Source organism: Lynx canadensis, chromosome A1, assembly GCF_007474595.2.
Source record: "Lynx canadensis isolate LIC74 chromosome A1, mLynCan4.pri.v2, whole genome shotgun sequence".
NCBI lineage: Eukaryota > Metazoa > Chordata > Mammalia > Carnivora > Felidae > Lynx > Lynx canadensis.
In genome coordinates this window covers 121,207,657-121,351,835 of record NC_044303.2, presented here as the reverse complement: position 1 = coordinate 121,351,835, position 144,179 = coordinate 121,207,657, and the positions used below count along the sequence as shown (strand labels likewise).

The 144,179-nt window shown below is 40.2% G+C and overlaps 2 protein-coding genes across 8 annotated transcripts; both read left to right on the top strand.

Annotated features, from left to right (window-relative positions):
• The first annotated feature begins 9,426 nt into the window (after positions 1–9,426).
• Positions 9,427–23,364, top strand: GRXCR2 (glutaredoxin and cysteine rich domain containing 2). The gene is made up of 3 exons (XM_030300679.1): positions 9,427–9,950; positions 16,480–16,707; positions 22,004–23,364. Exons 1-3 carry the CDS (start codon positions 9,615–9,617, stop codon positions 22,184–22,186), a joined length of 747 nt encoding a protein of 248 aa, XP_030156539.1. The 5' UTR covers positions 9,427–9,614; the 3' UTR covers positions 22,187–23,364.
• A 25,153-nt stretch (positions 23,365–48,517) lies between these two features.
• PRELID2 (PRELI domain containing 2) lies at positions 48,518–112,101 on the top strand. 7 transcript variants are annotated; one of them, XM_030320647.1, is made up of 10 exons: positions 48,597–48,681; positions 53,502–53,571; positions 54,920–55,011; positions 55,246–55,315; positions 62,451–62,508; positions 64,833–64,906; positions 67,312–67,472; positions 83,328–83,433; positions 107,734–107,803; positions 111,850–112,101. In XM_030320647.1, the coding sequence occupies exons 5-9, from the start codon at positions 62,463–62,465 to the stop codon at positions 107,791–107,793; spliced, it is 447 nt and encodes a 148-aa protein (XP_030176507.1). In that variant the 5' UTR covers positions 48,597–48,681; positions 53,502–53,571; positions 54,920–55,011; positions 55,246–55,315; positions 62,451–62,462; the 3' UTR covers positions 107,794–107,803; positions 111,850–112,101. The 7 variants fall into 7 exon arrangements, with proteins under 7 accessions (XP_030176470.1, XP_030176479.1, XP_030176489.1 ...); XM_030320637.1 differs by lacking the exon at positions 53,502–53,571 and having other exon boundaries at positions 48,526–48,681; XM_030320655.1 differs by lacking the exons at positions 53,502–53,571; positions 55,246–55,315 and having other exon boundaries at positions 48,526–48,681.
• The last annotated feature ends 32,078 nt before the right edge of the window (positions 112,102–144,179 follow it).

Genomic DNA, 144,179 nt, shown 5'->3' with positions numbered 1-144,179 from the left:
GAGCAGATTAAAAGGATATGTTTAATTTATAAGTGCTACTTTGATTAGAAATGATAGATGTGGAAAGACTGCTAAAGGATAATGTTCGTACTCAATTTGCAATAATTACACATTTCTTTCATCAAGACACATATCTAATATAATCTCCCAAATCCCAAAGTACACATAAAAATAAAGTCCAGTAAATGACACCAGATAGAATAGGATAAAAATTCTACTCCTATGAAGATTCAGAATACACCAGGGTCTAAATCTAAATGCACAGAAGCAGACCTAGATACTTTTGAGTATTTTGGTTAGAGCATTATTGGCCTCCAATTTTTATTTTATATATTTCAAACAGAAGAACGTTAGAGTACAATAAACAACCATCAAGAATTAACATTTTTCCCATTCGTTTTACTTCATACATGTACATATATATTTAAATATGAATATATATGGGGGGATAAACTGGTTCACAATCAATTGCAGATATCATGATACTTCACCTTAAATATTTCAGCATGTATCTCTTACAAAAAGGTCATTCTCCCACATAAACACATGGTATTATTCTGCCAATAATTCTCTAGTTCCATCTGAAACCAACTCTAGAGTCAAGTTTCTGCAGGAACAGTCAAGGTTCATATATTACATTTGTTTATATCTCTTTAAATCTAGAACGTTCCTGTCATCCCAACACTTTTTCCCCAGCGTATTGACTTTGTGGTGAGTCTCATAGTCTGGTAGAACGTCCCACATAGTGGCTTAGTATATCTGATTGTTCTCTCTTGGTGTCATTTAGCCCATTCTTCTATATCCTGTGCTTTTTATAAACCAAAAGTTAGGTTGAGATTCAGGATTAGATAAACATTTAACTATACCTCATCAATGAAATGATTATTTATTCCCGTTTGCCTTTTTCCCAGTGTAGATGTACATAGTGCCTTTCACCATCAAGAATGTTCTGGTTTGGGGGCGCATGGGTGGCTCAGTTGGTTGGCTGATCATTGGCTCAGGTCATGATCTTACGGTTTGTAAGTTCGGGCCCTGCGTCGAAGATCTGCTTGACATAAAGCAGGAAATTGGGGATAAGGTTGTTGGATGGCTGGGTCAGCCTCTTGATGTCGTTCAGGTTGCAGCCCAATTTTTTAAGAACAACTGTACTTGTCGTACAAATTGAGGCATTATGAGAACAGAAATTTGGCTCTAGAAACAATGCAAAACCTACCTGTCCTTTTGATCAATACTAAAACCTCCCTTATTTATCTCAAAAGGCTTGCAGATAATGTAGAAGATCTGGAATTTAGGGAGGACATACTGCCCTTCTTGGAGAAACTTATACATTCTTCTCTTTGCTTTTGAGTTGTAAAGGTTCTGCCTGTTTCCTCCAGGAACTCAGAGCCCTTTCTTAAAATGTGAACTTCAGGGAGATAATTCTTTTTTTTTAATGTTTATTTATTAATTTTGATGAGGGGGGAGGGCAGAGAGAGAGAGGAAGAAAGAGAATCCCAAGCAGGCTCTGTGCTGTCAGTTCAGAGCCCAATGTGGGGCTCCATCCCATGAGCCATGAAATCATGACCTGAGCTGAAATCAAGAGTTGTATGCTTAACTGGCTGGGTCACCCAGGCATCCCAAACTTTAGGTAGGTAATTCTGACCAGGAAGGGAAAAAAGGTGATAATTTGGAAATTAGGTGAATGAAAATCTTAAAAGTCTCCTCCACAAATAGTAGTAAAATTTTAGCCATCTGAGAGGTAACCTTAACTTATTCTGTCTGCCAGAAACACAATTTGGACTCCATTGCTCTTTATAAACTAGAGTGTTTTGCATTATCATATCTGTCTTACGGCTAATGTTTTAAAATGAAAGTTATAAGATTTCTGCATCTATCTTTATGTTTGTGTATGTCTATGTGTTTATGTTACAGATGTGATATTTTTCTTTTTTTTTTTTTAACTTTTTTTTTCAACGTTTATTTATTTTTGGGACAGAGAGAGACAGAGCATGAACGGGGGAAGGGCAGAGAGAGAGGGAGACACAGAATCGGAAACAGGCTCCAGGCTCTGAGCCGTCAGCCCAGAGCCTGACGCGGGGCTCGAACTCACGGACCGCGAGATCGTGACCTGGCTGAAGTCGGACGCTTAACCGACTGCGCCACCCAGGCACCCCCAGATGTGATATTTTTCTATCTCTGGATGGTATTGCTCAAATTAATTTGTAAAGAGCTCTTTTAATTAGCTTAAAAACAAACAAGCATTTATATTAATCAAGTATACTCTCAGAAATATATAAACTAACACAAATATTTTTCAAGGTCATGTGATCTAGGTTAGTCTTTGGTATATAATTGCTAGTTTAAGTTTGTTGGTTTAATTCAAACACATCTTTAGAATTATCAGCATTAAATATAATATTTTATGCTACCTAGGTTTACTATAAGTCAAATAAACATGTTACCTCTGTTACAGAATCTGTCAACAAGAAAGATAACTTAAAATGGTTGTTAGCTGTTTAATGTCTCATGAAATTTTCACAAGTAATTGAAACATAATTGTTAGGAATAAGTAAATCAGATCTAAGTAAGATAGAAGTTTATAAATGAACTTCCCAATAATAAGTATGCTTTGTGGTATGTCTACTTAAAAATGGTTTCCAAAATCTTGGAGTGCCTGAGTGGCTCAGTCAGTTGAATGACTCTTGATTTCGGCTCAGGTCATGATCCCAGCATTGCTGGATTGAGTCCCGAGTCAGTCTCTGCACTAAGCGTGGAGCCTGCTTAAGATTATTTCTTTCTCTCTCTCTCTCTCTCTCTCTCTCTCTCTCTCTCTCTCTGTCTCTCCCTCTGCTCCTCTCCACCTGCTCATGTGTTTTATCTCTGTCTTTCTAAAAAAAAAAAAAAAAAAGGTTCCAAAATCTTTTTGGTAACTTAAAATCATAAAGATATAGTGAAATAAGTTAAGTGATGAATATGCATCATTCCCAAATAAGATAAAGTACTGAAAAAATAATTACTGAACATAGGTTTATCCACTTTTGCCTTCCTTTTAAAGATGCTTGGGTCTTTTAGTAAACATGTTTTGTGCCACACTGAGAATTTGCCTATGAGGAAGCATATACTTCTAGAAATTGTGAAGAAGATTTATTAAATTTGCAGTTCCACAGAATGCTAGTGTGACAGACAATCCAGAACTTCTTACTTCTTAGTTTTCAGTAGGAATGAAGGATTTTAAGTTTTAAATCTAATTAATGCATGTAATTAAAACCACTTAGAAATAATAAGGGTAAAAGGAAACAACTATACATGGAAAGTAGGTAGGGAAATTGGAATGACCAGTTGTTCCAGAATGAGAAAGAGAAAACCATAGGCCAAAACCTGAATGGATATAAAAGGAGTTTTATTAGGTTTGTGGAAGAGAAATCTTGGAAGAGAAATTTTATATGCGGTTAAGCTGACTAAAATGGGAATGGATGTGTTCACGATTTTAAAGAGTGAGTTTCAGTATCAGAAGTACGCTGGTACAAAATTGGAATTTGGCCTTTCTCTCTATTGAAAGGACAAATTTTTCTTGGAATATTGATCTTCTCTTGATAAGAAGTGTATGCAATTTATTGTTTTTAGTTTTAAACTTTTGGGTAATCAATCTGGAAAGCAAAGAGTTTGAGTTTTACCAAAATAATTTACTGTGTATTTACTTGTTTTTATCAGATCTTTGATTATTTAAGAAAACACAGCCTTCTCAATACCAAAAGACTAAATTTTGTTCACAACTACATAACTTTCTGTATTTGCCTTTAAAATCTTCTATTGTTGCTTTAGTTAAATTGATAATTAAGTATTATTTTATAACGATCTGAGATTCTATTTAGTCAGATGTTCAAACCTTTTGACAATTTCCCTAAATCAAATTGTGAATGCAGTCTTTTTGACCTCATAGTAACTTTGAGATTTTCCAGAAGGTCGTTCGAAAATCTCAAAGAGGGTGCCTGGGTGGCTCAGTCAGTTAAGCATCTGACTTGATTTTGGCGTAGGTCATGATCTCCTAGCCCCATGTCAGGCTCTGCACTGGAGGTGCAGAGTGGGATTCCCTCTCTCTCCTCTGTCTCTTTTTCTGCCCCCACTCTGCTAGCACATATACACTGTCTGTCTCTTAAAATGAATAAACTTTTTAAAAAAGGAAAAGAAAGTCTCAAAGCATTAGCCTTTCACCTTGTAAAAGAGAAATTTTAAGCTAATTAGGTTTATCTGGTATGCCAAATTATGTGGGAAGCTTGTCAAATGAGTGATGACAAACCTTCTTAGGTTATATGCGTATGAATGTCTATTACTAATATATATATTCTAGAAATTGTTCAAAGTTGCTAGAAATCTGTCAGTATTCTCATTGTTCAACTGTTATCTAAAATTATTGTATGTCACAGAAATAACATTTCCTAATTGAATGAACTTTCATCAGATCTATAACCATGGCTATTTTTTAAAAGTCTTTTTGTCATTTATAAACAATTACTATTTTACTCTGATGCTTCTGCAAAGGTACTTCATCTTCAGACAGATTCATGGAAAGGGTTCTAGAATATAGGTTTCTGATAACTTTAAGATCATAAAACTGAACTGAGTAAGAATATCCAGAACTAATGGAAAAACTGGAGTCAAGCAGAACAAGAGTTAATTACATGGGATTAAATGAATTGATGAGAATGATTATAATTGTTTTTTACAACTGTTCCTTGAAACATTGCTGATTCCTTAAGGTTTTCTTTTTCTTCCAGATTTAAGGAAAGCTTTTTATCTTTTTCTTAAGCTCTGTATGACTTAGAGTAATTTTGTAAAGTATGCCTTTGTAAACAGAATTGAAACATTTACTTTTACTCTTTATCTGATCCCTCCAGAATTCAGAAACCTATTGAGTATTCTTATTTTCATGGCAGTATAATTATTTGCATAAGTTCAGTAGAAAATGTTCTCCTTATAACAGGACACAGTTGCAAACACTGGTTGTATTACCAAATCTTTAACTGGAATGTCATATTTGAGAATATGTATACCATCACATATAACCAGACGGTTTGAAGGAACAGAGATGACTTATGCAGCCAATAAAAGCCCCTTGGAAAAACTAGCTTGATAACTTGCTTAAGGGTTTTCTGTAGACTTACCAGCTGGGTGAAGGAGGTTGCTCCCTGGCAGCCCCTTGGGAGCCCTCAGGACAGCCTTAAAAGAGAAGAATTCATGCAAATCTGTAAGTGTTCCAGGTGAAGTCTGATGGTGAGTTCGTGGCTTGGTTTCTTAGTCTGGAGAGGCTTTTAACAGTCGAATCTAAGCTTCATTAGGAAAAGGTCCCTCAAAGCAGATTTAAAAAGAGCCTATATGGTTGATTACTATGCTTGCTGCATTTATGTAAATAATTAGTCCAAATGTAATGAGACTAGACTTATTTTGCAAACAAATTAGTCTTAGTGTGTTGATCTTTGATAGAGATGAGGGTGACTGTAGAGGAAAAAATTGTTTCATTGGAAATTGTACACAAACTTGCAGACATCAGATTCTAGTCTTGTTCATTGTCTTTGAGGTTTTGTTATATACCTATAAACTGAAATGGATCCTGAATTCTACTGGCTACAACTCTCCGGTCTAAAGTTTCCAATTATCTCCCATCGTTCTGATTTGGAATCAGTAATAACAAGGACTGCCTTGAACTCCTTGGAAGAGACCATATCAGGTCTTCTGCACTACCCACATACAAGTCAAACCTCAGGAACTTGAATCTTGGGTCCACATCTCCCTGTTAAAAAGGTCTCCTCCAGGGGCACCTTGGTAGCTCAGTAGGTTAAGTGTCCACCTTGTGTTTTCAGCTTCAGGTGGTCATCTCACAGTTTGTGGGATCGAGCCCCATGTTGGGTTCTGCGCTGAGAACCTGGAACCTGCTTGGGATTCTCTTTCTTCTCTCTCTCTCTCTCTGCCCCTGCCCGTTTTTGTGCACATATGAACGCGTGCACACACACAGTCTCTCTCTCTCTCTCAAAATAAATAAACAAACTTTTTTTTAAAGGGGGGAGTCCTCCAGATTCTTGGAACTGCACACCAGCTAGAGATCTAAACTTAAAGTTGACGAGGGAGTTTACTTCCCAGAAGCAGACAGCATCTTGAGTGGACAGCTCTCCCTTGTTCACAGATCAAGACCTTCATCTCCAGCATTAAAACTTTACTCTTTTTGCTTTTTTACTGCTTGCTTTTTCTCTCTATTAATGCACGGGAGGACAATGCTTCTTAATTCTGGTGACTATCACTGACTTTACCAATCAGGCCACAGCTGCACAACAAAAGTCCCTTAACTTTCCTGCTAAGGTGGTTTTAGATAACAGAATTGCTTTAGATTGCTTATTGGCTGAGCAAAGAGGAGTCCGTGCCATAGTAATTAACTCCTGCTGTTAATTGCTGAATCAATACTTTTGGTATTACACCAAATACAAGAAATTAATAAATATGCTGCTTGGCCAAAATAGGTTGATGCCCTTTTAGGTACATTTTGTCATTTATTTGATACCAGCTGGTTTAGTTCATGAATGCCCTGGCTAATGAGTAGACTTAAGTCTCTTGGTGTTATCCTCCTGATAGTTAGCACTTCAGTCTCCCTTGTGTGCTGTGTTCTCCAAGAGGTCTTAAGGGCATGTTTGCAGCCGTCAGCAGTACATCAGATGGTCTCACTGCACTTGGAGAAACAGAAACAAGATGAACAATGAGAGGAACACAAAAACAATCCTTCCCCGGATCTGATGTCTTTCCGTTTGAGTTTCACAATGAGACCAGAGCCACTCAGTTTTGGTGGTAACTGAGAGCATGAATACCAGAAGTTTGGTCAATCTCCCGTGTATAAGAGTGTGACCAAAATGGAGGAACTGCTAAATTAATTACACAGGGAGGCCATCAAACCGCTGTGGCTCTGGTGCTGTGGCAGCCTGCCTGAGCCGTGTAACCCACAATCTAAGCCTGTAAATGCCTAATGGTTATGAAATCAAAGCACTAAGGACAACCAGTCGCTAAAAGCCAATCAATAATTTTCCAACTTCTGCCTTTTCTCTATTTGGTGCTCCTGTTGATGGAGCACTCCTACTAACCACTTCTAATTTGGTGCTGCTTGATTCAAATCTCTTTTTTTCTGAGATAATATAAGATAATGATATTCATTCTATATGCTGGAATAAATAAATGAGGCTAATGTAGTCAGAGATGACTACCTAGAAGCCTGAGGCCCTACCTGGTTGTCCTGAGGGCTGAGGGACCCATGTATCAGCCTCTTACAGGAGGCTACGGGTGCATTCATGGTACATCAGGGCCAGCTCTGCACCCTAGGAAACCTAGAGGAATGTATATTCTGATGTTACGATGAGCACATCTTTCTTTTTTAACAATGGTGTTTCTCTTTGTGTGTGTGTGTGTGTTTCTTATTCCTTGCATTGATTACACAGGACCTGATCATTGTGAAACCCCTCCTTAGTGGAAATATAAATGTCTTTCTCGACTACTTTCTGATCCTACGTATTCTTTTTAATTTTTTTTTAAGGTTTATTTATTTTTGAGACAGAGAGAGACAGAGCATGAATGGGGGAGGATCAGAGAGAGGGAGACACAGAATCTGGAACAGGCCCCAGGCTCTGAGCTGTCAGCACAGAGCCCGATGCGGGGCTCGAACTCACGGACCGCGAGATCATGACCTGAGCTGAAGTCGGCCGCTTAACCGACTGAGCCACCCAGGCGCCCCTGATCCTACGTATTCCACATGAAGTATGCTCAACTCCTGTTCCAAAAGTTTGATTTATCTGATTTTTCTTGCCTGGGAGTCATACATTCAACAGTTACTAACTGAGTTCTCTTATGTGCCAGTTATTTTGGTAAACACCAGGGATAGAGAAGTAAAGACTGTTTCTGACTCTAAGATATTTACAGTTCAGTGAAGGGAGACACAGGAATGGTAAGAGAAGGTAAGAAGCGCTTAATAGTGGTCAGTCCAAAGTTCCATGGCCTTAGACTTGGGGCAAGTGGGAAGAGTTCCCAGAAGCAGTGACATTTGACGTGTAGCTTGAAGGAGAAGTAGAAGTATGGCATTTCAAACAGGAAATAGAGCACTGAATAAGAGACAGAAACCCGTGGTTCTAAGAAGTAGGTGAGCTCGTCAGTGTGCCTGGACCACCAATTACAGGCAGCACCTGGAAGAGTGACAGAGGACGAGGGTGCAAGTGAAGGGACAGGTTTTGAGTTTTGCCTGCTGCAAAATTAGGTTAAGACTTTTTATGTAGGAGACTGACATCTGTAGATAGTTTTTTTTTAAACATGGCTGTGGCATCAATATGGAGAATGGATGGGTGGGGAAGTCATTAGGAGATTGTTGCCATCTTGAAAACAGAAGTGATGAGGGCTTGACCTAGGGTCATGGTGGTGGGAGTGGATGAAGGAAGGCAGTGGCGATAGAATCCATAGGGATGGCTGCAGGAATACAAGACAAATCAGTTTGGACAACTGAGTAAGTGATGAAATCATCAACAAAGGAGGAGAAAGTCTCAAGCCCCCACCATTTCAGCTCTTCAAATCCAAGCCATCCTTTTAGACTCCGCTCATTCCTCCTTCCGCTCATTGTCTCCTTAGGGACCACCCTCTCCCCAGAATATCTATTCTAGGAGACAGCAGTGGACAGTTTGCCGCCAGCAGGAGGCTGTTGTTTCATATATGTTAGGTCTGTTTCCTAAACTAGAGTGCAGGACTCTCATTCACAAGCCCCACATCTCATACTGCCCTGATACTCCTCTCAGTGACTGTTGCACAGTGACAGGCATTTACTGCATGTTATCTGCCATAGGCAATGGGGCCTAGTGCTGTGCTTGCAAGTGAAATCTTAAATATAAAATAAAAATGAAGTGTAGCTGCTCTGGTTAATGCCGGAGTAGAAGGCCTGGAACCTAGGATCTGTAGTTTCCTCCCGTCTAGGGCTCCATGAGACACAGTTTGAAAACTTTTGGCTTAGTGGACTGGCCGTTGGTTGTGGAGTCAGAGCTAGGTTCTGATCCCTGCTCTGTCTCTTACCTAGCTGCAATGGAGTAGACACATGGGGAAACGCTTCTGGGCCTCTCTTTCCCCTCTGTAAAACAGGGATAATTATACTTCCAATGGCTTATGTGGAGGACAAAATAAGGCAATGTATGTAAAAATCTCTGGCACCTATTAAATACTCGCTAGGTCATTGTAGTTGGTAAGAATATTAAGACACTTGCTAGCTGATGGTGTAACTAACCCTTGTTGAATTGGTACTTTGTTCAGTCTATATAAACTTAACCATTGCTCAGGTTAGGAAAAGCCAGGGTTTGGTTGAAGTTACTGGGGAGTTTGGGATCAAAGGGGACCCAGTCTTGTCTTATGCTGTGCTCTCTCTACTCCATAAACCCACAATCGCCTGCCTTTGCATGAGGATCTGTCAATATTTAATGTGTGGGTGTCAGTTGCTGTAAACTGAGCATACCCCAGCACCAACTTGAATTAATTATATGCAAGAGGAGAGAAAATAAAATGCCTTCTTCTCAGAGCCCCAAGTTTCATTGGCTACGCTGAAGCCAGGAAACCACAGGGTGAAATTTCTACTGATGGAGGACTCCGAGAAGAAGCTGAACCAGAAGAGTGACGGCAAACCACGGAAAGTACGATTTAAAATCTCCTCCTCCTACAGTGGCAGAGTGTTGAAGCAGGTCTTTGAGGATGGGCAGGAATTAGAGTCGCCAAAGGAGGAATACCCTCACAGTTTTCTCCAAGAGTCCCTTGAACCAATGGATGGCGTTTATGGGTCTGGGGAGGCCCCCAAGCCCCGACCATACTCCCCTAAGCTGACTGCTCAGAGGATCAGCGTTTTTAGAGAGGGCAATGCCTACACTTTGGCGGGCGGCCAGTCTTTCTTCAATGATTACAAGGCGAATGACCATAAGGTTGGTATTGTGCATGATGTGTAAACTTTAAGGACTGAAATGTGTATAGAAAAATGCCCGATTCAAATTTGTACATTGCTCATGCTCCAGTACCAACCAGAGCTGTAGGTGCACCAAATGGGAAGCCACTGTTGGAATAATATTTCTGGAACAAAAATAACATGCTTGCTGACTACTTATTGGAAAGTGCAGTAAGCGTACATAGTATTCCCTTCCATCCAGGGTAGTAAATTGTAATTGGGTCATTCGCTGGGTTATCTCGGTAAGTAAATTTAATAGAGATGCAGTGGTTTTCAGGTTGCCAGACTGCCGTTTTAGAAAATTATGTGACAACTGGCTGTTTTGTTTCCAGAAAGAGCCGAGTGTTTGAAGGTGCTCATTTTACTCCAGCCAATTATTCAGCTTGTGGTTTATCCCTGTCTTGTTTTATTTCCTCTCTCCCTCCTGCTGCCTGCTTTTAAAAAATGTTTGTTTGTTTGTTTATTTTGCCTTTCCCTTGTGTGTTAGCATGAACACTGAGTGGTTGGAGTCCCGGGAAGAAATGGTGAAAAGCAAGTCAAGCAGAGGAAATGTTACATGGGGAAGAAGTTCGAGCTAGTAGTTCAGTTGAAACCTGTATTTTGTCTGTTAATTCAATTATCTTTGCCAGTACCATGGATAATCAAAAGCACATACATGATTTTCTTTTAAGCTAGAAGAACTTGGAAAATATTCACTGATTTCCAAAAAGGAAGAGATGTGTGGATGTTTGCCGATGGGATTGTGAATGCCTTTTTTTTTTCTTTAAGATTAAATACAGTTATCTAATGTGCCAGGTCATTAATGAATAGTACACCAGGATATGCTCTCATCTTTAATGTGTGAAATTCAGATAATTACTCTCTAATCATTTTTATTGTTAGTTTCAAAGGGAACAGATAATTCATCTCTGGCAGACAAATGCATTGGCCTTTCTGGCCTTGGTGAAAGTGAAGTTATGGGCAGTCCACATTTATCAAAGATAATACCAGGTTTCTTTTTGATAACGAAGGGAGCTGGAGTGAACAACCCCTCATGTTAGTGCAGTAACTTAGACATTATGAAGCAATATCACATACTTGCTTTTTTTAAAAAAATATTTAAATTCAAGTTAGTTAATGTACAATGTAGTGTTGGTTTCAGGAGCAGAACGCAGTGATTCATCACTTATACATCACCCAGTGCTCATCCCAACAAGTGCCCTCCTTAATACCCATCATCCATTTAGCCCATCCCCCCCACTCACCTCCCCTTCAACAACCCTCAGTTTTTTTTTCTGTATTTAGGAATCTCTTGTGGTTTGCCCCTCTCTGCCTTTCTCTTATTTTTCCTTCCCTTCCCCTATGTTCATCTGTTGTGTTTCTTAAATTCCACATATAAGTGAAATCATCTGATATTTGTCTTTCTTTGACTGACTTTGCTTAGCATAATACATTCTAGTTCCATCCACATTGTTGCAAATGGCAAGAATTCATTCTTCATGATCTCCGAGTAATACACTTTTCCATTGGGTCTTCAGCACAACTTTGAGGAGAAAGGCAAAATATGCGCATTTCCATTTTGCAGATGAGTAAAATTGAGTGCCAAGTTGTTAAGGATCTACCAATATTAGAGGGTCATTAGGTACACGGTCAGAATAAGAACCCAGCTCTTCTGATGCCTCACGCTTTTGACCCTCTGGAATGCTCCTTTTTAGAGAATAAGGTCATGAATCATGATGACGTTAATAGTAATAGTTGCCATTTACTGAGTGCTTATCATATCATAGCTTCTTGGCTATATCTTGTACTTACAGTATCTCTTTTAAACTGAATCTTATTTGTAGGTTTAGACTACAAAGTTGTAGTTTATACAAACCTTGTATAAGCCTATGGTGGAGAATATTGGACCGCTTCACAGATCATGTGTCAAACTTGGCATGTATGTAAATGTATGATTTGGTAAGGACTTATAAAGCCAGATGACTGAGTTTTCATAGGAGTGCTGCACCATTGGTTTAAACACAGTACGCTGGAGACCATGTTCAGAGTTTGATTCCTGTTCACCTGGTTTCCTGCATGATCCAGTTATCCTTGTTTTCTTTGTTGCCTGATCCAGTGCCACCTCCTAATCTTAGCCAGCCTCTGGGTTAGACGGGGATCAGGACAGATTCCTGCCGCTCCACCCACTGAAACAGGTTGTCAGTGTGGTATTCATGAAAAATAAGGAAACGAGAGCTGGAAAGCCATGATTTTTCAACAGTGAATCCAGTTGTAAAGTAACCCTAGTAAATATTGGCTGTGAAGCAACACTGGGCAGCAGTTAACTACAACAATTAAAAGTAAAGGCTCTGAATTTGAACAGATATTTGTACACCAATGTTCACAGCTGCTGTATTCACAATTGCTCACAAGTGGAAACAAGCCAAATGTCCACCAGTAGATGAATAGACAAATAAAATGGGATATATACACACAGGCGAATATTATTCAGCCTTAAAAAGGAGGGCTGTTCTGACACATGCTACAACATGGATGAAACTTCAAGACCTTGTGCTAAGGGAAAGAAACTAGTCATAAAAAGATAATTATATGATTCCACCTATATGAGGTGCCTAGGGCAATCAGATTTATAGAGACAGAAAGTAGAGCAGTGGTTGCCAGAGGCTGGGGGAGGGGCGAGGTGAGCATTTAATGGACATAGAGTTTCAGTTTGGGAAGATGAAAAAGCTCTGGAGATGGTTGGTGGTAATGGTTACACAACAGTGTGAATGTACCAATGCCACTGACCTGTCTGTCCACTTAGAAATGGTTCAAGTGGTAAATCTTATGTAATATATTTTACCACAGTAAAAATAATAATTAAGAAACAGGGGCTCTGATATCTGTTAGACCTGGGCTTTTTGTCCACTCTGCCTACTTACTGTGGGAGCTTAAGCAAACCACTTAGTCTTGCCAAGCTTTAATGTTATCGTCTATGAGATGAGAGTAATAAAAATACCTATTTATGGGGCACCTGGGTGGCTCAGTCAGCTAAGCATCCAACTCTTGGTTATGGCTCAGGTCATAATCTCATGGTTCGTGAGTTCAAGCTCCGCATTGGGCTCTGTGCTAACAGTGCAGAACCTGCTTGGGATTCTCTCTGTCTCTGTCTCTGTCTCTGTCTCTCTGTCTCTGCCCATCCCTCGCTTGCATGCGCATACTCTCTCTCAAAATAAATAAATAAACTTTTAAAAAAAAGGACTTATGAAGATTGTTGTGGTGATTAAAAAAAGTTTGTATGTAAGAAATACTTAGCATTATGCCTGAAACATTGGATGTGCTTAGCTAATGTTCCCTACCATTGTGATAATGACCAGGTTCCTATCAAAGAAATACTGAGTCTTTGTAAAAAGTTTTATGGGATAGAGAAAGAGAAAGTGGTTATAAACAACTAAATATTTTAAAGAATTGAAACCAACTGAAGTTTTATAAGGTTCCTTTAAAAAAAAAATGGAAGGGAAAGGAAGGGAAATGGCATTTACTAAACATATACTCTGTATATATTATGTAATTTCATCTTCACAGTAATTCACCGAGAAAGATTCTTACAAATTGGAGAAACAGTGCACAGGAGTTTAGTAACTTGCAAATCTTGCACAGAAAAATTCGCCTCAGGCCTGCCTGCCTCCAAAGCCCATTGCATTTCTAGGACCCAGGAAGGTGTCCCCACATTTAAATGCAGAGCCACAGAAAGGTTTCGTGGTGTCTGAAGAGCAGTCTGCAGGCACATTGCCCCTGTTAAGGGCATTTATGAAGCTCAGTCCCGTAAGTTGCCGTTCTGGGCACTATGGAAGGAAACAAAAAAATTCCTGGCTTCCTCATGGCCCTCTGTAATGGAAGAGTGGGTGTTTTCTCACGGGCAATTGGGCGTAACCAGATAGCGTGAACTTTAGTTACACCCGGAGCGTTTCCTTAGACTCAAGGAAGAACTTGGCTGTCAGGGTGACTGAAACTTAAACACACCTTAAAGGTGATTTGGGACCCTCCTTCTTTGGAGTACATTAAAAATAAATTTACAATCTTTGGTGTCTCACATATTGACCAGGTTAGAGGCAGGAGGTTGGACCCTACGACCACAGACTTTTTTTTTCAGCACACTTTAAAGGGTTTCACCCCAAGAAAACCAGTTCTATGTGTGAAAAAAAGTTCCCTAGTAATTGAACCTCTTTGGCTATTAGTGGAAGTGGAAATGGAACCTTCCAGAAGTGCCACCATCTTTATCTTCTGATGTTCAGAAACTGATAGTCCAGAGTGTGAAACAGGAGCCCAGTGAGCATCAAACAATAGGAAATGGAAGCTGCCACACGATCCCTTGAAGAGAAGGAGAGAAAACAGGCCCAAGTAGGAAGCTTGTGGCTTCATAAATAATGATTGAAAACTCTGCGGGTGTTTCAAGGAAGGGGGACTGAGTACTGAAGTCCTGTTTAAGCCAGGTTGTGACTGAATGCGTTAGGGTTGTAAAGAGGAGACTGCTTAATTGTGGCATCTAAGTAGATTTGGTTTCTCCCGTTGTATAAGGGCGGGGCAGGGTATTTCACGTTGGGGTATTTAGCTGTGTAGCATGATTGTACGTGGACTGCCAATGGACAGTTTTTCATACTAGCAATGTTAGGGGCGCCTGGGTGGCTTAGAGTGGTTGGTTGACCGTCTGACTTCGGCTCAGGTCATGATCTTACAGTCCGTGGGTTTGAGCCCCGCGTCGGGCTCTGTGTTGACAGCTCGGAGCCTGGAGCTTGCTTCAGGTTCTGTGTCTCCCTCTCTCTCTGCTCCTCCCCGCTCATGCTCTGTCTATCTCTCTCTCAAAAATAAACGTTAAAAAAAAAATACTAGCAATGTTAACAATGCCCACCAGTATATAATATTTTTAGCTTTTGGAAACCCTGTCTTATATACTCTTCATTGCACCCCTACCCCTAGAAATTGATATAATTAGCCTCAGGGATGGGAGTCCAAATCTTTAACCACAGGGACATTGCCCAATCAGCACAGAAGCCAGCAGAATATTGGGGCAGGGTCCTGAAACGTGGACTTCTGAGCAACGACCACTACATTACTGGGTTTCGGGGATGTGAGAGGTTCCCTGAAGAGAGCTGTGGGTAACAGGAGGGCGCTCAGGAGTCTCAGGACAGCACCTGCTTACCACCCAGTATCAAAGTATTCTTCTGTTTTGATAATAACTTTGTCTGTGGTGAAGCCCATCAGTGAACCCCATCAGTTAGATGTCACCCCATTTGCGGAGGAGCAAACCGCGGTTCTGAGAGGTCACGTGATTCTCTTATATCTCACAGTTGGTGAACAGCGGAATCGAGATCTGGTGTTGTTTCCCTCCAAGCTATCCTAGCTCTGGGAGGCAATATATGTTCTTAGTTAATAGTCCCTAAACATTTACTTCCCACGCTTCCTTACTGCGTTGTTGTTTCAATTATTTCAATTATTCCTCAGCAAATTGTCAAGTAATACATGATAAATCTATACAAAAGAACGTGAGCTATTGATAATGATGCCACAGGGTCCCTGGGTGGCTCAGTTGGTTAGGCATCTGACTCTTGATCTCAGCTCAGGTCTTGATCTCAGGGTTATGAGTTCAAGCCCCGCATTGAACTCTGCGCTGGGCCTGAAGCCTACTTAAAAAAAAAAAAATAATAATGCTATAGAAGTATATTTTTTGACATTAAAAGATTTTTGTATTGTACAAATAATAAAAACATTACATATATGTAAGATGATTGCACATATATAAGATCATTATATATTATGTATTTACATAAGATCATTATATACATAACAATCTTACAGGTTTTTTTGGGGAGAAGATGCTTGTGAATAGTGCAGGGTAGGTGTTGAGAATATGGACTTTAGAGTTAAACACACTGGGGTTCGAATCCCAGCCACAGACCCTTACTAACTGTAACCTTGGGAGGCTCTTTACCTCACTGTGATTCAGTCTCCTCATCGGTAAGATGTAGAAATCATAGCATCCGCCTCAAGGGATGCTTGAGGGGAAAGTGAGGTAATGTTTGTAAATGCTTATCGTGGTGCCCGACACAAAATAAATGCTATCCACTATAATCAAATAATGATAATCAGTAAATTTTATCTATTATTATTTATACATAACAATTTTGGAGAGCTGTTTATTTTTTTAAGCCCTCTTCTGTATTTATTAAACTCTTTCTGTGTGCATCCCTGCATCAGCTACTGCTGTATGTAGTGGGAATAGAAGTTCTGGCTACCACCCTGCAGTCCCGGTTATACAGTTAGTTCAGCTTTGCTTGGTTACCATCAACAGGGGGAAGGAATCTGGGTTTTAAGGATTTTAGAGAGAGCGAACAAACCAGGGAGCGAATTGTAGCTTTGGGTTCTGTTGGAATCATAAATGCTAGATGGTTACAAGGTCCTTCTCTCCTGTTGCCTGGGATGTTGAACGGTTTCTGCAGCCCTGTATATGGTGATCGGTGTTAAATCTCCATGCTCATTCTCCATTTCTCTAGTCCCCACCTATTATAGATTTTGGAAAGATAATCATCTACACGAACAACCTGAAAATCATCCGAACCCCAATGGACAAGAGAGACTTCATGCGGAAAATGCTCCAGAAGGAAGAGGAGGCCGAGGAGGAGTCTCTGATGAGCAAAGAAGAAATCTGTGGAGACAGTGGCCTGAATGATGGGCATTTGCCAGACACGGAAAGCACATTCCCCCATAACCAGTACCCACAGGTGTGTCAGAATGGTTCGCTGTCCTACTTGGAGCTGGCCCTACAGCAGTGGTCTCCACATGGTTTTGATCTTTGCACTACTTCAGAAAAAACTTGAATGTAAATACTTAAGATGTCTAACTGTTAAAGATGTTCAAGAATTTTAACTTTATTATTATATTTTAATGGTAAGTGATTAGCAAAATAGTTATGTATATATTTCAAATACACACAATTTTTTTTTGATGACTTCTTTTGAGATCCAATTAGGTATTAATTGTTTTCACTCTGCAATGTGGCAAAGAACAGCTTGTTCCAGAGATGGAAAAAATCAGCTCTGTTCTTTTTCTTAATGGGTTTGCTTGTGTTTGTCTTACTGGTTTATCCTCAATCCAGTTTCCTTGAAGAGATCTTATGAAGACATGTGTCCAGTTTTGTAGAGATTAGTTTAGTTGAAATTAAGCCATATTGTCTCTAAGTCTTCTAGACCAGGGACAAGAGAACTTCAAATGCTCAAAGCGAATGAGTGAGCTGGGACACCATTATCACTTTGCACGCAGTGAGGTCACTTTACATCATGTTTACTCTAGGGTCCCCTGGGTACCATGTTTGGTCACTGCCTGACCTAGTGAAGGTGCCAGTGTCAACTAGTTTATTAAAAATTAGTATAACGGTTTATTTTGAAGATATTATTGATGCTTAATTTCTTGCCTTTTTAAGATAAAAAGTAAATATAAATAGTTAGAATTTTTTTTCTTCCCACACTCCTCAGAGGTGTGCCCTCTTCACCTTGGAAACTGTTGCTTAGACATGCTCAGATGAGGGGGTAGAGTGATGATATTCATTAGTTCACAGTGTGGGGTTGGGACTGGGAAAAGCAAGTTTGATGGTTTTAAGCTAAGAGAGTAAAAGCTTGGATAGCAGCAGAAATGAATTTTCTCTCTCTTCAGATTCCATCTCTTGGGAGCTGAAGCTTTCTGTGGAACTTACTCTCACCTCCCATGAGTTGGTGTGATGCAGTGAGCCAGCGGCTTCCTCGTACTTGAGTGATATCCCCACCCTGGCAAGGTTTAGAGGATGGGAATGAGAAAGTCATGACCAGACTCTAGCAAAAGACTCTTATTAAAGTTCTGCTCACAACGACTCATGTCTCTTTCCCACCTGATCTCACACTAGATAAGATATATTTGAAATGCAAATATGATCATGTCACCCCGTCATCACTCTCTTCCCCCACCCCTAACTTTAAGTGACATCTCATCCCTTGGAATGAAACCAAACCTTCTGACTTGTTGTAGAAAACGTTGTATAGCCTGGACCCTCCCGGCCTGTTTATTCTCCTCTTACACATCTCTCCTCATTCTCTCTGTCCCAGACACACTGCCCATCTAGCTACCATTCATATGTTCTTTGCCCTTTCCTAGCAGAGGCAACTTCCCTCTCCTTAGAATGTTCTCCAGATTCCCCACCCCCTTCCCCTTAGCATCTGAAAGTGGAGACATCACTTCCTCAGAGGATAGACCCCTCAGAGTACCTCACACCCCTCCTCAGTTGCAGTCTTCAATTTCTCTGTGTAGTTATTTGGTTAACGTTTGCTGTCACACACTAGAGTTTTGTCTGCACGAGGGCTGGGGCCATGCTTATGTTGGATTTGGTATAGTAGTTCCAGTGGCACAACAATAAGAATGAAAATACAGGTTGGCACAGAGTAGGCGCACAGTGCATATTAGTTAAATATTTGTGGAGAGAATATTGGAATTTGGGACCAGAGTGCCAGCTGGTAAGGAAGTATCGTCCTTCTGCCTTCTCTTGCCTTTTACATAGCACTATTCAGAACCCAGCTTAGCAGCAGGCAGACTACTAAACATTGTGATCCGAAGCATTACCTCCCCACTTTAAAATTCATTAATTCTATTCTTTTTCAAGCCGTTTTGTAATTTGTAGGAGCATATATTTTCAGAAAGGAGACAGAAATGATAAAATGCAGGTCACGCCGCTGGCCTGAAAAAAAAAAAAAAAAAGCAGCAACAGGCCTGACATGACAATTATCTGTAAATTCAATTTGGAGAGATCCATGTTTTCTGGCTGTAATACCACAAACTAGGACAGAGGCGTGCAGCAGAGAGTTGCCGTGAAAGGTTATACTTCACTTGCCTGTCTTTTAAACTCTGTTTTAAATTGCTATTTGTTTGCCAAATCCCTCATGCAATAAATGCCCAGCCAGGTTTTATTTTAAAAAAGAGGGTCAGAGAACATCAAGGCGCCCCTTCTGACCAGGAGACCCTTTGTTGTGTTATATGGAGCAGGGAAGCAGTGGGAACCTTGATGAAAGAGCAAGGCAAGGCTAACGGCCAGGCCATGCTGACCATCTGTATTCACCGTAAAAGAAAAGGAGAGCAATAATTGAATTGAGCCACAGTGAAATATGGAAGGGGAAAAATCTGGCCCTATGTTCGATGGATTTGAGACCATAACTCATCCGGACTTCTTTATGCCTTCTGCGCTCTTGCCTTTGAAATAGGCGACAACAATGACAACAACTGTCATTTATTGAGGGCCTGTGATAGCCAACCACCATGCCCAGTGCTTTCTATGCATTAGTCTACTTCATTCTCACAAGGACTCTGTGAGGTAGTGATTGTTAGCAGTCCCACTCTTGAGCTGGGGAAACTAAGGCACAGAGAAGTTAAGTAACTTGCCAGAGGTTATCAGAGCCAGTGGTCAAACCCTGGACCACCTGACTACCAGTCCTATCATCTTAACCACTCTGCTGAGCCGTCTCCAGATTGGTGCTCCTTAGCATCATCAGGGCTACCACAAGCCTTTGAGTCTGCAGTGTGAAAGCTGAGGCCCCTTTCCTTGGCCACGGAGCTAGTAAGAGATGGTTTGGGTAGGTCTGTCGGTTCCAGGACCTAAACTGTGCAGTACAACTATGTTCTAAGCCATCTTACTGATTATTTTCTGAGAGGAGATTAAAAATGCTGAGAACAGAAGACAGAAGCTTATATCCCTCTTGCCTTGAATAGAGGCTCAGTAGCCCTTGATTTAATCATTAAATGATTAAATGACATGCTGAGAGCAAGTGGTTGGAAGGAGGGTGGTAACCCAGGGTAAGAATGGAAATTCCAGGGAGCCTTCTAATAGTACCTCATACAACCACGTGACATTAGATAAAATTTGATCGATGATTTGTTTTTGTTCTCCGCAAGCAGGTGCACCAGGTCATTTCATGAATCTTTTCATAGCTGAACCTGACATTGTATGCAAATTAATTTTTGGATGACATGTATAGCATTTTGGTAGGAATTTACTATACTTCCTTTGGCAGCACTGACAACATTAAAATCTCCCTGGGATCAAGTACAAAAAAAAACCATGTGGATTTAGCAGAAAAACGGACTGTGACCATTTCCTTAAAGAATATTTTGGCAAAAACACTTATTTTGAATACTTTAAGGGTAGAAAACAAGTTTCTCCATTGTTGATGTATTAAAATATGGCCACAATCAATAAAATATTAACCGAAGGGTACATTTAGGCTTTTGTTGGTTGGATGATCACTTCCATTCCCTAAATCTAGAATGAATAAAATGTGGTATCTTCTTAGGCACTTTGTAGCACAATGGAACTATTTTCAGAACTCCTGCCGCCCTTTTCAAGATTATTTTTATTCTTAAATTGTAAAAGAAAGCTGTGTTAGCTGGGTTGAGCCACCCAGTGGATTCCGCCATCTTGTTAGGTCCTAGGATTTAAGAATCAGAAGGGTTCTCCAGACATCGTCGTTTTGTTTGTTCATCTGGCAAACATGTGAATGGCACATGTTGTGCCAGGCACAGCACTAGAAGTCTTGGAGGTGATGGTGACAGGGACTAGCACAGAGAGCTTCATGTCTGGTCAGCAGGAACTTTCAGTAGAAGATGAGGCCTGCCATGCTTGGGGCAGGACAGGTGGGACAGGACTCCTGGCCCAGAGGTGTGGGGAGGCAAGGCTTCCTGGATAAGTGCTGCTAAGCCAACATCTGAAAACAAATAATTGTTGTCTGGTTTGGGGAGAGCCACCCACAAGACTAGAGGCAGGGCTCCACACTAAATTCATGCCAGAGTTGGTGTGTATCTGGACTAGCATTGCGGTTGTGGGTGGTGAAAACTGGATGGATCTGAGAGATGTTTTGCAAGTGAAATAGACAGGACTTGGTGCTGGATCCACCTGGTATTGATTTGGTACCGCCCCTTATTTCTTGGGAGGTTCATGGTCTATGCACAGTCTTTGCACAGGAATGCAAAGGTTGCTAGTTTCCTTGAGGTGTCTTAGGGAGGGAACATGCAGTAGACAAGGGGCATATTCTGCAGGATGGGAGTCGAGCACTAGTAAGTCAAGACTCACTAGCAGGGCTTAGAAGTGAATTAACTTTTGTGGAAAACCTATAATATGCCAGGTGACAAATTGTGGTTTTTTTCACACTCTCATTTAATATTCCAGCTACTCCGAGAGGTCAGCATTACTACTCCCATTTCGCAGGGAAAGAAAAACAAAGATGTAGAGAGGTCAAGGGAACTTTCCAAGGTGCATGATTGCTCTCTCAGGCCTTATCACAGGTATCAAAGAAAATAAAAAGTACTGCAGGAATTCGGAGCTCAGCTTCGAAGGATTGTAACATCGATTCATTCATCCACTCAGGCTCTTGGCCAGTCACACAAAAACAGTATCTCTTGAACGCCTGCTGCTGGACAGGTACAGCGAGGGCCTGTGTATGGAGTCAGTAAGAGCATGAACTCTGGTGCTCAGTCATCTGGAATCAAAACCTGCCTCCTCTCCTCCAAGGCTGTGTGACCATTGACAAATAACCGAACTTCTCAGCGTCTCAATTTTCACATCTGCAGCAAGGATGATAATATTTGCACCACCTCACTGGGGTGTTGTACGGATTAACGTAAAGAAAGCTCTTAGAACAGCACCTCGCACCACCTAGGCACACTGCAGCTGTTCACTATTAGTATTTGGCAATGCGGATAAGTAGGTCCTTGTCCTGATGGAGCACACAGAAATGACACGTCAGATGGTGACAAGGGCAGTGAAGAACGTAAAGCTGCAAAGTGCAAGGCATCGTAGCAGGGGATGGTGTCTCAGAGATTCCATCAGGGAGATCCTCTCTGATAAAATTGCAGTGAGAATTGTGTGCCTCTGGTCAGTTCCCTCTTTGGCATTTGTGGGAAGCATTTTCTGCTCTCGTTCTGCCTCTGCCTTTCTGGCAGCCCAGTGCTATTTCAACGTGTATTTGAACAGTGGTCTCTAACTGAATGCTGCCCTGTCTCTTGCAGGAAGGGGAGCTTCCCGAGGACAACTGTTTTCACTGCCGAGGGTCGGGCAGTGCCACCTGCTCTCTGTGCCACGGCAGCAAGTTCTCCATGCTGGCCAACAGATTTAAGGAGTCCTATCGGGCCCTGCGGTGCCCTGCCTGCAATGAGAACGGCCTGCAGCCTTGCCAGATTTGCAATCAATAGCCTGTGGCTTTGTATGTCCGCTGTTATCGCATCCTTCCTGAAGTTACTGCTTATAAACCCCCTCCTTCTCTTCCCTCTCCCAGCAAGGAAGCCACAGTGCCTACCACCACTTCCACCACTGGCAAAACTCAATTACTTGATGACATTTCGTGAGGCTGGTAACATCTCCATGTGGTTCTAAGTGGCAGAGGCATTTTCGAATTAGAGTCGGCTTTGAAACGGGTTCTAAAATTATCCTTCCAGGAACGTGTGCGTGTATCTTACTTGGCTTAGCTCGGTTTTTTCCTTACACTAGTGAGCAAATAAATGCACATTACAGGCAGCAGGTTGAAGTCATTTTCTGGTTGGGAATTATTTTGCACAATTATGCCATGAGAAAGGGATAAAAAAGTAAGTAAAAAAGGCAGGTTTCTGATTAACTGAATTTCTGTTGCATATAATGCATTTCAAATCATCATTGGTCAGATTTAATTTTTAATTAAGCAGAAGAGGAAAGGGATGCCCGATGCAGAATGTACCAGCAGGCCACTGAAAACAAAGCAACATGTATGTGCTTCGTGCTGAAGATGGGCAAGCTGAGGAGGCCTTTCCTTCAAAGTCCTGAGTCTCTCCTGTGTGATGTGCTGGGGTGATATTCACGCAGGCAGTGAGCAGTGCTGCTTCTTAAGACCAGATGAGATAAGACACTCCTACATATGCCTCTAAACTGCTGAGGCTATAAGCCAAGTCAGAACTACTTAGGATAAATTTGGTGCTTAAGTATGTGTGTGTGACATGACTTCTTCCAACCCCTGAATTATCAGCAAATAAATACATGTATTTCAAGTCTAGGATATAGCCACAACCTCTTCAAAAAAGACTGGATATTTTTATAGTTATCTATTAGAAACCTCTAAAAAAAAACCCAAGGATTATTTTTAAGAATTCTCATTCTGCCGTCGGTGAATACATATAGTAAAGGTAATTCTTTCCTCTTAAAGTTGGTTACAAAATTAGAAAGATGCTTTCGTTAATGTACTTTTGTGGCTCTAACCCCCACACCCTTTACCACTTGAGGATAACCCTGTAAAATCTGTTATGTTTTGAGACATGTGGCTTTTCTATGATGATTTTGATTTTCATTACCTGATTTTTTTCCCAACATTTGTTTGTTATTCTCTAATATTCAGCTATTAAAATAATTCAATGAACACTTTTCAGGAGACATAAATACTTCTAATAGAAAGATTAAAATATTTTTTGAAGCCATGATAAATTTTGCCTGTCCTCTCTTCCCCAGAATGATAGAACTATTCCTAAGAGACTTTCTTTGCCTCTGCACTAAACTGTTTCCTGAGTTGGTTTATGGTTTCTCACAGCTTTTGACTCTTCTATTTTTCCAGACTACTAGAGGAAGGAATGATAACAAGAGGCCTTTAAGTGCGTTCTTCTCTTTTTTGACAGGAACATTTGACAACGGCTGTTTTGAGCCCTGCGTGCCTGATGTACATTGTTGCCCAGATGGGCACCATCACTTCGGTAGGGCACAGCGCTTACACTTTCAGTGGAGGAGGCAGATCTATCAACAGATAATCACAGCATAGCATGACAAGTTCTGGGGTAGGGGAATTGCTAGGAGGATTTGAAGCACATGGAAGGTACATCTGATGTAGCCTGAGTGGGGTTAGAGAGGCTTCCCAGGGGAGGAGGTATAGCAATGGTGGTTTCTTTTCCTTCCTTCATGCTTTTTAGAGCCTTTAATCCTTTTCAGCCCATAATAAATGCATCCACTAATGATTACGTTTGTTTATTCAGTGAACAAGAATTTATCGTGCACTGGGAATATATCATTAAACAAAACAGACAAAATCCTAGCCCCCATGGAGCTTACATTTTGGTGGGGAGGTATTGAGACCTAAAAACATATATATTTGACATAAAATATCTATATTTAAAGACAACTAAAAAGTATGCAACAGAATAAAAAAATACAATTACGTATGCACATATATAATGTATAAGGTGTTAGAAAAGGATAAATGCTTTGATGAAAAATAAAACAATATGGGGTGTCAAGAGTTAGGAGGGTTTGCAATTTTAAATTAGTTTTCAGGGAAGCATCACTGAGAAAGTTTCTTTTACATAAAGGCCTCAAGGGCATGAGGTGAACGTGTCTGGGGGTAAGGTTATTCCAGGCAGAGGAAACAGCAAGTGCTAGGCTTTTAGGCAGGAGAGCAGCAAAGAAACCAGTGTGGCTGCAGTGCAGTGAGCAAGATGACAAGTGTCAGGGAATGAGGTCAGAAAGGAAGGCGCCTGAGGGGGCACCTCAAAGCTCTTGTAAAAACCTGGGTTTCAGGGAGTGAACTGGTGCTCTGCAGGGGGCATGTTTTCTGTCAACCGCACCACCTCTCCTTCCACATGCTCCTCTCACTGCTGGGGTGGGACAGCCACAACCTACACTTCCCAGAAATCTTGCCTGTTGGCTCCCTGTTAAGTCCTGCCAACAGGTGGAAGACAGGCGGAAGGAAAGTCTTCCCTCTTTTTCTGTTGGGGATCGTGACAGCCGTTCCCACGAGGCAGCTGTGTTAACAGCAACAGCAGCTGGGAATGCTGGCCCAGGAAGCCCGGCTCCAACTGCAGTCGCTTTGGTGGCTCTGATTGGAGGTTCAGTGTTACACCATTTTCCCCTCAGCCTAAGGGGAGTGAGTAGTGGCTTGCTGCAGTTAGTAATCTTTGTAATCAATTCCCTATAATCTCTATCTATATGATATATACATCTATCTATATCTATATCTATATCTATATCTATATCTATATCTATATCTATACTTGGTACTCTGAAATATCTAGAGTGGTTTCTGGTTTCCTGATTGAATGCCAACTGATAAAAATATTTTGAGCAGAGGAGGGTCACAGTCTGATTTGTATTTTCACCAGCTTCTCTGGCTGCTGTGTTGTGAGAAGACACCATGGGGCAAATGTGGAAGTAGGAGCCCAGTTGGGAGACCCCTGCAGTGATCCTGGGGACAGTTAATGGTGGCCGGGGTCAGTGTGGTATTAGCAGAGGTGGTGGCAGTGGTTGGATTGTGGATATATTTTGAAGGTAGAGCCATAGAGTCTGTCCTCTGAACCCAGAAATACTGCTTATGACCAACTGCATGCAAACCCTTTCTGAGTTCTTACCTACCAGGGGAGAGAAGTTTGAACTAAAATACCACTTTTTGATTTGTGATCTACAAACATTGCCAGTGGTTTGGGCAGTGTCCTGGTTAAGTTTAGTGTCATGAGTATGGATGGCCAACTAGCGCTCCTAAGACTGGAAGAATTCCTTCAGAGCTAGACAAAAATAGGAAGGTTAAAAAATATCCTAATAGATTAAGAAGATGTGGGGTGTGTGTGTGTGTGTGTGTGTGTGTGTGTGTGTGTGTTGGAATATTATTCGGCAATCAAAAAGAATGAAATCTTGCCATTTGCAACAATGTGGATGGAACTAGAGTGTATTATGCTAAGTGAAATAAGCCAGAGAAAGATGAATATGTGATTTCACTCATATGTGGAATTTAAGATACAAAACAGATGAACATAGGGGGAGGGAAGGAAAAATAAGGTAAAAACAGAGGGAGGCAAACCATAAGAGACTCTTAAATACAGAGAACAAACTGAGGGTTGCTGGAGGGGAGGAGGCTGGGGGAGGGGTGGGGATAATGGTGATGGGCATTAAGGAGGGCACTTTTTGGGATGAGCACTGGGTGTTGTATGTAATTGATGCGTCGCTGAGTTCTACTCCTGAAACCAATACTACACTATACTATATGTTAACTAATTTGAATTAAAAAAATCCTAGTGATGCTATAATGAAAATAATGCTATTGTGTTGAAAGCTCCAACATTTTTGACTATGTCAGCTATACTTCAATTTAAACATTTTTTAAAATTACTATGTGTTTTCAAAAGATAGAATATCTACCAATTCCTTTATCCATTGAGCAGTTTCCCACTGGATTTTGACTATGTTCCAAATATTTATACTAGGTCCTCAGGATTCCAAGATGAAAATACTCTTCGTATTTATCATCAATGAAATCACAGTCTTGGGCCTCCAGTAGGCATAATAAATGAATTTGGTTGTATATCTCTGGAGGACACTGCTGCTTACCCTTTGCTAGTTACTCCAGTGATTCAGCTCCTCTGAATAGGAGGACTTAATAGGAGACTTATTACAGAATTTATTTATTTATGTACTTATTTAAACAATCGCATATCAGCTGTACCACGTGCAGGACACTGTTCTAAGCACTTGACGCTCATTCCCTGGATTGTCCTAAACCCTTGAATTAATTCTGCGTATTGGTCACGTTAGCCCCACACATGCTGTTCCTTTCCCCGACACATCCACCCAGGCCATAAACATGTAAGCCCCTTCAGTGATCTTCACAAACACCTTGCCTTCCTAGGCTTTCGTGAAAGTAACACCCTGTAGGGAAAATGGGCGCGGTAACTAGGGGCCTGAGAAGGTAGTACTGTAACAACTCTGCTTCAACTCTGCTGAACTTAGCAAGACTTGTTTCCCTGGTGTGCTGGCCCCTTACAACCGTCCTGCTGGTTCCTCCTTTCATTTATGCCTGTCCATCCCTGTGTACCCTCTGTTCTTGCTCTGTGAAACAGAATAACTTATCTTTATGGCCTCTTTTCTCAAATGTGGCTTAGCCTCAAGGCCTATCTACTCCTTCGCACACAAAGATCTGCAGGGCCAGGTTTCCTTTCATAAACCCCACCCCTTCTAGGCAGACACTTGTGCTTTGCAGTGGCCCCTGTCTGCCCCTGCCTGTCATCCTGTGGGCTGAGGAGTGTTGAACCCATCTGCCTTAGACCTGTGCCATTAGAATAACTCTACTTTTTTCTGTTTTTATTTTGGCTTCCAGGTAAGATCACTTTTTTAAAATAAGTTTATTTATTTATTTTGAAGGGGGGGTGGGTAGGTGGGCAGAGAGAGAGGGAGAGAGAGAGAATCCCAAGCAGACTCCTTGCTGACAGTGCAGAGCCCAATGCAGGGCTCGATTTCACAAACCGTGATACCCCGATCTGAGCCAAAATCAAGAGTCAGACGCTCAATCGACGGAGCCACCCCAGGGTCCTCTGAAAATATTTTTTGAAGTCCACGTTAAGCATTAACTGTGTGAACCATATTTGACCTTTCCAAATTAAACTGGCCAAAGATACCAATTAAACTTAAGTTTATGAGAAAGACGACGTTGTTCTTTCTAAGTCTTCCACAGTTATGACTCACTCTGCCAATACATTCATTTAGACTGGTGCCAGTGACATTTATAAAAAGTTTCTATGGTTCACTGGAGCTTCGTCTGAGTGAATTTAATGATAAAGGTAAATTTGAAAGAAATGTTCACAGTTGTTTTTATCACCTGGCCTAATTAGTTGCATCTCATTTTCTAATTAAACACAGTAATTACAGAGAGTTCACATTCATGCAATTATGTAAGAGAAATGGAATTCTGTCACTGTTGGAATTATGGCATATAATTACTGCCTGTGTTAAACAACATGTAAAACCTAGAGAAGAAAAGACCTGGAAACATAAAACAATATAACTTCCTCATTGTCTGGTGGTGGAGGTGTGGGGGGCAGGTGGTAAGAATGGGGCAGCTAAATCGGGCCTTGACAAAACTAGAGTTAGCATTTATCTTCTTTAACGGTATGAGACTTCTTTCTCTTTATGCAGTCCTTCAGTATCACTTCTATCCAGCTGCCAAGTACTTCTTCCCCTGTTAATGATTATTTCTCAAAAGATTGGGGGCATTAATTCATACTAAGATGTGGATGGCTAACAGATTATTGACCATGTCTGCTTTCTATGTTCAAAGTGTTATATTATTGAACGATTCCTGTGAGTAAGGCCATGTGAAAAAACGCGGAGCCAGAAGATGAAACAGACATGGTACCTTTTCTTAGGAGCATTATAGTCTCACAGAGAACCAGAGATTTAAATGAATATTTGCAAAATAAAATGATAGATATTATAGAAGGGGAAGAGAATAGAGAATGGCTAACTCTCCTTTAGTTGTTGGCCTCCTTCATTCTGCTATGAACTCCTTAAGGGCAGAAAGTGTGCCTCACCCATCATTATATCCCCTGCACCTACCATAGGGCCTGCTATATAGAAGGCGTTCAATAAATATTTGGTGATCTGGTGTTTGCAGAAACATGACATTTGGTTACACATACAGTGTATTGTATGTCTTGTGGGCCAGTGTCTAAGAAAAATTCCTCAGAGAGACAGCTTCTAAAATGATTCCCAGTGACCCCTACCTTTTGGTATTCCTGGCTTTGTGCAGTCCCCTCGAATGTGAACCGGACTTTGGGACTTGCTTCTCACAATGGGGTATGGCAAAAACGGTGGGATGTCTCCTCTGAGATTAGGTTTTAAAAAAAATATGATTCTTTCTTTGGCTTTCCTTGCTTGCTGACTTGCTGAAACCAGCTGCCACGGTGGAAGCTGCCTTATGCAGAGGTCCACATGGCCTGGCAATAGCCAGGGAGGAACTGAGCCCCTCAGTCCAGTGACCTGCTGGGAACGAATCCTGCCAACACCCACATGAGTGAGCTTGGAAGGTGCTCCTTCTCTAGTTGAGCTGAGCCTTGGGGTAGATGACATCTTAATTCCAGCCTTGTGAGAGACCTGGAGCTGGAACCAGGCAGCTAAGCCCTGAGCTATGAGATGATCAACTGTGAGCAAATAAATATTGTCTTAAACCAGGAATTTTGGGGACCACTTGTAACCCAGGGATAGAAAGCTAACACAAGGTGACATGACAGATCCTTTTATCTCCACAGGGTATTCCCGTGGAGAGAAGTATAATCATTTATACTTTGTTTTATGCTCAGTTTATGAAGTTTGTGAATCCAATACCCACAACTGAAAACCAATTTTTCTTGAGGCCTTTAAACATTGATGACAAATTTATTAATCATATAATTTTAAACATTTTAAACCGACTGCAATTATATATTCAGAATGGCTGATCCTTTTAAACACTTCAAAACCTTCATTCACAAACATGTAAAACAAAAATCACAGAATTTATTGCCATAATTTCACTTAAATCTACTCTAAAAGCATCAATATCATGGGTTTAATGCCCATCTTATTTCTGTTCTTGTTTTTCTCTGCTAGTTTTGATATGCCATGAGGGCTATGGCATTATTATTTTTACTCCTTTTCTTGGGTCACAAAATTCTTAGTAGATCTCAAAGAAAGATTATGTTATCAGAACAGCCTAGATTGTAGAACTTGGTTTATTGACTGATTAATTCTTGGTCAGACTTGTTTCTCCCAAGGTGATTCTAACCCAAACCACCTTTTTATAGTAAGCTTTTCTGCAGATAAATGATACCTGTTATGTCAGAGAGACTATTTCAGGCCTTATCTTATGCCTGAGGTTTAATTTTGCAACCTAGTATCTATCTCTGAAATTGTTTTTTAATTATCACTTGGCCATTGTGATATAACCGATTATCCTGTCATAATCAAAAATTCATTTTATCTCTTAGCATTAAAAACTTATACCTCCCTTATTAGCATTGAGATTTAATCTCTTAAGAGCTGAAAGATTGACTACATTCTGTGTAGTTAGTGTCCCTTTGTAGGTCATCTGGCTAATACATTATATTGATCAATATAACGTATTAGTGGAGCCCTCTTGCTGTTTGGTTATTGTGGGTCCCCACCCAAGCCAAAGGGTCCTTCCTGTTCTTGGCATCTGCTTTTTCTGGGACTATTTGGCTTACAGTTTCCAATGTTTACAGTTTCCTTAAACAGATAAAGATAGGCATATGACTGTGTTTTATAAACATAAGATTACTAGAAGAAATGTCAAACCCTTCTGATTATTAAAATCAACAAAAATTTTTTGTGGCTTATTACATTCACCATTTTCTATCACAGTGACCTTTTGGGCAGATTTCATATTAGCTTTTCTATTTTGAGTCATTTCCAATTCATGGCCTTTCTCATGCCTCATGTTGGTCAACCTGATGTTGGTCATGGTGGTGTTGATAATGATGGTGAAAGTGCTTTTGATGCTCAGATTGTAACTTCATCTTAAGCGACAGGGACAGATTTTTTTTTTTTAATGGGCAAGAGTATAGTCTTGGGGTATACATTTGGGTGATAAAACCATAAAAATACAAATAAGTCATTATTATAAAAGAACGGAAAGGAAGAGTGATCAGAATGAGGCCCATGGAAGGAGCTTGTGGGATGAGTGGCAAAGGTCTATTTTTTGACCTGGGCATACATTTGATATGTGTGTGTGTGTGTGTGTGTGTGTGTGTGTGTGTGTGTGTGTGATCAGTGCTTTATTCTTACAATAAAAATTTTATTTAAAAGAAATGTCAGCTTATAATCAGTCCTTCATGTTGGCTTCTTTATCCTTTATACAATGTTCCTGACATTTTTGAAAACATTCTTGCTTTTTGGTAACAAGAGGATGTTGGATAAATGTTCTTAATTTTTTCTCTTTCCTAAATCGTGGTATCACCTAGCTTCCAGGGGTTTGTGTTTCTTTTGAATAGGTGATAATTCTGAACAACAGGAGCTGGGCTCTTGGGGTGCACTTGAGAATGTGTGGTAAGCAAGAATGCATTGATGTTGCTTCTGGGCCACTGACACCTGAAAACATACTTATTAAGGTTGTTATTTTACACTGATATTTCCAACTTAACTTTTTCTTATATAAGATTTCCTCAGCCTTTCTCCTACATTGACAGTCTTTTTGGTATGATGAACCTCCTCGATGGAGCAAGGCATGCCTTACATCACATTTTTCTTTTCAGTATAGTAATTTCCAAACTTCTGTTATTCATATAATCTATAATTTTTTGTATATTTTCCAAATTCACAATTTTGTACCACCTGTATTACTGTTTTTTAGACATTTTTGTTTAATCAGCATTAAAATGGCCCCCTTAAAAGAATTAGATTCATATTAAGCAGTAATATCTGTGGCATCATAGGGTTTAATTAACATGTGTTTTTCCAGTATCCATTAAGGTGGATACATAGATGTTGGCATTTAAAGGGACTCAATAAACATCACTTTCCCTCACTCATTTTTAGTACCACCTGAAAGATAAGATAAAAAATCAGGAAAATGGAGCTCAAAACATCATGTTCATTGCTAGTCAAAAGCTGCACTGGTGAATGTTGCTTAGATGCTGCACAATTATGGGCTCCCTAAGAGTGGACCTTAGGTTTGGGCAGACATACCCACCTGCAAGCCTTCCCATCAGTGTAACCCTGTTACCTCACAGCCAAGGACTGCATAGAAGTTGTCTTCCCTGAAGGCAACAGACTCAGAAAGGATGGAGAAGGAAAGACTGAGCTACGACTTAGTTTTTCCTCTAAACTCACCAATAGGGCAGGAGGGAGTAAGGGAACAGGAAGGGGCCAATAACATGAAGGTAATGGAAAGAAATCACAACACCAGGAGAAATAACTATTAGTATACATATTTGTCCATGTAAACGCATCTAAGTACACCTTTGGGGAAATCCTGCTTTAGTGAATAGTGTTATGATAAGAGTGTTTTCCTTAGTCAAGTCAGGAACACTTATCTCTTTCAAATATTTTGATGTGGTAGCTTCCTGTGATCAGGATTCTTAAAATGTCAGTGCTTAAAGAAAAAATGTAAAGGCAGGCTAACTCCCCCTTCCTTTTATGGAGATGAAGAAGTGAAGGTCTGAGAAGGAAAAGGACTTGTTCAATGCCACATCCTACTTAACTGACTTAATCCCAGAAATGGGGTCTAAATCTCAGCGCATTTATTTTTTTATGCTGCCCCTCAGCCTTTGAAACATAAAATCAAAATGAGAAAGCAATGGGTTTAGGCAGAGAAAAATTTTTCCCTATCCTTCTCTAGCTCTAAATTATATTTTCGGGGCGCCTGGGTGGCGCAGTCGGTTAAGCGTCCAACTTCAGCCAGGTCACGATCTCGCGGTCCGGGAGTTCGAGCCCTGCGTCAGGCTCTGGGCTGATGGCTCAGAGCCTGGAGCCTGTTTCCGATTCTGTGTCTCCCTCTCTCTCTGCCCCTCCCCCGTTCATGCTCTGTCTCTCTCTGTCCCAAAAATAAATAAACGTTGAAAAAAAAATTAAAAAAAAAATAAATAAATTATATTTTCAATCTCTCCATTCTTTTCCATGTTCCATGCCATAGCCATAGTCCAATCAACACTACCCCTGGCCTGGATCACCACAATAACCTCAAAACAAGCCTTTCCCATTTCAAGGGCATATCCTCAATGCAGTGGGTAAAGATGGCCCAAACCAAAGCGCCTAGATGGGGCTTTGCTGCTGTGATTGGCCTCGGGAGGTTATGTGCTCATCCCCATATAAGTGGCTTATGCTGATTGGCTTAGCTTAGGTCTTGGCCCCACCCAACAGCGAGGGGCAGCAGAAATACCTCCAAAGTACCACCGCAGTGAATGTGGGAAGGGTGTGCAAGTCCAGAAAGGCTCAGACTGTGGTTTTAGAAGAATGTCAACTGATGCTGGGTAAGAAAATAATGAAAGATACCTACTGCTCTTTTCTCTCAGGTCTCATGTTTAATATCACTTCCTCAGAGGGGCTTCCTTTGGCACACAGGCAAACTGAACGAGATACTCCATCTACCTCTCAGCACCCCCTTTACTTTTCTTTCAAGGCAAAATATGTCATTTTCTATTTATTTGCGTGATGACTGGCATTACATCGCTTTCTCCTACCGGAAGGTAAGCTCCTTGAGGTCAGCAAGGATATTTGTTTTGTTGCGTAATGTTTCTTGAGCATCTAGAAAACTGCCTAGTATGTGGTGGGTTCCCCAAAAATTGCTTAGTGAAAGAATTAACAGCAAATACTACACACATTTGGATATTTACTGATTTTATGATAAAAACATGGAGGAGAGTATTAGAGGTTTTGGCTCAAAGATGCATGGGCTGATATGTCTAGGTTAATGAGTAGATACATTTTAGTAAGACAGTGCAGTTAACAGATTGGACTAATGGAATGGGTTATCGAATGCTTCTACAGTAACCTTTAGACTGCAGCAAAATGAAAAAACAAGCTTCCAAGAATCTACAAATCAACATAACATATTTAGGTGTTGTAAACAAAGCAGGCAAATCTATATTTTTCACTCCCTCATCCTGTCTAGAGGGTGAAAAACAATCCTGTTTTTTTTTTTAATGTTTTATTTATTTTTGAGAGAGAGTGTGAGTGGGGGAGGGGCAGAGAGCGAGGGGGACAGAGGATCAGAAGCGGGCTCTGCCCTGACAGCAGGCAGCCTGATGTGGAGTTTGAGCTCAGGAACCATCAGATCATGTCCTGCTCTGAAGTCAGATGCTCAACGGACTGGACCACCCAGGCACCTGAAACACAATCCTATTATCAACTGACTTAGATAATCCTTATTGGTTGAAACACAGGGACTTTAAAATGGTATTTTTATTTGTCCTTAGTTATTTAACTACAGAGAAGTTTCCTCTTAAACAAGTAAGCTTTTTAATATGTATCTGAGTAAATATGTTGTGTCTCAGCTTCTTTGCCTGTAAACTGTGGATAGTAACAGTACCTGATTATTGTGGTAAGGATGAAATAAGTTCATATATGCAAATGACTCCAAGTAATTATACAAAGAACAGTTACTGGCACAGATTAGGTAACCAAGAAATGTTACCTATTATTATGAAAAGCTTGTGTTAGTACCTATTTCCTTTACTGTTGTATTTGAAGAGAATATTCTTTCCCAGAGAATTTATGTATACATTATCTTATCTGAGTTCCACGAGAGATTCAGCATTTAGTGTTTGTAGGGTGCCAGAGATACAAAGAAATATTAGACCCAGTCCCATCTTTGAGAAATTTACAATCTATGGCTTGAGTATTTTATCCTATAGCGTGAGGTATATCCTATACCTCTTTAGGGGAGCTAAATTCAGACAGTTAGCTTTTTACCAGTTAGGATTCTTTAGGTTACAAGTAACAGAATCCAACTCAAACTGGTTTTGAGCTACAAAGCGAATTTCTTAGCTCAAGTATGGGGCAATGAAAGTAGTGTGGTATTTAGGGGTGATCTGTGGCTCCACAGTGCTCACTGAAGACTCAAATTTTTTCATCTGTTGGATTCTGTTGGATGATGTCAAACCAGGCTTATCTGCCCATAGGATATTTGCTAACCATGGCTAGGGACATTTCCTTGTTCATATCCAAGAGAGGGGGAGCTAATTAACAGAAGGCCCCAGTAAATCTCTCCTCAGTGTCTCATTAGTCCAGACTGGGCCGTATACCCATTCTATTGCCAATCACTGGCAATGGAGATCACTCCTAGACCAATAATAACTTCTGCACTTGGGGGTGGGATGAAATCTTGAAGGAAAACAGCATTCTATTTTGGAGACAGAAGGGCAGAACGAATGCAGAATAAACAATGAACAATTTCCAGTCGTTTGAAGGGAGAACCATATCTTTTCTTTATGTTCCAATATATTCTGTGCCAGGTGCTAAATACTAGTGGAAATAATGGGTAAATAGACTTGCCAAGGGATTATTTATTCACCTTATGTAATCCTCTAAGGTCCTAGAAATGCTTGTCCCCAGAACTAGCATGACCAATTTTTTTTTCTTGGTTAATTGCCTTCTCTCTTAGCTACATGACCATGAACTCCATCTATTCCCAGGAACGCCAGTGGGCAAGTCTGGATTGGCCCTTTCTTCTGGAGTTCCCTCGTTGATCAATTATAAACTATGATATTCATCATTCATTCCCAGGCCATGGGGCTGCTTTTGGCTGGTTGGTATCATATGTCCTGTTAGATGAGTCAATCCTTTAAGATTTGTGCCCAGAGAAACTGGCATTTAAGCTTCCTCTTTATTCCAGCTCTAAAGTTAGGGAAGCAGCTGTTGATGGACTAACTACTATCTTAGGAGGACTAAGAACGATCTCCCCATCCTTAACAGTTGTTCACTGATTTGTCTCAAGGAGACTCTGAAAACATTTTTGGAATGGTATTTTATACAGAAACTGCTGGCTGGCCTACCTGGTCACCATACATAGTACAACGGTAATAACTATAGTAGAAGAACAAGTCTGTTATGCCTGGTCACATGTAAGGATAATGTTAGGGTGCATGTGACTTTGTTACATCCCTGGAATTAACTTAAAATTTTTTTTTCTTGATGTTTATTTATTTTTGAGAGAGAGAGAGAGAGACAGACAGAGCATGAGCACAGGAGGGGCAGAGAGAGAGGGAGACACAGAATCTGAAGCAGGCTCCAGGCTCTGAGCTGTCAGCACAGAGCCAGATGTGGGGCTCAAATTCACAAACTGCAGGTTCATGACCTGAGCCGAAGTTGGATGCTCAACCAACTGAGCCACCCAGGCACCCCTGGAATTAACTCTTAACTTGTATGATCAGTAACTGTTTTATCTCATCTCTTAGGGGTAGACTTGGGGTGAACAGGTATACACAACCACTGCATAATGTCATCCACAATTGTCCTTTAAGCTATTTGGAAGCTAAAGGAAAATCAGGAACCCCTTTATTTACTCTGAGACATCACCTACCATACCACGTAAGAAACACTCTTATTGGAGAGATTAGCTTGCTCAGTGAGCAAAGATGGGAGGCACTTGCTTGATGACTTGGGTTAATCTTGGATGTAACTATTTTCAGAAAAGAATATTCTTTTCCATTAAGGACAGAATTATTCAAAGTTCTTACATGAATCATCTGTTTCAAGGAGTGAGTTCTTCAATATCTATGTTTACCTCTTGGATTTTATTTTCTCATGCTTTCATAAGTCACCAATGCCTCTTTTGGTTGCCTTACTCTTTTTTTTTGGAAACATCACTGCCTTTAATGTGCACACTCTTGTGTGTTCTGACTTCACATTAGTCTAGTTTTCTTCAGCGACTTTGCAGATTAAAAATTTGAGGAGACTTGAGCAGCACTTCCTTGGGATGAGTAATTAACCTCTCCAAGTTTCAGTTCATTCATCTGTAAACTGTAGATAATAGTGATATGCATGCGGTGGTAGTGCTGCCCCCTGTTCCTCTCTTCAGAGTCTTTGCCTCCTACCCCATCCCAAAGCTGTGCTCCTTGCTGGAAAGTGTCCTCCACTGCAAGGGAACTGCCTCACCCAGCAGCCTTACCTCAGTGGGGGCTGCCCAGCGCCAGGGGGTTCTATACTATTGACTGAGGCCTCAGTTGGAACCAGATTTTGGAGCACACTATGTCTTGGCCCAATACTGCATTCTTCACTTCAGAAGCAACCCCAGTCCTCTTGTATGTAAATTATTGCCTCAAAGTCTCTTTCCAGGGAACCCAATCTAAAACCAATGCCACTTCTTCAGACTGTTCCAAGATTGCAGATATAAAGTCCTTTGGGAAGCAGTGTCTTTGGAGTGGGGAACGGACTTCATATTTGATAGCTGTCACTATTCTTGGCTGGTACGGCATTGCCTGAGAACATTCTCGTTTCTTTCTGATCTCATCAGATAGTACTTTGAGAAAAATAATGTAGTAACTAGCTCAAGGCAAAGTGACACTGTGTTAAGTTTGTTATATATCCCCCAACTCATTCTTCCTTTGCTCTGGGGCCCTTCAGGGCTGCTTCCTTCACCACACCTTTTCCCAGCTTCCTCTCATTCAAACACAAAATTCAACCAAGTAAATCTGAAGATCTAATTCACTTTATTCAGCAAGTTGTGAATCAAGCAGCATCTCATCTAGCAAGTTAGAGGGGAGTCCTGAGGAGTTGTATAAAATGGAAGGGTGGGGGGTGGGACCAGGAAGTTAAAGCAAAACTAACTAACCAACTAACTAGTCCTGGTCACTTTCCCTTAGGAGAAGAGCAGCCTCTGGTCTTATGCAAATCCTCTCATCTTCCTTTGGGGAATGGAGAAGGCCCAAGTGCTTATTCCTGGTGCTAATCAGAACATTCCTGACTGACCGGTTAAAATTTACATTTCCCAGGGAGGTTGAAAGGCAATGGGGTTAAGTATTAAGCCCCAGTTTGGTTACTTGGCCTAAATGATGCCATTTTTGGGCTTGTGGTTTTCTCTTTAACACCCTCTACCCATTCTAACCCTTATGTGCCTTATGTGTACCTTATGTGTACCTTATGGTGCACACCTTCTTCTTCCCTCTGAGAAATTTGTGGGAAGGGAGAAGATTTGGTAAACTTACTCACCTTGAGGTGTCATGTGTTACCACTTAGCTGCCTAAGTTATACTTCACCTGACATTCTTTCTGTGTGCCTTTGGTTTTATGATTTTTATTCTCAGAACTGTATTATGATCAGAACTGTCCTTCAGTAATTTCTGGTCTTTCATCTGGCAAGAGATCAGTCTTTTAAAACTAGTCTTCCCAGACAGGAAATATCTTAAATAGACTCTTTTAAAATGAATGCCATTAATTGCTACTGCTATGACAAAGAAAATTTACCCTTTTGTACTAACATTGTAAGGTGAATTGGCCTTAAAGGATGCAATTTTGCCAAACAAACAAAATGAATAAAATTCTTATTGGATTTCTAAACAATGAAGATGAAAAGGATGAAAACAGAGAATTGAAAATATAAATGTGTTAGGCAGCTCACCTTTCAAAGTCTCAGAAGCTGGGTGGATTTGGAGATGGAAAACAACCTGACAATAAAGGGTTCGTTTTTCTTTTCTTTTTTAATTCTGGCATATGAACTCATAACGGCTAAATTTGTCTTCCACATCAGATTAGTCAGGAGTCTCCATTAAAAGTGACAGAAACCTCAACTCACATTAAGGTAAGCACAAAGGGAGATTGACCGGAAGGATCCTAGAGAAGCTGAGAAAATTCAAGAAGGAGCTTCAGGAAACAGGGCAGCTGGTGGTGCTCAGGCCAGAACTGGAGATCGGGCACCCCCAGACTTAGCCTTCATCTTTCATTTCAGCCTGTTTGTGCCTGGTGATGTGGGGTCAAGTAGATGACTCCCAATACCTGTGAATGGGACCTCATTTGGAAAGATGATTTTAGCAGATGATCAAGCTGAGATAATATGTTAGTTCTGTAGGGCTGCCATAACAAAGTACCCCAGACTGGGTGACTTACACTTCCACAATTTATTTTCAAAATGTTTTGATGGCTCATCGTCTAGGATCAGGGTGTTGACAGGCTTCAAATGGCCCTTCAAAATGGTCCTCTCTTTTTACCCAGTAACTACCCTCCTAAGACTCTATTTTTAAAAAGCAATAAAACATGCTGATACAAATTTACATACAAGGATTTTCGTGACATCAGTAGTTATAAAAAATAATATAAAAACATAATTTAAAATGATGGTTCATTCATATAATATGTGATTATATAATCATATAATATGATTAATATCATTAAAATCACATTTTTGAAGGTAATGTTCTCCATTTGTTAGAGAACATGAAAGAGGGATACAAAATCATATATATTAGTTCTCCCAATGTTAACAAAAAGCGGGGAAGTGTGTTTCTTCTGAGGCCTCTCTCCTTGGCTGACAGATGGGGGTGTCTTTTCCCTCTGTCTTCACATGGTCTTCCCTCTGTTCAGGTCTATGTCTTGATCTCCTCTTGTTTTAATAAGGACCCTCATCATAATGGATTAGGGCCCACCTGTATATCCTCATTTTACCTTAACTATCTATTTAAAGGCCTTATCTCCAAATACAGTCCCATTGTGAGCTACTGGGCTTAGGGCTTAACATATCAATTTTGAGAGGAGCATATTTCAACTCTTAACAGATGAGGTCATTAGGGTGGGTCTTAATCCAATGATTGGTATCCTTATAAAAAATGGAAATCTGGACACAAGGACAGACAAGCATAGAGTGCAGATGATGTGAAGCCATGGGCAGCACACTGTCCACACGTAAAGGGATGCTGGGGGCTCTCAGGAGCCAGACAAGAGGCTTAAACAGATTGTCTCCCTCAGCCCTCAGAAGGAACTGACTCTGCCAACGCCTTGATTTCAGACTTGCAGCCTCCAGAGCTGGGAGACAGTACACCTCTGTGTAAGCCTCCCAGTTCATGGTACTTTGTTTTGGCAGTCCTGGGAAATGAATACATCTGGCTTAATTTCCTTTTATAGTCAGGCGGGCTTTCTCCATGGGGGTGTGCGGTATAGCACTGAGACATCATCGTTGGCCCCTCTCTCACATCCCACTTCTGGTCTTTCGGCACAGTTTGCATCTCTACCTTCACAAAGGATCCAGAATCTGAAAACTCCCTCAGTACCTCCATGATCAGTCATCACCGCTTGTACACATTACAACGATGGCCTCCTAACTGGTTTCTTTCTCCCGCTTGCCTCCCCAAGGTCACTGCTTCATAATTACTAGCCAGAATGGTTCTGTGAAAACAGAGTTCTGTTCATGTCACTGCCCAGTTCAAAGTTCTCAATGTCTCATGCAGAGAAAGAGCTAACATCTTCACAGTGGCTTACAAGACTCTGTGTGACCTTGTTGCTGATCGTTGTTGCTCTTCTGACCCTATCTTTCAGGACTCTGCTCCAGCCACACTGGCCTCTTCCCAGTTCTCCAGCACGCCAGGCTAAGGACTGCTATCTCAGGGCCTGTTAACTGGCCAGTCCGCTGCCTGGAATGACTGTCCCCCAAAGAAGAGCATGACTTGCTCCCTCTCTTCTTTCAACTCTTCTACTTAAAAGTCAGTTTGCCAGGGAGTTCTACCCCGCTGCCCCACCTCCACTTATCATCTTTCTTCTCTACCTTATTTTTTCTCTTTGGTACCCATATTTACCTGTTTAATACTAGATATTTTACATATTTCTCTCTCTCGCATTGGAATGTGATAGACCTTCTAAGTGTTCGGTAACATGTAGGATGCTGTGATGACCTAGTAGCTCCTTGCCCTGAAATATTTCCTCTCTGTCTGATTAAAGTTTATCAACTTTTTTTTAAAGTTTATTTTATTTAGTTATTTTGAGGTTGGGGGGCAGAGAGAGAGAGAGAGAGAGAGAGAGAGAGAGAGAGAATAATAAGCAGGCTCTGTGCTCTCTGTGAAGAGCCTGACCTGGGGCTCAAACCCATGAATGGTGACATCATGACCTGAGCTGAAAACAGGAGTCGGATGCTCAACCAACTGAGCCACCCAGGTGCCCCTAAAGTTCTTGAACTTCTTGAAACTGTCTGATCACAGTCATCTTGAAGTGAGGGAAGAGAAGTCTGGCTCAGTGATGCCACAGGTATTATTTTACCCTGACACGATGAACTTGTTCTGAGATTTTTGCCTTGTTCTCTGTGCAAATTCCTGCTTTGTACCCTGGTTCTGGTAACTGGTTCTGTTGCCTGTCCTGAGTCTCTAGTTCACATATGAAATCTCAGGGAAGTAAAAGGGAATTTAGAAATAATCTTGGTCCTCTTGGTCACTTTGTTGAGGTGCAGCTACAGGAAGGAACTTGCTCAAGGTCATATTCTCTGTTAAGTATTCATGAGTTTATTGAACATATACTATGTGCTAGATATTTTGCTAGGCACTTGTGAGATACTAGAAAATATTAGTGTCTGCTTCCCCTCCCCCTCCACCCACTCCTTGCTCTCCCCTCCACTCTTTTCCTGTCACAGAGTGCCTAAAATCCCTTGTAATGTCCTAGATGGTAAAAGTACTAGGAGCATCTTTTTTTCTAATAATTGTTTAAAACATTTTTTATTATATATTATATATTTTTTAATAACAATTTTTTTCATGTTTATTTATTTTTGAAAGAGAGAAAGACAGAGCATGAGCAGGGGAGTGGCAGAGAGAGAGACACACACAGAATCAAAGTAGGCTCCAGGCTCTGTGCTGTCAGCATAGAGCTCGACGCAGGGCTTGAATTCATGAACTGAGAGATCGTGACCTGAGCCGAAGTTAGACGCTTAACTGACTGAGCCACCCAGGTGCCCCAACTAATACTTGGTTTTTGACCCTGGTTCCTGACACCAAGCTTCTAAACTTTTGAAATTTTCTGGGCGGTAGGAGTGTCTTTTGTTCTAGTGAAGTGACCTTGGGTGTGCTCCTGGATGGGGTTGGTCACCAGAAAGACCAAGCCATGATTAGAAGCTCGGAATATCCAGCCCCATACCCCGTTCTCCAGAGAGGGGAGAGGATCAGGAGTTAATGATCAGTCATGCCTACATGATGCCCCCACAAAATTCCCAAAAGTATGGGTTTTAGAGAGTTTCTGGGTTGGCAAACACATGGAGGTACTGGAGGGTGGTACTTCTGCAAGCTCTGTGTTCCTTCCCACCTACCTTGTCCTATGCATCTCTCCCACCTGCGTGCTCATCTGTGTCCTTTATCATATACTCTTATAATAAACTGGTAAACAGCTGGTGAACTGTTTCCCTGACTCCTGTGAACTGTTCTAGGAGTACATCAAACTGACAAAGAGGTCATGGGAACCTGTGACTTACAGCCCATCGGTCAGAAGCAAAGGTAACAACCTGAACTTGTTATTGGCACCTGAAGTGGTAATGGGGGGCAGGCAGTCTTGTAGGATGGAGCCCTTAACCTGTGGGATCTGGCAATGTCTCCAGATAGATAGTATCAGAATTGAGTTCAGTTGGACAAACCCCCAGCTGGTGTCACAGAATTGCATGGTGTGGGGGAACCCTACATGCCACATGTCAGTAGCGTTGTGAGTGTGGTAGTAGTATGAGAATAAAGGAGGCACACAGGAGGAGGACAGAGGTTTTCCGCCTCAGCACTAGATAGGGAAGAGTGAATAACACACAGTTCCTTCTAGGCTGGAGACCCTCATAGTTCAGTGGAGAATTTCTGTAAACAGATAATTATAAGATTGGATAAAAAAGATTAGTGATGAAGAGATGGTCAAGATGGTCAGAAGAGGACAGTGGACCAGCATCAAGAAGGTGAGAAAAGCAAAGAGGGGACAGGGTGAGGAGAGAGGGTCAGGGCTGAAGCGTCTGTCCACTTAAAACTTCACGTCATTTGTAAAGAGCCAGTCATCCACCCCTTCCCTCAAAGTGTGGTGCGTGTCCACCAGGTTCAAACCTCTGTGCCTTGCCTTGAAGATACAAACGTGAGTTTGGTATCTCAAAGACCAAAGGAGGAACTTGGGAGGTTTGCAAATTTCCAAACTCCAGTCTCTGACTAGGTAAAAGCCACCCAATTTCAAAGGAATGGGAATTCGTTTTATAGTTCCTTCTCTCTTCCTTGGGGACATAGCAAGTGACGCTGTCATTGTGCAAACTGGCTGGGACTCTGAGGCACGAGATTACATGGCAGTAGCCTCCCTTGTCAAGCGTGGCCTGCGTTTCCACGTTCAGAACACCCTGATGTCCTTGGAGTGGGCAGGTGGCCTTTGTTCTTGCACAAGTCACTCAGACAACCAGCCCAGTTAAAGCCAACAGGTGCTCAGTCCTTTAATCTTTCAGGACACAGGCTTGGCCTTTTGTGATCAGCTAATCAGGAGTTAGCAAGCAACTGCCCAAGGATACCTTCTGGAAGAAAGCAGCTGTCAGAGTGGAGTCGGAGGCTAGTTGGAATGGGTGCATGGCCCAGCCTGTCAGGAGGCTTCTGTTTCACACCCAGTCTGGCGGTAGAGGCAGGTAAGGGTTACCATAAACTCCACAAGTAAATTATCTCTCTATTGTGGGCCTCGGTAGTCCCCCAGGGCGACTGGTATTTGTTTTTTCTATAAGAAGGTGTTCGTGATATAGTAGCGTTGCTTTCTACATAACATTCAATAGTTTTTTTTTTTAATATTTTCTGGGGTGCCTGGGTGGCTCAGTCGGTTGAACGTCCAACTTTGGCTCAGGTCATGATCTCGCGGTTTGTGGGTTCGAGCCCCACGTCAGGCTATGTGCTGGCGGCTCAGAGCCTGGAGCCTGTTTCGGATTCTGTGTCTCCTTCTCTCTCTGCCCCTCCCCCACTCACACTCTGTCTCTCTCTCTCCTTCAAAAGTAAATAAACATTAAATAAAGAAATTAAAATATATATATATATTTAAAGATTATTTATCTTGAGAGAGCACGCATACAAACTTGAGCATGAGTGGGGGAGGGGCAGAGGGCGAGCAAGAGAGAATCCCAAGCAGGCTCCACCCTCAGCATGGAGCCTGACACGGGGGCTCAGTCTCGAGAACTGTGAGATCATAACCTGAGCTGAAATCAAGAGTCGGATGCTTAACCGATGAAGCCACCCAGGTACTGCCATACATTCAACTTTTAAGGGCTTTGACATCTAACCCTCCACCCCACACCTGATAAGTAATTCAAGGAGACATTACTCTGAGGTTTAGTAAGGTGGGGGATTAAGAATTGACTAGTGAATTTAGCAATTTTGCCATTGGTCACCTTGCCAACAGTAGTTTCAGTGAATTGGAAAGGTCCCACATTGATTGGAATGGGTTCAAGAGATTATAGGCAACTCTTCTGAAGAGCAAAAACAGACCAGAGAATTGGGATAGATCAGGAGGATGGTATGGGGTTAAGAGTGGATTTTTTTAAAAATGGAAGAAATCACAATGTATGTATGTGTGCTGGTTGGAATGATCCAGTAGAGGCAAAAGTGATGATGTGAGAAAGAGGCGGGGGGGGGGTGGGAGGGGGCGGGTATGGCTAGAGAGATGTCCTTGAACAAGAAAGAGGGCGGGAACTTTTTTTTTTCAATATATGAAATTTATTGTCAAATTGGTTTCCATACAACACCCAGTGCTCATCCCAAAAGGTGCCCTCCTCAATACCCATCACCCACCCTCCCCTCCCTCCCACCCCCCATCAACCCTCAGTTTGTTCTCAGTTTTTAAGAGTCTCTTATGCTTTGGCTCTCTCCCACTCTAACCTCTTTTTTTTTTTTCCTTCCCCTCCTCCATGGGTTTCTGTCAAGTTTCTCAGGATCCACATAAGAGTGAAACTATATGGTATCTGTCTTTCTCTGTATGGCTTATTTCACTTAGCATCACACTCTCCACTTCCATCCACGTTGCTGCAAAGGCCATATTTCATTCTTTCTCATTGCCATGTAGTACTCCATTGTGTATATAAACCACAATTTCTTTATCCATTCATCAGTTGATGGACATTTAGGTTCTTTCCATAATTTGGCTATTGTTGAGAGTGCTGCTATGAACATTGGGGTACAAGTGCCCCTATGCATCAGTACTCCTGTATCCCTTGGATAAATTCCTAGCAGTGCTATTGCTGGGTCATAGGGTAGGTCTATTTTTAATTTTCTGAGGAAACTCCACCCTGCTTTCCAGAGTGGCTGCACCAATTTGCATTCCCACCAACAGTGCAAGAGGGTTCCGAGGGCGGGAACTTTTTAGTGATGCGGTACAGCTGTGTAGGTCAAGTTTTCCTTGACCCTCTCAGGGTCCCTGGCTGAGTCTGAAAACCTGACACAGACAGATTAGCAGAAGAAAAGCATACACATTGATTTACTGTTTTATGGGACATGGGCACCTTCATACAGAAATGAAGACCTGTAGAAATGGTTATACCTGAAGGTTTTGCACAAGGTTTGATGAAGGGGGAGCAGGACTGTAGAAATATCATAGGACAAAGGGTATAAAGTAAGTGTAGTCACTGTGGGGAAACTTGGCAAGGCCTGTTTGTGTGCATTCTTCTGGGTAGCACTCCCGTCCTGGAGAGAAGGATGCTACTTTCCTTCTGGTATACAAAGGACATTTCTCACAAGAGGATCTTATGATGTGCTTCGGGAGAGAAGGCGAGGGGAATGTCAGAGAACTTCCTGCTCCTGCCATTTCCCCAAACTCCTTCAGCTTAAGATACTCAGTATGCCACACTGCCGTATTTTGGGCTACTGTGCTCTGAATCCTACTAGCTGGATCTTAAGCACAGATATTATTAAATATTAAATTATATAAATTTACAATTAAATGAACTATATTTAAAAAGGTAATAGGTATTCCAAACCCAGCCCTTCCGAATTGCATTACAGTCACCATTAACTTTATTTATTTATTTATTTATTTATTTATTTATTTATTTAAATGTTTATTTATTTTGAGAGAGAGAGAGAGAGAGAGAGAGAGAGAGAGAGAACATGAGGGCGGGGCCAGAGAGAGAGAGGGAGAGAGAGGATCTTAAGCAGGCTACACACCCAGCATGGAGCCCAACACGGGGCTCAATCCCATGACCCTGGGATCATGACTTGAGCTGAAATCAAGTCGGTTGCTTAACTGTCTGAACCACCTAGGGGCCCCTCACCATGATCTTTAAAGAAGGATTTTTTGAGTATAGTTGACACAGTGTTACATTAGTGTCATGTGTACAACATAGTGATTTAACTTCTCTATACCTTATGCTATGCTCATCACAAGTGTAGCTATCATTTGCCACCATACATTATTGTTACAATATCATTGACTATATTCCCTGTGCTGTACCTTTTATTACCGTGACTTACTCATTCCTTAACTGGAAGTCTATATCTCCCATTCCCCTTCACCCATTTTGCCCATCCCACCCCCACCAGCCCCCCCTTTGCTCTGGCAACCATCAATTGGTTCTTTGTATTTATAGGTCTGATTCTGCTTTTTTAATTTGTTTATTAATTTTTGTTTAGATTCCACAATGAGTGAAATTATATAATTGTCTTTCTCAGTCTGACTTATTTCACTTAACATAATACTCTGTAGGTCCATCCATGTTGTCTCAAATGCCACAATCTCATTTTTTTTTTTTTATGGCTGCATGATATCCCTGTATGTGTGTGTGTGTGTGTGTGTGTGTGTGTGTGTGTACACAGCACATCTTCCTTATCCATTTGTCTATTGATGCACACTTAGGTTGCCTCCTTATATTGGCCATTATAAATAATGCTGCAATAAACATAGGGTGCATATATCTTTCTGAGTTAGTGTTTTCATTTTGTTTGAGTAAATACCCAATAGTGGAATTATTGGATCATTTGGTATTTCTTTTTAATGTATGTTTATTTGTTTATTTATTTGAGAGAGAGAGAAAGACAGAGGGTGAGCAAGGGCAGGGGCAGAGAGAGAGGGAGACAGAATTCAAAGCAGGCTCCAGGCTCTGAGCTGACAGCACAGAGCCCATTGTGGTGCTCCAACTCACAAACTGTGAGATCGTGACCTGAGCTGAAGTCAGATGCTCAACAGACTGAGCCACCCAGGCCCCCCAATATGGTATTTCTATTTTTAATTTTTTGAGGAACCTCCACACTGCTTTCCACAGCAGTTGCACCCATTCCCATTCCCACCAATAGTGTATGTACCATGCTGTTTTGATTACTATAGCTTTGTAGTAGATCTCGAAATCTGGAATTGTGATACCTCCAGGCTTGTTCTTATTTATCACGTTTGCATTGGCTCCATTAACTATGTTCTTGCAGTTATGTCTACTACATGTGGATTGTGGAAATGCCACACAGTAGTGCCTTCCTGCACTTGTCTTCCTAACCCCATGTTTTGTGACATCACATTGCTAGTTTGAAGTTGGCCGTGGTGGGAGTATTTACACAGCAGAAACTGCAATTGTTAGCAGTCATGGCCTTCTCTGGGTTGTTTTTTTATGTATTTATTTTTTGAAAGAGAGAGAGAAAGAGAGAGGGAGAGAGAGAGAGAGAAAGAGTGATCGGGGGAGAGGCAGAGAGAGTGAGTGAGTCACAGAATCCAAAACAGGCTCCAGGCTCTGAGGTGTCAGCACAGAGTCCAATGCAGGGCAAGACAACAAGATCACGACCTGAGATGACTGACGACTGAGCCACCCAGGGGTCCCTGGTGGTTTTTTTTTGTTTTTTTGTTTTTTAAAGGAGAGCTGTTGGTTAACCATTTGCTAGCCCACTGCTGGATTCAGTGGTCAAGTGGAGAAACTGGCCCTAAACTAAGTGCTGGCAGTTCACACACAAGAATAGGAGAGACAGGTGCCTGGATGGGCCCAGTCAGTTAAGAGTTGGGCTCTTGATCTCAGCTCAGGTCTTTTTTTTTTTTTTTTTTTTTTTGTCAGCTCAGGTCTTGATCTCAGGGTCATGAGTTCAAGCCCTGTGTTTTTGCTGGGAGTGGAGCCTACTTAAAACAAAACGAAACAAAACAAAAAGTAGGAGAGAAGGCAGGGCATTTGGACAGGTGGGTAGATAGATGTGGTAGAGGCAGGTTTCCTATTTACTAAGTGAAAAAGGAAGCAAGGTAGTCGCCTGAGAATAAGGTTGGGAAGTGTTGGGGGTTTGAGGTGAGAAGACTGTGGGACAGTTAGTGGATTAGAGAAATGGAGGTTTTTTGTTTTTTGTTTTTTTTTTGTTTTTTTGTTTTTTTTTTGTCCAGCACCATTAAAAGGCCCCTGGAGGTTAGTGGTTATGAACTTAAAAGGAGGCCTGTTATATTGGGTGTAGATTTGCCTCCAGTCTCTTGCAGGGGTGGGAGTGAAGCTGTGAGTAATGGAGAGCTGGATTTACCCAAGTGTAAGATTTGTAACACCAGTATGACTGTGCGTGTCGGTGGCCAGCGAGATTATAAATTTATAAATGTCAGAGTCACCACCTCAGAGACCTTCCTCATTCATGCTAGCTAACATCGGGCCCCAGTCCCATAACCTTAATCCCTTATCCTGTCTGTTTTCCTATTTTGTTCATTGGGTGTTACATAGCCGGACTCACTCATCCCACCTGACAGCAGGCACCATGCCTGCCACAGTGCTTGGCGCGGAGTAGCTTTCCAGGAATATGTTGACTAACTTATTGAGTAAGTGGATTCACTTGCTCGTTCTTGCAAAATCTGTACAGGTCAGTGAAAAGCGGTCATATTCTTTTCGTGCGTCTTTGTAGCAACAAAGGCTTCATGGTGTTTCAACTTTAAGGAGCATAGGAATTTCCTTACAGCGCCGGACGTGCCAAGCCACCGTTATTTCCCGAACACTCCCTGGGGATACGGGCAATTTTTACCGAATTTGAGACCCAATTTACAGCTTTTGAGGCGGCTGCCGGGATCGTGTGAGTCACGCAGTCGCTGACCTTTGTCACACCAGACTCAGCAACAAGGAGGGGGGTTAGATTACAAGCCAATCTCAGAGGGCGGGTGGTTGTTTCCGTATTTATGATCCTTTTCTTAGGGCTGCTGAGTGCGAGGCTCAGGGGCGGGACGGCACCGGAGCTCAGGGCCAGGCCGCGGGGCGCAGAGCGGTGGGGTCACGGGCCCTGCAGGCAGGGCGGGCCGCTTCAGGTGCGCGCGGGCCCCAAGCCGCCGCAGCTGCGCCCCCCTCCCCCCGCCGCCCACAAACCGCGGGGCGGAAGGGGGCGGGGTGTGACCGCCTGTCCGTTTCTCCGGGGGGGACAATAAAGTTTCGAAAGTTTGAAAAGGCAGGAAAAAAAAAAACCCTCGCCCCTTCGGCGGGGCGGGTGTGGACGCCTGCGGCCCGGGGCGAGCCCGGCGCCCGGCGCGCGGGGATGGGGGTCACGGTGGACGTGCGCCAGGTGTACAAGTACCCCTTCGAGCAGGTGGTCGCCAGCTTCCTCCGAAAGGTACTCGCCCACTCCAGCCCGGACGCGCGGCACCCGGGAGCCCTGGCCCAGCCGTCCGCGCTCGGGGCGCCCGGCCCTGTCCGGGCCCCCGCCCCGACCCCCCGCGGGAGTCCCCCCCCCACCCCTCCCCTTCTTGCGCTCCAGCTGCGGGGTTCGCTTCGGGATATGCAGGGCGGGGGTGGGAGTGGCTTTCCTCGAGGGCTCCCCTTCGTGGTGCGCGGCGCCACGTTCACACCCTGTCCCGGAGTGGCAGGGAACGCAAGTTCTGGAGCCTGCTTGAGGCTGCACAGGACTTGTGGATCTTTCTAGTACCTCATGGACCCCTTAAAGCTAGTGGGGACCGTGGAAGCCATCACCCTAGGTTTCCCAGCATTGTGGCTCTATCATCACAATGGAGGTCGCTGTGGGACTTGGGGCAGATTGCTTACCCTCTCTGTGCCTTGGTTTTGTGATCTGTGAAATGGGGACATAATAGTACTAAGTGAAAGGGTTAGTTGCGAGGACTCAAGTGAGATAATTCATGGAAAGTCACTGATGGCCTCTAAAGTGTTGTAGTTGTTTGTGCTGCTCTAACTACACCCCAGTCTCGGTGTTCAGTGGCCCTCTTTTCTCAGGGCTCCTCCGAGGACTGTGCTCATGGTAATAGAAGGGGAAATTTCGTTGAGAAATTGAAAGCACCCAGGCCAGGGAGCTGGGACTCCTGGACTCTTGTCTGACTCTGCCTTTAGTTCCTTCACTTGGTCAAGCGTCTGTTCTCTTCAGACGCAGTTTCTGCTTCTAAGAGTGTTGTATCAGAAGATATTTTAGGTTCCCCTTCAGCTTTCATGTTCTTAGACAAGGTTTGCCAGACTTGTAACTTGCCTTGGGTAGCAGCCACCAAGCAGTGCACTCCTTATACAACCCACAAGCCATCAAAGGGAGATAAGGGGAGAGGAAGTTAAATTTTTTTTAAATTAGTGTTTGTTTATTTTTGAGAGAGCGCGTGCGCAGGACAGCGGGGGTGGGGGTGGGGGTGCTGTGTGCAGATACAGAATCTGAAGCAGGCTCCAGGCTCTGAGCTTTCAGCACAGAGCTCAACCCTGGGCTTGGATTCATGAATGACAAGATCATGACCTGAGCTGAAGTCAGTCGCTCAATGGAGTGAGCCACCCAGGTCCCGAGGAAGTTAATTTTTTAAGTGATAAGACCTGACCTTCACATGAGGAGATGATACAGTTTGGGACCCAAGCCAAGGATTGTAGGACTCTGGGTAACATGGTGTTGCCGTAGAAGTCTTTTTTGGGGGAGAATGTCAGCTTGTTGATAGATCTTCAGTATCTAGAATAGTGCCTAGCAGCTAGTAGGTGCTCACTAAAAATCGGATAACTGATGAATGACTAAATGAATGAAAGCTTGAATTGTGGATCTAGTGTAGACTTTGCCTTAGGCCAGACTTCTGGGCCCAAAAGAGAAACAGCCAACTCTCCATTAAAAAAAAAAAATTATGTTTATTTACTTTTGAGAGAGAGGGAGACACAGAATCTCAAACAGGCTCCATTCTGAGCTGTCAGCACAGAGCCTGAAGCGGGGCTCAAACCCACAAACTGTGAGATCATGACCTGAGCCGAAGTCAGACACTCAACCGACTGAGCCACCCAGGCTCCCCAACAACTCTCCATTTTTTCTTAGGAAGTTGGGAGTGTGGATTCTCTAATGCCACTGCTCCCTTGGAATGCCTTCTGGATTACACTCCTCAGGAGCTGATCTTTGTCTTGTCAGACCTGGAAGGGCACTTGATCCAGATCAAAATCATTGACTATCTTCTCCAGCATTGGATAGTTACTGCTGCACATCTCTTTTTCTCTCATTAGACTCATGCCTGCAGAAGCACATAGCACAATGGCATGCTCTCTTTTAGAGAGTATTGTTCATGTGGTCATGCTTCTGGGCTAAATGCTTTTCTTCTTTGTACTGGGCTTGGTGCTAGGACACAACAGATAGACCCTCTTTTCGTGGGGCTGATGGTGTCTTGTAAGTGAGGCTGACGTTAATAAATGGCCAACAGATGAATACATACTTAAAATTGATGATATGTATTTACAGAGAAAGTTTATGTTACTGGGACCAAATATAGCGGGGAAGGCCTGCTAAGGTCCCGCACGGTGGTCATGAGGAAAGGCTTTGTCAAACAAATGGCCTGTGTGAAATGATGGCTGTTGTGTGAGTAGGACTTTCTCAGGCAAGAAGAGAGGGGGAGAAAGTGCTTTCATACATTATCGTATTTACCTCTTCCAGCAGCTGCAAGCAGTTAGGACTGACTTCCATTTCATTACGTAGAAAACCTGAGATTCAGAGGATTTGAGAATCTTTTCCAGGTTCCCATGGCCAGCAGCTGGGAGAGCCAGGATTTCAGCACATCTGAATCCTAAGTCTACACCCCTAGTCCCCCAGACTGTGCTGCCTTCCACATAATAGGCATTCCGATGACTACTGAGGGGATAAAATGTTCCAGAATCATCTTTGCTGTGCTCTTTATCCGATTTCAGTTTTCTTCTGTCTATTCTCAGGACTTATTTTATCTTGGTGGACCCGTTGTGCCTGATGTAGGGGTATAGCTTTGATATGTGGTACAGTGAGAGAATATAGTGTCTCAGGTTTCTGTTGCTATGTAACAAATCACCCCTGTGATGCAGTGGATTAAAGCAGTGGTAGACCTTTCATTCTCATAATTTTGTTGACTGGGCTCAGCTGGGTGGTTTTTGTGTGCCAGTGTCTTCTAGCTGAAGTCACTTAGCTGCATTCAGTTACAGTGTGGAAGATTGCTTGTAAAAAACTTGGCAAAGTGCCTGGCACATAGTAAATAAGGACTGAGGAGGATATTTTGGAAGTTAGAGTTTCAGGGAAAGGAGAGCATTTTCAGAAAAGACCTAGCAGTGGAATGATGTAAGCACTGCAGATGATACTACACTTCCATTCTTTCTTTTTTTTTAATTTATTTTTAAAAAATATTTATTTATTTTTGAGAGAGAGAGAGAGAGTGCAAGCAGGGGAGGGGCAGAGAGAGAGGGAGACACAGAATCTAAGGCAGGCTCCAGGCTCTGAGTTGTCAACACAGAGCTCAGTGCAGGGCTTGAACTCATGGACTGTGAGATCATGACCTGAGCCGAAGTCAGACGCTCAACCGGCTCCGCCACTCCTGAGCCCCATACATTTCCATTCTTTCTATTCACAAAGCACTCCTTCAGAGAGTGCCTTAGAGATCCCTGGAAGGGGCTACGTGAGTCACTAAATTATGAGATGTCAATAAATCCGTTTGCTGTGAGAATTTTCGCCTTATATTACTTGCAGCCATGAACTGGAAGTCAGTAGATGGATGGCCATCATTGTGCCTTCCCCTTTAAAAGCAGTTTTTGGGTGGCCTAGGGACACAGTTTTCACCAGTCTGTATCGGGCCCTAGTGCAAATTAAGAAGAGGTATCATCTAAAGGCAGAGAAACATAAATATATGATTTCACTCATAGGTGGAATTTAAGAAACACAACAATGAACACAGAGGAAGGGAAGGAAAAATAAGAGAAAAAGAGGGAGGCACACCACAAGATACTCTTAATTACAGAGAACAAACTGAGTGTTGCTGGAGGGGTGTGGGGTGGGGGGACCTTCTAAATGGGTGATGGGCATTAAGGAGGGCACTTGTTGGGATGAGCACTGGGTGTCATATGTAAGTGATGAATCACTAAATTAGACTCCTGAAACCATTATTACACTCTATGTTAACTAACTTGGATTTAGATAAAATCGAAAAAAAAGAAAGAAAGAGGCACCATCTTACTGGTCGACCCCACGAGCTCCCAGTAAATGGGGCTAGTGGAAGGTAAATGGGGAAATTTATGCAAATTAGCAAGAATGGCTGTTACTCAATCAGGCTCTTGGGGTAGCCATAGAAATTGAGTAGGGCTGAGTGGGAGTTCCTGGCAAAGCTTTATTGGGTTGGCTCCAGCAGAAGGGAGACAGCACAGGGTCTGTAGGCTGGGTTCCCAAGGAGAGGTCTCGGAGGGTTTTAAGGAGGCCTAGGCTGAAAAGGGTGATGTCCAAATGTGTAGGAGTGGGTTTTTCTTTTGTTCTGTTTTTTTTTTTTTGGGGGGGGGTGGCTTGTGCACTTAAAGGTCAATGCTTCTTGCTTCTTCTTGAGTTGCATGTCTAATTAGCGTGTTAAGTTCCTATCCCTGGGTGATTTTTAGTATTAGAATAAGGGGAAAACTCAGTGGAAATTCATCACTGGGTCTATCTTGGCTCAGGTGGTTGGGTTTTCACAGGGGAGTGTCCATCCCTTTTGGTGCTGGAAAGTTAGCACAGTGTCTGAACTGGATCAGACTCGTTGAAAACTGGGTCATGGGGGCTTGTTTGGAGCTTGGGGCTTCTGGCATTTGGCCTTGGTTTCTGACGGCAAGCAGCACCTGCAGGCATTGCTAGAAGACTGGGTTATTGTGGCTTGTTAGCCATTTCCTGGGTGTGGGGGCCCAAGTCTGGTGCCTGTTCTATCTCAGCACTCCTTCCTCTAGGTGGCTGTAGCCCTGTGCCCACCGGCCTGCTAGATTGGAAGACCTTGTGCAGTGAGCAACATGCACAACTCTATACAGCAAACCTGCTGTCTTAATTTCATATCTGTGAAACAGCAATGCCATGTACCTTACCACCTATCTCCTAGGAGTGTTGTGAGGATCAAATGTGTAACAGTCTGACAAGCATTAGCTTTTTATAAGTGTAAGATAGTAAGAATGATCTTTTTGGCTAAACATACTTTTATATTTCTTTTAGTCTGTATGTATTTTTTTTCAAAGGAAGGCACTTGGCAGAAGGGACAATCATATGAGGATCTCTGGGAAGCATTTAATCTGATTTTTCACAATGGTATGTTTGAAGCTGCTTCAGCGCTGAGAATGTTCTATTTTAAATAGAGTCTACTGATCTACGTCTTTTGGTATGTTAGGACTTGCCTTCCAAGTTATAATATACTACTATTTTTAAAACCTGAGGAATGTTTGCTCTTCTTACACCTGCCTGTTGGATACCACAGGCAAAATACTAGCTACATGCTTTCAAAGCTGAGTGGTACCTTGAAAACAAACACCGCAGAGTACTCTTTGTTCATGGAATATAGTGTTTCCCAATGAACTCTTATGTAGGTATGCTATGAAACCCAAAATGGTTTATTTATCAGATGCTAAACTGTAGTTTCCATGAGGTATATTGTCAGTGTGCCTGACAGTGTATTTTGGTTTCTTTCTTTGTATGATCTCTTACCTTTCTAGGTCTTATCACTTATAGCTGTTTCTTTCCTTTATTTAAAACCAGGTACAAAGAGAACACAAAGTTGCATGGATGAGTGTAGCAGTCTAGAAGCTCACTCATCTCTTACAAGCTCACGCCAGTCTGTTTACTGAGCTTGCGTTCACCAGTTAGATTCAAACACTTGTTCAGTTTTGTCTATTTGAAACTTAAAGTTATTAAAAAGGACCCAGAGGGGACTTTGTGTTGACTGGATTTTCTTTTTTATTCTCAAATAAGGCCAGAGACATTAAGAGTTTTTTGTACTATAGAGTTGTTCAGGTTAATTTTCTTTCTGTGCTGTAGGCCAAAGAATCGTGGTGAATAGAGTGTGAGGTTCATGGGCTTACACTCTACCATTTATTCCTCATGCATCACAAGCACCCAAAGACATCCTGGAACATAGTAGGTGCTCACCAAATCCTTGCTGAGTGGATAAGGAAATGCACTATTCAGGAATTTGGCCCTGTGTGATTTCACACTGAAGTTGTTGTGGGTCTCAGTAACGTGTCCTTACTTAGGGTATTGTAATAAAATGGACAGATCAAAATAATTTCTTTGCTTCAACACAGCGGCCTCGGGTTTTATTTATTCTCGCCAGGAGCCTGATGTGCTGAACAAATGGTTTGAGTGTTTACCCTTACACTCATAAAGGCGATTTATGAATGGCTATTTCCATTTAGAGTAGAAAGTTGATTGGGCAATTAATAATGTTTCCATTTCTGATCCTATCTTTTCTCCCTTGCAAATCTGACACTTAGTTGTGTAGAACATCTCTTCCTGCAGAGCTCCTGAAATACTTGGGGTAAACCCATATTTCCAAAATCCATGTTTTGATGAATGATAAGCCTCGTTTAACATAATGGTTGTTTATCTTTTTACTTACGCTGTAATAGTCTTTCTTTTATCTTCCCATCCTCAATTCTCCTAGAAGAAGATTAGGTACGACACGAAGCAGAATGGTGCAAACGGGAAGAGTACGGGCTCTGACATCAGCCGGGGGGACCGAGTGCTTCTAGCTGTGTGAGTTTGGGCAAGTCAGCTCTCTTTTCTATGCCTCGGTTTCCTCATCTCCAGAGTAAGATAATAGTCACTGTCTTCTGGAATTGTTGGGGGAAATTAAGAGGATAACGCACATAGTTGCATGCATTGGCACACAGTAGGTGCTTTTGAAGTACAGTACTTGTTAAAAATCTTGAGAGTAATACTAACAATAATAATTTCTTACATTTATTCCATGAACCTGAAAATAAAAAGCTGAGAGGAGTAGTCTGCAGAAACCTTTACCAACTTGGAGTAATAAAGAGAAGAAAGAACAGGAATAAAGGTGCACATTTGAATTCTGACTTGTTTTTTAAATGTTATTTAAATCATAAACTGTACTTGGAAACTTATCTATTGGTGGTTGTGGCTTAATAAGTTTATAAAAGGTAGGATGATTATTAACTATTAAAGTACTGGCAGTAAAACTTTTCCTAGTTCTATTAATGGACACTTATAGTAAGTTTGTGCATCTTTTTGCCTCTAGGAGATGAGATAAATAAAACATGGCCCCAGCCCTCAAGGGGACAGAGGAAATACATTAATTTTTGTGATAAATGCTTTCTCAGGGGCATGTTACAGATACAGAGTGTGAGGAAAGGATCCTATCTTTTTAAATAATATTTTATTTTTAAGTAATCTCGACACCCACCATGGGGTCGAACTCACAACCCTGAGATCACACACTCCACTGACTGAGCCAACCAGGCACCCCATTTTTAATTCTTAATCTATGAGAGCTTTTAGAGTGCTTAGAAAGACTTTGTTGCCTTTTCAAAAATGTCAGTACTCTCTAGTACTTTCCTGACTCAATGCCTTCCCTAATGCTAGTAGGGAGGGATTGTCAGGAGTTCTTGTCACATGGACTCTGAATTGGGAAAGCATGAGCTTTGAAGTTTTATTCTAGGAAAAGAAATATCTTTTAATGATTTTTATTTTATTTATTTATTAAAAAAATTTTTTTTATGTTTATTTTTGAGAGAGACAGAGTGTGAGTCGGGGAGGGGCAGAGAGAGAGAGGAGACACAGAATGCGAAGCACGCTCCAGGCTCTGAGCTGTCAGCAAAGAGCCCGATGTGGGGCTTGAGCCAAAGTCTGATGCTCAGCCGACTGAGCCAGGTGCCCCTGTTCTAATGATTTTTTTTTAATTTTTTTTTAACGTTTATTTATTTTTGAGACAGAGACAGAGCATGAATGGGGAAGGGTCAGCGAGAGAAGGGGACACAGAATCTGCAACAGGCTCCAGGCTCTGAGCTGTCAGCACAGAGCCCAACGCAGGGCTCGAACTCACGGACCGTGAGCTCATGACCTGAGCCGAAGTCGGACGCTCAACCGACTGAGCCACCCAGGCACCCCTCTAAAGACTCTTAAATCATCACCTACATATATTTAGTTTGCAGATGGATACTAGGAGTATGCTTTAATACCACACCACAGTAAATTGCAAGATAAGCACTGAAGTCCTGAAACTGAGTTTTAAAAAATGTAACCTTTCATTCTTCATCAGCAAGAAACTGCTACTGTTTATTGAGAACCTGCATGATGCCAGGTGTTACACTTTACATAAAATTGTTCCCTTTAATTTCTGTGACAACTCTCTGAGATGGATTTTTTCCCCCTATTTTCACAGATGGAGAAACTAAGGCAGGCTGAGATTAAAGCATTTTGCCCAAGACTCTCACAGATGGGTTTCAGACTGAAGTCTCTTGGGTTTTAAAACTCAATTGTTTCCAACATTCTGTATTTTAATTTTAACTTTGTTTTTTTTTCTTAAGTTTTCATTTAGAAATACAGTTGACCCTAAACAACATGATGTTTAGGGACACTGGCCCCCACACAGTTGAAAATCTGCATCTATGTGACTTTAGACCCCCCCCCCCCGCAAATTTAACTACTAGTAGCCTGCTGTTGACTGTAAACCTTACAGATGAAATGAACAGTCAATTAACACATATCTTGTATGTTATATATATATTATATACTGTATTTTGATGGTTGGAGAGCTAGAGAAAAAAATGTTGAGAAAGGCATAAGGATGCATTTACAGTACTGTCCTGATTGGAAAAAAACCCACATGGAAGTGGACCCACACTGTATAAACCCCTGTTGTTCAAGGCTCAACTGTAATTTGACTTAAAAAATGTTGCAAAACAAAGAATTCCAGGGTAGCCTTTACCCAGCTTCCCCAAACCACTGTATAGTTTTTAAAGCCAGGGAATTAGCATTGATAAAATGTTAACTGATCTACAGACTTTATTCAGATTTGGCAGTAGTCAACTAATAGCATTTTTTCCAGTCTAGGAGTCAGTCCAGGATCCCACATTGCATTTAGTTGTCCTGTCTTAGTCTCCCCCAGTGTGGCACAGATCCTCTATTTTTTTAAATTTCCGGACCGACCCTGGCACTTTTGAAAGAGTACTGGTCGGGTATTTTGTAGACTTTTTATCTTTAAATGCATCTGGTTTATGTATGCATTTAATGTTGAGATACGAGGCTTTTCCTTTGTGTCACAATTATTTTCTTTCAAAGAAACTTCATGTTGTCATTGCCAATTATTAGGACATTTTTGAATGAATAAAGGTGATGTGACGTCGTTGGCCTTTGTTTAGAATCATAACTTGTTCCAGGCAGAACGGCCTTGCATGTCCTCTGGTGGTCCATCGCCCCGGCTCCAGAGACGGCAGCATCATGGTCTGTGTGTCTGCTTGTCCTTTGTTCTTTCTCCTTCATCATCCCATTGTCCTGAAAGGCTGATGCACAAGCATTCAGAAATTTATTGACTTAAAAATGTTTTGTCCTTGAACATTGAAATTTTGACTAATCGATGATTCATTTGATCTTTGTATGAAATCAACTTTGCTTTCCTCTAAGATAGACTATTGCATGTAGGTCATAAAGGAAACTTGGCACAGTTCCTGGTGATGTTTTTGTTTAACTAAAATGCCACATCTCTTTTCTGCAGCTCCCCTGCTTTGCATGTGGATGTTTGGAAGCAGCCTGAGGAGCAAAGATTCTCATAATGCTTATGAAACAGAAATGTTAACATACAGACTTATTTTAGGTCCTCTTGGCCTTTGTAGGACTAACACAGCTCTGTCGCTGAGTTGCTTCCTTGTGCTCTCTTGGATGCCATTTAGAAGTTGGTACACAATGGCTCCTTTGGAGGTCATTGACTCTTTTTTGGGAGGGGGTATTATAAAAGGCAGGCATTAACTTCTGAGCCTTTTGGAAAGTTGGTATTTTAAAAAGTCCTTACTCTTAACAGTAAGCTTTATGAAAGCTTGTATACTTTTCCCTTGTAAGTAAGAAAGGTAAATAACTATATCGTCATGAAACTCTTCCCACAAATAGAGTGACTGTTAATTCCTGTAATTGGATGGACTCCATTTTTTGGCCTCTCACTTTTCATAGCTCTGTGTTTGTCTTAATGTGTATTTTCTCTTTTTACCCAGTGTTTTGCAGTTTTTGGCCTCTAACCTTTTATTTATTTACTTATTTAGGCCTCTTACCCATTGATGTGTAAAAAGTAATTGAAAGCAAGATATATGACAATGTAGAAGAGTCTCCATTTTACCCTTGTTAGACTGTGGTATTTGCAATAGATTTGTATCTCAGGAAAAGGAAAAGGAGTTAGTTTACACATTTGGTAAAGAACGTAAACTCATGAATAAGTTCAAAATGAAGTGAAGTATACCTTGGAAGATCCCTTAAGTCAGCCAGAATATATGGCATCTGTGGTGACTGTACACAGCCCCCCATGTGTTAATTATTAAACCGATTTTTTTTTTTTAAATTTTTTTTTTTTCAACGTTTATTTATTTTTGGGACAGAGAGAGACAGAGCATGAACAGGGGAGGGGCAGAGAGAGAGGGAGACACAGAATCGGAAGCAGGCTCCAGGCTCTGAGCCATCAGCCCAGAGCCCGACGCGGGGCTCGAACTCACGGACCGCGAGATCGTGACCTGGCTGAAGTCGGACGCTTAACCGACTGCGCCACCCAGGCGCCCCTCCATGTGGTAATTATTTTTGTGCGACTGCAGCTTATGATCCACTGAGCCAGGTTCAGAGATGGCACGCATTTTGGGCAGATACCTGGGTGTTCACACCACTTTGCTTCCATGAGAGTCCCCAGCGTGGAGTGGGGATTGGAAAATCCAATCCGTGTGACCCTGTTTATGCCATTGCCATTATGCCTTTCATGCAGAGACTCCTTATCTTAATAGTTGTTGATTGGTTTACTCGCTTGGGGAAGTACTAAATGAGATAATACATATGGCAGCCTCTAATACAGGCATGGGCATAGTAGACCAGTGCATACTCAGTAAGTCTTTGATGGTCTTAATCCTGACCTAGCTTGATCCGTTCCAGTGTCACACCGCATTGGAAAAAATGTCCAGAGAAACCTGTCCACTGCTTCCTGCCTTCCCAAATTGGCATTCCTGTTGATGACCGTCTTTGAGAGCGTTCCCTCTCTCAACCCCTTGTGAACCAGAGTTCAGAAAAATGTTCGTGAATTAAATCATGAATATTCAAGTTACCACAAGGTGGCATCAGATCATTTCAAGTAATGCCAGATAGGGGGAGCCTCAACATAATAAATCTTTCATTTTAAAAAAGTTAAAATATATGCCTTTCATGTCATGGTATTTAGTTATTGTAAACAAATCTCTCATTTCTTTTCCCATTCAAGATCTCTTGTGTTTGGCTAATAAAACCTTCATTTTACTTGTTATTTACAAGCATTGTCTGTTGAGTGACCCTTAAGTATTTTATGATGACACCTTTCCACAATTTCTCATCTCCTTATTATCCCTTAGTTTGATTTATTTTCTCCTGATATGTTTATTTTTTTCTTGTTTTTTTCCCCAACTAACACGTAAACTCTGTAAGAGGCTGCAATTTTATTTCATTACTATATCCTCAGTGCCTAGAACAGTGCCTGGCATGGTAGGTACTCAAAACCTCTTAAATGAAGAATTTTCACTATTGTTTCAGTCAATGCTCTTTGGCTTAATAAGAAAATCTTAAAATTATGTTAAAGTGTGAAGTTTCTGAGTTCATATTCTTTGGGAATTTTACTGATAACTTAGTGAAGCAATTAGAACTTGAAAGCTTTTATCAGTCTCCTCCTCTGGTGGTTACATTTCAGATCTCCTCCATAATTTAGTAATCTTCCTACAACTTAGAGTGTATTTGTAATATTCATTCAGGGTGTATTGATGAATGCAAAACGAACAGACTAGGACTAGTCAAGGAAATACTTTCAGACTTGCATTTTATCTTGGCACAAAAGTTTCTATTCACACACACAAACACACAATTCAAGGGGTCTGTGTGAGGCTCAGATACCTTCCTTGCTTGAGGGGTGCTCTGTAAGTGAGGCCCCTTGCAAGGAACAGAATAGCTAAACTTGATCCTACCTAATGGACACTATCTGAAAGTTAAACTTCAAGAAAGCAGTGGCCATAATTTTGAGCATTTTTTTTCTGGAGCAAAAATGAATGAATGAATGAATACATAAAACTCAGTTTTTTGATTACTCATCAAGATTGCAGTTGCCAGGATGGGAATGATGAAATGTCAAGGCTACTGAGGGCTGACCAGAGAGAACTGATCATCTGTTCCCTTCATAGATCATTCTCCAAACAAAATAAGGTTTATTTTCTAAATTGGCCCCCTAGGGAGCGAGGTTCATCTTCCTAATCATTCATTCATTCAGCAAAAATTTATTGAGTGCCTACTATATGTCATACACTGTGCTAGTGGTAGAGATACAGGAGTGACTGAAATAGATCATATTCCTGTTCTCATAGAGTCTCTGTTCTCATCCAGTGTCTTTTGGGGCCACAGATATCTTTAATAACGTAGGTAATGGACCCTTTTCTGTGAAATCAATCAGTTAGCCAACCCCCTCCCCCGCCCCCCCCCCCACGTGTGCATGCAGGTACCTGTGTGAGATATGGGAGACCCACACCCTGGGTAACATATACCACTTCCTGGGGTTCCAGAGACTTGAAGCTCAAGTTCATCAAGTAGAAGGCCCCCCTTTTCCTGCTTTTCAGCCTTTTCACTGCTCTCCTTCCCCTTCGGCACTTGTTGATGTCTTGGATAAGACTTCCTGTCATTTTCTTTGCAGGTTTGATCACATGATGAAGCAGTGTAAGTCTTTGGGCAAAGAGCCCAAGGAGTGCTCTGCAGGCTTGGACCAGGGGCCCCCTTGTCTTATGGGGAAGTCACTTTCACCCCTGAAGTCTTTCTCTTTGCACCTGAGCAATAGAAAGGGTTGGATTTGAGTAATTCTGAGGTCATTCAAGGGTAGGTTAGGTAGGCAGGTGTAGAAGGCAATAGAAAATATCTGTGGGTAGATTATAATCTCAGTCCTAACTAGCTGGGTGATTTTGAGCAGATTACTTAGTTTATCCGGGCCTTATTTTTCACATGTGAAAGGGAAAAAGCAGTATTTACCTCATGGTATTGTTTTGAGAATTAAAATGAAATAATGTATGTAAACTGCCTGTGACAAAAATGATAGCTTTTTCCAGCCTTCTTTTATCCAAATTGTCTTTCTGGGCAATTAATAGATAAATGATCATTGAGCACCTGGAGTAGACTACTTCTGATTGTTTTCCTCTGATGCTAAACCAGCTGCCAGGCAGTGGTACCCAATCATAGTGGAAGGTTCACTGTGTATTAGGCCTGGTTTAATTTCACGCCTCTCCCACTAACTAGCTGGGTGACCCTAAACTCTAACCTTTATCCAGTTTCTGTTTCTGGCAGATGAAGTAATGATAACATATGACCCAGCCACAGCAGAGAAGCTGTTTTGGGATTTAAACAAGGTTATGTAGGGGCACCTGGGTGGCTCAGTCAGTTGAGCATCCAACTCTTGATTTTGGCTCAGGTCACAATCTCATTGTTTGTGAGATCGAGCCCCACGGCAGGCTCCATGCTGACAGCATGGGGCCAGCTGGGGATTCTCTCTTTCTCTCTCTCTCTCTCTCTCTCTGCACCCATCCCCCCACCAACCCCCCTCTCGAAATAAATAAACTTAAAAAAATAAACAAGAACGTGTAAGTGAGTAAAGCATGTAGCACAGTGCCTGCTACCAAGGACACTCTTCATTTAGGCCAGGCTGGTTCCATACTAATAGTAATACTTATTAATTAGATTAACCTCACCCTCCCTTCTCTGCCCAGGGCTGTGTTGGATCTAAAGGTTTCCCCTGGATTTATACAAGTTGAATTCATGATAGCTTCTTACTTATCTAGGCCCAAGTAGTACAACGAAGGGCGTTGATTGAAAACTGGCCTTAGAGTTGCTTGGAAAATATTTACTGTTCCTGCAAATAACTGTGGTTACTGTGAGGTAATTCATTTTGGTTAAGGATGAATGGTAATTCTTCTTTATGTGTTTTCATTTAGTATCCCAACCCCATGGATAAAAATGTCATCTCTGTAATAACTGTGGAGGAAAAAAGAGGTAAGTTCTCTGAATATACCTCACTTCAGTGATGATCATTAAGTAATAGTGATGTTTGTCAAGGTGTATGTGTGTGTAGCCTATTTTTTTTTTCTTTTTTTGAGTTTATTTTTTATTTTGAGGGAGAGACAGAGAGAGTGAACGGGAGAAGGGCAGAGAGAGGGAGAGAGAGGGAATCCTACGCAGACTCCACACTGTCAGCGCAGATCCAGATGTGGGGCTTGAACTCACAAACTGTGAGATCATGACCTGAGCTGAGATCAAGAGTCGGAAGCTTAACTGAGTGAGCCACCCAGGTGCCCCAGACTATTACCTTTTAAACAGATATGAGAACAGGTGTATTTCTGTATTTGAGGTGACAGAGAAGAGTACCCAGCATTTAAAGCAGCAGTAGAAGTCTTGTTTAATATGCTTTTGTCACTCAATTAATGACTGATGACAATAGTAACAGCCAACATTTCTGAGCACTGAATATGTGCCAGGCACTCTTATTAACTCCTTTAATCTGCAGAATAATGTTTGGGATATGTATTATTATTACTGCCTTTTAATGTATGAAGAAATCAAGGTACTGAGAGGTTAAATAAATTGCCCAAGGTCACATGACTATATCCCTATAATATATTCATGTATCATTGTATATACGACAAAACATTTGTGATTAGTAGCATGTATGTAAGATGTGATTGTAAAGTGATTATATTATAGAATATGATTCCATACTGACCAGCACAGGGGTGGGCAAGCTATGCTTGTCCTGCTTGTATTTGTGAATAAAGTTTTATTGACATACAGCTGTGCCCACTTGTTTACATACCTTCTATGGCTTCTTCTTGGCGACAAGAGCAGAGTTAAGTTGTTGCAACAAGACTGTTCATACCATAAAGCATAAAATATTTACCATTTGGCCTTTTACAGGAAAGGTTTATTCACCCCTAGACTAGAGCGTAGGAGTCTCCACTGCTCTCTGTCGTTTGTATTTCCCTGGAATAATTTTTCACTGTCATTGCCTGGACTTGAGAACTGGGCCACATAGGAAGTTCTGGTGAGGCACATAATCAGTGTGTAAACATTTGGAGACACCCAGGCCCACTTCTGACACACTCTTGAGCCTTCTGAGAAAATGTGTGAGATGCCACTGTTTGTTACGTGACTCTGAAGTCTTCTCTGTGCTTGGTAAACACAAAAACTGTCTTTTGCTTGTGAAGGTATTTTCTTTGTGTCCATACTCTATTAATAGATTTTAAAAAACATTTTTTTCATGTGTCTGCACTCAGTGTGAGAGAAACTTGTGATGGGGCATCAGAGAAATCTGGTTCCAAGCCTTGATTTTGTTACTCCCTGCATGACCTAACTTCTTCGAGGCTCTGTTTCTTCGCTTATTAAATGGGAAAATAATATTAATCCTGCTTTAGGTTGTTATGAAGATCAAATGAAAGAACAATATGTGTATTCCAAAGTGGTATAGGAACATTAATTACGATTTCTACCATTGACGGGAGCATCGTTGCCTGCAGGAGTGGCTAATCCATTTTAAGTGGGTGTGCTGCAAACATTGGATAAGCTGGCTGAAGGAAGGCCAGTGGGCAGGAGACAAACCCACTCCTCACCCTGTCAGTGGCTTCTGGGCAGTCTGGATGTTTGCATTGTCCGGGCTACTATAGCCAGAGATTTGAGAAACCCTACAGGAGCTTGGCTGAGTCGCAGTAATTTACAGGCCAAAAGAGAATACTTCAGAGTTTATTTTTTTCTATGACTTGGACTCCCCTTTTCTTAATTCACATTTATTGTGTGCTTTTTACATTTTTGGAAACTCTGTTCCAAAACAGAGTAGTGCCAGTCACAGGGAATCTGTTTCTTTATGAGTGAAGACTTTGGCTAATATAATTAATTGTAGGTTTACATTGTGTACCCAGAAATCTGTGCTTGAAAACATGTTTGGTGCAGAATGTGGCAGAATCAGATTCTCCATATTCTTGTGAAAACATCTGTATTGGATTTGAGCAGAGGTCTCATTGGCCCTTGTCATTGGAGTGTTGACATTGATAATACAGAGCAGTGAACAGTTTGTGATTCTTTCTCTCTGACTTTAGAGCATGCAGAGTGAGTAGCTGCCTCACGCTTATTCCTTGATTACAGATAAGTGTATTTGGAATTATTTGGCCCAGAAAAGTGGTCAGGGATACTGAGTTTTGAGTTAAACATTTTTCTCTAGGAATTCTACATAGAGAAAACTGACATCAAAATGAAAAGTTTTGTTGACATTAGGATAGGAGTACATATCCTTAAAACATTTTTTGAGTGTAAAAATTTTCTGTTTCTAGATGTGTCAACAGGGATCATCTATAGAAAGAGGATTGCAGTCTGTCAGAATGTGGTTCCAGAAATTTTAAGGAAGGTAAATTCATTTTAAAATTTAATCAGATTTGGTGTGACACTGGATGATTTTCACACAGTCCTGGAAAGAGATGGCATTTTCTGATGTCCAGGCATGTTAGAACTTTCCCAGTTGGATCTCACAGCTCCTCAGAGGAAGAAAGCACTCTCATATCTAACCTCAGTTTTGGCAGATGCCACGGGAGATAGTTTTTTTTTCCCCCCTCCTGTTTCTGCTTCTCTTTTGTGGAGGGCTCTTAGTGGACATAGAGATGGTCTACAATTATTTTATTTTATTTTATTTTTTATTTATTTTTCAATATATGAAATTTATTGTCAAATTGGTTTCCATACAACACCCAGTGCTCATCCCAACAGGTGCCCTCCTCAATACCCATCACCCACCCTCCCCTCCCTCCCACCCCCCATCAACTCTCAGTTTGTTCTGAGTTTTTAAGAGTCTCTTATGCTTTGGCTCTCTCCCACTCTAACCTCTTTTTTTTTTTCTTCTCCTCCCCCATGGGTTTCTGTTAAGTTTCTCAGGATCCACATAAGAGTGAAAACATATGGGATCTGTCTTTCTCTGTATGGCTTATTTCACTTAGCATCACACTCTCCAGTTCCATCCACGTTGCTACAAAAGGCCATATTTCATTCTTTCTCATTGCCATGTAGTACTCCATTGTGTATATAAACCACAATTTCTTTATCCATTCATCAGTTGATGGACATTTAGGCTCTTTCCATAATTTGGCTATTGTTGAGAGTGCTGCTATGAACATTGGGGTACAAGTGCCCCTATGCATCAGTACTCCTGTATCCCTTGGGTAAATTCCTAGCAGTGCTATTGCTGGGTCATAGGGTAGGCCTATTTTTAATTTTTTGAGGAACCTCCACACTGTTTTCCAGAGGGTCTACAATTATTTTAAAGATGTCTTGGACATTTTGCAGGAAGTGACCATGTTTTCTCATCTGTCTGTGGTTAGATAAGATTCTTTGATAAGAATGATCAGAAGTAAACAGATGGTAAATATTTAGTCTCATCTTCAGCAAGGAAGATAAAAGCTTCAGATTCTATGTCACTGTCAGAGAATACAGTTATTTCAGGGACTAAAATCTTCTCAGTGCTCTCTGTAAGTCTTTTTGTGTGTATTTCTGTAAAGTAATGGTGGTGATGTTGAAATCTTCATGATAGCAAGTTGTTTTCTCTCTTTGAAATCCTTAAGCACTCTGGTGATTGTTGGCAGAGGTAAGTGGGAATTTTTAATAACATTGCTTGAATCATGGAGGGATTATTGACAAGAGTCCTTTTTGAATCATTAGGAAATAAGAGGAGAACATCTTTTTTCTTTTTTTTTAATGTTTATTTATTTTTGACACAGAGAGAGACAGAGCATGAACAGGGGAGGGTCAGAGAGAGAGGGAGACACAGAATCTGAAACAGGCTCCAGGCTCTGAGCTGTCAGCACAGAGCCCGACGCGGGGCTCAAACTCACGGACCGTGAGATCATGACCTGAGCCGAAGTCGGACGCTTAACCGACCAAGCCACCCAGGCGCCCCAAGAGGAGAACATCTTGATGTGCACGTCTTAAAATGTCTCAGATCATTATTTCTACCCAGAAGTGATTGGTTTGGTGATGTAGAAGCCAGTTAGCTTGCAGATGATATTGCTGTGCTTGTTTGCTGTATTAGAAAGAGTGATGGCTTCTATCACTTCCTTATCCTGGATTAAGATTCTGTCATATTCTTTGGAGAAAAGAAGGCTGATATGACAGTGAAAAAGAACTTTATTTTCCAGATGCTAAAATGTGTTGCAGTGAATACAACAAATTATGACTGGCTTTTTCTACAGGGTGTATACCATGCCTTTGCCCTATATACACCCTTTGAATCTATTATTTAAAAAGACATTCAACTTTGTCTTGTATCTCAATTCTTAAATAATTTAAGGACACCTCTGACTTGTACAGTGCTGCCTTTGTAGTTTCCCATGTCTCCTCCACCTCAGAAAACATACATTTCAAGGTATTGGACAGAGTTTAAAATGAAGAAAATATTTTATCTGATAGTGTCTTGCATGTGAGCCCATAAGTGGGCCCAATTAGTGTCCATCAATTTAAGAAGGCCATAACCAGCCCTGGAGGAGACACGAAGGAGGCTGATAATTTGCTTAGTGTTTAGCAGTTAGGGAAATCAGGCCAGAGACTATACAGCTCGCATAAATCCTGGGTCATTTGCATGTCCTCACCAGCATTTAGTAAGGTCATGGTATGTTTGATTATCAAGAAGTCACAGCCATTGGTGAGCCATCATTTGTATATCAGGATCACTTGTCCTCTTAATTATCCAAGACTAAAAGCAACTCTGGACTCCATCCTTCTGTAGCCTTCCTCATTTGAGAAAGCCACCCACTCTCTGTTGGACAGGTGAGCATTTTAAAGGTACCTAGTATCCAGTTGGAAGAGGAATCGTGGCTCAATCCTCAGGAAAGAAACATGGCTATACGGAGTCACTGCCTTACATGGACACAGTATGCATCCATGAAGGAAGAGTCTGTCTTCCGGGAAAGTGTGGAAAATCCAAACTGGTAAGACCCCCCCTGTGTGTGTGTGTGTGTGTGTGTGTGTGTGTGTGTGTGTGCGCGCGCGCGCGTGCATGTGTGTGTATTGGGTGCAGGGATGCACATATGAGCTCATACATTAAAAAGTTTTGATTGCATACTTACAACCTCTGTTTACAACTACATAAGTTACACATTATTAATCTGTAATCACACAAGTAGTTAATAAGTAGATTTCTCTATGGGGGAAAATAGCAGCATTCAACTCCTTGCCTTTTTTTTCCCTCTATAATTTATTTTTTATAATTTACTTCTAATTAGTTAGCACATGGTGCAACAATGATTTCAGGAGAATATTCCTTAAGCCCTTTACCCATTAGCCCATCCCCTCTCCCACAACCCCTCCAGTAACCCTCTGTTTGTTCTCTATATTTAAAAGTCTCTTATGTTTTGTCCCCGTCTGTGTTTTTATTTTTGCTTCCCTTCCTTTATGTTCATCTGTTTTGTATCTTAAAGTCCTCATAGGAGTAAAGCCATATGATATTTGTCTTTCTCTGACTAATTTTGCTTAGCATAATACCCTTTAGTTCCATCCACATAGTTGCAAATGGCAAGATGTCATTCTTTTTGATTGCTGAGTAATACTCCATTGTATATATATACCACATCTTTAACCATTCATCCATCGATGGACATTTGGGCTCTTTCCATACTTTGGCTGTTGTTGATAGTGTTGTTAAAAACATGGGGGTGCATGTGTCCCTTCAAAACAGTACACTGTATCCCTTGGATAAATGCCTAGTAGTGCAGTTGTTGGGTCATGGGGTAGTTTTATTTTTAACTTTTTGAGGAACCTCCATACTGTTTTCTAGAGTGGTTGCACCAGCTTGCATTCCCACCAGCAGTGCAAAAGAGATTCTCTTTCTCCGCATCCTTGCCAACATCTGTTGTTGCCTGAGTTGTTCATATTAGCCATTCTGACAGGTGTCAGGTGGTACCTCATTGTGGTTTTGATTTGTATTTCCCAGATGATGAGTGATGTTGAGCACTTTTTCACATGTCATTTGGCCATCTGGATGTCTTCTTTGGAGAAGTGTCTATTCATGTCTTTTGCCCATTTCTTCACTAGATGATTTGTTTTTTGGGTGTTGAGTTTGATAAATTCTTTATAGATTTTGGATACTAACCCTTTATCTGATATGTTATTTGCAAATATCTTCTCCCATTCTGTCGATTGCCTTTTAGTTTTGCTGATTGTTTCCTTCGCTGTGCAGAAGCTTTTTATTTTGATGAGGTCCCAATATTTCATTTTTGTCAACTCCTTTCTGATCACCCTGTTCAGTCTTGGGGCCTGTTTGTTCTCTCCAAAGGCAGCGAGTGTTATCAGTGTGCTAAGTATTCTTCCAGACTTTTAAGAGATACCATTAGGTACTACATGTATATTCACAGAGCCTGTATAGCCTGGTTTTGTATGTCTTTTTTTACATAGTTGCTTTCATTCCGTGTCGGCCATTGTACACTAATCTTTTTTGCTTAACAGAACTTGATCCATTTAATATATATAAAACTTAGCTTATTCCTTTGTACTGTTGCATGGTATTCAATCCTGTGATTGTTCTACATCTGTTTAAATATTTTTTTTGATAGAGGTTCAGATGGTTTCCAGTTTGTCTTTATTACAGATAGTATAGTGTTTGTGAAGCATGTGATCCCTTATTTGTCCTATATGTGAAAGTTGTTAGGTTTATTGAGTGTTATTTACATACAATAATTTTATTGTTCTAAATGTACATTTCAAAGAGTTTTGACGCAGTTGTGGAACCAGGACCACCATCAAGCTATAGAACCTTTAAGGAGGATTTTAAAAAGCTATATGCCAAGACTATTCCATGAGGAAAGAATATTCTCCTCAAAAATTGGTGCTGTCACAACTGGATATCCACAAACGAAAGCATTAAGTTGGATTTCTGTCTCACAAAAAATACAAAGTTAATTCAAAATGGATCAAAGACCTAAATGAGAGTTAAGACTATAAAACTTTTAGGAGAAAACATAGGCAAAAATGTTTATGATCTTGGATTAGGTAGTGATTTCTTTTTTTTTTTTTTAATTTTTTTTTTAACTTTTATTTATTTTTGAGACAGAGAGAGACAGAGCATGAATGGGGGAGGGTCAGAGAGAGAGGAAGACACAGAATCTGAAACAGGCTCCAGGCTCTGAGCAGTCAGCACAGAGCCCGATGCGGGGCTCGAACTCACATACCGTGAGATCGTGACCTGAGCCGAAGTCGGACGCTTAACCGACTGAGCCACCCAGGCGCCCCGGTAGTGATTTCTTAGATGTGACCCCACAGTCCAAGCAACAAAAGACAAAATAGGTGAAATTGACATCAAAATTAAAAACTTTTGTGCTTCAAAGGACTGTCAAGAAGGTCAAAAGACACTCCAGAGAATGGGAGTGTAAACCATATATCCGATAATATATATATCCATAATACATGAGAGTGTATACTTATTGTGATGAGCACTGAGTAACATATAGAATTGTTGAATCATATTGTACACCTGAAACTAATCTAACACTGTATGTTAATTATACTTGAATCTTAAAAAAGTCTAACTAAAACATGGGCAAAAAGTTTGAGTAGATATTCCTCCAGAAACGTAGGTTTATGGTCAACAGGTGCATCAAAAGATGCTCAACATCGTTATTCATCCAGAAGTGCAAATCACAATCACAATGAGATACCACTTCCAAGTGTGGCTTGATGGCTAGGATGGCTATAATAAAGAAGACACATGGTAGCAAGTGTTGGAAAGGGTGGGGAGAAAGCGGAGCCCTACACAGCACTGATAGGGATGTGAGTGGTACAGCTGTTTGGAAACCAGTTTTTCAGTGCCTCAGAAAAGAAACAGAGTTACCACTTGACCCAGCAATTCTGTACAATATTGAAAACATACGTGTTTTGTGAAAACACAAAAACTTATACAGGAGTGTTTATAGCACCATTATTCATAATAGGCAGAATGTGGAAACCAAATGTCTATCACTTGATGAATATATAACCAATTGTGGTATACTTATACATGGAATATTATTCAGCCATAAAAATGAAAGAAATTCTGACCCATGCTATAACTTGGGTGAAGCTTGAAAACATTATGCTAAGTGGAAGAAGCCAGTTACAAAAGGCTACATATTGTAGGAGTCATTTTATTTGAAATTTGCAGAATTGGTAAATCCACAGGATGGAAAATAGATTAATGGTTGCCATGGGCAAGGAGGAAAAGAGTGGGTAGTGACTGCTAATGGGTATGGAGTTTCTTTTTGGGGTGATGAGAATATTCCAGAACTAGTGTTGATGGTTGATGGGTTGCATGACTTTGAATAAACCAAAGACAATGAGTTATACACTTTAAAAGGGTGAAGTTTATGGTGAGAGGTCATTTCCCTATAGCCAAAAGTTAACATACCTTTAAAATTTTTTTGTCAATATAATGGGTGAAAAATAATTTCTTTGAGATAGGTTTAAAAACAAAAGCAAAATATAACACGCACCAGGTGTTAATAGTGATTATTGCTGTGAGCTCTGATTTCAGAGGATAATTTACTGTTTTTTGTTATTCTGTATGATTTGAAGTTTTTGTTCACTTGTCATTTTAATGGAAATAGTAAGACACTCAAGTTCAAATAACTAGAACTCCCAAATCTCAAATCCATTCCGCAGCCCCATCACTTGTGCAAATCATTACTGTTCCTCATAATTTTGGTCCTTGAGTAATAATTCTAAAATCCTCCAGCCCCACACTGAGTGAGTGTGAATGCCACATCTTATTAGCATCTGGGGTGGGTTTGCCTGGAACTACCCCGTAGTTTGTTTTCCTCAGCCTTCCCCAAGGCAAGAGCTTCACATAAACATAGATGTTTGGGATTAAGTATAAAAGCTGTGGCCAGAGAATAGAGGAGTTTTTTTGTTTTTTGTTTTTTTGTTCATGGGAGTAGTAAAAGGACAGAATTGTCTGATTTTATGTAGAAAACAAAAGTCTTTCATTTGTCTCATTTTAGCCTCTCTTTTCTCAAATATCCAGACTATTGGCTACTCTGATCTGAACCTTTATCAATGATCCATAAACTGATAATTGGCTCCGAGAATCCAAGGAAAACATTCTTCAGGACTTCTTTCCTTTGTGTCTTTTTTAAAAAATCTTTTTAAATGCTCTGATCCTAGAAAATGTGATACATACATCTTGTTAAAAATACTAAACAGTTTTGGGGAAAAAAGTTTTCATTACCTAACAATAGTGTCTGCTTACATAATTTTTTTGGTTCATTCCTAATTGGCATTTTATTTATTTATTTATTTATTTATTTATTTATTTATTTATTTTTAAGTTATTTATTTTGAAAGAGACGGAGAGAGAGAGAGAATCTCAAGCAGTCTCTGTGCTTTTGGTGCAGAGCCTGCTGTGGGGCTTGATCCCACAAACCATGAGATCATGACCTGAGCTGAAATCAAGAGTCTGATGCTTAACTGACTCAGCCACCTAGCCAGCCCCCTCGTTGGCATTTAGATTGTTTTTCAATATTTTTGTTGTTACAAATAATGCTGTGATGAAGTCCCTATAATTACCTATTTCTGTACTTACTCAATAACCTTTTAAGGTAGATAGAGCAAAATTGGATTTCTGGGCCAAATGTTATATTTTGATACATATTATCAGATTGCTACATAAAAAAGCTTGACCAATTATACTTTTTTCTTCTTTCTTTGCTTTGTTATGTTCTTATCCTGTCCCAAACACTCTCTTTTACATTTTTGAGACAGTAGGCCAATATTTATTGATACCTACTGTGTCAAGGTCAAAGCTAGATCCTTCCCCTGCAGCTTTAAAAGCTCAGGTTAAAGAACTTACCCACGATGAAAGTAAGTTGCCACCAAGGTGTGAGTCCAGGTATCATGGATCCCACCTCAAGCAAAGTGGGGAGGTAGGAATATGGATGTTTATAAAGGATTGATTTACATCAAACTGTAGAGTGTTTTGGATCCCAGGTTATGCAGGAGGGATCTTGTCCATTCAGTAACCAGCAGCCACATGAAGGTTTCTGAGCAGGAGATGATGTGATGATAGTTGTGATCTAGACTCTAGGATACTTGTTTTCTTAGCTCTTGACATGGATTTAAGCAAGGCATTTTAGGCAGACATTCTAAATGAGTGGGTAGTCTTGGGGGGGACATCAAAGAAAGAAGGACACATTATTACTTTCTTTCCCATTCTTTGCCACGGAATGTGAGAACAATGGCTAGCCACTGTACCCAGAAAATGAAATATGGGCAATTTTTTTTTTTTAAGATCAAGAAGCCTTGATCAATGTTTCCTCAGATAGATCCAGTTTTGGCTTCCCGCTGATGTCTCTGCAGTTTGTGGCACCTTCTTGGGCAAGAGCTACATTGTGATTTCACGTTTCTTCAAGCACACCAGCTCTGGGGCTGTGAGCTCCTCACTGGGAGAGGCATGCTTTCCTCTTGTGTAAACCTTACATTTGAAGATAAACTTATTAATTTCTTACTATTTTGTGTTTGGTCCTATTTTCAAAAATATATCTATTCAGTAGTTTCTGATTCTTTACCTTCTAATTGATTTTTACAGTACTATGTGGGAATGTAATGGATGCACATTTGATTTGGCTTTAATGATTGACATTTATTTTATCCAAGCAATTCTAAAAAGACGGTTACCTTGTAAAAGTATTTTCTTGGGCTTTGCTCTTTCACCATAACTGTATGAGTTCAGGGGTAAGTCATAACTTTTCTGTTATCTTGAAACAAGGTATTAGTTCTTATCATCAGTGGAGACTCACTCTGTTGATGATGTTGCCAAGCTGGGTTTGTTTTTGCTTTAGATGAACCAGACCATTCTCTCATGCTCAGCATGGAGTATGTTAGTGGCCCGTATCTTTACCCATCTAGCTTTTGCTTATTGACTGATGCTTCTAAACCTTATTTCTGAGATTTAAAATGGGCAGTCTAGGAGAGTGTGGGCTAATAACATTGGATATATCCAACAAACATTTATGAAATATCAAAGAAGTTCTTCCTGGAATGTAGTAAAAGGAACAAAAATGCCCAAATCAGACTTTACACCCAGATTAAATTAATGGGATGAGCAGCTGTTTTTAGTTCATAAAATTTTCATTATAATTGAAGTTACACACATGAATATTCTTCATTCTAATAAGATGTAAAACATTTTGTACTTTTTATTTTCGATTTCTGTGTTAGAACATCTGAAGTCTTGAGTGTTCATCTGGTGAATCACAAATAGTGTAAGTTGCATGTTTTGAGGGGCTGATTGTTGGGCATTTTGTGTGTGTGTGTGTGTGTGTGTGTGTGTGTGTGTGTGTATCCATTTTTTCCTTGCTTTTTTTTTTCCTAGTAGCAGATTTGGCAGTTTGGTGATTTCAGTGTGTTGGGCACCAGCCTTTTTGGTTGACCTTCAAACTTGCTTTCACTGAAGTATTAAAATATTCTGGCTTTGTTAACTTTACTTAGGAATTATTTCTAAGCTCCATTCCTAACAGTAAAGGGCTTGAGGGTATAGTTATCAAATAGCCTGGATAAATACCACCGTATTCATCCCAAAACATGACTCCCTATGCTCATATTGGCCTTAATTTCCAGGGCACCAGTGGGTGATCAGACAATTACCAGAATGCACTGCCAGTTACAGAAACTGAGCAACAGGGCCTTTTCTGTGTAGATATGACATCTGGGCAGGAATCTGATTTTTGGCTCAGTTACACTGCCCTGGAAAAGGTACTCATGTGCTTTTTATATTTGTGTTTACATAGCTGGAGTCTTCTCTGCCTCCCTATCCTGTTGTATACTGAGGATGCCCTCCCCATCCTGTGTATACTAGGATCCTGAGGACACTGTAGGTCAGTGCTCAGCTGCTTGCAGACAGTGCTCTGTGTTATTTGTTCACCGAATGGCAGGTCTTGCTTCTTATGGGCTGAAATGGGGATGAGGGAAGTGAAAAGGGATGGAATTGTCAGGAGGGGCAAGTGCAAAGTGGGAACGTCCAATATGATTTGGTAGGGATTCAACGTAGAGGAAATCTTGAACTGTTAATAGGAGACCTTGCTTCTGATTTTGGCTGCTTGATCACTTATATATACAGTTTGACTCTGGGAAAAGGGACAAAGCTGGCCTGAACTCCCTCATAATGTGAAGATTTAATAAGACAATAAAGGGGAATTCTCTATACTTGGAGGGTATAAGGCAGTAGACAATGAAAGTTGTTGGAACTAATGGTGAGTAAATGCTGTTTTCAAAGGGAGGGGGCCCCTTAAAGGTACTAACTTTGAAAAGCAGAATAAGCTGTTTTATTGAAATAGAGGTGGTGATTGAATCGGAAACAAGGATGTTGGGCTAGGGGAGCATCCGATGCCATTTATGAGTAAGAACTTTTGAAATACCTTAGTCGGTGCCTTTTGACTTTTTATTCTCATCCTCCTTGCCCTTTGGTTTGGGCTGTGTATCAGTGCAGGATTCAGGGGGAAGGTTAAACATGTAGATTCATTGTGTTGGCTCTAGTTGTGTAGGCCTGGGGCTGTCTCTTGGGAATCACTGGTTCTTAAGTTCTTCAGGTGAATCTGTCGTGCGCTTAGATTTGGGAGCCCCTGGTAATTAGTCAGTATCCTGCAAACATATTGCTGAAACCTGTCAGTGTTGTATAGCATGACCAGTTGATAATCTGGCCCTTCAGCAAACAGGTAAACACTTTTTACCAGAAACACCCTCAGTTGAGGGCCTTCTTGAATTTATGCAAGGAAGGTGTTGTTAGTGGAAGGAAGGGAGGAAGAAGGGAGACTTCAGTGACTCTGTGTAGTGTCAAAATTGTGTTGCATTGTTTCCTGTTTTGGATTAGAGGTGCTGATTAGATTTTCTTTCTTGCAGCACTTACACCTGTAGTAAATAAATAGGTTGAGTATTAAAAATGACAGTATTTTATCACATGCATGGATATCCCGTAGAACAACCTAAAGGTCTTAAGACAGCACACCAGGAATCTGATGCCCATCTGCCTGGTCTCAGGGTGTGCCTCCTACATGGGGTTGAGAACTGACACCGGGGAGCTTGGTTGTTGTCTTTCCAATCAAGGATAATAGTGGTAGCTAGGCAAGGAGATAGAGAATAAAAAAGCCAGGTTGAGTTCAGTTTCCTGGTCTGCATTTAAACAGCTACATTTTGAGACCTTTTCTGTGCAGGAGGTCGAGGCAACTCCATTCTATGTGCCTGACCTCAAGAGGGTTGGAGAATTGGGAGGAATTTAGGGGATAATTTATGGGGTAATATCCCCCTGCTCTAGGATGACTCAACAGACTCTTGTCTGAAGGTAGGAAAACCTGGCCCCTCATATAGGTCTAGTTTGGGTGAGTCTTTCTCCAGGTGTCCTTTATTATCATACGTTAAAATAATCTTTCCTGTTTGTTTTCTACACGTATTTCCTGCTCATTGTAGGACAGTTGCAAAATACATGTAGGAAAAAACAGATTATGTTCATGCCCTCTTCAGGTGTGTGCTTTTCTAGTAGTTGGCGGCTCCAAAGGGAGCCAGTATTCTGACCTCCATCCTTATAGCTTAATGCTGCCTGTTGTTGGTCTTCATGTGGAATGGACTCCGTACTCTGTTGTATCAGTTTTCTTTTGCTAAATCTTGTGTCTGGGAGCCTCATCCGGGTGTATCAGTACTTGTTTTCCCAGTGTTGGGTAGCATACTGTAGTTGCTACAGTTTATTTACTCATTCTGCAGAAAAATCACTTTTGCAAACATGGAATCCTATTGTACATAGTATTCTGACTTTTACATTAATTTAACATTACATTTGGGACTGTCTTTCCTTATTAAATGTGTCATTTTAAAATGACTTTCTATGGTTGTTTAGATGTATTTGTTGGATAAAATTATTCTAGTGTGTTTCATTAAATGTCTGTGTTGGGCATTTGCATTATTTCTCGTTATTTGCTCTTATAAATAATGATGTGAGGGATATCTTTATAGGCTGCTCTAAGCCCTCAACTAAGATTATTTGCTTAGGACATATTTTTAGAAGTAGATATATGAGTCTAAGGGTTTGTATGTGTTTGAGGCATTTATTAGGTTAGGTATTGCTAAGCTGAAGCGTGCATTTCTAAGCATCTCAGAAAACTCCCCAAGGGCATGGCAGTTGGCAGTGTTGTATAGACCTACTTTGGAATTGGGATCAGGAATGGCTACGTAATTTGCAAGGCCCAGTGCAAAATGAAAATTCAGGGTTCCTTGTTAAATGTTTGAGAACTTCAAAACCAGTGATGTCAGATCATTTAACTAAGTGGGGAGCCCTTCTGAGAGGTGAGCATTGTGTGACTGATGTGTCCTTGAAGTCAGCACCAAATGGGATGCACTGGGAGGCCTGATATCCCAAGATAAGACTCTGATTGGACAGGTTCACAAACTGTTACAGATTTTGAAACTTTGCCCACCACTCAGGATGCCAGTAAGCTTGCACTGAATAGACATTTTTCTAGGTAGTAGGATTGTGGGGATATGGGATCTGAGGTTAACCGTGTGGATTTAAATAGTGGTTCTGTCACTTATTTTTATGAGACTTTACAAATTTGCATCTTTGGACCTCAGTTTTTTTTTTTTTTTATCTGTAATATGGGGTTGTATTACCTCATAAGATTGTTGTGAGAATTAACTGAAATGTGTGTATATAAAGGACTTAATACAGTGCTTTACCACAGTAGGCTATTAACAAGTGTTACCTATTATAATTGGTTATCAATTCTTAAACACTGTGCTTTAAGAGACTGAGCCTCCCTGACCTAAAATATGTACCTCCACTAGGCTATCGGGCTCCTGAGATTCCACCATTTGATTATTCCTTAGCATTATAGTATTCCCTGCTGCATCTTACTGTTAATAATGAGGGCTCTTGCTAATAACCCATTCCCAGGAGGTGTTAGAGCAGCTCAGGGGGGGGGGGCTCTAAGAGTGGGGGTTAGAGAGGCTAGTGGGGTGTTTGGTTTCACATGGCTGGTGTGCAGAGTGTATGTGTGATGTGTGATAGCAGGGTGGGGAGGAGGTTGGTGAGAAAAGAGGGCTCTGGAGCCCGAAGGGCTTTGGATGCCAGAATGGGGAGGGAGAGATTCATTTCCAAGTGGTTTAGGGTGATTGAGTGTCACCTAGAAGTTAATGAGGTACGAAGGTTTGAGGATTGACCATACTTGGAATTTGTGCTGTGAGCATTTAACTTCTCAGACACTGTTTTTGTCTTTGTGTAAATGGTAATAATAATGATGGTAGTATTAAATGGCATTAGTAGTTGTAGGAGTAGTCATAGTAGTGGGGTTAGTATTATTAACTAACATTTATTGAATGGTTACCCATATCACCTCGAGTGCTTGACACATAAGACCTTATTCACCTTTGGAACAACCTGTGTCATAGGTGTCATTAATCCCATTTTACTGAGGAGACTGCACATCACAGAGCATCAGGGACTTGCCTATTAGGCAGGTTAGAGATGAGATGTGAATCCAGGTAATGTGACTCCAGGAGCTCCACCCTTAATCTCTGTTGTCTTTTTCTGTGTGTGTGTGTGTGTGTGTGTGTGTGTATGTGTGTGTGTATGTGAAGGCTGACAACTGCTTAGCACTTGAGATCTCTGTAAATTGAATGGGTTCTCTGCAGAAGCATTATGGCATAAATGGGCTTGGTCAGATGGGGTGGGACAGACTACATGTTCTGGCTTGGTGGATTTCATGTATTCTCTGTGTGACTGCTAGACCCAGGGGCTTAGCAGGGGCAAGAGCAGGCAACCTGACCTGCACACCCTGCCTTTCTTTTGGGCTACCCCTCTGTGGTTACAGGAGAATGCCAAAATCACCATGATTAGAACTGAGATGTCATCACAACAGGAATATCTTTGGGAACGTTTTTTCCCCCTCCAAGACACTTTAATTAAATTCCCATCATGAAAACAATTAGGCAAGATTTGCCATACCTAACCAGTCAATAACTCAAGGACAGGATCTCATTAAGAGCTTTCGCTTTCCCGGAAACTGCCATTTTGAGGATTCAGAGCTGGTGGCTGCGTGCTCTGGGAATTAATTTATCCATATTTCCTCTGAGCTTTTTTTTTTTTTAATTTTCCCAAATCCAGAAGGAAACACATTTTTAAATGACCTTAAAGTAGGAGACGGATTGTACACACCGCCATTCACTTTCACAAAGGTGTTCCTAAGTTTGAGGTGTTCTTTCCCTGCCATGATTCCATTGTCTTCTGTGTTGACTTACGCCTGCCTGTGGACAAAGCAATAGATGTGGCCTGGATACAGGCACCGCGTGAGTGAGTGAGCCTCCTCTTTTAACATAAGTTTCTAGATACTGTGGTGTCTTATCTCTTAGCCAGGTGAGGGCTGCCCCTTACTGATGTCAGCAGGTAGAAATCTTGAGATACTTGATTCAATTTCCCTGACAAAAGTATTGAGATGAACTATAAATTGGCCCATTTTTTTTTTGCTTCCTTCTGTCTGTGCTTTTGTTCCTAATGCGTTATTGATCTTCCACCAGGGGCTAGCCATTGAAGTTGCCATTGAGGCAATAAAAAATGTACAAATAGAACTATCTAGAAAAACCGTTGACATCATCTAGTAAAGACAGACCCAGAAATTCAGCTGTTAGGTAGTCTAGAGGCACTTGTGTACATATGTACCTGGATGCATTATAAAATGTTCATCTTCTTTGGGGCGCCTGGGTGGCGCAGTCGGTTAAGCGTCCGACTGCAGCCAGGTCACGATCTCGCGGTCCGTGGGTTCGAGCCCCGCATCGGGCTCTGGGCTGATGGCTCAGAGCCTGGAGCCTGTTTCCGATTCTGTGTCTCCCTCTCTCTCTGCCCCTCCCCTGTTCATGCTCTGTCTCTCGCTGTCCCAAAAATAAATAAACGTTGAAAAAAAAATTTAAAAAAAAAATAAAAAAATAAAAAAATAAAATGTTCATCTTCAGTAGAATGGACAAATAATTGCGAGTATTTTCAAACAGTGGAACACTATGCAGCCATGAAAATGAACAAACGACAGCTACATGCAATAATATGGATGAATCTCAACTGAGCATGCAGGGTTTATTGTCTGTGACTTAGTGAACAGCCAGCAACTAGATCAGCATGTGTTTAGGAAACTGGCTTTGGGCAGTGTGGATTATAGAGAGTCCACGCTGGAGACAGGGATCCCCCTGAGAGGCAGTTGTGGTCCTGGAAAGAGAAAATTGCTATGCTAACCCCTGGCATTCCCAGTAGCAGGGGAGAGAATGACACGGACTGTTGAGAGACGTTAGAAGAAAAATAAGTACAGTCTGGTGACTGATTAAATGCTTGGGTTGATTAGAAAGGGAGTTTACTTCCATGTCGCTGAGGCCTCTAATATCATAGACTAGGAGGATGATGGTGTCTTTAACGGATGTAGGAGCAGGCCTGGGGTTTTGAAGCAATGGATACTGAATCTACATGCAACCAAGCTACATGATCTTGAACAAGTTATTTATCTTCTCTTTACACAATTTCCTCACATATAAAAGAGAGAAAATGTTTTTTTTTTTTTTTAATTTTTTTTTCAACGTTTATTTATTTTTGGGACAGAGAGAGACAGAGCATGAACGGGGGAGGGGCAGAGAGAGAGGGAGACACAGAATCGGAAACAGGCTCCAGGCTCTGAGCCATCAGCCCAGAGCCTGACGCGGGGCTCGAACTCCCGGACCGCGAGATCGTGACCTGGCTGAAGTCGGACGCTTAACCGACTGCGCCACCCAGGCGCCCCATAAAGAGACAAAATGTTTTAAGAATAACAACCTCAGGGACGCCTGGGTGGTTCAGTCGGTTAAGCATCCAACTCGGGCTCAGGTCTTGATCTCATGGTTTGTGGGTTTGAGCCCCGTGTTGGGCTCTGTGATGACAGCTCAAAGCCTGGAACCTGCTTCGGATTCTGTGTCTCTCTCATTCTCTGCCCCTCCCCTGCTCACACTCTGTCTCTCAAAAAATAAAGTAAACATTAAAAAATTTAAAAAAAGTAACAACCTCAGAAGATAATACAGTGTCTGATACATAATACACTATTATATGGTTTTTGAAGAGTAAAAGTGACCCTGGATATATAACATCGTGTGATGCAATCCTTTCTTTAGACCTAACAGAGATAAAAGATAGATGTAGGAAAACTTGAATCATCTTTATGTCTCTTGAGTGAAACAAACACTACAAGTTTGGGGGCAGTAGAAAATCTTAGAACAAAAGGCACAAAAACCAGAGGTTATATAGTGTTGGAAAGGGAAAGCCAAGGAGGTGACTTAATGAGATTTTAAGTGAATGGTAAGTGAGAAGTTAGCATGTACTTTTGCTGAGAATGGTTCTTGGGAGCACAGAGCCTTTAAAAGAATAACTTTTTGTTTATATATAAATGATTTTCAAGTCCTTACTATTTGGGTGATTGCCAAGTAATATATATTATAGAAAATTACTAAAAAGAACATAAGGAGATAACACCCATGATTCTAATGTCCAGAGATTCTTTTCATATTTCAGCTCTGTCCACTCATCTTTCTATTCGTCCATCTTTTTTTCTTTCTCCTTCTCCTTCTTCTTCTTCTTTTTAAAGAGCTGAAATTAATCTGTATATTGTTGTATAACCTGCTGTGTTTTGCACAGAGCTTTAAAGAAGGCTTATCTAGCATGAGGGATTTAGGTTAGCTATGTGTAGTAGGAAGAAAATGTCTGATGTGCTTTGTCAATGAATTATTGAGGGAAAGTGCAACATTTCCTTCTCTGGCAGTCTTAAAATATACTAGGATAAACTCTCATTTCAGTGATGGTAGGGCATGACCCTGCTTTACTGCCCTGTTATTCTTTGATATATGGGCAAACCATGAGAGTGCTTTTCTGCACACTTCCATCTCCCAAAAGTAGCAGAAAGAAATACTGGTTAGAATATGATGTAAGAGAGACTTTTATTAATCCCTCACCTACACTTGCCTTGAGGACTGAAGAGTTTATCTCTCCCAAGAGTGTAAGACTGCTCAACTTTTCATTTTTAAATATTAAAATCACTGTAAAATTCTACTCTGACTAATCTAGAATAAAGACAGCAAAGATTAGTGTCACTAGGATATAGTTTTACATGAACAAATCATTTTAAATAGGCTTAAATCTAAGAGGTGGAGGCTGCTTTGCCTAGACAGACTATTTGCCTAGACTGTTTATGTCACATTGGCTAGGATAGCTCTGTGTGTGTGTGTGTGTGTGTGTGTGTGTGTGTGTGTGTGTGTGTGTATGGGAGGGAGGGAGGGGGGGAGAGGGAGGGAGAGAGAGAAAGAGGAATCTGAAGGCTTCTTTTTACTGATTGCACGATTTGCATGTAGAGGTTACCGCTACTAGAGAATTAGACAGAAGGTCTAATAAGAGTTATGATAACTTTGATGTGGCTCTTCTTGACTTTGTACTCACCTGCAAACTCTTAACTAGTTCTAGTGTTCTCCCAAAGGCAAGTTGGTCCATAGATTGGTAAGGTGGAACATCCTTGGGGGAGTGAGGGCCTGGGGGTAATTCTACCATCTTTCTGATGTCACTCTCAAGTGTTCTCTGTTTTATGAAATAGAGATAATTTAATATTGGTAGAACTCTAAATAGCAGAGTGGCACATCTTATCTCAGCCCCCCTCCCCTCCAATCAAGGCTTAAAGAAGTCATCTCAGGCTTCTGACTTTCTAGTCTCTGTCTCTACTGTCTGTCTCGCTCCCTCTGTAGTAATAGTGGCTAACATTTAATGAAGGCTTGTTGTGTCTGAGGAACAGTTCATATTTACTTCTCAAGATAGTTGTGAATGAAAGATACTATGAATATTCCCATTTTTACATATGAGGATACTGAGTTAAGAGAGTCTTAGTAATCTAACCAAAGTCCTACATCTGATAATTATCTCAGACTCAATTTTAAAAGGCCATTTTGCAGCATGAAATGAATATATATATTCATAATAATATATACATATATTTTAATTGGAATTAGTTAAGTTTATTGTGAGTCAAGAACAACATTTTATTTATGTATTAAAAATATTTTTTTAAAATGTGTATTTATTTCTGAGAGAGAGGGAGAGACAGAGCATGAACAGGGGAGGAGCAGAGAGATAGGGAGACAGAGTCAAAAGCAGGCTCCAGGCTCTGAGCCGTCAGTACAGAGCCCAACGCGGGGCTTGAACTCACAAGCCGTGAGATCATGACCAGAACCGAAGGCGGATACTTAACCGACTGAGCCACCCAGGCTCCCCAAGAAGAACAACATTTTAAAGATAGAGTACAGATCTCCTGACTATCACAATTTTATCATGGGATTATGTAGTCTTAGCTATGACTAGACATCCTATATTCTGCAGTAGTTACACTTAGAATAATAAAGCTATATATATTTTCTTTTTTCTCTTGGCTTAATTGGCATATAACATAGTGTAAGGTGTACAACATAATTTTATATATGTATGTATTGCAAAATGATTACCATAATACGCACCCATCACCTCTCACACAATTATTTTTGTGTGTGATGAGAAAAGTAAAATTTACTCTTTTAGCAACATGAAGTATTCTTAACTTGAATAAAACAATTGCCTGTATAAACTGTAAATCTCTTTTTAACAAAACTTTTGTTGTAACAGGCAGTTATTGAATTATTATGGATATTGTTTTGTGTTGACTTTAAATGGTAATGCTTTGGGAAATCTCTGTAGTTTAAATATCCAAACGTAGAATGACATCAATGATTTTTTTTTTTTTTTTTTTTTTTTTTTTTTACAGGACAGAGTTCATTCAGAGAGGCAGAATTTCAATTACAGGGGCTGGCTTTCTCAACTGCATTTTGGAGACTTTTGCCAGCACATTCTTAAGACAGGGAGCCCAGAGGGTAAGCTTGTTTTTACTTTGAACCAATATTTATTTTAAGAAATCATGAAGATTCCCGTTGGGTTATTGAATAAGGCTCCTGAGCAGACACGATGAGAAAAAAATACAGTTTATAAACAGACAAAAAATAAACAAATAGATGCAAAAATAAGTATCTTTGCTAATTATTGCATACATCCAAATCAAAGTAAAACTTAAATGCCATTTGTGACCCATTAAATTAAAACTATGCCAGTAAAGAATGTGTAATAATATGGAGAACTAAGAGATATAATCAGAATGAGTAATTACATTTTCAGTATATTCAGTATGATAACACCCATTTAGTGAAAAAGATAATAGCTAGTATTTATTGAGCACTTATTATGAACTCACTGTAAAAAGAATTTTTATTTATTATTTAATACAAACCTTTGAAGTAGCTATTTTTGTTGTTCTGTTATTATGGATGAAGAAGATACAGAGACCTTGAGTTCCTGGTTGTCACTTCTTGTGTTTTTCAAATTCTGTGGGAGTTTAGGGTTCCATGAAGGTGATTTAGAGACCACCTTAGAGTCTAAGGTTGGTACCCTGTTTTAAATAGAGCTATTCTTGGGGCACCTGGGTGGCTCAGTTGGTTGTGCATCCGACTTTGGCTCATGTCATGATCTTGTGGTTTGTGAGTTCAAGCCCCGTGTTGGGCTCTGTGCTGATAGCTGGGAGCCTGGGGCCTGCTTCGGATTCTGTGTCTCCCTCTCTCTCTGCCCCTCCCCCGGTTATGCTCTGTCTCTCTCTGTCTCTCAAAAATGAATAAATGTAAAAATAAAATAAAATAAATAAATAGAGCTATTCTATTTTTAATCTGTCTTATATAGAGAAATTTATATGTCTCATTTTCTTGCCTTCACAGCATTATTTTCAAAATGTCTTTAGGGTAAAGTCTATTCCTTATGCATTATGATATGCTTATTGCAGGTATTCTGAAGTATTGAGAAATTATTTAATTTTTATTAACTTGTTTTATATATAATATTGTACTTTTAAATTGTTGTTGTTGTTATTGTGATAAGGGGCATAATCACTTACTTCCTGGATTTACTCAGGACATATGCTATGCATATGTTACCTTGTTTTGTCTTGTAGAATAATAGGTTTAATGGCTGGTCTGAAGGAATATTGTTGTGGCTCCAGAGATTATCTGGGTAACAAACCTTTGTTCTCGCTTTGCAGATCTAGGTTCAAGAATGAGCCTGGACCATGATGTGTTAGTCTGGGAGGCTGAGGATGATGAACAAGCGTTTGATACTGTACTGTACTCCATAAACATACTGTCAAGATTAATGGTGTATTCCTGTCTCAGAAATGCACATATCTAGACTGGCCCAGCCTGTTGAAGCTGGGCTTGAAGTGGATAGCTGGGCTTCTAGAAGGTCTGATATGACCTTACTCACACATGATTGGAAGTTTTTCTGCTATATTGCAAAGTATGCCTGTGTAAAAACCCACATGTTGTGCAAAATTGCACCGTGAAATTAATGGGTCTGATGACAGAAATAATTTCACTGCCATATCCCTGAGTATCATACACTTTTCATCAAGACTGAGAAAAATTTTCTGTAAAGAACCAGATAGTAAATACGTTAGGCTTTGTGGGCCAAGAAGCAAACTGGAGATACTATGTTGGGGCTTTATAGCAAGAGAGAAACAAGTTTCCACAATTTTTTTTTATTTACAAAATTAAAAATACAATAATAGTTGAATTTTTTTTTGTAATATAGTTCTTTGGATCAGAAAAATGGGATTCCATTTTGTGGGAGAACATAACGTTTAGCTAAATTGTGATTCAGAGTTAGTGTTCCCTACCATCAAATTGCAAATGTTCATTTGTGAAAACCATTCTTGTGGATCACACAAACACTGGTGGTGGACTGGATTTGGCCTGTGGGCTATATAGTTTGCCAACCCCTGCTTTAGATAAATAGATAGTCCTTGATTAATTCAGATGGGTTTATGTTCGACCTGTCCATCAATCTGAACCTTGTAATGACTTTTAACCATACAGTGGTTGTGGATATTCTGATCCTGTGTGATGCATAAAGTGAACATTATTAGTCCCATTTTATCGGTGAGAAATGTCTTGGAAGAGTTAAGTGCACCTAATATGTGGGTGGCTGCTTGTCTGCCTTTTTCTTACACGTATACGTGGAGCACCTGCTTTTTGCTAGGCTCTGTGGTAAGCATGGGCTTTTAAATGGATTTACTCAAGGTCATAAGGAGAGCAAAAGGTGGAGTCTGAACTCACATCCCCATGTTTTACAAGTCTTACCCCTTGCCACTTTACTCTGCAAGATTTTTCAGATAAACAAAGCAGATGGTTTGCCCACTCAGCACCTTTGCTGTGTATCAGATGCATTTGTGTTGTAGTCTTACTTTCTCTGTAGTTATTAGGACTCTTTGGTTATAAGTAATAGAAACTACTTTAGGCTAGCTCATTCATTGTAAGGGTACAAGGGCCGTGAGGCGGGCAGGCTTCAGAATGGTCTGCCCTGGGACTGAGAGATGCCAGGAACTCAGATACTATTCCTTCTTCAGCACTTGTCTATAAGAGTATGCATCTGTTGTATTCTCTTTCTTATCATGTGGGCCTCTACAGTCCAGGTATACATCTTGTATAGAGTTTTGGCCAACCAAGAGACTGTCTGCTTATTTCATTCATTTCCAAATTCTTTGGAAGGGACTCTTGTTGGCATTTCATAGGTCAAGCGTAGCCAGGAGGGTGGACGTCAGGGTTTATGAATATGGCTCATCCCAGGTCGTGACTGGATTGGGTGGGAAGTCATGTCCCAGGGAAAAGGGTGGTGGGATGGGTAAATACTCCCAAGGGTTTCTGGCGTGATCTCACAGTAGATTGTATGTTCTTGATGGCAGAGAGGGGGTTTTATGAATCTTAATTCCAATTCCCCTCAACCCATCATAGCTTGGGCAGCGGTCCTACATTCATGTGGAAATGGGTAGAAAGGAGATAGAATGCACAGCTATATCTCATTTGGTTTCTGATGAGTATTATCTGGAAATCATCAAGTGGATTTAAATTTTTTAAGTTTATTTATTTACTTTGAAAGAGACCTGGGCAGGGGTAGAGACAGAAAGAGAGAGAGACAGAGAGAGAGAATCCCAAGCAAGCTCCACACTTCCAGCTCAAAGCCCGATGCAAGGTTTGAACTCAAGAACTGTGAGATTATGACCCAAGCTGAAATCTAGAGTCAGATGCTTAACCAGCTGAGCCACGAGGCACCTGAAGTGACTTTAAATTTTTGAAGTGAGAAACCCAAGTAATTCCTTCGTATTCTTGCTTTTGCTCAGAAGTAAGAATATATTTTTCCTGTGAGGTTTGGCCTTTTCTGGCTTTCCTCTTTTTTTTTTTTCTTTTTTTTTTTTAAGAGGCTTAATGAGTTAGCTTTTCAATCTTAGAAGCCACTTGTGCTAAATGGTCTTTTACCTTTTAGCCAAGTGGGGATGTTTTCCGGTATCAGCCTGACTTCCTGATAAACCTTCACAGTTGAGCCTGCATAAATGGCTTCGATGGAAGTCATCCTGAGAGTGTTTTAGGTGAGTTTATTTAGGACTTTATTCTTGAGACTGTTTAGTGATGGTAAAGGTGGGATCTGATATCTATTTTTTTCTAGAAAAAGCAAAATGAGACACTCGCAAATTCAGTATCTTTGTGTTTGTAAATTAAAAGCTGGCCCTAGATATGAACCCCCGAGGTGAGGTCACTTGTATTTCTGTGCCTCTGGTGGCTTTTGCAATTATTTTTCTCTCCTCCTTTCACTACTTTGAGGTGACATACAATTTGGGGGCCCTTCTAACACAAATGCTGACTTTTCATATACTGCTCGGACTTCCCTTTTCTCTGAGAATGGAAGTATGTGGGCAGGAGAATGGAGATTGCCCCCTGGTAGCCAAGTCAAGAGCTATGCTTTTGAAATAGAAGCTGTTCTGAACTTATAGCCCACTAAAGCTCATCTTTGTAATGTGGCACAAATCACTTTATTCCCCTGATCCTGTATGTACTTGTCAACAAGATGGAAACTTTAATGCATTCCCGAAGATAGGTATGAAAACTATGTTTGAAAGCTTTCAGTAGATTGAAGAACACAGGTCAAATATATGTAAGGTGTTATTTTTGTTTTCAAGAATTAAAAAAAAAAAAACCTACTCACATACTTCCTTTTCATACTTTCTTTTTATGGTTGCATGTTTGTTTGTTTTCCAAACCCATATGAACACCCAATAGATTTTAAACTCAGAAGTGTAGTTCCACAAACAGTTTGAGTATCACCTGTGTGCCAGGCATTGGGTAAGGTGCTGGAGACACAAGCAGCAATGAAACAATTCATAAGATTGGAGGCTGTGCCTTATACAGCTTTACTTCACAGATTCTAGCTCAGGGTGGAAGGCCTGACAGGCAACGAATAAACATCTGCTGATGGTGAGAATTATTGAACCCCATGTGGTGGTCAGTGCTCAGCACTATGATCATTGTTGGGAAGGATTTTCAAATAACAACTGGTACTTACAAGAGCTTACTTGATGCCATGCCCTACACATGGCACGCATTACGTTAATTACTTTTCTAAACAAGTCTATGACATAGGAACTCTTCTTCCTCTTTCATTCACGGGGAAACTGAGGTCCCAAATGACAAAGCAGTTTTCTCAAGGTCACAGAATTAGTGGGTGGTGAACTTGGGATTTGAACCCAAACCTCTCTGACTCCAGAGTGTACTGTTAATGAATACCACACTGCCACATCCACGCACTCTGCCCTCAAGCAGCCACTTGTGTGGGGCCAGATGTGGTGTGCTCGATAGAGCCAGAGCAAGGAGTTGTGGGGTTTACAGTAAGGATGGAGGAATGTAGAAGCATGGAACTCAGTTGCCGTGGAAGGACTTGGAATGGACTAGAGGGACAAGGGGCCATGATGTTGGTAGTTGAAAAGGTCTTGAATGGCTCTGTTCAGAAATGCCAGCCTCTGGTTTTATCCAGACTCCACCTGGCCTAAATTCCGGACTTCCATGCAGGTTTGAGGGTGTGTTTAGCTGGTGTTTCTGCCATTTTAACTATAATGATATATCCTTTTTTCTGTTTTAATATGGACTATGGATTTGTTTTTGTGCTATTTGTTTTGAAAATATCTTTATATTACAAAAGAAAAGTTCAGTGGCATTTTTCACAGAAATAGAATAAACAGCCCTAAAATCTCTATGGTATCAGAGAAGACCCCAAATAGCCTTTCTTCTTGAGAAAGGAGCTGAAGGCATTGTGCTCCCTGATTTCAAACTATATTACAAAGCTATAGTCATCAAAACATTATGGTATTGCCTAAAAACAGACACAGACCAAAGGGGAAGAATAGAGAGCCCAGAAATAAACCCATGCATATATGGTCAACTAATTTACAACAGAGAAACCATGAAGACAGTCTCTTCAACAAACAGTGTTGGGAATACTGGACAACTGCATGCAAAAGAATGAAACTGGACCACTTTATTGTACCATACCCAAAACAACAATAGCAACAAAAACCCAAACAAATGTTCAATAAAATGGGCAGAGGAATTGAATAGACATTTTTCCAAAGAATACATATAGATGGCTAACAGATGCATGAGAAAATGTTGAACATGACAAATCAGGGAAGTATAAATCAAAATCACAATGAGATACCACTTCACACCTGTTAGAATGACTTGTATCAATAAACAAGAAATAATAAGTGTTGGTGAGAATGTGGAAAAAAAGGAACCCTTATGGAAAAAAAGGGCATGTAAGTTGGTGCAGCCTCTATGGGAAACAGTATGGAGGTTCCTTAAAAAATTAAAAATAGAACCACCATATGATCCAGCAATTCCACTTCTGGGTATTTATCCAAGGAAAATGAGAACACTAATTCAAAAAGATAGGTGTACCCCCACGTAAATAATGCATTGTTTACATTAGGCAAGATATGGAAATGACCTAGATATCCACTGATGGATGAACAGATAAAAAAGATGTAAAAGATGTGGTGCGTGCACGCGCGTGCGCGCGCGCGCACACACACACACACACACACACACACACACACAGAGAAATGTCACTCAGCCATAAAAAAGAATGAAATCTTGCCATTTGTTAACACCATGGTTAGATCTTGAGGGTATCATGGTAAGGAAAATAAGTCAGATAGAGAAATACAAATACCATATGAGCTCACTGATATGTAGAATCTAAAACAAAAACAAAAGCCAGGTTCATAGATACAGAGAATAAATTAGTGGTTGCCAAAGGCAGTTATAAAATAAAGATGTGGCGATATAAAGTACAGCATGGTGACTGTAGTTACTAATACTGTATTGCACATTTGCAAGTTACTAAGAGAGTAAATCTTAAAAGTTCCCATCACAAGAAAAATGAATTCTGCAACTATGTATGGTGCTGATGTTAAATAGACTTACTGTGGTGATCATTTCACAATATATCCCAATACTGATTCATTATGTGGTACACCTGAGACTAATGTACGCCAGTTATACCTCAAGAAAAGGTACACGTGAAGATGATGTTGGGAATGGTTTGGCTGGCAACATAGAAAAGATGCAGTGGAAAATGTCATCCATCAGTTGGAAAGGTCAGGGAATTATGGATGCTCAGAATGAAAAGTCCTTCCCTTCCTGAGCTGCTGATCAAATCCAGATTCAAGTGCTGCACACAAGACTTGCTGGCTCAGACTCTTGGGGGCACAACAGAGAAGAGGCTCTTGAGTACATGTGTTGGTCTGCAAGTTTGGGAAGCAGGGTGTTACAGAAAAGGAAGCATGAGTTTTTAAGATGTTATTTGACTCGCCAAAATCGTGACTCAAGAAGGTAGAGGTAGACCTACAGAAAAGATCTCCTGATTCCCCCCCCAGGATTAAAAACTACATTAAAACCTTTTTATTGTAGCAAAGTATATGTTACATAAAATTTACCATTTTAACTATGTGTAAGTCTACAGTCTGACATCATTAAGTGCATTCAGTGTTGTACAACCATCAGTACCATCCAATTCCAGAACTTTTTCATCTTCCTAAGTAATAATTCTGCAACCATTAAATAGTAACTCCCCATTCCTCTTCCTCCTAGTTCCTGGCAACCACCATTTTATTTTTTGTCTCTGTGAATTTGACTACTTTAGGTACTTCATGGAAGTGGAATTGTACCATATTTGTGTTTTTCTGTCTGGCTTATTTCACTTAACATAATGGTTTCAGGGTTTATCAATGTTGTAGCTGGGTAGTATTCCATTGAGTATGTATACCACATCTTGTTTATTCATCCATCAGTGCACGCCTGTTGTCTTCAACCTTTTGGCCATTGTGAATAATGCTGCCATGAATATGGGTATATAAATATCTGTTCAAGTCTCTGCTCTCAATTCTTTTTCTGGATTGTATGGTAATTCTATGTTTAAATTTTTGAGGAACTGCTTAAAGGTTTGTTTTTGAGATAGCTCTCTCTCTTTTTCCATGGCAGCAATGGACTGTACTATTACTGTGTATTTTTTTCACGTCTGCCCAGAAGAGTGGTGCTATATATACTATACTCTTGGCTGGTGACACTAGTGAGTGTGCCATATGGTGCTTTCCTCAGTCTGAGAGCCACTCAGTTGTCTCTTGACTCTGCCTTCATCTCTGTCTGCTGTAATCTCATGTTCTGGTGGACAGTTTTTTTTTTTTTTTTTTTTTTAAATTTTTTTTCAACGTTTATTTATTTTTGGGACAGAGAGAGACAGAGCATGAACGGGGGAGGGGCAGAGAGAGAGGGAGACACAGAACCGGAAACAGGCTCCAGGCTCTGAGCCATCAGCCCAGAGCCCGACGCGGGGCTCGAACTCACAGACCGCGAGATTGTGACCTGACTGAAGTCGGACGCTTAACCGACTGCGCCACCCAGGTGCCCCTCTGGTGGACAGTTTTGATCCATGATGGGTTGGATGGGTTGGAAGCGTTGAAAAGTTGGAGGTGTTGAAAAGTGTTGAAAAGTGCCAAGGACAAGCGTCCTGGATAGCAAGTACATATGTTAATTTGCCTTGAGGTAAGCAAGCATATTCAAAAAACATATCAAGGAAACAGAAAGATCTGAAGGAAAACAGGGTTTGGGGGAAGTCTGAGACACATGCAAGGCTTCGTACACATTTCTGCAGCCTAGGGGAAATGGCCAGTGACTGAAGCAGAGCTGAGAGGGGCCCAGGCCAGTCAAGCCCCACCTCAGGGATCCTAAGAGAAGGAAACAGGACAGAGATCAGGCTATTCTGTGGGGCAGGTATGGCTCTGCAGGTGCTCTCCAATTCTGGAAAGGGAGCCTTTGCAAGAATCTTGGTTTTCAACCTTTTCTTCATTATCACCCACCCACTCCCAGTGACTCTTTAAAGACTTCTTTTTTTCTATTTGTCCCCCTCCCCATGAAATATTAATACCATGGCTATACTGATTATCTCTTTGTAGACTATATTATGCTATTGCTTTATACATAAAAAGTGTAAGATATTTTTCACTCCCCAAAACAAAATGTCACCTTGTGTTGTTAGGGTTCCCATTGAGAAAACATGGTTCCTACTGCCCTGGATATCACTATCTCCATCTCTCCAAATTAAAACAATCACCAGTCCTCTGGCCCCCAACCCCTAAAATTCCAAGCGAAAATCAAAAGAACTTTTTGGTGAACTCCCACGTGGTTCTTGCAGATTTCACATTTTACTCTTCTGGGAGAGGCTTAGGAGACAAAATGGGTGGTAACACTCTTGTCATGCAAGTGTTCTTTTTTTAGCCCAGTTGTCTTCCCACTTGGAGACGACCATAAATGCTGTGGACATGCAGAGCTCTCATTATGCACTCGCATAGAGGTTTTTTGTTTTTTTTAGGTTTGTGAAATACATTTTCAATGTGTAATAAAATAATGTGTTATCTTAGCCACTCTCCTGGCAAGGCCCCATTATTAGTCCCATGATTATTCCTGTGTTGATTGGGAGGCTGAAGCGGAGAGAGACTGAATTCAACAGCATGTGAAATATTTGTCACTGAAACAATGTGGGCAAGTCAAACAGTTTGAACATCGCTTTAGAGAAGGTCTGGCCTACACATGCTATAGCTAAAGATATCTGAACATGCTGTTTCCTTAGGGTGTTTATAAAAATCCATTTTAATAGTGGAAGATAATTCTCTGCGACAGAAGATAGTATTCTTGTGTATATATTGGTATATACAAATGTGTGTGTGTGTGTTTATATATATATATATGTATATATGTATATATATATATGTCTCCAAACACGCAGCCACTGTACACAACACACACACACACACACACACACACACACACACACATACATACACACTCTGAGACACTGTATATGTAGTCCAAATGGGCATTTGAAAAACCTGGTTACTGTTTGGTTGCACCATTTTTGCAAACTGTATTAGTTACCTATGGCTGTATAACAGATTACCCCAGCACTCCACAGCTTACAGCACACATGTACTGTGTCTCACTTTCTACAGGTCAGGAGTCTGGGCGTGCCTTAGTTGGATCCTCTGATTCAGGGTCTCACAAGGATGTAGTCAGTGTCTCGGCTGGGGCTGGGATCTCATCAGAAGGCTCTAGGGGGAAAATTCAGTTTCAGGTATATTCACATGGTTGCTGCCATGCCTCCCTGGTAGGGAGCCTCCTGGCTGGTAGGATTCTGCCAGCCTCCCTGGGTTCCTCGACATACGGGGCTCTCACGACATGGCAGCAAGCAAGAGAAGGGGCAGGAGAGTGCTAGCAAAGCAAAAGCCATGGTTTTTGTTACCCGATCATAGAAGTGACATCTATTTATTTCTGTATTGCGTTCATTAGGAGCAGATCACGAGATGTAGCCTGCAGTCAAGGGAAGGGGATACACAAGGGCATAAATACCAAGAGGCAGGGATCACTGGGAGCAATGTGAGACCTGCCTACCACACCGACCTCATGTGATGGGTATGCCAAGTTGCATGCACAACTGTTGAATTCTTTTTGGTGGTATTGGGAACTGATAATTAGAAGTTGGTAAGGGTTAGCTGCACCCGCACAACTTCACTCCCAGCTTATAAAAAAGTTCTGCAATGCATACAGATATTTAATTAATCGTTTATTTATAAGTAGGCACAAAATAGATGGCTTGTTTTATGTTTGATTAAGTCTCTGTCCTTTTGGGTGCTCTGACCATGAATTGCATAAATAGATGGCTCCCTGAAAACAGAACTGACTCTATTCCAAAGGCAAGATTCGGCTGTTCTAAAGATAATATCAGGTGGCCAAGTCTTCTGACCCAGTGGATGGGCATAGGACCACGTATACATAAACTTTGGGTGCCATCCCTAAAGTTGGCTGGTGAAGGGCTTGCTGGATAGAATCTTAGCTCTTCATTGTGCAAGGAGTATATCTCTGTAATGTTGAGCTAATCCCTGTATGTTAGGTTCCACTAATTAAATTAATGAGAGTCCATTTCTCACATCCACTAGGAAGCCACTAATTTTACCGGTGAAAATGCACAATTTATGCCAATTATTAAAGCCTCTGATGTTTCCAAGGATAACGGTAACTGACATTTCTGGAAAGTGAATTTGCTGATTAGAATGCTCACAGCCAACCCCTGGAGCCTGAAGCTTGTATTAGGGCAACTGACTGTACCTGATGTATAATGTGAACTAACACATGTACCATAATATTATATTGTATGTACCGAAATATTTTGAAGCAAATAGATAACCTGAGAGTCATATACCATATGTCAACTCCTGAACCTAGTACACTTTGTCTTTAGAAAGATTATTCAGTGTGAGACAAGATTTCAGCTGTGTGTTTAACACAAAGATTGAATATGGAGCTTTAGAGAAGCGGCCTTTGGTCCATCATCTGGTTTTTCATTTCCTGGATGTCACATATCACATCTTGGATCGTCAATTTTCTCATCTCTGAAATGGAGAGATGATAGTTGTCTTTCACAGGGTTATTTTAAAGATTAAGTGAGGGCACATATATGAAACATGGCTGACATAGAGAAACTCCAAGAATTGTTAGCATTAAGAGAAGTTGTCTGATAAAAAAAAGGTATTTTTTTAAGTAAATACCCTCTTAAATACTCATCTGAACAAAAATTTTAGATTGCGGCAGTATAGGTCAAGTTTGTGCTGTCTTAAAAATTATTTTTTTGCCATTTTTTAAATCCATTATTTTAACATTCAGTGTCTCCATATTCACCATTTTGATTTAGTTCTTTCCATTTGTGTTCGTGTATGTTTGCTTATGTATGCATGTATGTATGGTATTTTTTGAAAGACACACTGGGATTATTCTGTTTATTTGGCCCAACTTTTTCATTTATGGGCATATTATTAACATTTTCCTTGAAAACATGAGTTTTGATGCCTTTGTAATATTCCATTGGCATAAATGCCCTTATTGTTGGTTTTTGTTTTTTTTTCCACTATTATAGATATTATTGTGGTAAATCCATGAATACAAATACTTGTATTTCTCATCACTTCCGGGGTTAAAGAGTGTGCACATTTTTAAGACCTTTGATGCAAATTGATAAATTTCCTTATGAAAGAGTTTTGCCACTTTGCAGCTTCCACCGCAAGCCAACTCTGGGTATTATCAGAGATCTTGCTGTGTAACATGACGTAACCTCTTAGAATTTCCATTTGTCATTAGGGAAGCGGGGTTAATTATTCTACCCTCCTAGGATTTTTATGAAGAACAAATGAAATTGTTAGCTCCAGACTTCTGGTTCCTGCTCCAAAGACATTGAAAATTAATGCTTCTGTCATTAACTAATTGTTTGACCTCAGTCTTCCTCCAAGCGTTTTAATTGTGTTACCTTGAACTAGTTGCCCTTAGCTGCCCAGTTTCTCAACTGTGAAATGAATGTCTGGTGGACACACATGCATGGTAGTCCCAACCTTAAAAGAGTGGACTTTTCAAAACCCAGTAATTCTAAGATCGAGGAAGACAGCAAATACAACTGTCATTCAAAGGAATAAATAAAAGTCACAAATATGACAGGTGAACATCAGTGTAATTAATAATCTGCTGACTGTATGTTGGAGGTTTGCATTTCCTTCTGGGCTTATGTTGGAGACTTGTATTTCTTTCTGGGTTTTGTCCATCTTTCAAGATTTTTTCAATTACTTGAACAACTTGAAAGAACTTCTGTCCTTAGTTCCAGAGGGTTTACTTCCTAGCTCTCAATTTACCTCTGTTGGCAGTACTCTTGAGTGCTCAAGTAGATTTATTTACTCGCTATTTATTCATTAGATGCTGGTGATTAGTTAAGTAATAATAACTGCCCTCTTCCTCCATATTTCCTCTCCATCAGCTCGCCTTGTCGTGCCGTCTCAGAGTTTTAGTCCTAAGAAATGTAGCCTTTGCGGTGAAAACATCTCAGGGAAAATGAGTATTCTGTGACTGATAACAGTTTTGGTCCTTCTCCTGAATTTAAAACAATGCCATTACCTTGACTGTGAGACTTAGGAATCTAAAATCCCTCTGTGGCTCATTTGAATTCATCAGGATTGTAATAGACTGCTCAGTGGTAAAGCTTTTGGGAATCCCTGAGATCAGCCAGCTGCAACTGTGGGGCGTTGCCTTTTGTAAACAAGATGAAACCTGGGAAGTTAAACTCTTACCAGAAATGGCAGAAAGTGGCTTCTTGAGCTTGAGATGTGTCACTGTCATTATAGTGATTGGAAGTCATGTCTCCATACAGTGTGCAGCACTGTGCCAAGAATCAGGAAATCTGGGTGGTGGCCTTGCCTTGGCCGCACCCTACTGGCTACATTGCGTGGACTGGTTGCTCTGAATGTCACTGTCATTTTTTTGTAAATCGGGGATTGGACTAAGAGGGTCAGTTTCCATTTTGACGCAGTATGATGTTTTTTGTTGTTGTTTGTTTGTTCGTTTGAACCCTCACTCCTTTCCCCCAATGTGTAAATACCAAGATTTAAATGTTGTTTCTGACAGAATTTAAGCCTGCATAAAAATTCAGGAGTTTAAGCTGAGCGGGTATCCAGGAACATCAGAAATAATTCATAGTGGATGGTCAAGGTTTGGAGAAGGGCAATAAAATATTTAAAAATAATAAACAGGTTTTTGTAAAATAAATACTAGTTAGCAAGAGGAGATGGTAAGCATGTGGTAGGGATGTTATAGTTCCATTTTATAGTCCTATTCAGATGAACTAAATAAACTGCATATTGCAAGGATTTGTAGGTATTGAAGGGGGTCTTCAAGATATTGGTGACCAATAATAGATATGTTGGCTTATTTTTAATCCATGCTTTCTGAAAACACAGACTTTTCTGGAAGCTTTGGAGAAAACCAGTATAATACAGTATTAATAGTGTTTATACTATTTTTAATAGTATTAATAGTATTATACTATTAATAGTATACGGTATTAATAGTATTTATAATCTATTGATTGTTTACCACGATCCAAGCACTGCACTGTTTTATGAGAAGTGGTTTCTCCCAATGACTCAGAGAGAGAGAGAGAGACAGAGCAAGAGAGAGAGAGACAGAGAGGGAGATACTGTTATTCCCACGTCTCCATTTTACAGATGAAGAAGTGGAGGCACAGAGGTTACTTTCACAGGCTCATCAGCCAGCATGTGGTAGAGCTAGAATTCCAGGTGGTGACCTCAGAGCCCATCCTCTTAACTGCTGTACTCTTTGGCTTCATGAGCTGGAGGGCAGAATCCTTTCCCCCAAAGAGCCTGGGTGAGGAGACCAGCCAAGCATTTGGCCAAGCTTTTGGCCAAATGCTTGGCTGGTCTCCATTGACTGTGGGGTATGACCTTGAAGTCAGATGACCTTGAAGTCAACACTTGTCCGAACATAGAGAACATGTAGTCTCCATAAGCTTAATGTGATGCTTGCTTTCCTAATGCTGCTTTACTCTCACACCCAACCAGGAATCTGGAGATTTGGGAGCCATGTTCTCCCCACTGTTCTGGATAGAATTTCCAACCAACCTGTTGCTTTTCTGAGCTCGCTCGCACACACTGTTGTGCTAAATTCAAAAGCAAAGACAATGAGAAAATAGGTATTTGTGGCCATCATAAATCTTCACATACCTCGTATAAACCTAAGGCAGGCACAGAATTGAAAACTGAAACAGCTCTGGCCAGGTGGCATTGAAATACTGCAAACATTGGGGCTGTGTCTGCAGACTGTGGATTCAGTGCCTTTGAGGCACGCATCTTTGGTGGATGCAATCTCTTGTAGGATGGGACTTGAATTCAGTTGGGTTATCTGTGCTACGTTAAGGCTCTTAGTTTGACCAACAAGGCCAGGAAAATGTCACTGAGGCATCTTAGATCAGGAGTTAATACAGAATTCTGGGCAGAGCAACTTGAATTGCAAAGGTAATTTGATTTCTTAAAGGTATATCCAATAAGCCCTGCAGCATACTAATTAAATGCTCTGTGAGCTTTCTCAGATGTCCAGTCGTTCTCCTTGATCATGTTCCCCCTCTGTTGGTGGTGATTTCTTATTCTGCCTCCCCACTCTGTGGGAGAATTTCATCTCTTGCTGAGTGACCCCTTTGGTTTTGCGGACGCTTTGTGGGACTTGTAGCAGGCAGTGCTCTGGCAGGTGACGGGAAGAAGGCTGGAGTGCCTGGCTGGGAAGGAGGAAAAATCCTGTGTCTTGTGACCCACGTATGTCAGAGTGATACTTCTTTGTCACTTTCAATTTCTTTGGAATCCCACTTGCTGCCTGGAGTTCGACCCCTTATTTCTTGTGTGGCTTTCTTCCTTAGATTCTAGCTAAACTGGTTTTCTATTTTTCTCCGAATTTCCTTAGTAAAGGAAAATGGTGGGTTTTTGAGAGTTAATTAACTCCTTTCATATTGACAGCCCGTTTAAGAAGAATTTCTCAATCAGTGGCCTTTGCTGGGGAAGTAGCTTTTGTTCACTTTTCAAGATATTAACATTTTTGAAAGCTTACTTACTGCTTTTTCTATTCTCTTCACTTCTTGACATGTTTGAATATTTCATAATTTCAATAATTTCATTTTTTTCACAAAAAATGGCCACACTCCTCCCCAAAAGACTCTTTCAGTCTGTAAACAACAACAACAAAAAATTTAAGGTTTTATTTAAAATGTTTTTGAATAGGTGCTACCTGCACATAAATATTTTGTATATTTTCAGAGGAGCCATTTGTGTCTTTTTGTCCTGGCTCTCTTCAAAAGCAGCAGACTACCTTGTACCAATCAGCTGTGTGACCTTGAGTAATCCACTTAATTTTCTGAGTCTCATTTTTCTCATCTGTAAAATGAGGGCAGTATTGGAACCTACTTCATCAAGTACTTGTGAGAAGCAAATGAGTTATATGCATAAAATGCTTAGGACGGGATTTGGCACACAGTAAATGATCAGTTGGTGTTATTTAAAAAGAAAAATTCAAGGAAGTTATAGCAAAAACTTATTTTTCCCATTAAGGCTACAGGCAAATGTTTAATAGTTATAATAAGCCTGTCTTGGGAGTTACCCAGACCCGAATGTAAATCTCAGGGCCCTCCCACCTCCTGTGTGTACAGATTGAGCCTCTGGTTGAAATGTAAGTGGTAGTACCAACCTTCTGAGTGTGCAAGTAAAAGGAAATAATGTAAAGAAGTGCTTAAATATCTTGGCAAATGTTAAATACTCCAGAAATGATAACTGTTATCTTACCGTTATAGCTCAAATTGGCATGTTCTGGTTAGTCTTTTACATGAAGATTTTAAGCAGTCATAATTACAGTGTAAGTACACTTTAATGTTTTGCTCTTTTCAAGTAATATTATATCACAAATGCCTGCCGCCGCAACTCTATAAACCTCAAAGCCAACATTTTAATGACTGCGTAATATTTTCTTTAGTTGTTGTATAATAATTGATTTTACTCTTTCTTTAGGATTGAGCACTAAAGTCATTTACAAGCTTACCATTGTAAGTGAAACCATGTGCAACATCTTTATACTTAGAATTTTTTGTATTTTGTATCATTACCTTAGAAAAGATTCCCTGAAGTACAGTGCTCAGTATGTGGCTGTTTTCATGATTCTTTGTTTCCCTTAGTGAGTAATAGGCTTCTGTGTGGCTCACTGTTTTATCCTCAATACCTAGCACGTAGTCCATGCTCACTAAATATTTACTCAATTAGTGAGCACATGTACATATTTCTCAATGTGCTAAGACGTCTTTATGTTTGCATTCTGTTTTATTTTAAAATAGTCTTACAAGCAACTAAACTTTTTAGCCATTGGGGTAATAGGAAAGGTAACAGTAACAGGTCATATTTGTTGAGCCCTCTCTGTGCTCCAGGCATTATCCTCAGTACGTTACATGCGTTGGCTCCTTCAATTTGCTCAACAGTGCTGTGCAGTAAGTGCTGTTATGACCCTTTTCTAGGTGAGGACACAGAGAGGTGTGGGTTGATGTGCCCCAAGTCACACAGGTGGTGAGTGGTAGAACGTGTAATCAAACCAGGAAGTCAGACCCTTGGTCTCTGTACTAGGAGACTAGGCTCCTGATTTACTTTGCCAGCCACTTACCCTTTTCACATTTCAGCCAGTCTAACAGATTATTTGCCAGGGAGCCTGAGTTTGTTGGCCAAATTCCAAGAGAAGTGTGAATCAGGTGTCCCTGAGCCTTGAGGATTTTCTGTCAGTCTCAGAATAAGAGCCAGAATTGCCCACAAGGGCTTGTTATTTCAAAGGAGTCCTGTTTTTGCAGTTTACCAAGTGAAGGATATGTGAATGTTTTTTTTTTTTTTTTTAATAAACCTTAGATGTTTTTTTCATTGAAGGGGAGAATTTTACTAGATTGTTAAACATCAGGGCAGCTGGTAGATTTAGAACGTTGTCTATGTGGGAGTTATTAATGCATGAAGGAATATCTGGGACCAAGCTATCAATTTATCAATTTTCCCCCCTATCAATTTACTATGGGGGTTGGGGATTTTAAAGAACATTTGCGTCTATAAGCACTAAAAGGTATTTTTTCCCCCTTTGTAAATGATTGACTCTGAAAAACAACAGGTAGTTTAGACTATTATTTGCATGTAGTGATTTTTATTTTTTAGTCATTTATATGTAGCTTTTATTCTGGTTGTTTGTGTTAATTTACAATATTAAATGCTTAGAATTTTTCAAAAGGTGTCCCTTCTTATACTTGCCATGAACTTCATGTTTCTGCTATTCCACAGGTAATGTGAAGGATGGGGAGTGAAAGTGAGCCCTCCTATTTATATAGCTAATGTTCAATACAGCCCTCTGGCTCCAAACAGTACCCTCATGCCTCGTTCACCCTTCCCAGGTTCTGTCCCCTTCAAAATGGCTAAAGACTTTATGTGGGAAGTAACAGCCTCACTAATCTGCATTGGTTAAAACCAAGGAGTTCTAACTGGCAGATACTGGGTTCAACAGAAATGTTTCTTCTGCACACACTTGTCCTCCAGCCTCTTGGTAGTGTGTGAGAGAGCTTCACTTGGTATCCACAGAAAACAAAATGCATTTGGAGATGTGGTGAGGTGCTTTTATCCTTAGGGAAGTTTTAAGAATTACTTGTAGTTCGGTGTCATCCCATCCCCCCTAAATAGGTAAGATTAAAATTACCCAGATGTAGATAGAAATAGCGTTGGGATGGCAGGAAGGACTATGCCTAAAGCAACATGTCATTTTTTTGGTGGTTTGAGAAGAAAACTCTACCAATCTACCTTTTTAAGGAGGTAGTTTAGTGAGGGCTCAGTCACAAAAACCTGGGTACGAATCTGGATTCTGCACTTATATAGCTGGGTGCCATTGGTCAAGTTTCTTAGCCTCTCTGCCTCTCATTTTCTTTGTGTCACTGACTCATAGGTTGAAAGGATTAAATGAGACCAGGCAAACAGTGTGCTCAGCGCACCCTAGTAGGGCCTTAGCCTTTCAGTAAGTATTCCTTTCCTGTGATTTGGATTCTAGTTCTCTGTGTATTGCTGACCACCCTGTGACCTAGGGAAAGCTGGTTTACCCTGATGGGCTCTGTGTCCTTGAACAATATTAGTAACTTTTAGAGGTGATGGGAAGAGAAAGTAAAATGTGCTTTGAGAAATCCGAACAGGCACGAGGTGAGCCCTTGCTGACATTTCCTCTGGGTCACTGACCATCCACTAAATGGGGAAGGGGGGTGGTGCCTGGTTGTGGGAGTCCCATTGTGAGGGTCCCCTAGTCTGACTTGGGTCCACATAGAAGTCAGTAGCCACTTTCCAGGCCACGGGGAGAGTGGGTGGGAGTGCCTGACAAAAGGCAGTCATTTGTCCCTAGCTTTCTATGTTGCCTCACCGAATCCTCAGAGCAGTCCTGCAGGGAAGCGTGCTTGCTCATTTCCCTCACTGGGGAAGCATATAGGCCCAGAAACAAACTCACTGAGGCAGATAATCATTGTGGAAAGAGTTGGAGAATTCCAGGTTTAAATTCCAGGTTGGTCACTTACTCAATCTGTCACCCTGAGCAACTCTCTCTCCTCTGAGGTCCAATTCCCTTACCAGGAGCTGGTGAGAGTGAAAGTATCTTACCTGGGAGCACCTTTGGGAGGATTAAGTGAAGTAATGGAGGTGAAGCCCCTGGCAGCTAGTTAGCCCCTTAACCTCAGTGTTGTTGAGATTTGGCATGATAGGTTTTTGACTGAAATAGGGCTTTCAAAACTTACATGTGAAGACCCAGAAGACCGGCCTTACATGTAAAGAAAATTGGTGATGTATAGAAATTGATGTGGGTGAAGAGAAGGGGAGAGACAAAAGGTAAAAGGAGAATTATCTGAGCGTCTATTGGATTTATTTATTCTGTTAGAGACAACAAGCATGCTGGCAATCATTTTCTCTCTCAGGATAGAGAAGAAACAAGGCAAAATTATGACTGAGCTGAAATTTGATGAATAGTGAAAAAAGTGCTGATAAAGGGAATAGATAGGAACCTTGCTGTGTTTGAGTTGGTTAGTTAGGAGTATAAGAGTTGGTCCTGGACCCCTCTAGTACCACGTGCTGAGGCAGTTTCGCCTCCATGGAATGGAAGTAGAAAGCTTCCCAGCAGAGGAGGTTTCTAAACAGGCAACAGAATTTCGTTTGTCAGAAACGTCATGGATGGCACGTGGCACGAGGTAGGAGGCTGGTCTCTTGATTGGTTAGTAGTGAAGAAGCCATATTTTGTATGAAGTCCAAATCAGGAAAAATAAAACTATATATAGGTCATGTTTAGAAACTAAAATTGAAGATAGGCTAAGGAGTTACGTTGGAGGGATGGGAAAGGAACTTTGTAAAATAGGAAAACACCAATGACTAAATGCCTTTTAGCTAATAAAGTAGTCATGCCAGGTCAGAGTTCAGTTGAAAACTGGCAGCATAGAAATGACTTGGTAACCTTTCATCCTGATATTTGATGCCAGGACACCTGTCTGAGTCAGATAGGACACCTTCAGTTCTTTGCTAAGAGTTTCCTTTCTGGACTAGATAATATAATGTCATTTCCAATGTTTAGGTTTTATTATTTGGGGCTATATTCTTTTCCTTTACCAACTGTGACATTAAATACTCTCTTTCAGGGGAGAGGAAGTTTTATTATGTGAAGCAGAGACATCTGAATTATTGTATCAGTTAATGTCCTGCAGTTACACCTGAAGATTTTGGGTTGCTTATCAAAATAAAAATGAATCTTACGCAAGAGTTTATTAGCTACGATGGGAAAATTGTATTGAAGTCATACATGCAATCAGATATTCCTACTTGAAAAACACTGTATTTAAAATAATTTGTAGAGGTGATTAAATATTGATTCATATATTAAGAATCATGCCATTTAGTTTGTGAGCAGGGCTAAAATATCTGATTTATTTATCACGCTTTCTGAACATAGTCAATAGGGAAGGCAAGAACAAACCTTGCTGTGTACCCGACATTAGAATAGGTGTTTTCATACATGCAGTCTCATTTATGCCGTCCACCCATGTCAAGATATCCTGCCCCTGGACTCTCAATCCTGATTGCTTTGGGTTAAATTGAGACTCTTTGCTTCTTAGTTACTGTGTGATTTTGGTCTGGATGCTTAATTTTTCTGAGCTTCAGATCTCGTATGAAAAAAAAAAAAGATGATAATCCTCTAAGGCAGATAGAATAAACAAAGCCAATGGCAGTAAAGCACTCAGCACAGTGCTTGGCATTCAGTATTTGCCAATAATGTCGATTATTATTATTGTTTGATGTTACCCCAGTTTTACAGATGAGGAAGTTCTATATATAAAAGAATTAAACAACATCAGATTAAAAGATGCTTTATTGGGCAAAAGATGTCTTCCTGGAGAAGCTCTGAGCAGTGTTTTTCTTACCTTTTGATGAGAAAACTGGATTCAGATTCCTCCCTTTCCTTTTTTCATAGATGATGCCCACTGGCCAGATGTCTCCTGGAGCCTACTTTCTACTGGGGGAAGGGAGGGTGGCAGACAGTACAAAATATTTTTTTTAATTTTTATTTATTTTTGAGAGAGAGAGAGAGAGAGAGAGAGACAGAGCATGAGTGGGGTAGGGGCAGAGAGAGAGGGAGACACAGAATCCGAAGCAGGCTCCAGGCTCTGAGCTGTCAGCACAAAGCCCAATGCAGGGCTTGAACTCACAAACCACGAGATCATGACCTGAGCCGAAGTTGGACGCTTAACCGACTGAGCCACCCAGGCGCCCCAAAAGTACGAAATATTTTTAAAAGCATGATAATTTTTTTATAGTGATGAATGCTATAAAGACAGTAGGACCAAGTTGTGATCCACACTGTGGCCAGGCTGACCTAGGGCAGTCAGGGTTGTCTCTGAGGAGGTGCTGGGTGAGTTGAGAGCTCTGGCCGCTGGAAGATCTGGGGATGTTCCTGCCAGAGGGAAGTGCCTGGAAGAGAGAGGAAGTGAGCTTGTTGCATGAACCGAAAGCAGACCTGTGTATCTGCAGGGCAGTGAGCTGAGTTGGAAAGCCTTGCAGCCATGATAGTGAGTGTGGATTTATTATAAGAGCAATGGGACACGACTGAAGGTTTGAATAGGGTTCTACACAAAGTAAATGAAGAGATTCAAAGAAAGTTTGATGTAAATCAATTGAATGAAAAAAAAAGAATAAAAAAAGGGAAGTAAACTTTATATAAATCTTTTTATCAAAAAGTGAGTTTTATAATACAAATTTCAGCATTTGACTTTGCACTTTCTAAACCCCTCTTGGCTAATCCAGATTCTTCAGAAACCGTTTTAAGTACCACGTTTGCCGGTCAGTTATTTTCACATCGTTCTCCCCTGCACCCCGCCCCCCCCCCGCCTTTTTTTTTTTTTTTCCATACTTTCATTCTTTCCTTGTTCTGTTCTTTCATCTTCTCTGGCAGCCCTTGTTATGCTGGCCTTTTCCACTGCACTTTCAAGAATGCTAACTACTAGGCAGATTACACGGTCATTGTAACATTCAGATTCATCAGCTTGGCATTCAAAAGTAATCAGTTTATCCATCTTATAATCCATCAACATCAAGTACCTTTTTTTTCAATTAAAAAAAATTTTTTTTAATTTATTTTTGAGAGACAGAGAGTGAGGAGGGGAGGGGTAGAGAGAGGGAATGAGAGACAGAGACACAGAATCTGAAGCAGGCTCCAGTCCCTGAGCTACCAGCCCGATGTGGGGCTTGAACTCACAAGCAATGAGATCATGACCTGAGCCGAAGTCAGATGCTTAACCAACTGAGCCATCCAGGTGCCCTAACATCAGGTACCTTTTGTGAGCCAAATTCTGCACCCATCTTTTATCATGGTGATAATTAAGTGAGCAATTCTTGTTTTAAGAGCTCCCCACAGATGTGTCTTTTGAGAACTGCTTTAGAACTTTACAATTTTTATGAAGCCTAATATTACTCTCTTTGGGACCTCCTAGGTAAATCAGAGCTTCCTCAGGAGGTGTCAGTTAGATAACAAAATACATATATTGTCTGGATCTAGCCGCCTTTCGTTCCAATTTATTCTGGTTCCTCTTCAGACAAGCTTTTTGTTTTCCTCAAAAATCAGCTATTTCTCAGAGACTCTTAGAGTGGGGGATCTGGGAAGTGTTTTGAATTTGTGGGATTCTGGGAGGCCTTTATGGGGGTACAAGGATGCACTTGGACAGCCCAGTGCTGGTGTTAGGGAAATGGGACTGTGAGGGCTCACTCACTCATCTGTACATTGGCAAATAGCAAAAGACAGCCTTGTAATAGAGAGAAAAAAAGATCTCAGAGGGGAAGGGAATAATAAAATCATGCTGGTTTATGGTTTGTCAGTCCAAAAAGCTTTTAAGCCATCTCTATAAAGGTGGATTCACTTAATGTTTGTTCTGCATTTCAGGCATCATTGTGTGGTAAGTGGGGTAAATTTAGCCTCTTTAAGTCTGATCTCCTAGGGGTTGAGTTTTAAGCATTGGAACTTTATTTGAAAGGGCTCTTATCGATTGGGCTTTTATTTGGTACCTCCTTATTAAAGAGAGGTACTAAATAATGGTTTGGCCTCCCTGTTAGGTTTTTTTTTTTTTTTTTTTAATTCACTTTATAGGTCTCTCTCTCTGCCCCTGTTCTCCACCTTCTATTTCTAACTGTTCTGCTTAAAAAGACTAAAGTGGTATGAGAGAGGGGAAAAAAGGGAAAGAAAAATCAACTGTCACATTGTGAACATAATTGATTCAATAAATAACGTCTTTCAATTCCCAAGGCAAACCTCAAAGTCTTCACTTATGTCAATTAGTGTTCAGCTCAGTAAGTGGTGGCGTTCTTAATTTAGACGGATGGGGAGAGTTCACCAGCGCTCACTTCCGAAGGAGGGACTGTGCTTTTCTGGTTTTAAAAACACACCACCAGATATATGGGCCCACTCTGCAAAAAGAAGGTTGAAACGGAATTATTGTGGCCGTTTTTATTCTTCCTGAAAATGGAGGGAAGGCATTTAATTATTGTTTAGGGTTTTGTTGTAACAAACAAATGGAAATAAGGGAAGTAAGATCTACTAGACTGTATGCTCCATACAGGGGTTTTGTCTTGTTGGTTCACTATTTAATCTCTGGTGTGCACAGTAGGTGTGTAATATTTGTTGAGTGAATCTGTTGATGATTGAAGAGAGTAGAATGAGTGCAATTCAGATCTTAGGGTAAGAATTCAATTACATTTTATTCCACTGGTGGTTTCATTCCCCCCTTCCCTCCCCCACCCGCTCCTTCATTTCTTCTCTAATTCTTTGCGGGACTGCAGGGTGTACCGTGTCTTCCAAAATGATTAAGGAGGACTATTCCATCCTTCCCCAGACTGGCAGAGTTGGAAGGGATCTTGGAGGTGATGTCAGGCTGCCATTTACAAGTTCTAGTAGATGAATCAGTTGTGCTTCAGAACCACAACTGGAAATTCTGATTGTGTGGGTCTCAGCAGGGCTTGGGAATCTGTATGTGCCTCTGTGAGTTTCTCTACCAGTTCCTGTTCAGTCCCTGTTCGGCCTTGCTGTCCCCTGAGCTGTCCGATCTCGGTTACTCCCTGGTAAAAGTGATGCACCTGAGGTACCCAGAAGAATTCCCGGCAGGGCTGTGACCAGGACCCGCCTCTCTTCACCCTGATAGCAGTGCTCCTGGTCTTGGAGCTTGCTGCTTTAGTTCACCCCTCTCCGTGCTCCTCAGCATTCAATCTGTATCCTTTGGTGCTTTTTTCTTGCAGGACAGTGGCAGTGTTTGTGGCGATGGCTAGCCACAATCTAAAGGACCATCTGAAACCTCAAGGAAACATTACATTTTGTTTTGCGTACTTTGGTACTCAGTATATTTTATGGTCTTTCACGATGGAGCTCGTGAAAACCTGAGCAGCCAGCACAGCACATTTATAAATGCTCAATAAACACTAATTATTACCATTATTATTTCAGTTCTGGCAATGTCACTTAGCAGCTGGACCTGTGTTTTGAGAAGTTACTTGTGTTCTCTTGAACTGCTTTCTTATGTTTAAAATGGAGATTCTAAACTCTCCTGTGCCCACTTCCCTTGAGTAGTTCTGAGCACATGTAGAGAAAATGTATGTGAACTTGGTGAGAAAAATACTATAAAAATGTAAGGTATGACCATGAGCCTACTTTTCTGGAATGAGTATATGGCCATGACTTGGATTCCTTGGAGGGAAAGGGCTGTGATAAATGTAAAAGTGCTTGTTGCATTTTGATTTTTCTTTCTTCTCTCTCTAGGGAATTAGAATAATGGAGATGCTGCTAAAGGAACAGTGTGGTGCCCCCTTAGCTGAATAAAGAATCCGCAGTGAGTACCAAAAACAAAATCAGAATTCTTTCCTCCAGCCATGTTTTTAGGCTCTTAAGCCCTGTATTATGCGTCAGCCTCCCTGGGCTGTTCATGCTGTACATTTCCCAGTTATATGCAGAGGATCCTGTCTCACAGGTGTTTCGTTTTCTGTTCAGTACCTTCATTTACTTAGTTCTTTGATTTTCAGAGCAGTTTTGTACCTCTTGCTGGGTTACAACGGCATTCAAATTGTTGAAACCGCTCAGCACAATCCAGCGTGATTACGATCTGCAAGGTGCCATAGATTTGTAGACTTCGGTGCAGGATTAACTGAACCTTAATTTTATTGTTCTGGGGACAATGGAAGGAGAGGGTTAAAGCTGTCCTTGAAGTAGGAAGGAAAACAAGGAAGGGGCATGTTTTGATTGGCCAGTGAAATAAATGTATTTTGTTAATCGTGTATATACTTCCTCTGGTTGGCAGTGGCTGCCTGAAATGCTATTGAGAAGGATTCTGACATTTTGAGCATAATATCAGGCTCTGGGTAAGGGTGCCTGAGTGATTAGCAATGTTGGCCATGGGCAGAGGATGGGAGAAAGCGCTAGTGCTAGAGCTCATACCGTCTCTAGTGTAAGACAAATGCTGTAGGGTTCACAGGTGGCAGGGGGAGTTTAGACTTGCTTAATTTTTTTTCTTAAGTTTTTATTGTCTGCATGAAGAAGGGTGTCCATAGTGGAAAGGACAGACCAGAGTTATTTAAGAGAGAACCAAAGCCTAAAATAAATGAGTGTAATGGATTTGCATCTTCCCAAATTTATTGGAGTTAAATTTTTTTTTTTTTAATTTTTTTTTTCAACGTTTATTTATTTTTGGGACAGAGAGAGACAGAGCATGAACGGGGGAGGGGCAGAGAGAGAGGGAGACACAGAATCGGAAACAGGCTCCAGGCTCTGAGCCATCAGCCCAGAGCCTGACGCGGGGCTCGAACTCACTGACCGCGAGATTGTGACCTGGCTACAGTCGGACGCTTAACTGACTGCGCCACCCAGGCGCCCCTGGAGTTAAATTTTTAACATGTGAGAGAAGGTAAAGCCATTGAGTAAAGCAAACGCTCTCTTGGGTAATTCATCATTACCTCAGATTTCCCTTATGTTGGCTTAAAATTGTAGGACACATAGTTTTGTATAAGCAACCTTGGACTCTAATTGTGATCTAGAATAAAGTTTGTGAACAATTAACCAAAGAAAAAACAAAATGAACATTTATGTACAAGTACTTCAGCACTGAGTGCATGCTGGCATATCTATGAATAGATTTATTCATTACTGGGGAGGCTAAATAAGATAATTCCATTTAGCACAAGCATGGCACATGGCAGGTGCTCAAAAAATGTTGAAATGGGATCTAAATATGGTCTGTTCCTAAATCCACTCTGCTCTTTGAGAACATTTTTATGAAGCATTTTTGTGAGGCTCACAAAGCACCTGGGTGCAGATCCCTTCTTATCCTGGAGGGTGGGATCTAAAGTCAGCTCCAAGTGAAATGAAAGACTGTGAAGGGACTCCACTTACAACTATACGCTGGTTTCCAAACTTCAGGTTAATGATTTTGGAACATCACTGAACCTCAGAATCCTCTGGAGGATTTGTTAAGCGTAGATCGGTGGGCCCCACTCTCAGTTTCTGTGTAAGTAGGTCTGGGGTCGGGTCCTAAGATTTGTGTTTCTAACAGGTTTCCAGGTGATGCTGCTGTTCTTGGTCCAGGGACCACACTTTGAGAACGATTGCTCTAAATGAGGTCTCATCTCTGAATGAAGACAGATTAAATATAAGGGCACCGAGGAAGCTAATAGCTGGGGTTTTGAAATTGTTGTCATGCAGTCTGTTGACTTTAGATTAATCAGAGGAATGATCTTCTTGTGTGGTTTTTCCCTGATTTTAGGGTCTCAGTGCTCGTTTAACTGCTTTTTTTTTCCCCCTGCTTAAATGTGGACAAGCTCCACAGTGGTGTAAAGACGACTGAAAAGAACAGAGATGAGACTCACACCAACTTGTGTTTTTGATTTAAAATGCTGTTAGTGAAATGAGCAGATTAAACAAGCTTACTTGTTGTCACAAATACGCATGTTCTTGTGGGTTTGCTTGTTTTGTTTTTACTGTGGCTGAAAGCTGATCAGGGCTCTTTATTGTTTCTAGTAACAACTCGCTCTTCTCTTTCAAGTGAAGTGTCTGTGAAGGACAGTTGCATTCAGGGCATTTAATGCAACAGAGTGTTTGAAGGATTTACCTAATTCAGACTGTTGTAATTCATGACCGGGTGTCTCAGGGCGGTAAATGGAAAGTAAGGGGAATATACTTTTACCACATGAATTTACAGTTACTGCCAATTAGAGCTTGTGGCTGAGGCTTTAAAGCTTTTTTTTTTTTCAATGTCCACTTCATTGAAGTATTATGCATGTACAATTAAATTCACCAATCCCAAGTGTACATTTTGGTGAGTTTTGACAAATAGGTGTAGTTACGTAAGCATCACAAAAATCGTAACATACAACACTTTATGGCTTTGTGGTGCTGTCGTGTTTTTGCCAGTTTGTTGCTTCCCTTTTTTTCTTGACTATTACAAAGTTTTGGCAAGCTTGAAATGTGCCTGTTTTAATGGGACTTCTTCTGTTTTCAAAAGTGGCTCTATGGAAAATGGGAGAATGGTTGTGGGTTGGGGGAACTCTACTGTTTTTATGAGCAATAAAATGCCACATTAAACGGAAGGGGGTCAGGTATCAGGGCTAAGGCTGTAGAAGAAGGGTCAGTCAGTTGTTGCCCTCAGGCCAAACCCAACCTGCTCTCTGCTTTTGTAAATAAAGTTTTATTGGCACACAGCTATGTCCCTGGCTTTGTTATGGCTGCAACGGCAGAGTGAATAGCTGTGACAGAGAGCTCTTCTCCAGCAAAACTTAAAATATTTATTGTCCTTTAAGAAAAAGCTTTCTGTCCTGTAGATTGTGAGCGTGCCCTCTCCTAAATTAAGACCAGGGAACCTGGTAGTGGTTGTTTAGCCTTTTAAACATTGCATTTGATCACATCTTACCTATATTCCAAAGTTAATAGTTTATTTTGTCTGTATTAGCTTTAACATCACCACTCGGCTGATTTTATTTTAAGGCATAAAAAAGCACTGAAATGATCACAACAGTGAAGTTAAAATATCAGAGGCAGTGATCATTAAAATTGCTCATGAAGTTCCAGTGCACGTGCATAATGGAGTAGAAATGTAAGCATTTTGTATAGCAGATAAGGTAGCGGCACTGTGATGTGGCAGTGGTGTAGGTGCTGGGTACAGTCAGTATACTCAGTTTGCCAGTTGGGGAATTTTGCAGTTCTTAAAAACAACAACAACAACAACATTCCATGGGGTTTGCATGAATGTGCATAGGGAGACATTATTTACTATTTTTATATCCTACCACATTTCAAATTTGCATGATTTAAATTCACATAGAATGTGGCCACCTTGGATATGGTGCCCAGTCCTAAAGATACTCCCCAGAACTCTCTGGCCGTGTATCCACGTGGGCATTTGAAAATTAGAAAGCTTAGAAGGTGATTTTATCATGAACCAAAATGGAGGCACATACATCTCAGTAACCAATATGCTTGTAGAGTTGCTGCTGACACATCCGTTTGATAGATTTTTGATTTCCTGTCATTTTTGAATAAAACAAATAGCCCTGACATCTGTTTGTTCTTGCCGCTGGCAGTGAGGAGACACGGCTCGGTGAGGTTTGATCACATAGCAGAGTTCCTTCACGCTGGAAAGATTAAGACCTCCGTTTTAGCTATATCTTAACTCCCCTTTGAACCAGCTCCTCTGGGTAGCTGGACTTTATAAAATAAGGTGCTGGCTTTGTTCGAAGATCATTAGGAGGCAGAAATGCAGTTTCTTCCAGAATTATCCACAGTGATGGAATTCAAGTGACCCTTAAGAGTTGCTTTAGAAAAGAGGCAAATAAGTATTGATTGGGGAGACCTGTTTATTAGGTGATAAAGCCAACTTGCTTTCTCTTGCAGGGGACCTGTGTTGTCCTAATTTGCTCAAGAATCACTTCTTGGCCCCAACACATCACTGATGCAGTTTTTGAAATCCAACTTTAAGGATACACTGTTGGCAGCTTCAAGAAGAGGAGACCCTCCTTCCAGGACATGAAATGATACACTCCCCTGGGAGCCTGCCTCAGATAGTGGCACTCATGGACATGAGACCTGCTAGCTGGGTTTTTATGGCATAGTCTCTTTATGATTTACAAATAAAGGAAAAAAAAAACATAGAAGGTGACGTCTGCCCTTCTTTAGGATGTCCTGCTGACTGCCTGGTGACAGTGTCAGGGAAGCCAAGGACAGGCTGGAGGCCTGGCGAGTGGTGCTGGTGCCCATATGTTATCAGCCTCATTGCTCATGGGATTCATGAGAAGATTCTGGGACGGATAAAGGAGTTAAACCTGATGCCTGATGCATGAGTGTCCTACAACAGAAAGGAATATACCAGGCCAGTGTTGAAGCTAAGCTACATTTAGAGTAATGTTTGGTTCTCAGAAATTGAGAGCATTTAATGTCTACCCATAAGTACTACTTAACTGTCACCAGTATGGCTTTTATAATGTAACTTGTCCACAGTATGATTTAGTCTTCTGAAAGAACATGGGTTGGAGAGCGGGAAGGCAGGGGGTGACTTTGGCATTATGTGACATGGAACGCAGCATGAACCTCTCTGTGTTTCCCTGGCAAGTGGGGCTACCTGGGCACAAGTGTTCTGTGTAGTGATGATTAGACAAGGAAGGGAGTTTAGTATGAAAAGCACAGGTTTGGGAATTTGACAGAACAAGTGTTACCACCTACTAGCTCAATGATTGATCATCTACATAATTTTCAATTTTTCCAAAGCTCCTTCTTTTTCATTGCACAACGAGGTTATAAAATTAACTTTGTGAGGTGGTCGGATCGATTTGGGATTGTGTGTATAGAGTGCCTAGTACGCTACCTGTTGCATCGTAGAAGTCTAGTACCTAGACGCCATTACTATGTGAAACCATTTTGAAAATGTACTTTTCAAATGTAATATGAGGTAGTATTACTGTTTGAAAATTAGGTGACAGTAGTTTGCATTTACCATGATTGGAAGCCAAAATATAAGTGCACACTACCTAATAGGAAGCTTGAAGAGAGGCAGTAATTTGGAATTCATCTGCTTAAGATAAAAATTGGGCCATTACTGGGAAGTCTTGGGGAAATTGTTCTTTTTTTTTAATATTTGAAAAATTTTCCACTTAGTGCAGTGATGAATATCAAAGCAATTTTATTTTTTATACAAGCCTGCCACTGTGAGCTTCTTCTTACTGTATTTGAGCTGTTTGTGCTGCTCGAGTTCTGTCTTTTAGGATAATCTCTCCTCATTTTCTTAGTGTCTCATTCTTCAGGTGTGTTGGAGAGAAAATGAATGGTAGAAACCAGAACAAAACTTTGACTTCTTTTTCCAGTTTGTCAGCGGCATTTGGTAGGCTTTTGGAATAATAGCCTATTTCGAAAAATAAGAGGCCATGTAAATGATCACAGAGGTGAGAGGTTAGAAATCCGTATGACACTGAAATAAACTTAATGCATCCTACCCAACAAGCTACATCCTCTGAAGCAGGAGTTCTCAGCTTTTGGTGTTCATTAGAATCACCTAGGGAATGTTATGCACTTTTGCTGATGAGGGTACATCCTAGAGCAATAAATACATCAGAATCTTGGAGATTCTGGGTGGAACCCAGGAATCCATCCATACTTTTTAAAGCTCCGTAGGTGGTTCCCATTGGAAACTAGGGATGCGAACACTAGACTGAATTCTTGGTGATTTTCCGACATTATCTGATTTCTTTCTTAACACCTCTGAGGTAGGAAAGGATATTTGTAGCAAGAATTTTTGTTAGAAATACAAAGAGTGGGGTGCCTGGGTAGCTCAGTCAATTAAGTGTCTGACTTTTGGTTTCAGCTCAGGTGATGGTTCATGAGTTTGAGCCCCGCATCGGGCTCCACACTAACAGTGCGGAGCCTGCTTGGGATTCAATCTCTTTCTCTCTCTCTCTCTCTCTCTCTCTTTCTCTCTCTCTCTCTGCCCCTCCCTGCACTCTCTCAAAATAAATAAATAAACTTAAAAAAAAAGAAATTGAAAGAATGAAGCAGAAAGAGGACGAATTTTTGCTAATTCCTTAAAACCAGGGTGGCCAGTGCAAATGGCTTTGGGGACCTGGCAGGTGATCTGATGAGTCAGGCAGGCTGGTGGCCCCTTGGGAGACCCTGGGAACACATGTCTGTTTAAAGGTGGACAGCTGCTGCCCAGGTCTCACACACTGTTGCCATGTGGCTGTTTTTTCTAGTTAACTCTAATTTCCTGTTTTATAGGAAAAGACAGACTTTTTTTAAAGAAAAGAATTCTCCCAATTTTTACATGCTGGCAGTAATTCAGAATTGTTTAAAACATTGTGCTGGCCAAACCAAACATGTTTTCCAGTAGTTTCCGGCCTCTGCCTCAGAGTGTCAAGGCCCAGCCTAAACATCCCAGTCAGTTTTTAATTGATTTGCATTTCCCCACTCTGGATGGAAGCTACATTCTGTCTCTTCTCCAAGACTGCTTTGATATGTATTTTCCTCCCATTCCCAAGAAATCCTCTGGAGTTGCTTCAGACACTTATCCTCTCTCAATATTTTCTTTTTTTTAAGCCTTCTGCAGGCATCCATTACTTCAAGCTTCACATATATGTGTTAGAATTATTATGCTCTTTTTAACATTAATTAGAGCTTGTTAGAGTTTATTTTTATAATATGTCAGAATCCTTTTCCTGTGAGAAAACATTTAGAGATGTCAAAATCAGGAGTACTGCCTTACTGGGAGTATTAGGAACATGTGGGAAGGGGTTAATTACAGACCAGGCCAGTCTCCTCCTGACCTGGTGTGGCTGGGCCTAAATCTCGAGGCAATGATTTTGTCCAGTGATTCCCACACTTCTCCTTGAATCAGAAATCCTCGGGGGAGGTGTGCTAAATGCAGGTTCCCAGGCCCTCTGCCAAAGATTCTGATTCATGAAATCTCATTTGGGACCGAGGGGATCTGCATTTTAAAGCAAGTTCACCAGGAGATTCAGCTGTGCTGTTCCACAGACCATATTTTGAGAAACACTGATTTCGGGACAGCGTTTTTGGCCTCCGTGTCTCCTATCATGCAAAAAGGTTTTGCAATCATTTGGGCCCACTGATCAATACAGTTGACCATGCAGGACAAAACATAAAGTTCTTATGCTGAGATGAACTGACTTTAGCTATCCTTATGTGATTAAGGTGCTTTTACCATGAAGGGTCTTTTACGGTTTCAGTCATATGTGGGTAAAAAAAAGGTGCTCTATTCTTTTTATATAAATTGCTTTGTGTATTTTATAAGTAGTGTATATGTAGTAATATCCTTTTTGTCAGACTTTGTAGGGTGCATGGTATAGACAAGTCGAGGTTATTCTTTTAAGTTGCACGTCTTTTTTTGTATTTTAATCATTTACACTGTAACACTTAATTTAGTATATATTTCCCTGCTTTTGCAAACAATCTACTAAAAATAATGAAAAAAATTAAGGTCATCACTTATGTTTTTCACTCTTTCAGGTCCTATTTGGGTTTGTTAAAGCCCCTACCGTGAATGACTCTGCTCTTTGAGATCTGCAGTGGTTTTTGCAGGGTGTGTTTTCACTCACTGTTACCTGTTACCTTTCTCTCTGCCGTTACTCTCACCTGCCTCTAGGAACCCTCATCTCCTTCTTTATGGGGCTGGGAAATTATGTCATTGCATACTCTATGTCCAGTAACAGTAAACAGAACCTAAACGAGGCTCTGAGAGACTTTTTTCTGAGGACATGCTGCCTTGACTTGGTGATGTTATTTTACTGTAACTTCCTGATTCTCAACTTCAGTTGTCAAATCTTTGACCTCAAGGTAAGTGAGATGTTGCCACACATGCTTTCTTTTGATCTAGAAGTCATTGTCTCCCTCAATTGTGTAAGTGTTTTTATATGTACAGTTGTATAATGTGAAACATAAGTTAAATTCAAATGAACATTTCTCAGGCCCCTTTTTTTGTGAGGTATGAAGTATTTTTGATTCAGTGTTATTGTGATTTAGAGCTATAAATGAGTAGTATAGCTCTGAAATTCAGTCCTGTAGACATTCTGAAATAAAGTTTGTTATGACTCATACTTATGCATGAATTTTACTTTCTTGGGGGGGTGTCACTTGACTCAGCAGAGCTCGTGTGTATCATTGGTAGTGATGATCCTAGTCCTCTGCAGCAGCCCCAGATGAGGCTGTTATACCAATCGTATGATGTCAGCTCCCCGCTTCCCCCAAGGTGAGCCATTAAACTTTCTCCCAGCAATAAACAGAGGCCACTTTTATTGGGTGGTCTCAGCGGGCTTTGGGCTAATGGAGCCAAGGTCCGGGGTTGACAGAGGAGAACTGAAGCACAAACAGCAACACGAGGTCACGTGATCCCCCAGAGGGAGGGGGCACAGCAGCTCCTTGTCAACTTGTGAGGCTCAGCTCTCTTTTCTGTACTTTGTTTCCATGAGATCCTTTCACTTGTCTGCTTTTTACCTGGGTGTATTTGAGTGGCTTTCTGTGCCTTGTTTCTAAAATGCTTTGTCCAAGCCCTGTTGATGTCTTTCTTTTATTAGAGCCTGGGTGCCTTAAGGAGTAGAGTCCTTAGTTCAACCAGCATTTATTGAACACCTATTATTATGTTCAAGAAAAAAGCAGGATTTATCTAGTTCTGACTCGATCCAGGGGTTTCTAGGAGGCTTGCATCTTCATTATACAGACATATGGCAGCAGTGGGTAATGATGGTAAGACTGGACACACGTACCTGCTGAGTAAATCAAACAGTGATTGCTTATTTAAAGGATGCGCGCACACACACACACACACACACACACACACACACACACACACACACAATCAGCGCAGGGCACGCAGTGCGGAGATCAGCACATAAATGTTTAGCTTGGTGGCCTGAAGCCTCACCAGAATATTGCACACAGGTTGTGGATGATTCTGTGTGAATTAGTGAGGGGCACATCATAAGAAATGAAGATATTTTTTGGGAGATAACCAGTTTTCTGTAGGAGCAGCCTTATAAAGAGAAGGGCGGAGCTGCCCTGCATGAGCCCGTCTCCTCATCTAAGCCACATAGAAACTTCACATTTCATAATGATTGCTGGATAGAGGATATTCAGGCATAAATATCTTTTACCTTCAGACTGTTCTGAATATTACAGCCTGACCCAAGCACATTCCTGAATTCAGGGCTGCAGGATCAGCATAGTGTTTTCCTGATATCTGGGTGGGGCCTGCAAACCCCAAAACCTTCACGCAATCATTGGACAGACTGAGGCAGGTAGAGAGGTGGAATCCTAAGAATGACAAACCCAGTGTGATGGGGGCTTGGAATAGAAATTATATTAACCGAGTGGAACAATTTATAGAAATTTAAAATGTGATAGTTAAATTTTTACATGCAGTATTTCTTACACACCTTGACTGCCAGTCAGAACCCTCTGGGTAGCTTTAAGACATACTGATGCTTGGGTCTCAGCCCCAGAGTTTCAAGACTGTAGCCCTGGCATCAGGATGGTGTAAAGCTCCCCAGCTGATCCTGAAGCCATGGATGGAAATTCCTACCATCGTCAGAACTAATGTCTGTTTTTCCCTGAGTGGGAGCCCTTAAGAAGCTAGCAGGAGGAGGGATGGTAATATGAGACCTCTCCCTTCTAGTGATTTGCCTCTAGGACTTCAGAAAACTACTTTACTGTCCAAGAAAAAAGAGCCCCAATGTCTCTTAAATGCTAGTAGGGGAAAAGTGAACCTAAAAATACTCTGCCATGTGTAGTTTGCTTTGTTGTGACCAAAAGTTTGAATTGCATTTGTTGGAACAGAATCCAATGCGGAGAAAGGATCCCATAATAACTCCAGACCCTTGCTTGTCTTCAAAGGGTTAACCTGAGTTACTGCACTTCCGGACCTTAAGATGTAGCTCTCCAAGCTATGGACAGGCGTGCTGTGCAGGAGGCGGCAGAGACAAAATAGCAGCCACCATCCTGTTAAATTAAACTCCGTGGAGCTATTCTCCAGCATTCTCGGAGAAGGTTAGAGCCGTTTCATGCCTGCCATCTGTTAGGCTGCTGATGGAATCATTACTTCTTTGTGTTGGTGCCAGGATGAACTTTTAGATCGGATGACGAAGGAGAAAATGCTAACCGTTCAGTTGTATGCTTTTGTTTTCTTATTTTGAGTTTAGATGGTCCCCTAAATTCACAAGTCCATCACTTGTGCCAACAGTTGAAATTCCCTCACTGCCAATTTTTTTTTTAGAGGTGTAGGGGGAATTACTTTCTGGGCTGAAGCTCCCCTGTTATTTGTATTTGTTTAAAGATGTAGTCATTAGTCTCATCAAAAGCAAAGTAAAACAAAATTTTCCCTGGTCCCCAGGATAGGAGGGGACCCAGAAAGCGCCCAGAAAGAATTAAATGGATGAAATACCCTAGCGTCTAGTCATTGTCACTGGAAACAGGATATAGGGCAAGGAGAGGGAGAGAAAAAGGGGAAAAGCCTATCAGGGTTATATCTGCCACTGAGTAGATCAGGGTGAGTGTGAGGAAAACTCGGTTGTCTGATATTTTCTTTCACAAATGACATTTTGGAGAATTAGAGAATATAGCATGGAAGTTTAGAGCCTCAATTCATGTGTTGCTTCCCCCCACCCCCAGTACATATTCATAGATACAGAAAAAAAAATTTTCATGCAACTTTCTCCTGGTATCTTGGTGATTGGATCTAAAGACTTTGGAAAACTTGAGTCCATCAGAGGCACTAGATGGCTACAATTTTTAAATACAGTTTTAAATCGGATTAAACAATGCATCAGCTTCCAGTTGGAACTTTTCCAGTATGGAGAGTCATCTCTTTCTATGTGTGAAGTCAGAAGCTAGCATTATAACTATTTCCTTAGGTGTTAATTGTTCTGTCAAGTGCTACGAGAACCATTTCTTCCTGGAAAAAATAAGTGCTAACAATGTTTTTGGGCCTTAATAGGGCAAGGATTTTACAGAGAATTGGGGAAAGCAGAGTGTCAGCCAGGCATTTATTCCCCCCCCCCCCATCTGCCTCTGAAACTTCTTCCTGGGGATTGTCACCTGCAATTTTCTAAACAGGGTATTTGTACCCTTGGGAATATTAACCATCTCTACGAGGGATGTATGAAGCCACAAGGCAGATGGACAGAATGCTCCTCTTAGAGCCTTCCTTTTGCTCAAAGATTTGTGGGAAACATTGTTTTTATATTAAAACAAACATAGAACCATATAACTTTGTGGAATGTAAAATTAGAATGGATCCTTAAGTAGAAAAGAAGACTTAACGTCCTTTTGCTTGGAGCACTGCTTAGTATGCTGCCTACTACATAGCAGGTGTTAGGTTGAATCTAATGGAAATACTGAAGAGTAGCAATTACACGTGCTTCAGCTTGCTACAAGCGCCTGCAATTAATACATCCCCAGTGTTCCAGGGCTGTCTTCTGCTAGTGACAGTCACATTCCTCTCTGGAAACGTTGGCGAAGCCCTGATGTAGGCCGCTCCAATCCCTGGGAGTCCCAGAATTCCCATGTCCCTTAGAGTCGGCCTGGAATCCCAGCAGCATGGCCCTTGCCTGCCAATATCTTGTGATACAAAATGGGGCAAATCTCCTGTAAACTTGAGCCAGCCTTGCCATCAGGGGCATCATGGATTATTTAGAGGGCCAAGTTAACATACAGCTCTTAGTTGTTGGGGAGGTACAAAAGTATGAAGGGTACTTTTTAAGTATTAAAGTTTAAATTATTTTTCTCTCATTTGTTGGGAGGTGGTCATGTTTGCTCTTTTGTTAAGAGAAAACAGTAGTCAGGAAAATGTTGTTTGTCAATATAATGTTTTTGACATACCGTTATTCCCTAAATGGAGGCAGTTCAGGTACACCTATATAAACGCTGCTTTTCTAACCAGTCTGTCTAGTGTTTACTTAAGTCAGGGTGTTCGTTAAAATCCTTGAGAAGGGGTATAATTAGTCTTGATGGGGTCAGATAACAAACACAAGGAAAAAATTAATGAAGCAGTGTTTTGATTCTTGATTCTTGTAATTATAGTGGTGCGGCTGGTTCTCCTATAGTGAAGCTTTTACCATTTCCAATAATAAATGTCTTTTCGGGTTGTATTTTCTCAGATATGTTTTAACTGTCATCTAGATGGAAATTGCATGGCAGTTGCCAGCAGGAATAACCTTTACTTTATTTACAAAATACATACATATTTCTATTGAGAATATTGACGATGGTCGTACCTCAACTTCTTTGTTGAAAGAACATGTCCTGGTCAGATCTGAATTTCCCTTCACAAAAGTGAAATATGACTGTATTTTGGGTAATAGCTTAAGTTGAAAATACCAGAAATTTGAGCATTGATTCAATGCTCAATTACATCCTAGAAACCTAAATTTGAGTTCTGGTTCTATTATGTCCTAGACATGTCCATAAATTCTCAAAGCTTTGTTCTGTTCATATGGGAAGGAGTAATAATGGAGATATTTTTTTAGGGTTGTTGAAAGGGTTAAGTGAGCTCAAGACATGTAAAAACTGTTGGAACCATGCCTGGTATGTGGTAAATGCTCAGCAGTCTCTGGAAGAGATTGTGTTAAGTTGGTGTTCTTTAAATGTTTGGTAGAATTCTCCAGTGAAACCATCTAGGCCTTAAGATTTCTGTTTGAAGGAGATTTTTTAAGTTGTTATTTAAATTTAAGTTAGTTTGGGGCGCCTGGGTGGCGCAGTCGGTTAAGCGTCCGACTTCAGCCAGGTCACGATCTCGCAGTCTGTGAGTTCGAGCCCCGCGTCAGGCTCTGGGCTGATGGCTCAGAGCCTGGAGCCTGTTTCCGATTCTGTGTCTCCTTCTCTCTCTGCCCCTCCCCCGTTCATGCTCTGTCTCTCTCTGTCCCAAAAATAAATAAACGTTGAAAAAAAAATTAAAAATAAAATAAAATAAAATAAATTTAAGTTAGTTAACATACAGTGTAGTCTTGGTTTCAGGAGTAGATCTTAGTGATTCATCTCTTATGTCTGACACCCAGTACTGGTCCCAACAAGTGCCCTCCTTAATGCCCTTCACCCATCTGGCCCATCTCCCCACCTAGCTCCCTACACCAACCCTCAGTTTGTTCTCTGTATTTAAGAGTCTCTTACAGTTTGCCTCCCTCTCTGTTTTTATCTTATTTTTCTTTCCTTGCCCTATGTTCATCTGTATTGTTTCTTAAATTCCACATATGAGTGAAATCATAGGATATTTGTCTTATTCTGACTGACTTATTTGATTTACAGGTGTAGTATTTCATAGTTTGAGTGCATCAGGGGCTCTTGGGTGGCTCAGTCGGTTAAGTGTCCGACTTCAGGTCAGGTCATGATCTCACACTTTGTGGGTTTGAGCCCTGCATCAGGCTCTGTGCTGACAGCTCAGAGCCTGGAGCCTGCTTTGGATTCTGTGTCTCCCTCTCTCTCTGCCCCTCCCCGTCTCTCTCTCTGTCTCTCAAAAATAAATAAACATTAAAAAATTTTTATTTTTATTTATTTATTTATTTTTTTTTTTAAATTTTTTTTTTCAACGTTTATTTATTTTTGGGACAGAGAGAGACAGAGCATGAACGGGGGAGGGGCAGAGAGAGAGGGAGACACAGAATCGGAAACAGGCTCCAGGCTCTGAGCCATCAGCCCAGAGCCTGACGCGGGGCTCGAACTCACAGACTGCGAGATCGTGACCTGGCTGAAGTCGGACGCTTAACCGACTGCGCCACCCAGGCGCCCCCATTAAAAAATTTTTAAATAGCTGGAGAGCATCACATGCTCTATTTCATTTTGGGTGAGGGTGGTAGTTTGTGTTTTTGAGGAATTGTCCATTTTATCCAAATTGTCAAATTTACATGTGTAGGGTTGTTCATAGTATTTTCATATTAACCTTTTGATGGTCTCCTTGGTCTTTAATGACATGCTGTTTTATTCCTGATATTGGTAATTTGTGTCTTTTCTTTTTTCTTTGTCAGTTGCTAGGTGTTAGTTTTATTCATATTTTAAGAGAATTAGCTCTTCATTTCATTGATTTGCTCTATTGCTTTTCTGGTGTGACTATTAATTAATGATTTTGACTATTTAAATTTAATGTAATTATTCATATGTTAGGGCTTACGTCTTCCATTTTATTTTTAGATCTCTGTTTTTTTTCTTCCTTTGGGTTTTTTGAACACATTTTAGAATTCTTGTATGGTTTGTTCATATATAGTACTTTTCAGCAAATCTCTTTGTATACCTTTTTTTAGTGGTTGTTCTAGGTATCATACATGCATATATACATCTTATCACAGTCTCTTGGTGTCATCATTTTACCAGTTGAATGAAGTGTTGAAACCTTACCTCCCTTTATATTCCTGCCTCTTCATGTTTATAATTAATTGCCTTAAATATTTGTTCTACATTTAGCTGGAACCATATCAGTGTTTTAATTTTTTGCTTAACCATCAAACATAGTTTAAAAGATCCAATAGGAGAAGAATAGTTTACCGTATGTGCCCATATTTTGTTTATTGTGTTCTTTTTTCCTTCCCAATATTCTGAAACTTCTTCTTTTATCATTGTTTTTCTGTTTAGAGAACATATTGTAGCCATTTTCTTTTTAAGGATAGAATTTCTGGAAACTAAGTTTTTCAGGTTTTAATTAGCTGAAAGTGTCTTGATTTCCCTGTAATTCCTTAAGGATATTTTCATAGGATAGATAGGATTCAGGGTTGATGTTCTTTTCTTCTAGCACTTGAAAAATGTGCCACTTCCTGTGGCCTCCATGGCTTCTGATGGGAGAAATCCACTATTTTTTTCCCCAATAAGTGTGGTGTCATTTCCCTCTGACTGATTTTTTTTCTTTTTGTGTTTAATTTTCTAAAGTTTGGCTATGTTGTGTTTTGATGTGGATTTCTTTGGGTTTAACCTGTTTGGTGTTTGCTCAACTTCTTCAACCTGTCAATTTATGTCTTTTGCCAAATTTGGAAAGTTTTCAGTCATTTCAGTACTCTTTTTAGTACTTCCCAGCCTCTTTCTCCTCTCCTCTGAAACTGTAATGACATGAATGTTAGATGTTTTGTTATTGTCACATAAGTCCCTGAATCTGTTTATTTTTATTTCTTCATCCTATTTTTTCTCTGTTGTTCACATTGAGTAATTTCTGTTACTCTTTCAGTTTACATTTTTTTTTTGATCCCCTCCATTATCCTTTTGAGCTCATTCTTGGAGTTTTTTACTTTGATTATTATGTTTCACAGTTCTGAAATTTCTAACTGGTCTTCTGTCTAGTCTTACTTTCTTAGACTATTTTGTTATTTGTGTCAAACATGTTTGTAGTTGTTCAATGAAACACGTTTATGATTGCTTAAAAACATTTGCCAGGTCATTTTAATGTCTCTTTCATCTTGGTGTTGGTATCTTGATTATCTTTTGCTTTTGTTTTGAGATCTTTCTGGTTTGTGATATGATGAATTATTTTTTTATCGAAGTCTGAGCATTTGGGGTATTATGAGATGCTGGATCTTGTTTAGACAGTGTCTTTTAACTGGCTTATTGTGATGCTAGTCCAGTAGGGGAAAGGGTGGGTACTGCCTTATTAATTGCCACATAAGGGTAAAAATTCTACATTGACATCTGAGGATGGAGAGACCTTCCCTGTTACAGTTTGGTGGGTTTGGGGATTCTCACTCTCCACTAGTCCCCACTGGTATCTCCCTGGCTAAGAGGGGTAGGAGTACCTCATCGCCACTCCCCATCTGGTGTCCAGTAATACCATGGTATTGATGAATATCCAAACTCTCCACTAGGTCTCCCCTGATACCGCTTTCGTAGAGAAGGAGGGAAGTAACTTCTTCCTGCCAGGTGGAGGTAGAAGTCCAGGCCCCTCAAGTAGTTTCTACTGAGGGGATGAGGGAGTATTTGTTACCACTTGATGGGGATGAAAGTCCCAGCTCTCTACTTAGTCTTCTCTGACACCATCCTAGCAGAGGAATTCGGAACCCCTGTTAAAGCCAGTAAGAGTAGAAGTCTAGGCTACTCATTTGACCTTTGCTGGCATGTGTTGGGGTAGCAGCCATAGTATTTTCTGTAGCATGGTGTACAGTGATTATCTTCTGAATGTTTTCTATCTTGCTAGGTGGCCCCTTTCCTGGTCCTCTGCTTAGAGACAGAAGGATATTGTTGTTGTTATTGTTTTGTCTCTGTGCCTGATGGCATTTCTAGGTTGCTGGCTTCTCCAGAACTCAGTCTTCCATATGTGAGGCAAAAAGAAAATCTAAGAAACTCATTGCAGTGTTGTTCTTTGGGTCTCGAGTTTCCTAGATGGGTTCCTTCTTTGTCCTACTTTTCTTAGTCTTCTTATTTTGTTTCTTACATAATGCTCAGGAGTTTTAATTGTACTACCACTGATTTTTGATAAGTCCAATGTCTTTGGGCTCCTTCCTCTACTTAAGTTCATCTTTCTTTTATGTCTTAGCTCAAGTGTCACTTATGAGAAACTCTCTCTCCTCTCACTCTACATACTGGTCTAGGTTTCCCATTGCACTCTTGCATAGCATGTTGCACTTCTCCTTGCAATAACTTTGTTCAGTGTCTGTATCCTCCATTTGATTGTAAACTTTTTTTAATTTTTATTATAAAAGTTTTTTTTGTTTATTTTTGAGAGAGAGACAGTGCAAGTGGGAGGGGCAGAGAGAAAGGGAGACACAGAATCTGAAGCAGTCTCCAAGTTGTGAGCTGTCAGCACAGAGCCTGACCTGGGGCTCGATCTCACGGACCACGAGATCATGTCCTGAGCCAAAGTCAGACGATTAACTGACTGAGCCACCCAGGCACCCCATGATTGTAAATTTCTTCCTTTTTTTTAACGTTTATTTATTTTGAGAGAGAGAGAGAGAGACAGAGAGCAAGCTGGAGCAGAGAGAGAATCCTAAGCAAGCTCTATGTTGTCAGCACAGAGCCGGATGTGGGGCTCGAACTTACCGTGAGATTGTGACGTGAGCCAAAATCAAGTGTCACATGCTTAACCAACTGAAACATCCGGTGCCCCTTGGCTATAAACTTCTTGAGGGCAGGAGTTGGTCCTATCTTGAATAAGTGAGCAACATTGTCATTTGCAAAATGAGGGAGTTGGAATAGTAAACTTAAAGACGCTCCATCTCTAATTTCTTTTCCTTCTCTTTCCCTCATTCACTCTCATTTCTCTCTCTCCATCCCCCAAATAATTTCCAAAATAGAATTATATAGAAATCTTCTCTTTCTGTGCCCTGTCAACATTGGGTTTTATCATGACAGAGAAAATAAATTTGGGTTATAAAGAATAATGACATCTTATTATGGTTTTATTTTGTACTTATTTGAATAGCAGGAAAGTTTATTTATCCTGTCAATAAATATTGAGTATCTACTATATCCCAAGCTCTGTGGAAGGCTGTGGAGATAGAACAGTGTACTAAACAAAGTCCAAGTTCTCATAGAGTTCACAGTTGAAAGGTTTTTTTTTTTAATATTATTATGATCATTTGCATGTTTTTTGTGAATTGTGTCTCCACATCAGTTGTTTACCCACTTACCATCCTCTCCTTTCCAGTGCTTATTAAACAAATATTTTGCTCAGGAATATGAAAGATATAAAATTAAGACAATCCTTTTCATAAATCACTTAGCATCTATTCTGACTTATCAGTTCATGCATTCAAACAAAAATATTTTTCTCACAAAAGCAGTCTGGGCAGCACAGTCATCACTATATTGTTTATACTTTAAAGAATGTGGGTAAAACTTAAAAAAAAGGCCAAAGTGCTTGTGATTTTGGCATATTAATTTTATAATGTGTCTGTGGCCTGACTACATAACAACAATTAATACCATATATTGCAAGGGGGAATTGAGCAGTTGGATTTAATGAAACCATTTTAACAAGAACCAGTTGGAGTGTTAGATTGTCATTGCAAAGGAACCTGCCTAGAGTTTAACTTGTCATCTTGTTTTATTATTTTATTTTATTTCTTATTTATTTAAATTCAAGTTCGTTAACATACAGCACAGTATTGGTTTCAGGAGTGGAACCCAGTGATTCATCACTTACCTACAACACCCAATGCTCATTGCAACGAGTGTCCTCCCGAATGCCCATTACCCCCTTAGCCCATCCCCCCACCCACCAGCCCTCCAGCAACCCTCAGTTTGTTCTCCGTATTCAGAAGCCCTTATGGTTTGCTTCCCTCTCTGTTTTTATCTAATTTTTCCTTCCCTTCCCCTATGTCCAACTGTTTGGTTCTTGCTTTATTTTAAAATGATACTCAATTTGCATTTCCCAGACATCAGAGGCCGTGATGAGAGGTCCTATGTGACAAGCCTGTAACATCAGCAAGGTTTTAAAACCCAGCATTAGTCTTAGGACCTAAAATTCTACTCACTACAGAGGGAGCTCTAAGTAGACTGCTTTCCTAGCATGACATAGTTGGTTATATTGATCTTAATCTCCCTTATCTGTAGGGGACGTTTTGGTTTATTTACTAAGTGATCCCATATCCATTATCTCAGTCCATGAAGCAACCCTGTGAAGAGGGTAGAACGCGATTTACACATGCAGAATCAAAGGCTCACAGTGGGTTAAGTGACACAGCCAGTAAGTGGCTGAACTGTAGTCATTGTGCGGCCACATATTTATCAAACCTCAAATGAAATTTCATAGTAATGCTGTGTAATGCTAGATCCATCAAAGAGAGTTGTCTGTATGTCTCTTGATTTATATTTCCTGGTTACAAAGGATATTACTTATACCATGTCACGTCATTGTCATCCTATCTTATTTGCCTTATTTCCCTTAGGTGGAATAATAAACTCTATTGTGACTTACTTGATATGTTTCTGAGTATATGTGTAAAACGTGTCTTGTGAAAAGTTCTTAACTCACTTGCTTTCAAGTGACCCTGTTTGATTATTCTCTTTCTTGCTATGATCTTGACTACTTTGGTGATAGAGCTAGAATTGGTTAGACTAACTGCGATTTTTTCATCTATAACATGAGGTGTTTGTGTTAGCATCTGGAAAGTATAGAAACTCAGGCGGGGAAGGGACCTTAAAAAACTTTGAATTTAAGCTTCCTCATTGGTGAAAAATAATTGAAATTAGTGTATATTTATAGAATTGTTGTAAAATGATTAGTACAGTGCCTGGCATCTAGTGACCTCTTCAAAAAGGGCCAATAAAATAGGTGTTTTCTCTGAGAATTAACAGCTTGGTTGGCTGTTAATTAATGAATGCTCCCCGTTTTCCAAAAAAACATGCTGATTGATGCCCCAATCACCCTGAATAACCACTGCTAGCATACCTCACTCATGTTTGTAGACTTCTGGTCTCCAATGTTGAATTACATGTTTTGCAAGGGTTGCTTGCATCCTAAATCAGTTTGTGTTCATTATAATTATTTAATTAACTGTTATGTAAACTCTGTATTAGTTTCCTATTGCTGCTTTAATAAATAGGACAAACCTGGTGGCTTAAAACAATACAAATTTATTACCTTACTAAGTGTCAGCCTGAAATGGGTTTCCCTGGACTGAAATCAAGATGCTGCCTTCCTTCCCAAGGCTCTAAGAGAGAATCTATTCCCTTCCTTTCTCAGCTTTGAGATGCCACCAATATCCCTTACCTTGTGGCTGGCTCCTTTCTCCATCTTAAGTCAGTAGCGTAGCATTCTCAAATTACTCTCCACCTCTGTCTTTCCAACTCTCCACCTCTGTCTTTCACAAGGACCTCTATGATTACATTGGACTTACCAGCATAACCTCTCCATTTCAAGATCATTAATGTAATCATACCCCACCATCCTTTTTGTCCTGTAAAGTAACATATTCATTGAGTCTGAGGATTAAACTATGGGCATTTTTGGGGAACCATTATTTTGCTTACCACCATAACCTTTAACATTTGAGAGAAGAGAGAGGATGTTTTTATGAAATCCAGTTTCTTGCTTTGGAAAGACTCATTAACAGTGAAAAAAATTGCTTTTGAATTAGATGTGGGTTAGAGGGCTCTAACATTTTGGCCAAATCGTGAAAGTCAAGAAGGATTCCACACTTAGATTTCTTGTGGAAGTGTCTGTGTGTTCTTGCTCCATTTAGAGAAACACACCAGAAACCAGAAAATTCTTTATGGTTTTGATTTTTTGGAAGAAATATAATACAGAAATCTAGTCAGTACACTCATTCACAAAGAAAAGTCCTTGGCTCCACACCAGAAGACTGGTAAAGGCAAATATGTGTATTTTCATTTATTATAAATTGAAATAAAATATTGTAAATGTAGGAGTACTATTTTTTTATGTTTTCTCACTTTAAGATGAAATTTGTCACTTTCTTGGTTAACTAGCCAACTGCCAATCCCAACTCTGTCAGATAAAAACTGTCTATTATTTAACCAAACTACATTCTACTCCCATCCCTCTGTTCTGATATTTTTCACCCCTGGCTCAGAGATTCTTGACATTTTGGTGGAATCTTGCACCTCTTTGAGAACTTGATGAAAGCTAAGTCTGACCCTGAAGAATACCATACAGATCATGTTTTCTTTCTTTTTTGTATCTTGGGTACAAAGAGTTGAGTTATTATACTTATTAGTTCTTGATCCAATTATCAGTTTGTGAAGATCCATCTTCTTCTTTTTATTCTATTTTATTTCATTTCATGTTATTTTATTTTCACTTTGACCTCCCATCCCCATCTCCACCTCCACCCCTGGAGATACACCAAGCTATGTATTATTGAAAGATAAATAGTATTGTGTTGCAATACTATGTTTCAACTTTAGGTGAATTTGTGTGTCTTCTGAAAGCTACTTTTGGACATTAGGAGGTCTATAGGTCAAGAACCTTCTCTTTAATCTGCACTATTCAACACTGTAGTCACTAGCCTCGTGTGACTATTTTAATTCAAATTTAAGATGATATAAAATTGAAAAGTAGATTTCTCAGTCACACTAGCCACATTTGAAGTGCTCGGTAGTCATCTGTGGCTAGTGGCTGCTTACTATCTAGCACAGCATAGCACAGCATAGATCATGCCTGCCATCACAGAAAATTCTAACGGACAACACTTCCCCAAGTTATCTGTATAAGAACTCTCCCAGATCTAAGGATTATTTTAGTTGGAAACATTTTTTCTAACTGGCATGCCTTTGTGCTTGTGTGGAATAACATTCCACAAAACTGAGAGAGTCCTCAATAGAGCAGATGGGGAGAGAGTCAGGGCATGAAAATTCTAAGTATTGGTTCTCGATCCAGCAAATTGAAGGACTTCAAATCTGCCCCCACCCACTTGCTCTCTGAGGAATTCTACAGTGAAACACACTTAACCCTGGAGGTCATAATTATAATCCCTCACTTTTATATATAACATTTTGTAATTTGAAAACCTATTGATTTACACCTACCTTTGGTGATAGTGTTATTATTTTAACCATTGGTTCTTCATGAAATGTCCAGACTGGCAGTAAGGTATGAAAATATAGGAGGTGATGTACAAGAGGTTTTTACTTTCCTCATCGAACCCTCTTTCAATCTACATTAAGAGATCGTTCAGGGGCTTCTAGTTTCTGTGATCTCCTTCTCTCTTTGCTATTCCTCACGATTCTGGTTCCCTTCTGGAGTCAGGGACATGGAATCCTCTACTCTCGTCCCTGCTGAAAGGTGAAAAGTAGACCCTTATGGCCTTGGTCTCCTTTTATAGAAGGACACTTGGATATTTAGATTCTTCAGAATGGAAAAAATAAACTCTTTGCTAGTTTTGACAGTTTCTTACTGCATAATTTTAATAGGAGTGAGGAGTTCAAGGAAAAAAAAATAAGGCAAGGAAGAGGGAAATGACTCGCTGTAGTATAGCTTTATTTTCTGACAAAGACACTGAGGCTAAAAATGGGTCAATGTCATGCCTAAGATTATTCAGCTAGTGAGTCTCTTCTCCACATTCTGTGCTCTTTCCTAAGTCATGCTGACAACTTGGGATAAAGAACTCCACAGTTCCCAGACCACTTTGATGTTTGACTGTGTCTGATACATAGGACTCATTGAATTCCAGTCAGTATGCATCTTAGTCACCGTGAATCTTATGAAATGAGAGGCACTGTGGCTGAGAACAGTAGTTGATGTGAACATTTGCCATGATCAATAGATGTGATTGATGAGTCAATGAATGGGCCCTTATGTTCAAAACTAAATGTCCCAGGAACTCTGATAGTCCCCAGATTTATAGAAGATAATTTCCCCTATGGAACTTAAATTTACTTTATATGTATTAGTACATTTGCTACAGCAGAGAACAACAAAGTTGCAGTGTGATAGGAAATGATGTGGATGTTGGGCACTTAACTTGGTTCATTCTTAGATAAGAAATTTGCTCTGGTACTTTCTCCAGCCATCTTCATCCTCCATGCATGATTCAAATTCATGCCTCAGTAAAATCACAAATGGTTACTTGTCATGAATCTTTATGTCTCTCTTGACTTGTCAAAACAACCTTAAATATGGTATTTTGACAGTGTGCTAGTGTTAGTACAGCTCATTAAATAGTACCTGTTCTCTACCTTTTGTGCATATGGTAGGATTGAATTTTTCTTTGATTTGCTGAAATTGGGCATGAGCAAGTGAATCAGTTTGGCTAGTGGAATGCTACCGGGAGAGCCATGAGTCACTTCCATACAGAAGCCTTAAGAGCCAGTGTGCAATGTGTGTGAGTGGAGCAAGCTCCCACTGTCTGGGAGAAAGCCTGAATCTGAAAAGTTGATAGATACATGGTAGGATAGGAAGCTGTCAGGGTGCAAAGCTACAGTTGATGCAAACATCAGGATGAAGGAATATGCTGAGGAACAACTGACACATAATCAGCATAATGTATACCCACCATATTTGACTTATCCATGCTTGGGCACCATGGGGGCTCTGATTCCCTGGTCCTCAATACATTCTTTAGTTGGACATACTGGTATATATCTACTTGTTCTCTCTCGCTCCCTCCCTCGCTCTTTTTCTCTTTGTTTCACCTTTCCATGCCTCCATCATCAGGAGTGGAGCTACTGGTGGATGTTGATTAGACTGCCTTAACACCCCCCTCAGCTTTACTGAGATTTGGAAAAGTTTTTTTCCTGATTGTAGGCCCCTGACTTTTCCTTTCTCAGTATATTTTCTTTAGATAACTTACATTTGTATTGTAAAGATTCCACAACCCAGAAATGTGTTTCTCAAGGACCTGTGAAATGTAATCAAGGAGAGAGATCGTCCCTATTTGAGTGTCTGTGGGAGGGTAGGAGCCTAACTCTTGAAAAGTAACAATTATTGAACACAGAAGTCCTAATCACATGAACCAACCTCACTGTGAATGTCCTCCAGTACTTTCCTATTAGCTCACCCCAGCATTTAAACATTCTACTGCCTTTTGTCTCAGCAGAATTGAATTTAGTCTCTCTCCTAAGTTGCAATAGTCTTAAATAAGTCTTCCTTAACATTTTTAACAAGTGTCCAGTGAAGTTTTTCTTTAAAAATGCGTATGTATTTAATTTGATTAAGTAGTGCCAGATTGTTATATAGAATGGCTATACTGGTTTATATTTCCATATATATATATATATCTGTTAGCAAACCAGAAGGTTCTTACATCCCCATGTTTCTACCAACCCTTAGACATGTTTAGAATTTTAATGTTTGTAAATTGATAAACCTAAGTAATATCTCATTTTTTTAAATTTGCATTTCTCAAACTACCAATGATTCTGAGCACTTTCTTTTATATGCTTGATAGATTTTTGGGGTTCCCATCTCCATAAATTCTCTGTTCATGGTTTTTGTCTCTTATCCTATTGGGATTGCTGTTTGTTCTTGCTCCTTTGCAGGAATTCCTTTTATATTCAGTTATCGCCTTGTCAATTTTAAACCTTCCAAATAACTTCTCCCATGTTTTCAGCCACTGGTGGATGTTGTCACTTGTTAAACAGAAATGCACATTTAAAAAACCGTTTATTTTGAACTTCAAACTCAAAGAAGAGTTGCAAAACTAATATATAAGAACTCTAATATATTATTTATTCAGGCTCACTAATTTTAACATTTTATTCCATTTACTGAATTTTCTCTCTTTCTCCCTTACTCTCTCACCCACCCTGTCTCTGTCTCTCGCCACACAGACACACACACACACAGACACACACACACACACACCCATAATTTATATTTTTAAATAAGCATTTGTGAATAAATGGCAAACATTCTATTTCTTTACTCCTTATTATTTCAGTGTGTGTTTCCTAAGAACAGGATCAAGCTATAACCAGAGTACAAGCATGGAATAAGAAAATTTAACATTGATTCAATATCATCTAATCCTCTATACAAGTTCGGATTTTGCCATTTGTCTTGATAATTGAATTTTATAGTTATTTTCTCACTCCAATATAGGATTCTACCGGTCACATCTCTGCTATTTCCTTCCTTTCTTTCTCTCCCTCAGGATTCTTTATTTTTCATACTCTTAACACTTTATTCTGTAGATTGTTCCTAAATTTGTATTTGTGTGATATTTCCTCATGATGATAGATTTTTTTTTTTTTTTTTTGCAGAAATACTAAAAAGGTGATATTGCATTCTCAGGGCATCACGTCAGGAGGCATATGATGTCAATTTCTAATATCATTGAAGGCGTTAACTTTGGTCACTTAACTAACATGAGTCAGCCATTTTTTTCTTTGTAACTAGCTACTTTTACGTAGACACTTTGTGTCCATGGCAAAATAAGGGAATGTAAATGTATTTTCATTTTGCATTTGTCACATCTATATGGGCTGAACTCACTTCATATTAGCTCATAGAGATCTTTTTTTAGTTCTTTATTATAAACCACCCTATTGTGTGTATGCATCATAATTTATTCTGTCTCCTACGTATAGACATTTAAGTCATTGCCAATATTTTGCATTTACAAATAACGTTCCAGTGGATAATCTAATGTATGTGTATTTTTTTTTACTGTTGGAGGTGTATCTTCAGGGTAGATTCCTAGAACTGGGATTGCTAAATGAAAAGGAAATGCATATGTAATTTTGTTAGAGATTGCCAAATTCCCCACTCCAAGGGTTATATCATCTACATTCCCACTAGCAATGAAAGAAGGGTTCCACAATCTTGCCAGCAAAATATGTTGCCAAGCTTTTAAATTTTTTGCCAAACTGAGAGAAGAGAAATGGTACCTCAGTGTAATTTTATTTGCTTTTCTCTTATTATAAGTAAAATTGAAATGGTTTCATGTGACTGAGGACCATTGTACATCTTTTTTATGATTTGCTTGTGCCTTTAATTCATTGTTCTGTTGAGGTTTTGGTCATTTTTCCTCTTTAAGAGTTTTTTTTTAAGAGTTTTTAAGTACATTAAAGAGAATACATTTTTATCTGTGATATATTGTGATGAAAATATTCTTCCTCAACTTGTCATTTGTCAGTTAATTTGGCTGTTTTTTTTCCATGAAAAAAAACGTTAATTTTATGTAGTCAAATTTATTTTTAAAAATTTTTTTCAACTGGATTTTAAGTCTTAGAAACTTTTCTTATACTCATGTTATAGATAAATTCAACTATGTTTTCATCCAGTACTTATATGGTTTTATTTTGTACCTTTATATTTGCATAAATAAATTTTACATTTTATATCCCTGAATCTATTTGGAGTTCATTTTTACATATGTTGTGAGGAATACATTTAATTGCATTGTTTTCTAAAAGACTATCCAGTTGTCTCAGCACCATTTTTTAAAAAGTTCGTCTTTGTCCCCAGGGGTTTGAGAGACACCTTTATCATATGTAAGATTTCCATAGCTGCTTGAGCCCTTGTCTGGGCCTTGTGTTCTATTGCAGTCTTTGTGCTTGCTTATGTGCCAGAACCACCACATGGTTTCAATTACAGAATCTTTATTGACTGTTTCAATATCTGGTATGGATAGTCCCTTTTCATAGCTGTGCAATAGTTAGCTATTCATGTCTGTTTACTTTTCCTTATGAACTTCTGTTGCAACTTATCTAGCTTCATAAAAAACCTTCTTAGTATTGTAATAGCTATTGCCTTAAGTTACAAATTAGTAGATGTAGGGAGCAGTCAGCTTTTTATAATGCCGAGCTATCATCTCCATGAATAAGAGCTGCGTCTCCGATTCTTCAAATCTGATTTTGGGTCTTTCAGTAGTGTTTTTAAGGTTTTCTTTTTTTCTTTCCTTTTTTTTTTTAAGTTTATGTATTTATTTTGGAGAGAGAGAGAGAGAGAGAGAGAATGAGAGGGACTCCCAAGCAGGCTCCACATTGACAGCCAGAGCCCCAGGTGGGGATTCATCTCACAAACCATGAGCTCATGACCTGAGTCAAAATCAAGAGTGGGACACTTAACCAACTGAGCCACCTGGGTGCCCCAGGTTTTTCCTCTACGGGTTGTACTAGTTATCTCTTGCTGCATAACAAATTACCTCTAAACTTAGCAGCTCAAAGTGATAATAACCATATATTACCTCACACATTTTCCACGGGTCAGGAGTGACCGAACTGGGTGATTCCGGCTTGAGGATCTCTCATGAAATAGTTGTCAGGATTGTGGCTGAGGCTGTGGAGACCTGAGGCTAAGCTTATGTTTCTAAGATGGCTTGCTCATGTGGCTGGCAAGTTGGTGCTGGCTGTTGGGAGGTCATGGTTTTGAGTGTCCTCAAAACATGGCAACTGGCTTTCACTGGACAGATGATCTAAGAGAGAGAACAAGGTGGAAACTACAGTCATTTTTTTTTTTTTTTTTTAGCTTAGCATTGGGTGTCATACAACATCATTTCTGTGATTTGTGTAATTGAGTACACAGATTTGCATTGATCTTCAGGGTGGGAAAAGTCTATACAAAGAAGTGAATACATGGAAAAGGGGAACATTGGGATCATTTTGGAGGTACACATCTGGCATATATCTGTAGTGTTTTTACATTAAGATGCAGTTTTGGAATCATGGTGTGTGTGTGTGTGTGTGTGTGTGTGTGTGTGTGTGTGTGTGTGTTTATTGGGAATGAGTATTGAATTTTTAAAAAGTTTTCAGCATTTATGCACATCATAATGTGATTTTTCTCCTTAGATTTATGGTATTTTTTGGTAATAGATTTCCTATATTGATAGTATCTTGCATGCCTAGAACAGATCCTGCTTGGTTATTGCATATTATTTTCAGTATGGTGATTAATTCTGTTTGCTAATAAATATTGAATATTTTTGCATTAATAGTCACAAATTGTATTAGTTGGTAATTTTATTTTTAAAAATTTGGACTATGTCATATTTAGTTATCAATGTTATATTTGCTTCGTAAAATGATTTCAAAAGTCCTTTATTTTCTATGATTTGGGTACAAGTTTTGTTATATTGGGACTATTTAGTTATTGACAGTTTGGTAAAATTTCATTGTGAAACCTTCTGGGCCAGATGGTTTTTTGTACGGTATAGCCTTGATAATTTCTCTCTTTTTATCTATGAAAATAAGCCCATTTAAGCTTTCTAAATGTACTTGAGGAATTTTGGTACACTGTATTTCTTTAACAATTATTTATTTGATAGAAGTTTTCAAATTTATTTGCATAGAGATATGCAAAGTAATTTCATGATTTTAAAGTTTTGTTTTAATGGCCGTTTCTTATTATTTCTTTGTATATTTGTGCTTTCATGCCTTTTTTCTTAATTAGGTGAACTAATGATATGCCTACTTTATTAATACTCTTCAAAGAACAAGGATTTTGATTTATTAATTAGATTTCTTGTATTTCTCTACTATATTAATTTTCACTTTTATCTCTTATTTTGTTCTTTTTTTTAAAATTTATTTTTATTTTTTGTTTTATTTTTGAAGGAGAGAGAGACCGAGCATGAGCAGAGGAGGAGCAGAGACAGAGGGAGACATAGAATTTGAAGCAGGCTCCAGGCTCTGAACTGTCAGCACAGAGCCTGATGCGGGGCTCAAACTCACAAACTGTGAGATCATGACCTGAGCCAAAGTCGGATGCTTAGCCGACTGAGCCACCCAGGCGCCCTTCTTATTTTGTTCTTTATGCTTCATTTTGTTGAACTTGATTGCTCTTTTAAAAAACATTTTCTGGAAGTAACCCTCACAATATTGTGGGCCCTCTTGTCATGACTTCATTCCCCTGAAGTTTAAAAAAATATACTTTTAGTTTGCAACTTAATTCATTAATTTTTATTATTTTATTTTTATTGATATAAGTGTATATTACTTTTTTCTGATTATTGCTTGAATGTATTCCATAGATTTTGATTTTTTTCCTGATTACTGTTTGAATATATTCCACAGATTCTGATATGCAGTATTTTCATTTTGGAAAATTTGAAATTTGGGGTTGTATTTCCCTTTTCCCTTAAGATTTGTTTAAAAGGAAAATTTTAATTCTCAGGTGAAAGAGTTTTGTTATTTAAAAAAAATTTTTTTTAATGTTTATTTGGTTTTGAGACACAGAGAGAGAGAGACAGAGCATGAGTGGGGGAGGGCAGAGAGAGAGGCTGGCACAGAATCTGAAGGCAGCTCTGGGCTCTGAGCTGTCAGCACAGAGCCGGATGCAGAGCTTGAATCCATGAACCATGAGATCGTGACCCGAGCCAAAGTCACAAGCATAACTAACTGAGCCACCCAGGTGCCCCATCTTATTTTTAAATACTGTTATTAATTCCTTATTGCATGATAATTATACAGTGTTGTTTATATTATTTCTTCTCCATGTGACTTACTGATGCTTTCTTTGTGACCTAGCAGTTGATTCATTTTGTAAATGTTCCAGGTAGGCTTGAGGGGAAAATGTAATTTTCTCTTTTCGGGGTTTAATGTTTGATATGTTTCCATAAGATCTGTTTTACTGGGAATGTTATTTAAGTCTTCTATAGCTTCATTAATTTTTTGTCCCCTTGACCTGTTTTATGATGAGAGTAGTTTACTCAGGTACATTATTGGTGTGCTTTTGTTTATTTATTTCTACTTGCTTCTCCTGTAGTTTCTGCTTTATAAAGATGGTTGCTGTGTTATTTGGTATATAGATATTTGTAGGTGTTATATCTCCCTTTTGAATTACAGCTTTTAGTATTAACAGAGGTCCTTTGGTTTCATTAATTTGTCTTTGGCTTGCACTCTACTTTGATATCAGCATGGCAAACAGTGTTTTCTTATTGATTTCCTTTGCCTGTTATGTCTGTATTTATCCCTTTGCATTTAGCCCTTCTGATTCACTGTTTCTCAGGTGTAACTTTTGTATGCATCACAGATTTGATATTTCTTTGTGAGTCATTTTTATTTTGAAAGATGAATTAAGCCAATTCACGTTTGTTGATATGCTTGTTATATTCTCTATTCTATCATTTTATTTCAGTTATAATTACCATATGATTTTATCATATTTTCTGTTTCTCTACCTTACATGTTTGCTTTGCTTTTTAATATTTAGTTTCTTTTGCCATTAGGAGTAGGTATTTCAGTGATAACCTTTTTACTTAAACACCTTTTTTTTTTTAAGATTATTTATTTATTTATTTTGAGAGAGAGATAGAGAGAATGAGCAGGGGAGGGGCAGAGAGAGGAGACAGAAGACTGAAACAGGCTCTGTGCTAGGCTCAAACTCTCAAGAGTGAGATTTTGACCTGAGCTAAAGTTGGATGCCTAACTGACTGAGCCACCTAGGTGCCCCTTAAACACCTTTTTAATGCCCTTCTCCACTGTTTTCTTAACTTTCATTACCTGATTTGTCAGTTTCTTTTTTTTTTAAGATTTTATTTTTTAAGTAGTCTCTACACGCAACATGGGGCTTGAAATCACAACCCCAAGATCAAGACTCCCACACTCTTTTGATTGAGCCAGCCAGGTACCCCAGATTTATCAGCTTCTAATGTATCCTTTGACTCCTCCCTTTTATCTGCACAATGAATGTTTTCAAGCTGTGGTCCAGAGGCCTCTGAAACCCTTTCACGGAGTTTGTGAGTCAAGCCATTTTCATAATAATACTGAGACATCATTTTGCTTTTCCATTCACATTTTCTCATGAATTCATATGAAAATATTCCAGAGGCTGCCTGATACATGATGATGTTATCACCGTGATGGCTAATGAAATGTGGGAAACACTATGACAATCCAGCTATCTTAAGCCACACCTAAGAGGGATTTTCAAAAATGTAGATGATGCCACTTTTGTCACTGTATTTTTTTGGGAAAAGTATCATTTTTCTAAAAATGTTATTTATGTTACCATGTGATAGATTTATTCTAGTTATTTTTTAAATTTTTTTTAATGTTTATTTATTTTTGAGAGAGAGAGACAGATCGTGAGTGGGGAAGGGCCAGAGAGAGAGGGAGACACGGAATCCAAAACAGGCTCCAGGCTCCAAGCTGTCAGCACAGAGCCCAACACAGGGCTCGAACTCACAAACCATGAGATCATGACCTGAGCTGAAGCCAGATGCTCAACCGACTGAGCCACCCAGGCGCCCCTCTTGTTATTTTTAAGTAAATAATCTCTCAGGTTTAATTGCTAATATGGAAAATATTGATATCTACAATTTAATAAACAAAAACCTTCTGAAGTTCTCAAAAATTTGAGAAGTGTGAAGGATTTCAGAGATCAAAAAATTTGAGAACTGCTTCTATGCAACATCAATGAATTGATTCTGTGTTTTACATGCCTTCTCCATTCTCTTTCACCTCTCATTTACTCATATTTCCTTCATCAGAATCTATAGCATTTTATATTATTCTACTCTTGCCTCTATTTTTTAAACCTTACATCTAAAACTAGTTGTATTAAATCCTGTTACTCCTTTTGCCTAAATTTCCTCAGTCATAACTTGGATGAAATGCATCCCTTGGCAGTTTCTTCAAGAACTCATTGCTACAGTATTTCCCAAGTTCTTACATGTGTAAAAAAATTTTTTTAAGTTACTTTTTGTTTATGGCCTTCATATTGAAGAACAGCTTAGCTGGATATAAAATCCTTGGTTCACATGTTTTCCCCTTGAGTTTCTTGCAAATGTTGCTTGGTTCCTGCCTTGTTTTGTATGTGGCTCTTGGGAAGTCAGATTCTAGCTGAATTTTCTTGCTATTTTAAAATTTAAAATTTCTAGTACTTTTTTCTGACTAGAGACCTGAGTTTTGTTTTGTTTTGTTTTGTTTTAAATTTCTCTCAGGTCTCATTTCTGAGGGTTGATCATTCTGGGTAAATTTTCCCAGGTAGCTGGTGGGCCTGTTTAGTATGTGGATTTCGATTTTCTAAAATTTCTCGAAACTTTTCATGGATTATATTTTAAAATATTAATTTTATTCCATTGTTTTGTTTTTATGTGTAATTGGATCTCCTTTGCTTATCTTCCATTTAAACTACCCTCTTTTTGATCTTTTAAAAATGTTTTTATCTTATGGTTATTATCTTGGTTGTTTTTCCATTTCTTTTCCTTTTATTAAATGTTCATCCAGTTATAAACTTCCTAGGGCAACTTGCAGTTTTCTTTTTTATTTTGAGATGAGTTTTTTTCTTTTTATTCTATTTCATTTCATCAGCTTTTACTTTTTCTTCCTGTTTTATGTCCATCTGGTTCCTTAGATTTTGATAATCTGATTCAGGTGTTTTTCATATTCTCCTATCATTGCTTGATAATACTGGATTTGGTTTGGAGTATTGTGCTATATAGTTTCTTTTGCTTTGCTGTTGTTTTGAGGGTGGTGTGGGAGAATGTTCACCTGTTTCAATGTCTCAATTTTAAATTTCAGTTTTATTTTTCCAAATTTGTATAAATGTAGACTGTCTTGGAGTCTCTATTTTGTGGATCGGATTGGCAATTTGGGAAGATTGCAAGTTGTTTATTTTGGGAACTTCCTCTTATGTTTGTGAAGTGAAATGCAGCATCTTTAATGGATATCTTTTTTTTCTGCAATATATGAAATTTATTGTCAAATCGGTTTCCATACAATACCCAGTGCTCATCCCAAAAGGTGCCCTCCTCAATACCCATCACCCACCCTCCCCTCCCTCCCACTCCCCATCAACCCTCAGTTTGTTCTCAGTTTTTAAGAGTCTCTTATGCTTTGGCTCTCTTCCACTCTAACCTCTTTTTTTTTTCCTTCCCCTCCCCCATGGGTTTCTGTTAAGTTTCTCAGGATCCACATAAGAGTGAACACATTTGGTATCTGTCTTTCCCTGTATGGCTTATTTCACTTAGCATCACACTCTCCAGTTCCATCCACGTTGCTACAAAGGGCCATATTTCATTCTTTCTCATTGCCACGTAGTACTCCATTGTGTATATAAACCACAATTTCTTTATCCATTTATCAGTTGATGGACATTTAGGCTCTTTCCATAATTTGGCTATTGTTGAGAGTGCTGCTATAAACATTGGGGTACAAGTGCCCCTATGCATCAGTAATGGATATATTTCTATCTATTGATGATCTTTCTGTCTATCTGTCTGTATCTATCATAGCTGGAAAGTTGCTGGGTATTTCCCAATTTGAAAATTTGTTTTTGTCTTGTAGGATACCAAATTTCCTTCACAAGCTTGCTTTTTTCCTCACCATCCCAGACTCTAACGTGTTTCTTTTCCCTTGAGATGTTGTATCTTCCTGAGGTTGCCATCTGGGCTCCTGGACACCTTTACATCTCTTTTCTGTAGTCATTCTTTTGTTGTTGTTGTTGTTAATTTTTATTTAAGTAATCTCTACACAAAACGTGGGGCTTGAACTCGAAACCCTGAGATCAAGAGTCACATGTTTTTCTGACTGAGCCAGCCAGTTGTGACAAAAATTTGTGACAAATGACTTCTTCTTCCTGAGTTTTGTCACAATTAGTATGGACTTTGTGTTTCCAGAGGTGATTTTAATCAATCTTAGGCAACTACACCCCTGTTGGAGGAGAACTTCAAGAGGATATGACCTTTGGTTGACCTCTGGGCTGGAACCCAGGCAATCAGAGGTTCCTCCCTTCCTCCCACCTCTTCCACAGCTGAAGCGGTTTTCCAGGGCACAGCGTTGAGAGAGCAGTGAGCTCTTGAGAACATCTGCTGAATCCAATTAAGGCCTCTATATAAACTCTTAAGATGGGGGAGGTGCGTGTGGATGATTTCTAGTTTTGCAGTGTTTGTGAGAAGCTGCATGGGTAAGTTATCTTGTTTGTTAAATTTTCTACCTACCCATGATGAGTGGCCTGTACCTGCCTCTTTCTTCAGTTTCTCCTTGCCTTCCTTGTACAAAGCCAGTATCCCCTTCTCTCTCCTTCCCCAGTTTTCTTGGGATTCTCTCACTCTCTACAAATGCTTGCTGGGGGAGCTAGTGCTCTTAGTCTGGTAGTTAGGCTGAAGTGTTGGGTTTTCTGTGGTTTTATTTGTTTTTCCAGTTAATCTGTGTAGCTTGTTTGAAAAAATTGTAGAGTGATTCTTATTTAGGTGTTACGCTTATCTTGGGCCCACCCAGAAACAGAAGTTCTTAAATGTGACTGAACTGGATCACACTCCTTACCCTCATAATATATGCTTTTTATTTTTATTTTTTTAAGTTTACTTAATCTCTACACCAAACATAGTGTTTGAACTCGGGACCCAAAGATCAAGAGCCACATTCTCTACTGACTGAGCCAGTCAGGTTCCCCATATATGCTTTTGTTACTTTATTTTGTTTATGAATTCCAACAAACTTTTTTCAGTTAACACTATAGTTTTGTTGCCTTTATATCTCAAACCTATCAAGAGTCTTGCTTTTTATATAGCGTTATGACGTTTTTATAGTTTGATTTTTCTCCATGTAGTGAACAAATTTTCCCATTACCTTCCCTTAAACAATTCTTTTATTACTTGCATTTTGTCACATACGAGGTATTCATATACATATAAGTGTTTCTAAGAGATTTACTCTGCTCCATTGGTTTATTTTATTATTATGGCTTTAGAGTGTGTCTTAGCATCTGCTTGCCAGCTTTTTAGTTTTTGTTTTAAAGTTGACTGAGCCACACATAGACCTATACGTTTTTGTTCGATGTAAATTTTGAAGTAAATACTATCTCTTGCTCAAAATGTTGAAGTTGAAAGTTGGAAATTGACAGATTAGTGATGGAAAATTTTCCATGTAAAAAACTGTCGGAAGTTCCATGTATTCTGAACATCTTTAATGACCTTCATTAGATTTTAAAATTGTTTTCTAGAGGGGTATTGAGTTTTTACTGCTTAGCTTAATTCCTAAGTTACCTTCTATTTTTGTTGCGTATCTTCTATTCTCGAATTGGTCATTGCTGATGTTGACTAATATTATTGATCTTTGTAGGTCAATCATGTATCAGCAGAATTGTTAAGCTCTCTTATTTATTATAATAGTTTGTCTCTAGATTACGTTGGTTCTTCTAAGTAGAGAGCCTCTACTTTATCTACTTTGTCATTTTGTACTTTTGGGTGAGGTAAAAGTAGGAAAATAAAGCTTTATCTAGTGTGATTATTTGAGAGCTGTCAGCACCTGTGTGTGGATATTTAAAAAAAACTTTAAGTATATTTATTGTGAGAGAGAGAGAAGGAGCATGTGTGTGCAAGCAGGGAAGGGGCAGATAGAGAAAGAAAGAATCCCAAGGTAATGACCTGAGCTGAAATGAAGAGTTGGGACACTTAACTGACTGAGCCACCCAGGCATCTTGTACATGTGGATATTTAAAAAAAAAAAAAAAAAAAAAAAGGTTATTTTGGGGAAAGTGTAAGTCGGGGAGGGGCTTGGAGAGGGAGGCACAGGATCTGAAGCTGGCTCTGTGCTGACAGGCTTACAGTGGTGACCCTGATGTGGGGCTCAAACTCAGGAACCATGACATCATGACCTGAACTGGAGTCTGACGCTCAACTAACTGAGCCATCCAGGTGTCCCTGTGTGTATATTTTTAATGTCGTAGTAAGTTAAAACCATGGAGAAAATACTCAGTCTCTGAAGCCAAATGACCAAGGAAGGAGAAACATGACCCTTAAATCCTCTTATGTGTATAATTTCTCTTCATTTTAATAGCCGGGTGGGCTGACAAAAATCCGTGTTTATTTTAGTTATTTGACTTGAATTTTAAAATTTTTGTTATTTATTACACAGTGGATTATTGTAAATTAAAGAAGTAATCAAAACATTTTAATTGTGAATTATTCCCAGCCTATGATTCAAATGACCTAGAACTACAGGGGGAGACACTGAGATTTCCTCTCCCTGCCTCCACTTCCTTCCTCTTCAACGAACCATGTTCTGTGCATCCTTTTATCCCTTTTCTTTATATTTAAATCCATATGTGTGTGTTAAACCACTGCTTCATTTACTTCTTAAATCTATTCTTCCTTGTAATACAACCCTAACAGTGGCTTTTAGTGTGTTCACAAATTGAGCCATGTCTGGCAACCATGAATAACATTTCCATCATTGTGAATTTGTGTTGTCTGAATATTTCATTGTAAATGGAATTAAGCAATATGTGGTCTTCCTTTACTTCACTGCACATGACTTTTTAAAATAAGTATTAATGGGATCCTTCTTCTTTCTCTTAAATGTTATTTTTATTTTTATATTTTTCTTAGATGTTTCAAACCTATCTTACATGTTTCTGAGTAATTGTTTTAAAAACAATAAAATCTATACAGACCAGACGCATCATCTTTGATTCATGCATTCTGTTATTGATGGATATATGTTGTAGCTGGTCATTCTTGACAAAAATCTCTTACTGAAATTGGTTGACAAATGCATTGTGCATATGTAAGGCCTAGTCTAGAGGGGGAATCTACAAAATGGAAATAATACTGCCTGCCTTTCAGTTACTGTGCAGGTAAGACAAGCCAATACCCATGCTTTGAACTATGCCTGGCAAATAAACTCCGAAATGTTAGCTATCATTAATATTACAAAAATACGCAGTAGCCTAGAAAATATTTAGAATAATAAGTATGAAAAGCAACCCAGTAAAACAGTGTACAACCTTTGGTGATAATTTTGTGAAAGCTACATATGCTTGTGAATAAAAAGTGAAAGGAAATAATTTGTGTGTGAACAGAACCGATTTGCTATGATGATGGTATTACGGGTTGCCTTTTCATATTTTCAAAGTGTCTTTAATGTTACATCTGTATAGCATTAAAAAGAAATGCAGAGAGAGAAGAATTCTT

Coding starts and splice junctions, on each gene's coding strand:
- GRXCR2 (XM_030300679.1), top strand. CDS start 9,615: ATGGAGGACTCCGAGAAGAAGCTGAACCAGAAGAGTGACGGCAAACCA. Junction 9,951..16,479: donor ACAAGGCGAATGACCATAAG/GTTGGTATTGTG, acceptor CCATTTCTCTAG/TCCCCACCTATTATAGATTT. Junction 16,708..22,003: donor CCCATAACCAGTACCCACAG/GTGTGTCAGAAT, acceptor TGTCTCTTGCAG/GAAGGGGAGCTTCCCGAGGA.
- PRELID2 (XM_030320610.1), top strand. CDS start 48,607: ATGGGGGTCACGGTGGACGTGCGCCAGGTGTACAAGTACCCCTTCGAG. Junction 48,682..62,450: donor TCGCCAGCTTCCTCCGAAAG/GTACTCGCCCAC, acceptor GTTTTCATTTAG/TATCCCAACCCCATGGATAA. Junction 67,473..83,327: donor AGTGTGGAAAATCCAAACTG/GTAAGACCCCCC, acceptor TTTTTTTTACAG/GACAGAGTTCATTCAGAGAG.